This window comes from Nerophis lumbriciformis, linkage group LG04 (genome assembly GCF_033978685.3).
Source record: "Nerophis lumbriciformis linkage group LG04, RoL_Nlum_v2.1, whole genome shotgun sequence".
NCBI classification, from domain to species: domain Eukaryota; kingdom Metazoa; phylum Chordata; class Actinopteri; order Syngnathiformes; family Syngnathidae; genus Nerophis; species Nerophis lumbriciformis.
In genome coordinates this window covers 62,518,492-62,662,670 of record NC_084551.2, presented here as the reverse complement: position 1 = coordinate 62,662,670, position 144,179 = coordinate 62,518,492, and the positions used below count along the sequence as shown (strand labels likewise).

Sequence of the window (144,179 nt, the reverse complement as noted above, 5' to 3'; positions counted from 1 at the left end):
GAATGAAGAATAACTTCAGAAAGTGAGCGTTATGTTTATTTTGTGTGTTGTGACATTAACGTTCGAGCAACATTAAGTTATTGATGTTATTGCTCTGCACTATTTAGAATTTTACTATGTTTGTGATTGCACATTTGCACATTACCGTACATTTTGGGAGTGATCAGAGTGTCAAGACTTGGACTATGGCTTGGTTTGTTCTCCCGTGGTGCAAATGAACTGGACTGGTCAAGGCTTGAAGGTGGGTACATGATTTATTTTAAACTATCAAAAAAGGAATAAACAAAAGGCGCGCACAGTGGCGGAGAATAAAACTAGACTTTAAACACAAAACTTGCACATTGGCAGAAACTATGAACAATTAAACAAAACACTAACTGTGGCTTAACAAACAAAAACTTACTTGGCATGGAACCGGCATGAAAAAAAGAGTAGCAAGGGTCATCAGGGTGTGGAGAGTGTGCAGGAGCATAAATGTGGTGATGTCGTCAGAACGAACAACAGAAAATGAATGAACTTAAATACTATGGACATGATTAGTGAAAGCAGGTGCGTGACTCAAAACGTGAAACAGGTGCGTGACGTGACAGGTGAAAACTAATGGTTGCTATGGTGACAAGAGTGCACAATGAGTCCAAACGTGGAACAGGTGCGTGACGTGACAGGTGAAACTAATGGTTGCTATGGTGACAAAACAAAACAAAAGTGCACAAAAAGTCCAAAATTTAAACCGAACATTACTAAAACAAAACATGATCACACAGACATGACACAGAGTTGTTAGAACGCTGGTTTTTAATATATTATTAAAGTTTGACTGACCTATCTGACTGTTTTTTTGACATTCCCTTTAGCGCAGTTAGATGCGGCTTATAACACGGGGCGGCTTATAGGTGGACAAAGTTTTGAAATATGCCGTTCATTGAAGGCGCGGCTTATAACCCAGGGCGGCTTATGGTGCGGAAAATACGGTACACAGAGAGCGCGCAGAAAGGCGTCGCGCGCGCGCAAAAAGGCACCACGCGCGCGCAAAAGGGTGTCGCGCGCGCGCACAAAAGGGTGTCGCGCGCGCGCACAAAAGGGTGTCGCGCGCGCGCACGAAGTGGTGAATCAGCGCGTGATAACCGTTTTTATGCGCTCGGATTTTTGGCACTAATGTGACGCCATAGCAGGCCCGCACAGTAACACACACACACACACACACACACACACACACACACACACACACACAATACAGCTGTTGTGATTGTAATCCACAGAGGCTGGAGCTGTGGGAACAGAGCGAGCGCTCATTGGTGAAGCACAATGGCGTCAGTCACGGCAGGCAGAACATGGACACGCACACTGGCAGAGAAACACCGACGGCTAGCAAGGATCGCTTCTGTTGTCCTTCTCAGCCTCTCAGGGCTGTTTGCTTATGGCGCCCGTGGGAGTCATCGCCGCTCTTCTTGGTTAGTCACAACATCATGACAAACACACCAGCAAGGGGAGCGAGGTCGATGAGTAACAGCGGACAAGTGTAACTGATGCCAGCGATAGTGTGTAAACGTTACTCCAAAAGAGCTTTGCCGGAGTGCGTATTGGCAGCTCGGGGCTTTTGGCTCACGGGCTAGCGCTGCTTAACTTTACTCTCGATCAGTGGGGATGTGCGCTCGCAGGATCGGGCAACGTTACAAATTGGGACTCTTGGGAGAAGGAGTGCCGAGGACGTGAAGATATCTACCTATTCGGAATTCTGACAACAGGACATCTGCTGTTTGGAGTAAGCGCTGCTCTGGTTTGTCGACAAATTGGAAGTTGCTGGCAGTCTTCAAAGTACCCCAAAGCTGCCACAAATGATTGGGGGATGCGGGAAGAACTGTGTACACTCTTGTGATTTTGGATCACATCGGACTGTCTGCCCAGCAGGATTTTGAGGACCAGTCATAGACCATTTAGAGTGAAAAGCAAATTTTATTTTCAATAGTATAGAAAACATTCTAACTTGGATTGTTTCCCTGGCTTGGAGACTCTACCGAAGGACAGTGCGGCGCAGACCCGACAAACTCCCTTCTTGTCTCTCATGGACACACACCTGTTGTTGTTTACTTTGGACTTATCGGCTGCACGACATCAAGGCCACGGAAGAGAGACACGCGGCAGGCTTACACACACACACACATGCATCCACAAAAATATACGCCACAAACACACACCCCACCCCCGATCCAACGCCCTCGACGCGAATCCCATAGGGGTGATGGAAGGATGGTCAGCGCCTGAGAGCTGCAGCCTGCCACCATGCCCCCTCACTCCCTCCCCTCTGTTGCTAGATATCGCGAGATGTACGTTGTAATATGTATATGTGCTTTGCTATGGAGGTTTTTTCCCACTCCAGACTGGACCCCTTTTGGAGCCCAGTCTAGATTGTATTTTTTTTTTTACTCATCTTTCCCCAGCGTTTACCTTTTTCCCATCTTTTACGGGGCGCCTTGTGGCGACCCATCAGCGTTCCTGTTCTGTAACCCTGTACACTGTTTGTCTAATCTTGAACAGGTTTGTGCTGAAAACAAAGTTTCGTTGTACTTGTGCAATGACAATAAAGACCTATCCTATCCTAAATGAAGGGGATTCTGTCGACCAAAATGGTCCTTGGCGCTCATTCGGTTTCATGTTTCCCCTCAACAAACCATGGTTTCCCTAATAAAACCCATCCATCCATCCATCCATTCATCTTCTTCCGCTTATCCGAGGTCGGGTCGCGGGGGCAGCAGCTTAAGCAGGGAAGCCCAGACTTCCCTCTCCCCAGCCACTTCGTCCAGCTCCTCCCGGGGGATCCCGAGGCGTTCCCAGGCCAGCCGGGAGAGATAGTCTTCCCAGCGTGTCCTGGGTCTTCACCGTGGCCTCCTACCGGTCGGACGTGCCCGAAACACCTTCCTAGGGAGGCGTTCGGGTGGCATCCTGACCAGATGCCGAACCACCTCATCTGGCTCCTCTCGATGTGGAGGAGCAGCGGCTTTACTTTGAGCTCCCCCCGAATGACAGAGCTTCTCACCCTATCTCTAAGGGAGAGCCCCGCCACTCGGCGGAGGAAACTCATTTCGGCCGCTTGTACCCGTGATCTTGTCCTTTCGGTCATGACCCAAAGCTCATGACCATAGGTGAGGATGGGAACGTAGATCGACCGGTAAATTGAGAGCTTTGCCTTCCGGCTCAGCTCCTTCTTCACCACAACGGATCGATACAGCGTCCGCATTACTGAAGACGCCGCACCGATCCGCCTGTCGATCTCACGATCCACTCTTCCCCCACTCGTGAACAAGACTCCGAGGTACTTGAACTCCTCCACTTGGGGCAAGATCTCCTCCCCAACCCGGAGATGGCACTCCACCCTTTTCCGGGAGAGAACCATGGACTCGGACTTGGAGGTGCTGATTCCCATCCCAGTCGCTTCACACTCGGCTGCGAACCGATACAGTGAGAGCTGAAGATCTTGGCCGGAGGAAGCCATCAGGACCACATCATCTGCAAATAGCAGTGACCTAATCCTGCAGCCACCAAACCAGATCCCCTCAACGCCCTGACTGCGCCTAGAAATTCTGTCCATAAAGGTTATGAACAGAATCGGTGACAAAGGGCAGCCTTGGCGGAGTCCAACCCTCACTGGAAACGTGTCCGACTTACTGCCGGCAATGCGTACCAAGCTCTGACACTGATTATACAGGGAGCGAACTGCCACAATAAGACAGTCCGTTACCCCCATACTCTCTGAGCACTCCCCACAGGACTTCCCGGGGTACACGGTCGAATGCCTTCTCCAAGTCCACAAAGCACATGTAGACTGGTTGGGCAAACTCCCATGCACCCTCAAGGACCCTGCCGAGAGTATAGAGCTGGTCCACAGTTCCACGACCAGGACGAAAACCACACTGTTCCTCCTGAATCCGAGGTTCGACTATCCGGCGTAGCCTCCTCTCCAGTACACCTGAATAGACCTTACCGGGAAGGCTGAGGAATGTGATCCTAATAAAACCATTTAAGTGATTCAATTGAATAATTACTTTCAATAAATAAATAAACTGTAATGAGTTATTTCTTTCAAATCAGAAAATACCGAGTAATCTGAGCGCCGCAAGACATTATTTAATAGAGTGGAGAAGAAAAAGACAAACCCCATTCAGCACAGTATGGCAAAGAGGTAGTTAGCATTATGGGTGGCCGGGGGTCGCAGACGGGGTGGGGGTGGTTGTCTATAGTCAGCGGACCGCTGGAATGAAGTGAGCGTTTATGGAGAGGGACTGCAAATGAGCCCGCCCTCAAAAGTGGAACTGTGTGCCAGTCTACGAGCAGTTTCCCACTGAGGCAAAGGGAGAGAAATAGAGGCTGGACTAAAAGAAGACAAGAAGGGGGAGGTGGCAGTTACAGACAAAACAAAAAAAGAGCGGGAAGACAGGGTTGACAGAACGGAATGCTAAGAAGTTAGATGGTGGGGGGGAAAAGCACCTTTTGGACATCTTTATTTAAATACAAAACATGCAAAGCCTGTTTTGACTTAGCCTCAGAAAGAAGCTAAGTCATACCATTCCAACTCAAATCCCATCTGGGGGTCAAGTGTAGAGAGCAACAGGTGCCTTGTTTGTTAGCCTTGGCTGTTATCATCAGGACTAAAAATAACAATCTGTGCAGCTTTTAACAACAAACCGCCTCCTGTAAATTGCTCAGAGGAAATCAGATATTTGAGCGTCCAAAGCGAGAGTCAGTTTGTCATTCAATCTTCCAGTAAATCAACCAAATAGGCCAACTCTCAAACAAGTTTGGATCAGATACAGACGGCCGTTTGATGGCAATCTTTGCAATTCTGCAGAAAATAAAAACAACCTCACCCAGAATGTCTTTACTGACATTTTTGTCACTTGAACACAGATGTGTAATACAGTCATGGGAAAAAAGTAGGACACCCCCTTGGTGTGACTCTACTCCTGAATCACTGCACACAAAAGGCTGAACATTTTTCTAAATATGCACCTTGATTGTGTTGGCTGTGCTTATTATTTGTCTTTGGCGCTGTTATTGATCCCAAAGTTTGAAGTTAGTCAGTCCTTATGTTAGACTGCCATCAGGGTGTTTTAACTCAATCAGCACAACATTTTGTACATGCCTCAAGGCAGTGTTTTTCAACGTGCCGTGGGAAATTATGCAACTTCACCTAATTGGTCCAAAAAATACATCCATCTATCCATTTCCTACTGCTTGTCCCTTTTAGGGGGGTGCTGGAGCCTATCTCAGCTGCATTCAGGCGGAAGGCGGTGTACACCCTGGACAAGTCGCCACCTCATCACAGGGCCAAATATTTTTTGCAAATCAATAATTATAATAATGTGCCATCTAGTGCAGTGTTTTTCAACCTTTATATGTAAAAGGTATCCATTCATCCATTTTCTACCACTTGTCCCTTTTGGGGTATGTAACGCTTAAACCAAAAATTAACAAAAGGCAAGTCCTGCTAGGAAAAGGCACTGAAGCATGGCTATGCAAAACAAAAGTAAAACTGAACTGGCTACAAAGTAAACAAAAACAGAATGCTGGACGACAGCAAAAACTTACAGCGTGTGGAGCGTAGACGGCGTCCACAAAGTACATCCCGTACATGACATGACAATCAACAGTGTCCCCACAAAGAAGGATAGCGTACACACAACTTATATAGTCTTGATTGCGAAAACAAAGCAGGTGCGGGCAATAGCACTCAAAGGAAGGCGCGACGCCGCTACAGGAGAAAACAACAAAACAGGAAGGGTCACCAAATTAACAGCGCAAGATTGAAACTAGAGCACTACACACAGGAAACAACAACAAACTCAAAATAAGGCATGACAACCTGGTGGAGTTTCATTTTTTAACCTTTTCTGCTGGTGTTGTGCCTCCGTATTTTTTTTTTATGAAAAAAATGTGCCTTGGCTCAAAAAAGGTTGAAAAACACTGCCTTAAGGCAGGGGTGGCCACACTTTTTTTCTGCAGGCGAGCTACTTTTCAAATGTACCAAGTGGAGGGGATCTACCTCATTCATACATATCATTTATATTGATTTATTTATTAAAGAAACGTTTTTGATAACAAGTTAAAGGTGTTTAATGATAATACAAGCATGTTTTACACATGTAGATGCCTTCCTTTTACGAAGACAAGAATATAAGTTGGTATGATTGTGATGACTTGCGTTGATTGGATTCCGACAGTAGTGATGATAACGTCCACATTTTCAAATGGAGGAGAAAAAAAGTCTTCCTTTCTGTCCAATACCACATGAAAGTGCTTGCTTTTTGCCATCTTATTTGTCCAGCTTCCATACTCCTTTTTATACACTTTACAAGAAATACATTGGCGGCAAACTCCGTAGTTTGTTGAGACTCTCATTTTGTTAGCACAGGCAGGATGGAGCAGCGCTTTTATTGTGAAGGCAGGAACTGTGCGGTTGGGTCTTAAATGTTTCTGGCCTTCCTGTCGGTCATTTTTTCTTAATAATGATCTGGCAGCAGCCGGCGTCATCTCACAAGACCCTCGGGTGCTGTGAATGTCAATCAAGTGACCAAAGTCACGTCTTGGTGAAGATTGATGAGCGCTAATTTTTAGGTCCATTTTTTTAATGCCTGGCTGGCGATAGACTGACACACCCTCCACCATCCACCGCTAGCTCACCATCCATGTAATGGACACTAGGGATGTCCCGATCCGATATTTGGATCGGATCGGCTGCCGACATTTGCCAAAAATTGCGTATCGGCAAGGCATGGGAAAATGCCGGTCCAGATCCAGTTTAAAAAAAAACTCCGGTCCGTGTTTTCCAACGCACCTATTTAAATAATACATTCCACTTTTCTGCTGCTCCGTAATTTCCGTTCCGCATTTTCCAGCACACCTTCAACACATCCACAATTCTCACGCAGTTGCTTTTAGCTGCTGGCATTACACGACAGGCTCTTCTCACTCTTTCCTGTGTCTCCCTCTCACAGACAGCGAGCGCACCTTCATACACACGTCACATACTGTCACGTCATACGTCATTATTATCTTGTGTGATGACTGTATTATGATGATAATATATATCTGATAGTATATATCTGTATCATGAATCAATTTAAGTGGCTTCGACTTAAACAAGTTGAAAAACTTATTGGGGTGTTACCATTTAGTGGTCAATTGTACGGAATATGTACTTCACTGTGCAACCTACTAATAAAAGTCTCAATCAATCAATCAAAACACATAGAATCATCATACTGCTGTGATTATATGCATCAAGTGTTCATTCAAGGCTAAGGCAAAATATGGAGATATATATTGTGTATCGCAATATGGCCTTAAAATAACGCAATATTAAAAAAAGGCCATATCGCCCAGCCCTTGTTTCAATGATGCCATTTCTGTTTGTCATGTATAATTTTGTCTATTTTGTGTTTATCCTTGAATAAACAGGTCAGTTTCTTGTTACCAACCATTGTGTATTATTCAAACTCCCCTAATTCAGCCGGCGAGTTGTTATCAAGAGTACTAAAACCCTTTTCAACATGATTCTGACAACTAAGTAGGCTAAATAACTTTAAACTTTAATACATGCTCGGATAGGCCAGTATCGGTATCGGTCAGTATCGGTATCGGATCGGAAGTGCAAAAACAATATCGGTATCGGATCGGAAGTGCAAAAACCTGGATCGGGACATCCCTAATGGACACCCCTGCCTTAAGGGTACAAGCATGTGTGTGTAAAATCGGTCAAAAAGTAGTTGTCTGTAAGTCATTGAGTACGGACGGAGGATATCTGTATTACATGTGCATGTCTTATTCCAAACACTTCTGAACACAACCCAAAGGGGGCGCCACAAATGCAACGTTGCAGGCTCCGACATGTCAAGTGACAAGCGGTGCAAGGAGCATGCATGCCACTGTACTGGTGAATCAAAATGGATTTGATTTATTCCATGCCTGCCCTCATTACATGGCAGCAAGTGTTAACGTGGCCAAAAGCGTGGCCTCTGTGCGGCTGCTGGGACAAATGCAGTGCAGAGGAGTGTCGGCTTTCAAAGCTGGCTAGTTCCACGGTCATTTGTATGTTCTCACGCTACTCTGCAGGTCAGTGACTTCCATTATCATTCGCCGCCACACAGAGATCAGAAAGTGACTTGCTAGTAAACACAACATAGGCAACAATGAATGCATAGATATACTATCATGACAGTTTGTAACGGCACTGAGTGTGAATGCAACAAGGCATGTAAGATGACATTTCAAAAGAGGTGGGCGACAGGGGTGTTGTAACTTATGGGTTATATAGTTCATGTGTGATGATCATTCATAAATTGCATACTTGATTTAATTGCTGATAAATTTATCTATTATTATTTACTAGGGGTGTAACGGTACGTGTATTTGTATTGAACTGTTTCGGTACGGGGGTTTCGGTTCGGTTCGGAGGTGTACCAAACGAGTTTCCACACGGACATATTAAGTAGCGTAACGCATGTTGTGTAAACAATGCACACCGAGGCACAGCACACGGCATGCTAGCAGCTAACCGGCTAGGATAGACTGACCATACGTCCTCTTTTCACCGGACATGTCCTCTTTTGCGGAGCGGTCAGGGTGGAGTTTCTTAAATGCCTCAAATGTCCGGCATTTTGAGTTAGGGTTGCGTGTATTTTCAATGTACGTTCAGGGTTAAGAAGGGGTTAAAAACAAAACAAACAGCAGCATTGGTGAGGGAGGGGCAGAGACAGAGAGAGAGAGAGAGTTATGATAAACGCGCATATGTCGCCAGGCTCTGCTTTTTATCCATAGATTTATCACATTTAATTTTTTATTATCTATAGCAGGGGTGTCAAAAGTGTGCCTCGGAGGCCATTTGCGGCCCACAGCTAATGTTTTAAAGGCCCACGGCACATTCTAAAAATACTAATAAAATAAACAAAAACATAACAAAAGTGAAATAAAAAAGCTTAAAGGTTAAATGTAATTTAGAAAAAGTTGCAATGTTGACTAATAAAACAAAGCTGTTTTTTTTTCTTTCAAACTGTCATTGCTCAAAACATAATATTGAATCAAAATCAATGTTATTATGAATTATTGACTTATCCAAGGTTCCCATTACTTCACATCAAATATTCCATCCATCCATCTTCTTCCGCTTATCCGAGGTCGGGTCGCGGGGGCAGCAGCTTAAGCAGGGAAGCCCAGACTTCCCTCTCCCCAGCCACTTCGTCCAGCTCCTCCCGGGGGATCCCGAGGCGTTCCCAGGCCAGCCGGGAGACATAGTCTTCCCAGCGTGTCCTGGGTCTTCCCCGTGGCCTCCTACCGGTCGGACGTGCCCGAAACACCTTCCTAGGGAGGCGTTCGGGTGGCATCCTGACCAGATGCCCGAACCACCTCATCTGGCTCCTCTCGATGTGGAGGAGCAGCGGCTTTACTTTGAGCTCCCCCCGAATGACAGAGCTTCTCACCCTATCTCTAAGGGAGAGCCCCGCCACTCGGCGGAGGAAACTCATTTCGGCCGCTTGTACCCGTGATCTTGTCCTTTCGGTCATGACCCAAAGCTCATGACCATAGGTGAGGATGGGAACGTAGATCGACCGGTAAATCGAGAGCTTTGCCTTCCGGCTCAGCTCCTTCTTCACCACAACGGATCGATACAGCGTCCGCATTACTGAAGACGCCGCACCGATCCGCCTGTCGATCTCACGATCCACTCTTCCCCCACTCGTGAACAAGACTCCGAGGTACTTGAACTCCTCCACTTGGGGCAAGATCTCCTCCCCAACCCGGAGATGGCACTCCACCCTTTTCCGGGAGAGAACCATGGACTCGGACTTGGAGGTGCTGATTCCCATCCCAGTCGCTTCACACTCGGCTGCGAACCGATCCAGTGAGAGCTGAAGATCTTGGCCGGAGGAAGCCATCAGGACCACATCATCTGCAAATAGCAGTGACCTAATCCTGCAGCCACCAAACCAGATCCCCTCAACGCCCTGACTGCGCCTAGAAATTCTGTCCATAAAGGTTATGAACAGAATCGGTGACAAAGGGCAGCCTTGGCGGAGTCCAACCCTCACTGGAAACGTGAAATATTCCACTAAGAAAAATATTTTTGGTGGAAGGTTATAAATAACCCAAAAATGTATATTTTGTTGTTTTCTTACTGCACCGAAAATGAACCGAACGGTGACCTCCAAACCGAGGTACGTACCGAACCGAAATTTTTGTGTACCGTTACACCCCTATTATTTACAGTTAAAAAGAGTTAAAAGGGAATTGATTTGATTATACACGTATTTGATATTGATTATTTGAGAAACACTGACACTGGATTGGGCTGTTTTCTACTTCATAGCCTAACAGAGGGTTAACTAAGATACTGCATGTTCCACAATTCATTGCGGCAAAGACCGGGAGCAGGTGCATTGTGGTTGTTGAGATTGAGCATTACGAGCCTACGGGTGAATGAATGAACGACAGATAAGATAAAAGGATCGTTTTGTATGCCCATTTTTTTCTTATATAAAGTACAACTTTATTTACACATTTCCACGTCCTGTCCAATACTTTGATCGTAGTTAATCTACAAGGGGTGTAAAAAAGCAATTTCAAGGTTAGCGTACACAGACTTACAGCTACCACGTCTAACGAAATGACTGATAGTTGGACGCGCTCCAGGTTAAAATTCAAGAGGTGTAGCGAAGCCTGTTTTCCTTTTTTACAAAGCTATCCCTCACCTTAAATGGCGGGTGTACGGTCGTGGATCAGTGGAAACGCAACGCGTGCTATGATTACATAGCGGACATTGCAATCGTCATGCTGCATACACACCCCATGATGGAAAAACCAGCTCATGATCAGATTACCACAATGAGCTGATCTACAGTGGACCTGCTAAGTAGTCGAATTTATCACATCAAAAACTCTAGAAATCTGAGACTAGTAGATCTACATCAGGGGTGTCTATTACGTGGATGGCGAGCTAGCGGTGGATGGTGGAGAGTGTGTCAGTCCATCGCCAGCCAGGCATTAAAAAAATGGACCTAAAAATTAGTGCTCGTCAATCTTCACCAAGACGTGACTTTTGCCACTTGATTGACATTCACGGCACCCGAAGGTCTTGTGAGATGACGCTGGCTGCTGCCAGATCATTATTAAGAAAAAATCACCGACAGGAAGGCCAGAAACACTTTTTATTTCAACAGACTCTTGTGTCAAAACTCTAAAGACCGACTGCACAGTTCCTGTCTTCACAATAAAAGCCCTGCCTCATCCTGCCTGCGCTAATAAAATAAGAGTCTCAGAAAGCTGGCGTGCACAAGCTAGCACGCTACGGAGTTTGCCGCCAATGCATTTCTTTTAATGTGTATAAAAAGGAGTATGGAAGCTGGACACTTTCATGTGGTATTGGACAGAAAGGAGGACTTTTTTTCTCCTGCATTTGAAAATGTGGAGGTTATCATCACTACTGTCTGATTCCAATCAATGCACATTTTTTGTGTTTTACTTTACTTTATTTTGTGTTTTTCTCCTCCATTTGAAAATGTGGATGTTATCATCACTACTGTCTCATTCCAATCAATGCAAGTTTTTTCTGTTTTATTTAATTTTGTGTTTTATTTAATTTATTTTTGATTTATTTATTTTATTTTATTTTGTGTTTTTCTCCTCCATTTGAAAATGTGGATGTTATCACTACTGTCTGATTCCAATCAATGCAAGTTTTTTGTGTTTTATTTTATTTTCTGTTTTATTAAATGTATTTATTTATTTAAAATTTATTTGTTTTATTTTGTGTTTTTCTCCTCCATTTGAAAATGTGGACGTTATCATCACTACTATCTGATTCCAATCAATGCAAGTTTTTTGAGTTTTATTTTATTTTGTTTTTTATTTTATTTATTTATTAATCTATTTATTTAATTCAATTTTATTTTGTGTTTTTCTCCATTTGAAAATGTGGAGGTTATCATCACTACTGTCTGATTCCAATCAATGCACATTTTTTGTGTTTTACTTTACTTTATTTTGTGTTTTTCTCCTCCATTTGAAAATGTGGATGTTATCATCACTACTGTCTCATTCCAATCATCCATCCATCCATCCATTTTCTATATTGTATTCCCTTTGGGGTCGCTGGAGCCTATCTCAGCTACAATCGGGCGGAAGGCGGTGTACACCCTGGACAAGTCGCCACCTCATCGCAGGGCCAACACAGATAGACAGACAACATTCACACTCACATCCACACACTAGGGCCAATTTAGTGTTGCCAATCAACTTATCCCCAGGTGCATGTCTTTGGAAGTGGGAGGAAGCCGGAGTACCCGGAGGGAACCCACGCAGTCACGGGGAGGACATGCAAACTCCACACAGAAAGATCCCGAGCCCGGGATTGAACCCAAGACTACTCAGGACCTTCTGCAAGTTTTTTCTGTTTTATTTTATTTTGTGTTTTATTTAATTTATTTATTTTTGATTTATTTATTTTATTTTATTTTGTGTTTTTCTCCTCCATTTGAAAATGTGGACGTTATCATCACTACTGTCTGATTCCAATCAATGCAAGTTTTTTGTGTTTTATTTTATTTTGTGTTTTATTAAATGTATTTATTTATTTAAATTTTATTTGTTTTATTTTATTTTGTGTTTTTCTCCTCCATTTGAAAATGTGGACGTTATCATCACTACTATCTGATTCCAATCAATGCAAGTTTTTTTAGTTTTATTTTATTTTGTGTTTTATTTTATTTATTTATTAATCTATTTATTTAATTCAATTTTATTTTGTGTTTTTCTCCTCCATTTGAAAATGTGGAGGTTATCATCACTACTGTCTGAATTCGAATCAATGCAAGTCATCACAATCATACCAACTTGTATTCTTGTCTTCATGAAAGAAAGGAATATATATGTGTTAAACATGCTTGTATTATCATTAAACACCTTTAACATGGTAACAAAAACCTCTCTTTAATAAATAAATAAATAAATAAATAAATATAGATATATATGAATGAGGTAGATCCCCTCCACTTGGTCAATTGAAAAGTAGTTCGCCTGGAGAAAAAGTGTGGGCACCCCTGATCTACATTCTACATTTTCGAAACAAAAAATAGAGAGCTCCCAAACAGGCACATGCATGTTGAAAGTGTGTTGGGTGCTAAAAGTGCTTGGTTACTGGGGAAACACCTCCTGGTCCCTCATGTTACAGACTGTGGGAAGTATCCAGACACTAATGAGAGTGGGAGAGGAACGGGAGGGTTGTTGGGTCAGGATCACATTTTATGGTCACATTAGTGGAAAGCTTCCGTTACAGCTGAGACAAAGTCAGACGGTTTGGAGCGTTTAACTGCCACTCATCACAGGGTGCTGCAAACGGCACCAATACAGGTGCCTTATGACGACGCAGCAGGTGGGAGGCAATGTAACCGGTACCGGTTCGTGACACATTTGCTACAGACACATTACGTTTATAAAAGACAGCATTTTCTACGACTTAATTTTCACCTGTTCCACCAGACCAGCACTTCTCAAATACCGGGGCGGGGCGCTACATATTGTGGTCCTGATTTAATGTATGTCAATAACGTGCGTGTTAATGATCAATTTGAACGCATTATTAATACATTTTATTTTTCAGTATCAAATATTTCAAGTTGGTCCAAAAAGTTTAAATAAGGATTTAACTTTTTTCGTTTTCTTGAATGTTAATAAGGATACAGCGTTATGCAGAGGTGTACTTATTACAATTTAATAGACTAATGAGATTATTCATAGTAGTATTTGGGGATGCAACATTGTTTCTTCCTCCAAAGTCCAACATCAGAAATGATGCAACTACTGAGCATTATTCTTAGAGGATCTCATTTGATTGAGCACATGTACCTAATGTCTTGGCCCGTGACCTGATAACTGGATTATTAAGCCTAAAATTCAAGCATGTTGAACATATTTACAATAATTCACAGAACAGTGATATTTTTTGTTTGGTTTTTTTAGACTGAGCGTGTTTTCCCTCGCCAACAAGCACATTATAATGGGACTGTCTGAGTCGCTTGTCTTTCCAACTTTGTTCAGTAGATGGCGTTGTAACTCCGCTTCAAGCCACAGCCGACTTGATCGAGCATGACAATAAATCTGATCAGCAATATCATGTTGATAGGCCTATCTTAGTTTGAAGTGGATATATTGCCACTACGTACGGCTATGCAATCTGAAGAAAGGCGCACAGACGCTGAGAGTGACGCACAGAGGGAACCCTCTTGCATTCTGTTTGGAAGCGACAGACAGAGAAAACAAACACAAGGACGTGGCAATTCATCCATGCCGGCAAGTTCATTTTCATTCATTCATTAATTGACAATTGACCCATGCCTGTACTCCATGGCAATAACATGTATATCATTTTTTAAAGGGGAACTGCACTTTATTTGAAATTTTGCCTATCATTGACAATCCAAGCACACATATGGTTTTCTTTCTTTTAAAGCACTCCAGTAAATAGACGCTAGAAAAAGTCAGGTAATGAGGTGCTCTATTCCGTTTATGAAGCGCTTTAAAACTAAGGCTGAAACGACGCGTCGACGTAGTCGACGTCATCGGTTACGTAAATACGTCGACGCCGTTTTTGTGCGTCGGCGCGTCGCATATTTACGTCACACTACTGTCATGGCGGAGCGCAAAGCAGACGATGCGAGGGAGGGGAAAAAAGCACGCCAAAAGTCGTCAAAAGTGTGGGAGTATTTCAATAAACGGCCTAATAATGTTGTTGTATGCACACTGTGTCGAGCGGAAATGGCCTATCATAGCAGCACAACGGCTATGAACGAACATTTGAAAAGAAAACCCCCGACAGCGTTCTTGCCATCACCATCAACAAGTCAATCGTCCGCGTGCGTATACGTTGTCATCATTACACAAAAACATGAATGTGTCATTTGTATCTGCGTTGTAAATTCATAAACTAAAGCACCGTTTGCTCTGAGAGGCGCGTTTGGCGTGCCTGTTCAGTGTTTACAAAGACGCGCTCCTCTTTAACGCTGTGGAGAGGCGGCGGCGGCGGCGAGCGAGCGGCGAGGCGGGGCGCGCCGGGAGCGACGCCGCAAGAGACAGGGGACGACGAGCGAGCGAGGAAGAGGAGCTGAAAAGCGAGGAAAGAAAGAGAAAAGAGTTGGAAGAGAAAAGACTTTGTGTAAAATTATAAGATTGTAAACCTGGCAAAGCCGTCTGGCGTTCAGTCTGTCGGTCCTGAAAGAACCCCACGGCACAAGACGTGTCACAAACGCTAACGTTAATTAGTTGTGCAAATACCTTTTACAACATTAACAGTTACATATACTATGTACAAACCAACAATTAACTTTCACTTTAATCATACTATCATTGTTGTGTTATTAAGCAAAATAAGCAATACTTTTACTTTTGTTGAAATGTTTACACTGTACACTTTTTTGTATTGGATGTTTAGCTTTATTTTTGCACATTTTAGCAAATAAGCAATACTTTTACTTTTGTTGAAATGTTTACACTTGTTACAGAATATTTCCGTTTTGCACTTTTTTGTATTGGATGTTTATCTTTATTTTTGCACATTTTAAAGCAAAATAAGCAATACTTTTACTTTTTAAATGCTTATACTATTCCAGAATATTAAGATTTGCACTGGATGTTTACTTTTATATTTGCACATTAAAAAGCAAATAAGCTACTTTTAATTTTGTTAAATGTTAAAAGTTTTAAATGTTTACATTGTTACAGAATATTTTGTCATGTTGTTGTCAATGTTGACTGAGTGGCCATACTTTTTTTTTTGTAAATAAAAGCCATGCCTTTTGAAAAAACTGGCCTACATTTATTTTTTCCTCTTCATTTTAAATAAAAAAAATAATCGGTAAAAGGAAAAATAATCTATAGATTAATCGAAAAAATAATCTACAGATTAACCGATTAATCGAAAAAATAATCTATAGATTAATCGATAGAAAAATAATCGTTAGCTGCAGCCCTATTTAAAACACATCCAAACACGTTTATATACATGTAATTGTATATGTAATGTAACAACAGGCAAATTTACAATAACGTGATATTTACGTGTTTTGCTCATTACAACGTTTGCTTTTCTCTTCAACAACAACACTACGACTCATGGAAGTCTTCATGAGAGATAAATATGGCTTCTTTGGGACAAATGATGAACCAGAACTTTATATTTTTGAGCGTGAATAAACGGAAAATGATCCACAAGAGCTGGTTGTTAGCATAAGATTGGCAATAAACGTTAAAAATAGCACCAGACTTTTGAATTCTTCTGGAGGCTCCAATACATTATATTACTTTAATTGGTTTTCACGTTAAAAATGCTTATATATTTTTAACGTGTGACGCCTTTAATTTTGCCGTGGCAATGCGCCACCATCAGTTACTTAAGAGGAAACCCTGCTGTACTCCCATTGTTGGCCACTTTGTACTTGCTGTATTTAACGACTTAGAATGCATTAAAAAAAAGACAAAAAAAATATTGTCTTACATTTGGATTGTGAATGATAGACAAAAATACAAAACAGTGCAGTTCCACTTTCACAATATTATTATATGGGAAAAACTTTTTTCTCCGTGATATCCTAAGTAATAATGCATATACAGTGGTGGTCAAAAGTGTACATACACTTGTAAAGAACATCATGTCATGGCTGTCTTGAGTTTACAATCATTTCTACAACTCGTATTTTTTTTTGTGACAGCACATACTTGTTGGTCACAAAAAAACATTCATGAAGTTTGCTTCTTTTATGAATTTATTATGGGTCTACTGAAAATGTGAGGGTCAAAAGTATACATACAGCAATGTTAATATTTGCTTACATGTCCCTTGGCAAGTTTACCTGCAATAAGGCGCTTTTGGTAGCCATCCACAAGCTTCTGCTTGACCACTTGACCACTAAATTGGTGCAGTTCAGCTAAATATGTTGCTTTTCTGACATGGACTTGTTTCTTCAGCATTGTCCACACGTTTAAGTCAGGACTTTGGGAAGGCCATTCTAAAACATTCATTCTAGCCTGATTTAGCCATTCCTTTACCACTTTTGAGGTCATTGTCCTGTTGGAACACCCAACTGCGCCAAAGACCCAACCTCCGGGCTGATGATTTTAGCTTGTCCTGAAGAATTTGGAGCTAATCCTCCTTTTTCATTGTCCCATTTAAAGCAGCAGTTCCATTGGCAGCAAAACAGTGTGCTGGGTCAAAAGTATACATACAGCAATGTTAATATTTGCTTACATGTCCCTTGGCAGGTTTACCTGCAATAAGGCGTTTTTGGTAGCCATCCACAAGCTTCTGCTTGAATTTTGGACCACTCCATCCATCCATCCATCCATTTTTCTACCGCTTGTCCCTTTTGCAGTTCAGCTAAAATTGTTTGTCTCCTGACATGGACTTGTTTCTTCAGCATGGTACACACATTTAAGTCAGGACTTTGAAAAAAGGCCATTCTAAAACCTCAATTTTAGCCAGTCCTTTACCACTTTTGACGTGTGTTTGGGGTCATTGTCAACTGTGCCCAAGACCCAACCTCCGGGCTGATGATTTTAGGTAATCCTCCTTTTTCATTGTCCCATTTAAAGCAGCAGTTCCATTGGCAGCAAAACAGCATAATACTACCACCACCATGCTTGACGGTAGGTTTGGTGTTCCTGGGATTGGTGTTCCTGGGATTAAAGGCCTCACCTTTTCTCCTCCAAACATATTGCTGGGTATTGTGGCCAAACAGCTCCATTTTTGTTTCATCTGACATCACATGGACAAAGATAAGACCTTCTGGAGGAAAGTTCTGTGGTCAGTAGACCCATAATAAATATTAACTATGTATACTTTTGACCCAGCACATTTTCAGTAGACCCATAATAAATTCATAAAAGAAGCAAACTTCATGAATGTTTTGTATGACCAACAAGTATGTGCTCCAATCACTACATCACAAAAAAAATAAGAGTTGTAGAAATGATTGTAAACTCAAGACAGTCATGACATGATGTTCTTTACAAGTGTACGTAGACTTTTGACCACCACTGTATATGCATTATTACTTAGGATATCACGGAGAAAAAAGTTTTTCCCATATAATAATATTGTTATATTACTTTAAAGTTACAACCTGGCGTGACAAAAGGCTCTACTTTATGTGTGAGTCATGTTTGGTAGAGATAAGGAGTCTCCTTGACTACAGTACACAGCCTTATTCACCCTGAAGAGATAGAACTGTTATTTCAAGACAAAACATGGAGACTCACCTGTAGTTCCGATTTCAAGACAACGGCAACAAAAACATAGAGACTCACCCGTAGCTCTGATTTCAAGACAACGGCAACAAAAACATGGAGACTCACCCGTAGTTCCGATTTCAAGACAAAAGCAACAAAAACATGGAGACTCACCTGTAGCTCCGATTTCGAGACAAAAACATGGAGACTCACTTGTAGTTCCGATTTCAAGACTAAAATATGGAGACTCACTTGTAGTTCCGATTTCAAGACAAAAACATGGAGACTCACTTGTAGTTCCGATTTCAAGACAAAAGCATGGAGACTCACTTGTAGTTCCGATTTCAAGACAAAAACATGGAGACTCACCTGTAGCTCAGATTTCAAGACAAAAGCAACAAAAACATGGAGACCCACCTGTAGCTCCGATTTCGAGACAAAAACATGGAGACTCACTTGTAGTTCCGATTTCAAGACTAAAATATGGAGACTCACTTGTAGTTCCGGTTGAGACGAAAACATGGAGACTCACTTGTAGTTCCGATTTCAAAACAAAAGCATGGAGACTCACTTGTAGTTCCGATTTCAAGACAAAAACATGGAGACTCACCTGTAGCTCAGATTTCAAGACAAAAGCAACAAAAACATGGAGACCCACCTGTAGCTCAGATTTCAAGACAAAAGCAACAAAAACATGGAGACCCACCTGTAGCTCCGATTCCAAGACAAAAGCAACAAAAACATGGAGACTCACCTGTAGCTCAGATTTCAAGACAAAAGCAACAAAAACATGGAGACCCACCTGTAGCTCCGATTCCAAGACAACAGTAACAAAAACATGGAGACTCACCCGTAGCTCTGATTTCAAGACAACGGCAACAAAAACATGGAGACTCACCCGTAGTTCCGATTTCAAGACAAAAGCAACAAAAACATGGAGACTCACCTGTAGCTCCGATTTCGAGACAAAAACATGGAGACTCACCTGTAGCTCCGATTTCGAGACAAAAACATGGAGACTCACTTGTAGTTCCGATTTCAAGACTAAAACATGGAGACTCACTTGTACTTCCGATTTCAAGACAAAAGCATGGAGACTCACTTGTAGTTCCGATTTCAAGACAAAAACATGGAGACTCACCTGTAGCTCAGATTTCAAGACAAAAGCAACAAAAACATGGAGACTCACCTGTAGCTCCGATTTCTAGACAAAAACATGGAGACTCACCTGTAGCTCCGATTTCGAGACAAAAACATGGAGACTCACTTGTAGTTCCGATTTCGAGACTAAAACATGGAGACTCACTTGTAGCTCCGATTTCGAGACAAAAACATGGAGACTCACTTGTAGTTCCGATTTCGAGACAAAAACATGGAGACTCACTTGTAGTTCCGATTTCAAGACTAAAATATGGAGACTCGCTTGTAGTTCCGATTGAGACAAAAACATGGAGACTCACTTGTAGTTCCGATTTCAAGACAAAAGCATGGAGACTCACTTGTAGTTCCGATTTCAAGACAAAAACATGGAGACTCACCTGTAGCTCAGATTTCAAGACAAAAGCAACAAAAACATGGAGACCCACCTGTAGTTCCGATTTCAAGACAACAGTAACAAAAACAGAGACTCACCCGTAGCTCTGATGTCAAGACAACGGCAACAAAAACATGGAGACTCACCCGTAGTTCCGATTTCAAGACAAAAGCAACAAAAACATGGAGACTCACCTGTAGCTCCGATTTCGAGACAAAAACATGGAGACTCACTTGTAGTTCCGATTTCAAGACTAAAATATGGAGACTCACTTGTAGTTCCGATTGGGACAAAAACATGGAGACTCACTTGTAGTTCCGATTTCAAGACTAAAATATGGAGACTCACTTGTAGTTCCGATTGAGACAACAACATGGAGACTCACTTGTAGTTACGATTTCAAGTCAAAAGCATGGAGACTCACTTGTAGTTCCGATTTCAAGACAAAAACATGGAGACTCACCTGTAGCTCAGATTTCAAGACAAAAGCAACAGAAACATGGAGACCCACCTGTCGCTCCGATTCCAAGACAACAGTAACAAAAACATGTGGAGACTCACCTGCAGCTCCGATTTCAAGACAAAAGCAACAACAACATGGAGACTCACCTGTAGTTCCGATTTCAAGACTAAAACATGGAGACTCACTTGTAGTTCCGATTGACACAAAAACATGGAGACTCACTTGTAGTTCCGATTTCAAGACAAAAGCATGGAGACTCACTTGTAGTTCCGATTTCAAGACAAAAACATGGAGACTCACCTGCAGCTCAGATTTCAAGACAAAAGCAACAAAAACTTAGAGACCCACCTGTAGCTCCGATTCCAAGACAACAGTAACAAAAACATGGAGACTCACTTGTAGCTCCGATTTCAAGACATAAGCAACAAAAACATGGAGACTCACCTGTAGCTCCGATTTCAAGACAAAAGCAACAACAACATGGAGACTCACCTGTAGTTCCGATTTCTAGACAAAAACATGGAGACTCACCTGTAGCTCCGATTCCAAGACAACAGTAACAAAAACATGGAAACTCACCTGTTGCTCCGATTTCAAGACAAAAGCAACAACAACATGGAGACTCACCTGTAGTTCCGATTTCCATTCATGAGGTCGCAGCCCGGATTACTTCCCGGATCACAGTCGCCAAACGTCCGGTCCTCCTCCTCCCTTCAGCCCGGTGTCTCCCTCGGCTCTCCCCCCCGTCGAGTGGCCTCGCCCGGGAGCTGTCAGCCTGCAGGCCTCCCTGCCCTGCCCTCCCCTCCCCTCTCCAGGCGGGTGTTGTTGACACGCCGACGTGTCCCGAGCTGGCGTCACTTGACCCGGCGAGTTAGCAAGCGAAGGCGGCGCCTCTCGGTGAAGCTAAACTAGCCAGCGAGCTAGCGAGGCTTCCGAAGGGAAGCGGGGGTGAAAAAGTGTCCAGTCCGGACGAGAGCTGCTGTCAGGAGGCCATCAGAGTGCGTCCGAACCGAGCGGAAGTGAAGCTTTTAACGTGAATTTTTCATCCCTTTTAAAAAGACTATGTCGTGTTAGCTTCGGCTAACGTTAGCCGGCTAGCTCGCTACTTTCAAATACTCAAAGAAACATACAAAAGTTGTTTCCTCAATGGCGGCGTCTTGGGAGCTCGCAGCCCGGTTGTAAGTCCAGAAGAAAACAGAAATGTAGCGGTCAAGTGTGCAAAGTATCCGTGAAAAGGAGAGTTTGGAGGCGCCGGGCTGACAGATGAAGTGTGCGGGGCTTCCTTCGCCAGCAGCCTGCTAAATATGGTCAAGTTGGCCGTGACACGCACCGGAAGAGGCGGGGACTGACGTCACCCCCCAGGAAATGAACAAATAAAAGCCACCCCACCTTTTTTGTTCTGTTTTTGTACTTATTTTGATTATTATTTTTCAACTGTTTGTAAATGTTGCAATTTATAAATAAAGGGTTATAAAATTCAAAACAAAAAAAACACAGCCTGTTCCTAATATTTAATACTCTATCTGCATTTGATTTTGTTTTATTTCCTTCTTGTTGAAAGTGCCTTGACTGTTGTGTGAATTATAAATGTATGTTTGTTGTTAAAAAACAAACAAAAACAAAAAACATTAAAAAAAAAAAAATTTAAAAAATTAAATAAAAAAGCCACCCACCTGTTTTGTACTGTTTTTGTACTTATTTTGATTATTATTTCTCAACTGTTTGTAAATGTTGCAATTTATAAATAAAGGTTTATAAAATAAAATAAAATGTTTAAAAATTCAGTATTTTAAAATTCAGTGTATAAAAAATTTAGTATATAAAAACTCAGTGTACAAATTCAGTGTTTTAAAAAATCTGTGTGTAAAATTCAGTGTTTAAAAATGTAATGTTGTAAAATCCAATGTATAAAATTCAGTGTATAAAAATTCAGCATTTTAGAATTTAGTGTATAAAAAATGTATCATATAAAAATTCAGTGTGTAAAAAGTATTGTATAAAAACTCGGTGTTTAAAAATTCAGTGTGTAAAAATATTAATGTTGTAAAATTCAGTGTTTAAAAACTTGGTGTTTAAAAATTCAGTGTGTAAAAATTCAGTGTTTAAACATTCAGTGTGTAAAAATTCAGTGTATAAAAATTAAGTGTGTAAAAATGTAGTGTTAAAAAATTAATTGTTTTAAAGAAAACAATGAATTGAGTGTGTAAAAATTTAGTGTTCAAAAATTCTGTGTTTTAAAAATTAATTGTGTAGAAATGTAGTGTTGTAAAATATAGTGTTTAAAAATCCAGTGTATAAAAATTCAGTATTTTAAAATTCAGTGTATAAAAAAATTAGTATATAAAATTCAGTGTTTTAAAAATTCAGTGTGTAAAAAAATGTATGTTGTAAAATTCAGTGTATATAAAAATTCAGTATTTTAAAATTCAGTGTATAAAAAATGTATTTTATAAAAATTCAGTGTGTAAAAAGTAATTGTATAAAAATTCAGCGTGTGAAAATTTAATGTTGTAAAATTCAGTGTTTAAAAACTTGGTGTTTAAAAATTCAGTGTTTTAAACATTCAGTGTATAAAAATTCTGTATTTCATAATTCAGTGTATAAAAAATGTTGTAGTTGAAAATTCAGTGTAAAAGAAATTCTGTGTTTTAAAATTCAGTGAATAAAAGTTAATTTTAAATTTTTAAACACACATTTTGCTGGAAGAAATTGTTTCAAAATAACTTATCAGAATAATTTGATATAAAAAAAATGTATTCACAAAATTCAGTTCCATAAATTAAAGAGAAAAAAAAAGCTTCATAATAAAGACACAAACTAACCTCCGTACATTAGTTAGGGTTAGGGTTAGGGTTAGGGTTAAGATTAGGGTTAGGGTTAGGGTTAGGGTTAGGGTTAGGGTAAAAATGTTTTAAAAAAGTTAAAAAAAAAGTTAGAAAAAAGTTTAAAAAAGTTAAAAATATTAAAAAAAAAAAAAAAAAAATTTTTAAATATTTTAAAAAATGAAAAAAAATTGAAATTTAAAAAAAAAAATTTTAAAAATTTAAAAATTAAAAAAAAAAAAAAAATAACATTTACAAAAATTTTTTAAAAATTTAAAAATTTTACAAAAATTAAAGAAAATTTAAAAAAAATTTAAAAAAATTAAAAAAATAAAATTTTTTTTAAAAAATGTAAAAAAAATGTTTTAAGTTAAAACATGATTTTCAAGGTAAAAAATGATTTTCAATGTAAAAAAAATTTTTCAAGGTAACATTTTTTTTTCAAGGTTAAAAATGATTTTCAAGGTAAAAAATGATTTTCAAAGTAACATTTTTTTTTCAAGGTACATTTTTTTTTCAAGGTTAAAAATGATTTTCAAGGTAAAAAATGATTTTCAAGGTACTTTTTTTTTTCAAGGTTAAAAATGATTTTCAAGGTAAAAAATGATTGTCAAGGTAACATTTTTTTTTCAAGGTACATTTTTTTTCAAGGTTAAAAATGATTTTCAAGGTTAAAAATGATTTTCAAGGTAAAAAATGATTTTCAAGGTAAAAAAAAATTTTCAAGGTAAAATTTGTTTTTCAAGGTACTTTTTTTTTTTCAAGGTAAAAAATGATTTTCAAGGTAAAAATTTTTTTTCAAGGTAACATTTTTCTTTCAAGGTTAAAAATGATTTTCAAGGTAAAAAATGATTTTCAAGGTAACATTTTTTTTTCAAGGTAAAATTTTTTTTTCAAGGTTCAAAATGATTTTCAAGGTAAAAAATGATTTTCAAGGTGAAAAAAATTTTTCAAGGTAAATTTTTTTTTTCAAGGTTAAAAATGATTTACAAGGTAAACAAAAGATTTTCAAGGTAAAAAACATTTTCAAGGTAAAAATTTTTTTTCAAGGTTAAAAATGATTTTAAAGGTAAAAAAAATGATTTTCAAGGTTAAAAAAAATTTTCAACGTAAAATTTTTTTTCAAGGTAAAAAATTATTTTCAAGGTAAACAAATGATTTTCAAGGTAAATTATTTTTTTCAGTTTTAAATTTTTTTAATTTTCTTTAATTGTTTTTCATTTTTTTTCATTTTTTTTCATTTTTTTTCATTTTTTTAATTTTTTTTCATTTTTTTTCTTTTTTTTTCTTTTTTTTTCATTTTTTTTCATTTTTGTTCATTTTTGTTCATTTTTTTTCATTTTTTTTTCATTTTTTTTCATTTTTTTTCATTTTTTTTCATTTTTTAAATATTTTTTCATTTTTTTTCATTTTTTTTCATTTTTTTAAAAAACTTTAATTTTTTATTAAATTTTCTAAAAAAAAAAATCTTTTTTTTATTTTTTTTATTTTATTTTTATTTTTTATTTTTATTTTTTTTTTTGATATATATATATATTATTTAAAAAAAAATTTATTTTTTTTTTTAATTGTTTTTTTTGTTCTTTGTTTGTTGTTTTTTAAATTTTTTTATTTGTTTTTTTGTTTTTTTTTGTTTTGTTTTTTAAATTAAAAAAATTAAAACAATTTTAATTTTTTAAAATTTTTAAATTTTTTAAAACAATTTAAAAATTGTTTAATTTTTTTAAACAATTAACTTTTTTTTTTAGGGTTTGGGTTAGGGTTAGGGTTAGGATTAGGGTTAGGGTTAGGGTTAGGGTTAGGGTTAAGGTTAGGGTTAGGGTTAGGGTTAGGGTTAAGGTTAGGGTTAGGGTTAGGGTTAGGGTTAAGGTTAGGGTTAGGGCTAGGGTTAGGGTTAAGGTTAGGGTTAGGGTTAGGGTTAGCGTAAAAAATTTTTTTTAAAGTTAAAAAAGTTAAAAAAAAAAAGTTAAAAATTTTTTTTTAAAAGTTTTAAAAAGTTAAAAAAAAAAGTTAAAAAAAGTTTTAAAAAAAGTTTAAAAAAAAGTTAAAAAAAAGTTTAAAAAAAAGTTTTAAAAAAGTTTTAAAAAAGTTTAAAAAAAGTTAAAAAAAAAGTTTAACAAAAGTTTTAAAAAAGTTAAAAATATTTAAAAATATTTTAAAAAAATTTAAAAAATAAATAAAAAAATTACAAATTAAAAAAAACAATTTTTTTAATTTAAAAAATTTAAACATTAAAAAAAAAGTTTTTTAATTTTTTCAAAAAATTAAAAAAATTTAATTTTTTTTAAAAAAAGTTAAAAAAAATTAAAAAAATTAAAAATATTTTTTTTAAGTTAAAACATGATTTTCAAGGTTAAAAATGATTTTCAAGGTAAAAATTTTTTTTCAAGGTAAAATTTTTTTTTCAAGGTTAAAAATGATTTTCCAGGTAAACAAATGATTTTCAAGGTAAAAAAAATTCACCCCCACACACACACACACACATAAAAAGACAGAGAGGGTAATTATTAGAAAACAAATTTATTTTCTTTTTAAAAAATAACCCTCCCCAACACGATCATCATCATAAAAGAGCCAAACTAACAGGTGTGTCCTTGCAGGAAGTGCTGTGACAGGACCGCTGTGGCTGCCATATTGCTTGGTCAGGTGAGGAGGCGAGTGGTGACTCCGCCCCCTCCTCTACAAGGTGCTTTGTGGCGTCAGAGAGTGACAACTGCATCATCGGTATGAAAATGTCCCAAATTGATCTTGTCCACCATTTGGGAAGAGTAGGAGGGGGGGGGGGGGGGGGGGGGTATTAGGCCCCCAACTGTGAGAAGGTGTGTCAAAGTGGTGAGATAAAGTACATAAGAAGGTTAGAAAATCACCTTGCTCACAATGAATAAAACCTGCTACAAAAGACCAGACGAGAGCTCCTTTCACACAGCCCAGCACCTTTTTTTGTCCTGCGCGTCAATTTCCCTGCTTCAGAGCCGTAATAGAGGCGGGAAAGACTCACTTTTTCATGTGCTGTTGTGTTGAGAGCAATTGTCCGACACGCCTTTTACACGCCATCCAATGACAGGGTTCTGTGTAAAAGGCACCGGTGTCATATTTTCCACCAAACTAGCTTGCCAGATGGCTGTGAAATACTTTCTAAAACTACAAAAGCCCAAAAGCAGTGAAGTTGTCACGTTGTGTAAATGGTCAATAAAAAGAGAATACAACAAATCCTTTTCAACTTATATTCAATTGAATAGACTGCAAAGACAAGATATTTCATGTTCACACTGAGAAACTTTGTTGTTGTTTTTTTGCAAATATTAGCTCATTTGGAATTTGATGCCTGCAACATGATTCCAGAAAGCTGGCACAAGTGGCAAAAAAGAGTGAGAAAGTTGAGGAATGCTCATCAAACACTTATTTGGAACATCCCACAGGTGAACAGGCTAATTGGGAACAGGTGGGTGCCATGATTGGGTATAAAAGCAGCTTCCGTGAAATGCTCAGTCATTCACAAACAAGGACGGGGCGAGGGTCACCACTTTGTCAACAAATGCCTGAGCAAATTGTTTAAGAACAACATTTCTCAAGCAGCTGTTGCAAATAATTTAGGGATTTCACCATCTTCGCTCCGTAATATCATCAAAAGGTTCAGAGAATCTGGAGAAATCACTGCACGTAAGCCACGATTATACCGACCTTGGATCCCATCAAAAAGCCACATCAGTGTGTAAAGGATATCACCACATGGGCTCAGGAACACTTCAGAAAACCACTGTCAGTAACTACAGTTGGTCGCTACATCTGTAAGTGCAAGTTAAAACTCTACTATGCAAAGCCAAAGCCAATTTATCAACAACACCCAGAACCGCCGCCGGCTTCGCTGGGCCCGAGCTCATCTAAGATGGACTGATGCAAAGTGGAAAAGTGTTCTGTGGTCTGACGAGTCCACGTTTCAAATTGTTTTTGGAAACTGTGGACGTCGCGTCCTCCGGACCAAAGAGGAAAAGAACCATCCGGACTGTTCTAGATGCAAAATGTAGATGGTATGGGGGTGTATTAGTGGCCAAGACATGGGTAACTTACACATCCGTGAAGGCACCATTAATGCTGAAAGGTACATACAGGTTTTGGAGCAACATATGTTGTTATCATGGACGCCCCTGCTTATTTCAGCAAGACGATGCCAAGCCACGTGTTACAACAGCGTGGCTTCATAGTAAAAAAAAAAGTGTGGGTACTAGACTGGCCTGCCTGTAGTCCAGACGTTGAAAATATGAAGGCTGTTGAACAACTTAAGCTGTACATCAAGCAAGAATGGGAACGAATTCCACTTCAAAAATGTGTCTCCTCAGTTCCCAAACCTTTACTGAGTGTTGTTAAAAGGAAAGGCCATGTAACACACTGGTAAAAATGCCCTTTTTGCAATGTGTTGCTGCCATTACATTCTAACTTCATGATTATTTGCAAAAAAGAAGAAAGTTTGAATATAAGTTGAAAAGGATTTGTTGTATTCTCTTTTTAACAACTTCACTGCTTTTGCCTTTTGTATGTTTTAGAAGCTTTTGGGGAAATCTAAACTGGTAAGAAAATAAAAAAACAATCGACAAATTTGAACCGTAGTTTAGAATTCTTGCCTCCTGCCAGGGAAATACGTCACAAAGTCTGGACTTCATGCTCATGTTTGGTCCCAACACTGAACTTTAAGACCCCGGTTCTTAAAGTTCCACCTCAGAAAACTCTCCCAGTAGCACCATGGTGACCCACATTAAAATACAGTAGCGCAGTAGGCCTAAGTGTTCATTGTACAAGTATATTTAATGTTGTCGGCCACTGTCACAGCACACACAGTTTGAACAGTAACACTGTGTTTGAATATTCAACCAGGTGATTCTTTGGCGTACCACTAGATGGAGCCCACTTTGAGGATGCTGCGTCATATTTCTAGTGTCAGAAACACAAACAGCAGACATGTTGTCCATCCAGCGATTACATTTTGGAGCTGCTGGGTGACTTGAGGGGATGATTTGGATCCAGCAGACGCCGAACTGCTGGTGTTTTTATTCATGGTATTTTTCCCTCCCGGAAAAAAGATACATTATGTAAAAATGTCTTGCAGCATGCATCTTCTTGTGTCTGGATCATTCCAGTTATTGCCAGGGTTTTCAGCGTCTTTAAGGCTCTAATATAGTTAGTCTTATAGTCCAGAAATGATAGTTGGTACTGCGTGTTGCACAACAGGTTGGAGCTGGGATGTGCAGTCAATGAGTGTCTCCATGGTCGTACACAACATCCTCAGCACTTTGCTCTAAAACATGTCCACAAATAATATTTTCTTTCAACGCGCCATTTGCTAGATCAGGCCTCTTTTTTGGGGAAGCACAAGTGTGAAGGCAGACTTAAAGCTCCATTGTGTTCCAGCTCTGAGGCAGCATTTTGCCGGATTTTATGGAGATTAATTTGTGTTTTTATTACCAAAGCTTTTCTGTGACACCGAATTTATGTCACTGAATTTATTTTTTTTGCAGACAATATAATTGAATATAAATTTGTGAGCGAACTTTGTGTGTTTAAAAATTCAGTTTGTTAAAATACAGAGTTATATACGTAATTCAGTGAGTAACAAATTCAGTCCAGAAATATTTGTTGCTTCAAAAGTCAGAACTCACTTCTGCTAAATTAAGACTGAAGCAATCCATCGTGTCAAAGAACCAGCCAGCGCTGTCAAGTTGGATTCAAGATGAGATTTCTCCACTGAATTTTTTTTCACAGAATTTTTTTACACTGTGATTTTTTTCTGCACACATTTTTTTTACTGATTTATTTTTTATTTTTTTTACAATGATTTTTTTTACACAGAATTTTTATGCATTGCATTTTTTTGCACTGAATTTTCCTAAACTGAATTTTTTTACACTGTTTTTTTAACACTGAATTGTTATGCACTGATAGTTTTTACACTGCATTTTTCTGAATTAAATTTTAATACACTGATTTTTTTTCCACTGATTTTTCCTGCACTGAATTTTTTTACACATAATTTTTCTGCACTGAATTTTTTACACTGCATTTTTTTGCACTGATTTCTTTACACTGAATTTTTATGCACAGATATTTTTTACACAGATTTTTTTTGGACTGACTTTTTTGCTGCACTGATTTTTTTTTATACCAATTTTTTTACACTGCATTTTTTTGCACTGAATTTTTTCTGCACTGATTTTTTTCCCATTGATTTTTTTCTGCACTGAATTTTTTTACACAGATTTTTGTTGGACTAATTTTTTGTGCACTGAATTTTTTCACACTGCATTTTTCTGCACTGAATTTATTTTACACTGCATTTTCATGCACTTACTGTATATTTTTTTTAGACTGATTTTTTTCCACGGATTTTTCCTGCACTGAATTTTTTACACTGAATTTTTTTGCACTGATTTTTTCTGCACTGATCATTTTTACACTGCCTTTTTTGCACTGATTTTTTTTCACTGAATTTTTTTTTTGCACTCATTTTTTCTGCACTGATATTTTTTACACTGCAGATTTTATTTGGACTGATTTTTTGCTGCATTGATTTTTTTTATACCAATTTTTTTCCACTGCATTTTTTTGCACTGATTTCTTTACGCTGAATTTTTATGCACAGATATTTTTTACACAGATTTTTTTTGGACTGACTTTTTTGCTGCACTGATTTTTTTTTTATACCAATTTTTTTACACTGCATTTTTTTGCACTAAATTTTTTACACTGATTTTTTCTGCACTGAATTTTTTGTGCACTGATTTTTTTCTGCACTGAATTTTTTTACACAGATTTTTGTTGGACTGATTTTTTGTGCACTGAATTTTTTTACACTGCATTTTTCTGCACTGAATTTATTTTACACTGCATTTTCATGCACTTACTGTATATTTTTTTTGGACTGATTTTTTTTCCAACTTGTCCAGGGTGTACCCCGCCTTCCGCCCGATTGTAGCTGAGATAGGCTCCAGCGCCCCCCGCGACCCCAAAGGGAATAAGCGGTAGAAAATGGATGGATGGATGGATTTTTTTCCACTGATTTTTCCTGCACTGAATTTTTTTACACATAATTTTTCTGCACTGAATTTTTTACACTGAATTTTTTTGCACTGATTTTTTCTGCACTGATAATTTTTACACTGCCTTTTTTGCACTGATTTTTTTACGCTGAATTTTTTTTGCACTCATTTTTTCTGCACTGATATTTTTTACACTGCAGATTTTATTTGGACTGATTTTTTGCTGCATTGATTTTTTTTATACCAATTTTTTTCCACTGAATTGTTTTGCACTGATTTCTTTTCCACTGATTTTTTTCTGCACTGAATTTTTTGTGCACTGATTTTTTTTCCACTGATTTTTTTCTGCACTGAATTTTTTTACACATATTTTTTTTGGACTGATTTTTTGTGCACTGAATTTATTTTACACTGCATTTTCATGCACTTGTATAATTTTTGGACTGATTTTTTTTCACCGATTTTTTTCTGCACTGAATTTTTTTCAATGTTTTTTTTCTAACTGAATTTTAAAACACTGATTTTTTTTCACAGAATTTTAAAACTCTGTATTTGGACAAATATAATTTTTTTTAACACAAATTTTGCTCATAAATTTTCATTCAACGAAATTGTCAGCATAATTGAATGTAAAATATTCACTTGACAAAATTCAAATGCCAAAAAATTCAGTCACATAAATTCAGTGTCCTTTCATAATAAAGACACAAAGTAACCTCCATACATTTCTGTGTGAAAGGAGCGGAAGATTGGAGGCGCTTTTGAGGCGGCGGAAACGGAATAGTGTTTACACGGCGCCCTCTAAAGGACACTCGAAAGCTGACGAGAGGAGGAGAAATAAAAAGCACGATGGAGGCAGCAGGCCGGCAAAAATGTGGCCGCCGCTTTGGGAAAAGGAAAGTAAGGTGGCTGGAAATATCCAGTTTTGGAACATGCATTATTAACACGTCACTCTCACACAATAGCAGTAAAAAAAAGGTCAAAGTGGAGGTCAAAGTGTCGCCATCCCTGACCGTGTCGCCCACGCACACACGGAGCACCGAAGGAAATTGGCTGATGAAGGTGAGGATGAGGTGTGTTGGATGGATTTTGGTGTGTGTGTGTGTGTGTGTGTGTGTGTGTGTGTGTGTGTGTGTGTGCTGCTGTCCAGGCCTGCAGAGGTCAGTGTATAGAAATGGTGAAAAGGCTGAGAGGAGGTGTGGGAATGTGGCAAGGTCAACTGCTGAATGACCTTCAGCTTCACAGCACTTAAGTGATCACTAATAATCATAATTAGTATTGATAATAATCATGATAGTATTGATAATAATCATGATAGTATTGATAATAATCACCAGAGGTGGGTAGTAACGCGCTACATTTACTCCGTTACATCTACTGGAGTAACTTTTGGGATAAATTGTACTTCTAAGAGTAGTTTTAATGCAACTTACTTTTACTTTTACTTGAGTATATTTATAGAGAAGAAACGCTACTTTTACTCAACTGCACATAAAGTTTCAGCGGCAAACAACAAGCTTAAGCTTACATGAACTCAACGTCAAATTTGAGGAAGCACATGGCGGTAAGTAACCTTAGTAGATATTTTGGCTGTCACCGTAGGCTGATGTTAGCTTCCCTGCTATGAATCACTGTCAAATGTACATCGTGTGGGGACATTTATTAACGCACTGCAGCGTCATAGACACACACACACACACACACACACACACACACACACACACACACACACACACACACACACACACACACACACACACACACACACACGCATGCATAGAAACACCAATCAGTGTGTTCCCAGGTGCAGCCCACACCTATCAGTTTATGGTTTGCGTAAAGGCTAACTTGTTATTTTCCTTTGTAATCTCTGCCTACTGAGCCTATGGTGCTGTTAAGTTATTGTGGCTCAATTTGCCTTCATTTTTTTATTTGAATGTATTATTATTTAATATATATTATTGTTTTAGTTGCTTAAGAGATATTCCTGGCTCTGAACTTCCATCCATCCATCCATCTTCTTCCGCTTATCCGAGGTCGGGTCGCGGGGGCAGCAGCCTAAGCAGGGAAGCCCAGACTTCCCTCTCCCCAGCCACTTCGTCCAGCTCCTCCCGGGGGATCCCGAGGCGTTCCCAGGCCAGCCGGGACAGATAGTCTTCCCAGCGTGTCCTGGGTCTTCCCCGTGGTCTCCTACCGGTCGGACGTGCCCGAAACACCTTCCTAGGGAGGCGTTCGGGTGGCATCCTGACCAGATGCCCGAACCACCTCATCTGGCTCCTCTCGATGTGGAGGAGCAGCGGCTTTACTTTGAGCTCCCCCCGGATGGCAGAGCTTCTCACCCTATCTCTAAGGGAGAGCCCCTCCACCCGGCGGAGGAAACTCATTTGGGCCGCTTGTACCCGTGATCTTGTCCTTTCGGTCATAACCCAAAGCTCATGACCATAGGTGAGGATGGGAACGTAGATCGACCGGTAAATCGAGAGCTTTGCCTTCCGGCTCAGCTCCTTCTTCACCACAACGGATCGATACAGCGTCCGCATTACTGAAGACGCCGCACCGATCCGCCTGTCCATCTCACCATCCACTCTTCCCCCACTCGTGAACAAGACTCCGAGGTACTTGAACTCCTCCACTTGGGGCAAGATCTCCTCCCCAACCCGGAGATGGCACTCCACCCTTTTCCGGGAGAGAACCATGGACTCGGACTTGGAGGTGCTGATTCCCATCCCAGTCGCTTCACACTCGGCTGCGAACCGATCCAGTGAGAGCTGAAGATCTTGGCCGGAGGAAGCCATCAGGACCACATCATCTGCAAATAGCAGTGACCTAATCCTGCAGCCACCAAACCAGATCCCCTCAACGCCCTGACTGCGCCTAGAAATTCTGTCCATAAAGGTTATGAACAGAATGGGTGACAAAGGGCAGCCTTGGTGGAGTCCAACCCTCACTGGAAACGTGTCCGACTTACTGCCGGCAATGCGGACCAAGCTCTGACACTGATCATACAGGGAGCGAACTGCCACAATAAGACAGTCCGTTACCCCATACTCTCTGAGCACTCCCCACAGGACTTACCGGGGAACACGGTCGAATGCCTTCTCCAAGTCCACAAAGCACATGTAGACTGGTTGGGCAAACTCCCATGCACCCTCAAGGACCCTGCCGAGAGTATAGAGCTGGTCCACAGTTCCACGACCAGGACGAAAACCACACTGTTCCTCCTGAATCCGAGGTTCGACTATCCGGCGTAGCCTCCTCTCTAGGCCCAAACGCATTGTGAGGGTTTGCTGGGAACGCCTGGCAGAGTCTCCTGTCAGAGAGAGTTTCAATTCCCACCTCCGGAAGAACTTTGAACATGTCACGAGGGAGGTGCTGGACATTGAGTCCGAGTGGACAATGTTCCGTACCTCTATTGTCGAGGCGGCCGATTGGAGCTGTGGCCGCAAGGTAGTTGGTGCCTGTCGTGGCGGTAATCCTAGAACCCGTTGGTGGACGCCGGCGGTGAGGGATGCTGTCAGGCTGAAGAAGGAGTCCTATCGGGTTCTTTTGGCTCATGGGACTCCTGAGGCAGCAGACAGGTACCGACAGGCCAAGCGGTGTGCGGCTTCAGCGGTCGCGGAGGCAAAAACTCGGACATGGGAGGAGTTCGGGGAGGCCATGGAAAAAGACTTCCGGACGGCTTCGAAGCAATTCTGGACCACCATCCGCCGCCTCAGGAAGGGGAAGCAGTGCACTATCAACACCGTGTATGGTGAGGATGGTGTTCTGCTGACCTCGACTGCGGATGTTGTGGATCGGTGGAGGGAATACTTCGAAGACCTCCTCAATCCTACCAGCACGTCTTCCTATAAGGAAGCAGGGCCTGGGGAATCTGTGGTGGGCTCTCCTATTTCTGGGGCTGAGGTTGCCGAGGTAGTTAAAAAGCTCCTCGGTGGCAAGGCCCCGGGGGTGGATGAGATCCGCCCGGAGTTCCTTAAGGCTCTGGATGTTGTGGGGCTGTCTTGGTTGACAAGACTCTGCAACATCGCGTGGACATCGGGGGCGGTACCTCTGGATTGGCAGACCGGGGTGGTGGTTCCTCTCTTTAAGAAGGGGAACCGGAGGGTGTGTTCCAACTATCGTGGGATCACACTCCTCAGCCTTCCCGGTAAGGTCTATTCAGGTGTATTATTATTTAATATATATTATTGTTTTAGTTGCTTAAGAGATATTCCTGGCTCTGAATTTGCTCATTGCTATTTTTATGTTTTTGTGCATTATTTGTTGCCGTCATCATTAAACGAACAGGTTACTCATCAGTTACTCAGTACTTGAGTAGTTTTTTCACAACATACTTTTTACTTTTACTCAAGTAAATATTTGGGTGACTACTCCTTACTTTTACTTGAGTAATACATCTCTAAAGTAACAGTACTCTTACTTGAGTACAATTTCTGGCTACTCTACCCACCTCTGATAATCATGATAGTATTGATAATAATCATGATAGTATTGATAATCGTCATGATAGTATTGATAATAATCAGGGGCGTTGACCTTGCCTTAAGTTGCCTCTATGCTAAAATATATCATGAAGTCAATAAAAAAAAAAGTGCCTTGTAAAATCCCTCAAGAAGAAATAACAGAAGAACAAAATAAAAGGAGCTCCCTGTTGAAGAAATTCCCCTTTTTTGTTGGTTTGGCTGCTTAGTAATGCTGGTGCAGGTGCAACATGTGTCACACCTGGTGCCGCTATCCTCACACCACCACACGCTCACTTCTCCACATTTGCTACGCCTCCTTTTTTTCTGTCCTCTCTATTTCCAAAAATATTTAAAAAAAGTAATCAGACGAGAAGACGACGAAAGCCCACTAATGGACGCACATGCTAATTGCTAAGTGCTAACGTACCATACCTCAACTGCTGTACACGATACCAAGGAATAATATTCTTTTTGGAGATAAAAGAAGAATAAAAGCGTGTTGGTGTGCATGCATGATGGATGCCCCTCACTCGGGTCTTGGAACATCCAACGTGGGGATTGATTAACGTGGACCCCGACTTAAACAAGTGGAAAAACTTATTGGGGTGTTACTATTTAGTGGTCAATTGTACGGAATATGTACTGGACTGTGCAATCTACTAATAAAAGTCTCAATCAATCACGTGGGGATTGGAACATCCAATGTGGGGATTGGAACATCCAACGTTGGGATTGGAACACCCAACGTGAGGACTGGAACATCCAACGTTGGGATTGGAACACCCAACGTGAGGACTGGAACATCCAACGTTGGGATTGGAACATCCAACGTTGGGATTGGAACACCCAACGTGAGGACTGGAACATCCAACGTGGGGATTGGAACACCCAACGTGAGGACTGGAACATCCAACGTGGGGATTGTAACACCCAACGTTGGGATTGGAACACCCAACGTGAGGACTGGAACATCCAACGTGGGGATTGGAACACCCAACGTGAGGACTGGAACATCCAACGTGGGGATTGTAACACCCAACGTGGGGATTGGAACATCCAACGTTGGGATTGGAACACCCAACGTGGGGATTGGAACATCCAACGTGGGCATTGGAACACCCAACGTGGGGATTGGAACATCCAATGTGGGGATTGGAACACCCAACGTGGGGATTGGAACATCCAACGTTCGGATTGTAACACCCAACGTTGGGATTGGAACATCCAACGTGGGGATTGGAACATCCAACGTTGGGATTGTAACACCCAACGTGGGGATTGTAACATCCAACATTGGGATTGTAACACCCAACGTGGGGATTGGAACACCCAACGTGGGGATGGTAACATCCAACGTGGGGATTGGAACACCCAACGTGGGGATGGTAACATCCAACGTGGGGATTGTAACATCCAACGTTGGGATTGTAACACCCAACGTGGGGATTGGAACATCCAACGTGGGGATTGGAACACCCAACGTGGGGATTGTAACACCCAACGTGGGGATTGGAAATTCCAACGTGGGGATTGGAACATCCAATGTTCGGATTGTAACACCCAACGTTGGGATTGGAACATCCAACGTGGGGATTGGAACACCCAACGTGGGGATGGTAACATCCAACGTGGGGATTGGAACATCCAACGTGGGGATTGGAACATCCAACGTTCGGATTGTAACACCCAACGTGGGGATTGGAACACCCAACGTGGGGATGGTAACATCCAACGTGGGGATTGGAACATCCAATGTGGGGATTGGAACACCCAACGTGGGGATTGGAACATCCAACGTGGGGATTGGAACATCCAATATGGGGATTCTAACACCCAACGTGGGGATTGGAACACCCAACGTCGGGATTGGAACATCCAACGTGGGGATTGTAACACCCAACGTGGGGATTGGAACATCCAACGTTCGGATTGTAACACCCAACGTGGGGATTGGAACATCCAACGTGGGGATTGGAACATCCAACGTGGGGATTGGAACACCCAACGTGGGGATTGGAACATCCAACGTGGGGATTGGAACACCCAACGTCGGGATTGGAACACCCAACGTTCGGATTGTAACATCCAACGTGGGGATTGGAACATCCAACGTGGGGATTGGAACATCCAATGTTGGGATTGGAACACCCAACGTGAAGATTGGAACACCCAATGTTGGGATTGGAACACCCAACGTGAAGATTGGAACATCCAACGTTCGGATTGTAACACCCAACGTTGGGATTGGAACATCCAACGTGGGGATTGGAACATCCAACGTTCGGATTGTAACACCCAACGTGGGGATTGGAACATCCAACGTGGGGATTGGAACACCCAACGTGGGGATTGGAACATCCAACGTTCGGATTGTAACACCCAACGTGGGGATTGTAACACCCAACGTGGGGATTGGAACATCCAACGTGGGGATTGGAACATCCAACGTTCGGATTGTAACACCCAACGTTGGGATTGGAACATCCAACGTGGGGATTGGAACACCCAACGTGGGGATTGGAACATCCAACGTGAGGATTGGAACATCCAACGTGGGGATTGGAACATCCAACGTTGGGATTGGAACACCCAACGTGGGGATTGGAACATCCAACGTTGGGATTGTAACACCCAACGTGGGGATTGGAACATCCAACGTGGGGATTGGAACACCCAACATGGGGATTGGAACATCCAACGTGGGGATTGGAACACCCAACGTTGGGATTGGAACATCCAATGTGGGGATTGGAACATCCAACGTGGGGATTGTAACACCCAACGTGGGGATTGGAACATCCAACGTTCGGATTGTAACACCCAACGTTGGGATTGGAACATCCAACGTGGGGATTGTAACATCCAACGTTGGGATTGTAACACCCAACGTGTGGATTGTAACATCCAACGTTGGGATTGTAACATCCAACGTGGGGATTGGAACATCCAACGTTGGGATTGTAACACCCAACGTGTGGATTGTAACATCCAACGTTGGGATTGTAACACCCAACATGGGGATTGGAACATCCAACGTGGGGATGGTCAAGAGGCAGCTTTGTGGTTTTTTCCTTTTTCACCGCCTACTTTTCAGGTATTGCATACTTACTTGCATGTGTGAAGGCAGCATCAACACACTGACATGTGAAGGCAGCATCAACACACTGACATGTGAAGGCAGCATCAACACACTGACATGTGAAGGCAGCATCAACACACTGACATGTGAAGGCAGCATCGTCACACTGACATAAATCAGTCCTGGTGGCATCAAAATAATAATAACAATAATACAAATCATAACCTTGAGAGTGCGTGAGGTGTTGGATGGGTGTGGTGGGTGTGTGGTGGGTGTGTGGTGGGTGGGGGGGGGATGAGGTGGTCATGGTGGTGGTGGGGAGCTGCAGGCCCACTCAGGCGAAGTACATGGTCCTTAGGCGAAGTACATGGTCCTTAGGGTGTCGTGGTGGATCTGCACCGCTTTGGCCAAGGCCTGGGGGTCCCGACCGTTGCTCTGACCCGACACATGGCTGCCCTCACCACTGGGGGGGACACACAAGGTGACCTTGTTATTCATTCTGTGGTTCTCAAACTTCATCAGCCAAGTTCCACCTCAGGAACACCGTCATGACAACAGTAGTGTAGTAGGCCTAAGTATTCATTAAGTACCACCATAATGACAACATTAAATACAGTAATACAATACCAAAAAGTATTTTAAGCATTTTCAATACTTTTCTAAATAAAGGGGACCACATTGTCTTTATTGGAACAACAAATGTTAGTGTACATGAAACATATGTTTATTATTGTCATTTAGTCCTGAAATAAAATGTTGAACATACAAACATCAATTTACAAACTATAGACCTGTTTCCTTACTTCCACAATTTTCTAAAATCATTGAAAAACTGTTCAATAACAGATTAGAGAGTTTCATAAATAAAAATAGAATACTCGAAGAAAATCAATATGGATACAGAGCTAATGTTTCAACTTCGATGGCTTTAATTGAAATTACAGAAGAAATTACCAATGCGATAGATAATAAAAAATGTGCGGCAGCAGTTTTTATGGATCTAACTAAAGCATTTGACACAATTAATCACAATATTTTAATCAAAAAACTAGAGCGATATGGCATCAGAGGGTTAGTCTTAAACTGGATAAGAAGTTATCTAATGAACAGGAAACAATACGTGAAGGTAGGCGAACACACCTCGACAACGCTAAATATATCCTGTGGTGTACCTCAGGGATCAATACTAGGACCTAAATTATTCAATCTATATATAAATGACATTTGTAAAGTTACAAAAGATTTAAAGTTAGTATTATTTGCGGATGATACAACAGCGTTTTGTTCAGGAGAGAACACACAGAAGATACTACAAATAATAACAGAAGAAATTAACAAATTAAAAAGATGGTTTGACAAAAACAGACAATCGTTGAATCTCAGTAAAACTAAAATAATGCTATTTGGTAACAGTAGAAGAGAAAGTCAAACACAAATACAAATAGACGGAATAGAAATTGAAAGAGTAAATGAAACCAAATTTCTAGGTATAATGATTGATGATAAATTGAACTGGAAATCTCACGTAAAAAATATACAACATAAAGTAGCAAGAAACACGTCAATAATGAATAAAGCAAAACATGTTCTAGACAAAAAATCACTTCATATTCTCTACTGCTCACTAGTGTTACCATATCTGAGTTATTGTGCAGAAATATGGGGAAATAATTACAAAAGTACACTTCATTCATTAACGGTGTTACAAAAAAGATCAGTTAGAATAATACATAATGTTGGATATAGAGAACATACAAATCCTTTATTTATTGAATCAAAGATTCTGAAATTCTACGACATAGTGAATTTGCAAACAGCTAAAATGATACACAAAGCAAACTATAACCTGCTACCCAAAAATATACAACAATTCTTCTCAAAAAAAGAGGAGAAATATAATCTTAGGGAGAAATGTAATTTAAAACATTTGTATGCACGTACAACACTTAAGACCTTCAGTATATCAGTATGTGGAATTCAATGATGGAATGGATTAAGCAAAGCAATCAAACAATGTACTAATATGATCCACTTCAAGAAACTCTTCAAACTTAAAGTGTTTACAAAGTACAAAGAAGAAGAACCATGATAAACATTCTGAATTTATTTAACTCATCCATTCTTTCGTTCTTTCACTCACAAAATAATCTTACTTATATCAACATATGAAATGTAACTTACTTCACCAATTATCATTTATTTACTTATTTTATTGTGATTACTTATGGAGTATATTGTGAATAAATTGAGAACAGGAAGTGAACAAAAGTTTTAGCAACTGTCATGTAAAAGAAAAGGGGTAGGATTAAATGAGCTTTGCTTCTTTCTACTCCTTTTCGAACATGTTGAAAAGAGAAACTGGAGATTGTGATGTATCATGTTGTATACTTGCATGTTCCAAATAAACTCAAACTCAAACTCAATACTAGACAAACTTGTCTTTTAGTAGTAAGTAAACAAACAAAGACTCCTAATTAGTCTGCAGTAACATATTGTGTCATTTATACACCTATTATTTTGTACACTTTATGAGGGACAAACTGTAAAAATTGATTATTAATCTACTTGTTCAATTACTGTTAATATCTGCTTATTTTCTGTTTTAACATGTTCTATCTACACTTCTGTTAAAATGTAATAATCACTTATTCTTCTCTTCTTTGATACTTGACATTAGTTTTGGATGATACCACACATTTAGGTATGGATGTGATACCAAGTAGTTACAGGATCATACATTGGTCATATTCAAAGTCCTCATGTGTCCAGGGACGTATTTACTGACTTTATAAACATAATATACATTTAAAAGAAAAAAGATTTTATATGGATGTAATCATAGTAGTATCGACTAGATACGCTCTTGTACTTGGTATCATTACAGTGGATGTCAGGTGTAGATCCACCCATGGCGTTTGTTTACATTGTGACGGCGGTGAGCTATTGTATCCTCCTACGGTGTGTAGTGAAGCATGTTTAGCCATTCCTCGTCCTCCAGTGATAATGCTACATGTAAGAAACATACTTTATTTGTCGCCATGGAGACAAGGTAACTAACTATTTAGCCATGTGTTAAAGCAGCTCTTCCTGAGGGTGTTTCAGTGTTATAACTTCACCTTTATCTTTACTTTTTACACCAAAATGCGTCCATTCTCTCTTTTCTGTCTACACACTGTGTCTGCTTGTAAGTACTCTGTGTGTGTGCGCTGCCCAACATGCTCCTCTGCTTGTAAAACCAGCAATGTCACCACATGACGACGCGCACCACGTCACAACCACTTTGACTGAACTAGCATCTACTTAGAACAACTTTAATTGTAGTTAAACTACTTTAGAACCACTTTGACTGAACTAGCACCTAGTTAAAACCACTTTAATTTTGGTTAAACTACTTTAGAACCACTTTGACTGAACAGGCACCTAGTTAAAACAACTTTAATAGCTGTTAAACTACTTTAGAACCACTTTGACTGGACCAGAACCTAGTAAGAACCACTTTAATTGTTGTTTAACTACTTTAGAATCACTTTGACTGAACCAGAACCTAGTAAGAACCACTTTAATTGTTGTTTAACTACTTTAGAACCACTTTGACTGAACAAGCACCTAGTTAAAATCACTTTAATAGTTGTTAAACAACTTTAGAACCACTTTGACTGAACTAAAGCCTAGTTGGAACCACTTTGATAGTAGTTAAACAACTTTAGAACTACTTTAGCTGAACCAGAACTGAGTTAGAACCACATTGATGGGAGTTAAACAACTTAAGAACCACTTTCACTGAACTAGAATCTAGTTGGAAACCCCTTGATAGTTGTTAACCAACTTTAGAACCACTATGACTGAACTAGAACCTAGTTAGAACCACTTTGATACTAGTTAAACAACTTTAGAACCACTTTGACTGAACTAAAACCTAGTTGGAACAACTATAGAACCACTTTGACTGAACTAGAACCTAGTTAGAACCACTTTGATACTAGTTAAACAACTTTAGAACCACTTTGACTGAACTAGAACCTAGTTAGAACCACTTTGATACTAGTTAAACAATTTTAGAACCACTTTGACTGAACTAGAACCCAGTTGGAACAACTTTAGAACCACTATGACTGAACTAGAACCTAGTTAGAACCACTTTGATACTAGTTAAACAACTTTAGAACCACTTTGACTGAACTAGAACCTAGTTGGAACAACTTTAGAACCACTTTGACTGAACTAGAACCTAGTTAGAACCACTTTGATACCAGTTAAACAACTTTAGAACCACTTTGACTGAACTAGAACGTAGTTAGAATCACTTTGATACTAGTTAAACAACTTTAGAACCACTTTGACTGAACTAGAACCTAGTTTGAACAACTTTAGAACTACTTTGACTGAACTATAACCTAGTTAGAACCCCTTTGGTACTAGTTAAACAACTTTAGAACCACTTTGACTGAACTAGAACCTAGTTGGAACAACTTTAGAACCACTATGACTGAACTAGAACCTAGTTAGAACCGCTTAGATACTAGTTAAACAACTTTAGAACCACTTTGACTGAACTAGAACCTAGTTGGAACAACTTTAGAACTACTTTGACTGAACTATAACCTAGTTAGAACCACTTTGATACTAGTTAAACAACTTTAGAACCACTTTGACTGAACTAGAACCTAGTTGGAACAACTTTAGAACCACTATGACTGAACTAGAACCTAGTTAGAACCACTTTGATACTATTTAAAATACTTTAGAACCTCTTTGACTGAACTAGAACCTAGTTGGAACAACTTTAGAACCACTATGACTGAACTAGAACCTACTTAGAACCACTTTGATACTAGTTAAACAACTTTAGAACCACTTTGACTGAACTAGAACCTAGTTGGAACAACTTTAGAACCACTTTGACTGAACTAGAACCTAGTTAGAACCACTTTGATACTAGTTAAACAACTTTAGAATCACTTTGACTGAACTAGAACCTAGTTGGAACAACTTTAGAACTACTTTGACTGAACTAGAACCTAGTTAGAACCACTTTGATACTAGTTAAACAACTTTAGAACCACTTTGACTGAACTAGAACCTAGTTGGAACAACTTTAGAACCACTATGACTGAACTAGAACCTAGTTAGAACCACTTTGATACTAGTTAAACAACTTTAGAACCACTTTGACTGAACTAGAACCTAGTTGGAACAACTTTAGAACCACTATGACTGAACTAGAACCTAGTTAGAACCACTTTAATACTAGTTAAACAACTTTAGAACCACTTTGACTGAACTAGAACCTAGTTGGAACAACTTTAGAACCACTTTGACTGAACTAGAAGCTAGTTAGAACCACTTTGATACAGTTAAACAACTTTAGAACCACTTTAGCTGAACCAGGACTGAGTTAGAACCACTTTGATGGGAGTTAAACAACTTAAGAACCACTTTGACTGAACTAGAACCTAGTTGGAACCCCCTTGTAAGTTGTTAACCAACTTTAGAACCACTATGACTGAACTAGAACCTACTTAGAACCACTTTGGTACTAGTTAAACAACTTTAGAACCACTTTGACTGAACTAGAACCTAGTTGGAACCACTTTAGAACCACTTTGACTGAACTAGAACCTAGTTAGAACCACTTTGATACTAGTTAAACAACTTTGAAACCACTTTGACTGAACTAGAACCTAGTTAGAACCACTTTGATACTAGTTAAACAACTTTAGAATCACTTTGACTGAACTAGAACCTAGTTGGAACAACTTTAGAACTACTTTGACTGAACTATAACCAAGTTAGAACCACTTTGATACTAGTTAAACAACTTTAGAACCACTTTGACTGAACTAGAACCTAGTTGGAACAACTTTAGAACCACTATGACTGAACTAGAACCTAGTTAGAACCACTTTGATACCAGTTAAACAACTTTAGAACCACTTTGACTGAACTAGAACCTAGTTGGAACAACTTTAGAACCACTATTACTGAACTAGAACCTAGTTAGAACCACTTTGATACTAGTTAAACAACTTTAGAACCACTTTGACTGAACTAGAACCTGGTTGGAACAACTTTAGAACTACTTTGACTGAACTATAACCTAGTTAGAACCACTTTGATACTAGTTAAACAACTTTAGAACCACTTTGACTGAACTAGAACCTAGTTGAAACAACTTTAGAACCACTATGACTGAACTAGAACCTAGTTAGAACCACTTTGATACTAGTTAAACAACTTTAGAACCACTTTGACTGAACTACAACCTAGTTGGAACAACTTTAGAACCACTTTGACTGAACTAGAAGCTAGTTAGAACCACTGATACAGTTAAACAACTTTACAACTACTTTAGCTGAACCAGAACTGAGTTAGAACCACTTTGATGGGAGTTAAACAACTTAAGAACCACTTTGACTGAACTAGAACCTACTTAGAACCACTTTGGTACTAGTTAAACAACTTTAGAACCACTTTGACTGAACTAGAACCTAGTTGGAACAACTTTAGAACCACTTTGACTGAACTAGAACCTAGTTAGAACCACTTTAATACTAGTTAAACAACTTTAAAACCACTTTGACTGAACTAGAACCTAGTTGGAACAACTTTAGAACTACTTTGACTGAATTATAACCAAGTTAGAACCACTTTGATACTAGTTAAACAACTTTAGAACCACTTTGACTGAACTAGAACCTAGTTGGAACAACTTTAGAACCACTATGACTGAACTAGCACCTAGATAGAACCACTTTGATACTAGTTAAACAACTTTAGAACCACTTTGACTGAACTAGAACCTAGTTAGAACCACTTTGATACTAGTTAAACAACTTTAGAACCACTTTGACTGAACTAGAACCTAGTTAGAACCACTTTGATACTAGTTAAACAACTTTAGAACCACGTTGACTGAACTACAACCTAGTTGGAACAACTTTAGAACCACTTTGACTGAACTATAACCTAGTTAGAACCACTTTGATACTAGTTAAACAACTTTAGAACCACTTTGACTGAACTAGAACCTAGTTGGAACAACTTTAGAACCACTTTGACTGAACTAGAACCTAGTTGGAACAACTTTAGAACCACTTTGACTAAACTAGAACCTAGTTGGAACAACTTTAGAACCACTTTGACTGAACTAGAACCTAGTTAAAACCACTTTGATACTAGTTAAACAACTTTAGAACCACTTTGACTGAACTAGAACCTAGTTGGAACAACTTTAGAACCACTTTGACTGAACTAGAAGCTAGTTGGAAACCACTTTGATACTAGTTAAACAACTTTAGAACCACTTTGACTGAACTAGATCCTAGTTAGAACCATTTTGATACTAGTTAAACAACTTTAGAACCACTTTGACTGAACTAGAACCTAGTTGGAACAACTTTAGAACCACTATGACTGAACTAGAACCTAGTTAGAACCACTTTGATACTAGTTAAACAACTTTAGAACCACTTTGACTGAACTAGAACCTAGTTGGAACAACTTTAGAACCACTTTGATTGAACTAGAACCTAGTTGGGACAACTTTAGAACCACTATGACTGAACTAGAACCTAGTTAGAACCACTTTGATACTAGTTAAACAACTTTAGAACCACTTTGACTGAACTACAACCTAGTTGGTACAACTTTAGAACCACTATGACTGAACTAGAACCTAGTTAGAACCACTTTTATACTAGTTAAACAACTTTAGAACCACTTTGGCTGAACTATAACCTAGTTAGAACCACTTTGATACTAGTTAAACAACTTTAGAACCACTTTGACTGAACTAGAACCTAGTTGGAACAACTTTAGAACCACTATGACTGAACTAGAACCTAGTTAGAACCACTTTGATACTAGTTAAACAACTTTAGAACCACTTTGACTGAACTAGACTTAGTTGGAACCCCATTGATAGTTGTCAACCAACTTTAGAACCACTATGACTGAACTAGAACCTAGTTAGAACCACTTTGATACTAGTTAAACAACTTTAGAACCACTTTGACTGAACTTGACCTAGTTGGAACCCCATTGATAGTTGTCAACCAACTTTAGAACCACTATGACTGAACTAGAACCTAGTTAGAACCACTTTTATACTAGTTAAACAACTTTAGAACCACTTTGACTGAACTAGAACCTAGTTGGAACAACTTTAGAACCACTTTGACTGAACTAGAACCTAGTTGGAACAACTTTAGAACCACTTTCACTAAACTAGAACCTAGTTGGAACAACTTTAGAACCACTTTGACTGAACTAAAACCTAGTTAGAACCACTTTGATACTAGTTAAACAACTTTAAAACCACTTTGACTGAACTAGAACCTAGTTGGAACAACTTTAGAACCACTTTGACTGAACTAGTAGCTAGTTGGAAACCACTTTGATACTAGTTAAACAACTTTAGAACCACTTTGACTGAACTAGAACCTAGTTGGAACAACTTTAGAACCACTTTGACTGAACTAGAACCTAGTTAGAACCACTTTGATACTAGTTAAACAACTTTAGAACCACTTTGACTGAACTAGAACCTAGTTGGAACAACTTTAGAACCACTTTGATTGAACTAGAACGTAGTTGTAACAACTTTAGAACCACTTTGACTGAACTAGAACCTAGTTGGAACAACTTTAGAACCACTTTGACTGAACTAGAAGCTAGTTAGAACCACTTTGATACTAGTTAAACAACTTTAGAACCACTTTGACTGAACTAGAACCTAGTTGAAACAACTTTAGAACCACTATGACTGAACTAGAACCTAGTTAGAACCACTTTGATACTAGTTAAACAACTTTAGAACCACTTTGACTGAACTACAACCTAGTTGGAACAACTTTAGAACCACTTTGACTGAACTAGAAGCTAGTTAGAACCACTTTGATACAGTTAAACAACTTTAGAACCACTTTAGCTGAACCAGAACTGAGTTAGAACCACTTTGATGGGAGTTAAACAACTTAAGAACCACTTTGACTGAACTAGAACCTACTTAGAACCACTTTGGTACTAGTTAAACAACTTTAGAACCACTTTGACTGAACTAGAACCTAGTTGGAACAACTTTAGAACCACTTTGACTGAACTAGAACCTAGTTAGAACCACTTTGATACTAGTTAAACTACTTTAAAACCACTTTGACTGAACTAGAACCTAGTTAGAAACACTTTGATACTAGTTAAACAACTTTAGAATCACTTTGACTGAACTAGAACCTAGTTGGAACAACTTTAGAACTACTTTGACTGAACTATAACCAAGTTAGAACCACTTTGATACTAGTTAAACAACTTTAGAACCACTTTGACTGAACTAGAACCTAGTTGGAACAACTTTAGAACCACTTTGACTGAACTAGAACGTAGTTAGAACCACTTTGATACTAGTTAAACAACTTTAGAACCACTTTGACTGAACTAGAACCTAGTTGGAACAACTTTAGAACCACTTTGACTGAACTAGAAGCTAGTTAGAACCACTTTGATACAGTTAAACAACTTTAGAACCACTTTAGCTGAACCAGAACTGAGTTAGAACCACTTTGATGGGAGTTAAACAACTTAAGAACCACTTTGACTGAACTAGAACCTAGTTGGAACCCCCTTGATAGTTGTTAACCAACTTTAGAACCACTATGACTGAACTAGAACCTACTTAGAACCACTTTGGTACTAGTTAAACAACTTTAGAACCACTTTGACTGAACTAGAACCTAGTTGGAACAACTTTAGAACCACTTTGACTGAACTAGAACCTAGTTAGAACCACTTTGATACTAGTTAAACAACTTTAAAACCACTTTGACTGAACTAGAAGCTAGTTAGAACCACTTTGATACTAGTTAAACAACTTTAGAACCACTTTGACTGAACTAGAACATAGTTAAAACCACTTTGATACTAGTTAAACAACTTTAAAACCACTTTGACTGAACTAGAACCTAGTTAGAACCACTTTGATACTAGTTAAACAACTTTAGAACCACTTTGACTGAATTAGAACCTAGTTAAAACCACTTTGATACTAGTTAAACAACTTTAAAACCACTTTGACTGAACTAGAACCTAGTTAAAACCACTTTGATACTAGTTAAACAACTTTAAAACCACTTTGACTGAACTAGAACCTAGTTAGAACCACTTTGATACTAGTTAAACAACTTTAGAATCACTTTGACTGAACTAGAACCTAGTTGGAACAACTTTAGAACTACTTTGACTGAACTATAACCAAGTTAGAACCACTTTGATACTAGTTAAACAACTTTAGAACCACTTTGACTGAACTAGAGTGCACAATGAGTCCAAACGTGAAACAGGTGAAACTAATGGGTAACTATGGAAACAAGACCAGGGAGTGAAAAGCCAGAAACTAAAGAGTCCAATAACTAAACAAAACATGACTAAAACAAAACATGATTACACCGACATGACATTTGCCTCATCCCATGAGAGTGAAGAACACAGTAAAGAGCTGAGGAGTCAGAAAGAGAAAGAGATGATGCAGTATTATCTGCTCACTGATGCTACCTGCTGGCTGCAGGTAGTCCTGGATAGTCCCACTCCTTAACGCTGCAGGATTCTATTTTGTCGACGACGCATATTTTTTCAATGTCACGACATGACATTGAAAAAAATCTGGGGAAGCGGTACTTTTCAAACAGGGTATAGTACCGTTTTTGATTCACTTTAGAACCATTTTGACTGAACTATCACCTAGTTAAAACCACTTTAATAGCTGTTAAACAACGTTAGAACCACTTTGACTGAACTAGAGCCTAGTTTGATAGTAGTTAAACAACTTTAGAACCACTTTAGCTGAACCAGAACTGAGTTAGAACCACTTTGATGGGAGTTAAACAACTTAAGAACCACTTTGACTGAACTAGAACCTAGTTGGAACCCCCTTGATAGTTGTTAACCAACTTTAGAACCACTATGACTGAACTAGAACCTAGTTAGAACCACTTTGATACTAGATACTAGAAGTGCGCAGAGGTAGACAGAGTGTGACAGGGGTTTGAATGCGGGGATGTCACCAGAAAGACAAACTGAAAACAATGAACTTAAATACTACAGACATGATTAGTGAAAACAGGTGCGTGACTCAAAACGTGAAACAGGTGCGTGACGTGACAGGTGAAAACTAATGGGTTGCTATGGTGACAAACAAGAGTACACAATGAGTCCAAACGTGAAACAGGTGAAACTAATGGGTAACTATGGAAACAAGGCCAGGGAGTGAAAAGCCAGAAACTAAAGAGTCCAATAACTAAACAAAACATGACTAAAACAAAACATGATTACACCGACATGACATTTGGTTCATCCCATGAGAGTGAAGAACGCAGTAAAGAGCTGAAAGAGAAAGAGATGATGCAGTATTATCTGCTCACTGATGCTACCTGCTGGCTGCAGCTAGTCCTGGATAGTCCCACTCCTTAACGCTGCAGGATTCTATTTTGTCGACGACGCATATTTTTTCAATGTCACATGACATTGAAAAAATCTGGGGAAGCGGTACTTTTCAAACAGGGTATAGTACCGTTTTGGATTCACTGTACTAGTACCGGTATACCCTAGCACCCTAGTTGGCACTAACCTGTCGTGTTCTTTGTCCACCAGGTGGTAGCGGGCGCGGAAGGCCACCAGGCGGGCGTAGTAGGCGGGCGCGGGGATGGAGACGGAGCGTGTGCAGCGCACGTAGGTGTGGCACAGCTGGTAGGTGAGAATCTGCAGCTCGTCGGCCGTGAAGCGATTGTCATCCCACAAGACGTAGTAATGCGACGGCCGGCTCGTACCCTGGAGACCGGAGTGGGCATTGAGAAGGTCCTCAGAAGGTGGAAGGTGAAGTATTTCAGTACCTGTATGCCGGCGTGGCTGCAGAGGTAAAAGTCAAACTCGAAGGGATGAGTGATGCTGGTGTCCACTGTGGTGCCCGCAGGAATGTTCCCGCTCTTTCCGATCTGGTGACACAACAGAGCACTTTCAGGGAACAGTCGGGAGGATTGTGGTGACAACGCACCCTCTCCGACTTGTCGGCGCAGAAGAGGCGGGTGTGGTGGCGTTTCTGCACCACGATGTAGGTGATGCCCGGCTGGTAGTCCTTCTCCAGCTTGATGCAGGCGTCCCTGATGGCCAGCAGCTCGTAATGTAAAATCTGCACAAAACATCCATCGTTAAACTCTATTCATCAACAAGCTCTTATTGTTGGCGGCTGAGACTCCTCCCACCCAATACTTGCCAACCTTGAGACCTCCGATTTCCAGAAGTGGGGGGAGGGGGGCAGGGGGGTGGGCGTGGTTGGGGCAGGGGCGTGATTAAGAGGGGAGGAGTATATTTACAGCTAAAATTCACCAAGTCAAGTATTTCATATATATATATATTAGAGATTCGCGGATAGGCAATTATTTCATCCGCAACCGCATCAGAAAGTCGTCAACCATCCGCCATCCACCCGATGTAACATTTGATCAGAACCGCACCCGCCCGCACCCGCCCGTTGTTATATATGTAATATAGACGATGCAAGGCATTAGTGAGGTTATAAAGCTTTTGCCTGTTAAAGAAAGGAGACCGATCCAATGCAGCACAGACATTCGCGTGCCACGCTGTCACGACCCAGACGCACACCAGTGCGCAATCATATGGGAGCCGCGCTGAGCGCACCTCCAAGCGCGTCTCGCTGCCGGCGACGGCCGGGTATGGGCCCGACGCTCCAGCGCCATCCATTTTCAGGGCTAGTTGATTCGGCAGGTGGGTTCTTACACACTCCTTAGCGGGTTCCGACTTCCATGGCCACCGTCCTAGCTGCTGTCTATATCAACCAGGGTGAGCCCCACCCCTTTCGTGAGCGCACTGCGCGCGGAGTGACCCCTGTTACGAGCCCCCGGCCACGGGGGTGGCGGGCAGGTAAGCTGCTTACCTGCTGCGCGTGACGCCGGCCGCGGCGAAGGCGGACGAGGCGGGGTGTCGGTGCGGTGGGCGCGGTGGTGACCCTGGACGTGCGTCGGGCCTTTCTCGCGGATCGCCTCAGCTACGGCTCTCGGTGGGGCCCTCTCGGGGGAAGGGGCCTCGGTCCCGGACCCCGGCGAGGCGTCCCTTCTCCGCTCCGTAAAAGTGTCCATCTCTTTTTTTTTCTTTCTTCTGTTGTGGCATATGCAGCAGGTGCCTGCTCGTTTTTCGTATGTGGGTAACAACATTTAACTATGTATATATATTTCCGAATTGGTTTAACTGCCACCCGCCTGAATCTATTTAAAATCTAATTTTTTTTTATTTCAACCGCCCGACCCGACCCGACCCGCGGATAAAATCTAATTTTTTTTTTTATTTCATCCGCCCGATCCGCGGATAATCCGCGGACTCCGCGGTTGTGCCCGCAAACCGCGCATCTCTAATATGTATATATAAATAAAAGAAATACTTGAATTTCAGTGTTCATTTATTTGCACATATACACACACATAACACTCATCTACTCATTGTTGAGTTAAGGGTTGAATTGTCCATCCTTGTTCTATTCTCTGTCACTATTTTTCTAACCATGCTGAACACCCTCTCTGATGATGCATTGATGTGTGGCACGCACAAAAGTGCTTTCATCAAATGCATTAGAGTCTGGAATCTTCCATCTCTCCCTAGCATGGCCCAAAACCGGTCAATCTTTGCTTCCTGAGGAAGATCTTCAGTGCCAAGCACTTGGTAGTCCACTACTTCTTCCCGGAGGCTATACAGGTCCAGTCGCAGCTGCGGCTTGGAACTTACAAGCTGTTATGAGAGTAGCGTATGTGTGTGTGTGTGGCCCTTTAATAGGTGAGCATGTGAGGTGAATGACGTCAGTGAGTGTGTGGGCGAGAGCAGAGAGGGAGCGGTAGCGTGAGTGCGGACGGGGACTAGTTTGTTTTGTGTTGGATTGGCTGTGTGCAAGCAATCAATAAGGCAAGATTTGCAACTAATCGCCGGACTCAGGCAGGAAAGGTGCAACAAAGCGTATTTCTTCATCTTACTCGTCGTCGGCGTCGCCATGGCTGTATCTTCCTCGTTCTTCTGCTTCGTCTCCTTGTTGTGTGCACAGCAATCTCTAAAAGCCGTATATGTTATTGATGTTATAGATGGCAATATTGTCCTGTTTAAGAGTGTCACAACATTGCTGTTTACGGCAGACAAACTGCTTTACGGTATACAAAAACATGACTGCTGTTAATTGTTGGAATAATTGTTTGTAAGTTATCACAAAAGAAACGTTGTATTATGAATGCTGTCTTTCGAGGCCTAACAAGAGGAAGAAGGCTCGTGAAACTCCACTGTGATTTCAACACAGACAGATGGCAGGATCTGCTCAACTTCCAGAGGAACTCTCTTTGAAGTGTTAAACGAACTCTCTCTGAAGTATTTCACAAACTCTCTTCCAACTGTTTGGTGACCGAGGTCAACGCTATTTACGACCCGCTGCCCTCTTGAAGTCCCTGTGGTCAGGAGACGGGAGGGGTTATCCATTGTCCTCCAACACCTGCCCCAGCTGGATCCAGGAAGAGCCCAAGCCCGAGAAATCTTCTTCTTGGACTTCAATGAGACCGAAAACAATGACTGTTTTAAATACTTCCCATTCCTGCTGTGACATATGTTGGTGCGTGAACATGGAACATCTGAATTAAAAGAGGAGACGAAAACCTTCTTCGTCAGAGCGTGGTGTGTACAGAGAGTGCAGTGGCCATGTCTCTCCTCAATATTGAGTCCAAATTGAGTTCTGTCTCTGTTTGATTCCTTGCCTTTTGTCTTGTTTAATAGATATCACAGTGTTTGAACGTGACAGTTGTGTGTTGTTACCGTGCTGGGAGGACGTTAATGAAACTGCCTAACAATAAACCCACATAAGAAACCAAGAACTCGTCCTCAATCATTCTACAGTTATAATGTGTTTGGGCAGGCACACTGTTTATATCGTGGGAAAGCGGACTCAGGTCCGCATGGAGCTGGAGGGGGCGTGGCCTCCAGCTCCGCCTGAATTTCGGGAGATTTTCGGGAGAAAATTTGTCCCGGGAGGTTTTCGGGAGAGGCGCTGAATTTCGGGAGTCTCCCGGAAAATCCGGGAGGGTTGGCAAGTATGTCCCACCCCCACCAAGGACTGTTCTCACTGCTGGACTCTCGAAAGAGGTTCCGCAGCCCCCGAAGCAGAACCTCCAGGTTCTGTAACAGCTTCTTCCCTCAGGCCGTAAGACTCTTGAACGCATCATGATTAAATTATCCCCTCAATTCCCCCCAAAAATGGATTAACTTGCTGCAATATAAAGACAATAAAACATACATTCATAAACCTGGATGCATATGGAAAAGTACAATATATTTATCTGTACAGTAATATATTTATTTATATCTGCACCTTATTGCTTTTTTTTTTATCCTGCACTACCATGAGCTAATGCAGACCTGGGCATTACACCTTTGTGCGTCCCTGTCAATCATAAATTACAAAATACATTTTAAAAAGTATCTATGTCGAGTGTGCAATACAACAGTGTTGCTTTTGTTTTGAAAAGCGTTATTTGTATTACTTCCGTGTGGACTATGCTCGTGCGCGATTGTGAGTGCATGTGAACAGCGGCAATCACAAATTACAAAATAAATTTAAAAAAACATCTATGTCGTGCGTGCAATACAATTGTGCTGCTTTTATTTTGAAAAGTGTTATTTATGAGCGTATGTCCGTGTGTAACCTGTGAGTGAAGGTGCACAGCGACAAGTGATGCACGGTTACCCCCGAGACGCTAAAAAGAGAAAAGTTGATGAGGAATGGCGTGTTTCCAACAAGACATGGACTGACAAGTATTTCTTTACAGAAATGAAAGGTAAAGCCGTGTGCTTAATTTGTGGTACACAGGTTGCTGTGTTTAAAGAATATCATTTGAATCGCCACTACACCACGAAGCACGAGGACAAATACCAGGAATCTGCCTGATGAAGCGCGCTCAAGGGAGGCTGATGCGTTCATGGTAAAACTGCAAACCCAACAACTTTTTGCATACTTGCCAACCCTCCCGGATTTTCCGGGAGACTCCCGAAATTCAGCGCCTCGCCCGAAAACCTCCCGGGACAAATTTTCTCCCGAAAATCTCCCGAAATTCAGGCGGAGCTGGAGGCCACGCCCCCTCCAGCTCCATGCGGACCTGAGTGACGTGTTGACAGCCTGTTCTCACGTCCGCTTTCCCACAATATAAACAGCGTGCCTGCCCAATCATGTTATAACTGTAGAATGATGGAGGGCGAGTTCTTGGTTTCTTATGTGGGTTTATTGTTAGGCAGTTTCATTAACGTCCTCCCAGCGCGGTAACAACACACAACAACAGCAGTCAAGTTTTCGTCTACCGTAAAGCAGTTGGTCTGCCGTAAACAGCAATGTTGTGACACTTTTAAACAGGACAATACTGCCATCTACTGTACATGCATATGTGACCCACCCATAATGTGTCACATTTTTGTGTTGATTTATTTATTTTATTTTGTGGTTTGAATTCGTTTTTGGAGCTGTCATTACACATTTATCAGTATTCACATTGGTCAGTAGGGGGCAGTAGGGCGTTTATTCCCAATTGAATGCTATCACCTGCAGACCGGAAGTGTCTTGTCATTCTGATGAGCGCGACCAGTCTGTGAACAATTGAAACGTCCTGTGTGCTTATTATCCATGTGATCTTTATAAGTTTAAGTACACATTCTGATGGTGGAGCCTAACTCTAAAGTGTTTGTGAGTTGTAGTTTGTATTTGTGAATGAATCCAGTGCACAGCTGCAGTAATCAATACAAAAAGGCGACGTGAGTGCGCAATGTTTATATAGGAACTTCTGATCCTAATTCAGACTCCCAAATTAGAGCTCCCGTTTTCTTATTGATTTTATAATGTATATTTGTATAATGTGTGTGTTCTGAAATAGTGACAGACAATAGAACAAGGATGGACAATTCAACCCTTAACTCAACAATGAGTAGATGAGTGTTATGTGTGTAAATGTGTAAATAAATGAACACTGAAATTCAAGTATTTCTTTTATTTATATATATATATATATATATATATATATATATATATATATATATATATATATATATATATATATAGCTAGAATTCATTGAGAGTCAAGTATTTCTTATATATATATATCTTAACCACGCCCCCGACCACGCCCCCCGCCCCCCACCCCCCACCTCCCGAAATCGGAGGTCTCAAGGTTGGCAAGTATGACTTTTTGCCAAATTTCACACCCCCAGAGATGCAGCATTCAGGACAAGTTTCGTCATTTCTCACAAAATCGAGAAAAAGTAAGGCGTTTTCTGACGGAGAGCTTATTAAGGAGTGCTTATTGGACTCTGTTGCGCTGATATGCCCGTAGAAGAGGGGCACATTTGAGAACGTGTCACTCTCCCCACGCACTGCGGGTTGAGACCATCGCTGGAAACTTGGAGCTTCAGCTGAAGAACAGAACGGCCGACTTTGACTGTTTTTCGCTGGCTTTGGATGAGAGCTGCGATGTACGTGACACCGCCCAGCTGCTCATCTTCTTACGTGGGATAACTGCTGACTTTCAAATCACGGAGGATGTTATGTTTGTTGTCTTCTCCCTGCCTTCTCTATTGGTTTTTCAGTTTCTTCCACAGTCTTTTGTCCCCAACGAGGCACACCTGCTGCTAATCACCTCCTGGTAGCATTTAAGCGCGTCTCCACCAGCTGGTCCCCGCCGGTTATTGTTCCTGAACTCCGCTCTGACATGTGCTACCTTGATTCTGCTTCCCTGGTATGTTGCCTTCGCATATTTCTGTAATATTGACCTCGTTGTGTTTTTGTTTTCCTAGCCACCTTGTTTTGAGAGGACTAGTTTTTGCCACGCTGTGTGCATCCTGACCTTTTGCTCCGCCAACCTCTGAAAGAGACTACTTTTGTTATACTTCCCATGGTGTGCACTTTTGCCCCATCACCCTTAGTTACCATTTTGGACTTATTAAATATTTTCATTTTTTATCGCTTCCCTTGCCTCCATTCTCTGCATCCCGGGGTCCACCCTTGAACTCTATCATAACAGAGGAGCTGGCAGCCATGCAGTCAATTAAAGAGACAACCACAGGTAATGACTTGTTCACATAGGTAAATGCGTGTTTGGACATGTTAGGACTGAAATGGGACAAGCTGGCAGGTGTGACAGCAGATGGTTGTCCAAATCTGACGGGGAAAAAATGTTGGACTTTTAAAGAGGATGCAGGATAAAGTGACAGAAATTGACATTTTTGCATTGTATTATACATCAGGAAGTGTTGTGGAAGACAGTGTTAAAAATAAAACCATCAAAAGCAATCTGCTTTTGTATAAAGTTAAGTTAGGTTAAATGAAATTATTATTAGGGCCCGCATGGCCCATTGTAAAAAGAATCCCAACGGGAGTCCTTTTGCAATGGGACATAAGGACCTATTGAATTTGTAACGTTTTATTCTTTCTTATTATTATTATTATTATTCCGCATCTTTGCACTGTAATTTGACCCCCCTTAACATGCTGCAAATCACCAAATTTGACGCACACATAAATAAACGCGAACAAAACTTTTTGGTAAAAAAATCAAACCCCAAAACTCAAAACTGCACTCTAGCGCCCCCTAGAAGGAAAACTGCCTCTAACTCCCAGTACAAATGTCGTAGAGACATGAAAGAAATACCTCTATGTAAGTCTCAATTAGACCTACTTTTCATTAATTATATTCCTCGGGCAAAAATCAACAGGAAGTAGGCAATTCCCCCTTCAAGACAAAAATTTACTAAAACAGTCATTTTTGTCTCTTTGAGCTGTAATTTGACCCCCTTAACATGCTTCAAAACTCACCAAACTGAACACACACACACACCAGGACTGGCAAAAATTGCGATCTAATAAAAAAACTTAACCCCAAATCTCAAAATTGCGCTCTACCGCAATTTTTTAATAAAACGCAGAAAAAACTGCTCCTCGGAAGAAAAAAATGACAAAACTGCCTGTAACTCCCACTGGGAAGGTCGGAGGACTACAACTGGACAAAAGTATTGGGACACTTAGGACTACCACTTGACAAAAGTATTGGGACACTTACACTGGACAAAAGTATTGGGACACTTACACTGCACAAAAGTATTGGGACAATTAGGACTACAACTTGACAAAAGTTTTGGGACACTTAGGACTAAAACTGGACAAAGGTATTGGGACACTTACGAACAAAACTGGACAAAAGTATTGGGACACTTATGACGAAAACTGGACAAAAGTATTGGGACACTTGGAAATAAAACTTGACAAAAGTATTGGGACAATTAGGACTACAACTTGACAAAAGTTTTGGGACACTTAGGACTAAAACTGGACAAATGTATTGGGACACTTACGAACAAAACTGGACAAAAGTATTGGGACACTTATGACAAAAACTGGACAAAAGTATTGGGACACTTGGAAATAAAACTTGACAAAAGTATTGGGACATTTGGACGAAAACTGGACAACACTATTGGGACACTTGGGACTAAAACTTGACACACGTTTTGGGACACTAAGGACTACAACTTGACAAAAGTATTGGGACACTTCGGACTACCACTAGACAAATGTATTGGGACACTTAGGACTACCTCTGGACTAAAGTATTGGGACACCTACACTGGACACAAGTATTGGGACACTTAGGACTAAAACTGGACAAAAGTATTGGGACACTTGGGACGAAAACTGGACAAAAGCATTGGGACACTTAGGACTAGCACCTGCCAAATACGCGGGCCCGACCAACGCTGCTTGCAGCTTTAATTATTATTATTATTTATCTTACGGTATATCAAAAATAATTTGAGCAAAATTTAATTGAAATATTGTCGGTGTGGCCCTCCAGCAGTTGCTCATGCGGCCCCCGGTAAAAATGAATTGCCCACCCCTGAGCTAATGTCACAAAATTTCGTTCTTATCTGTACTGTAAAGTTCAAATTTGAATGACAATAAAAGGGAAGTCTAAGTCTAAGTCTGAATAACCCACAGTCTCCAATTAACGCCGAGTCAAAAGACAAAATCTATATGGCCATTTATATATTGCAGCCGATAATATATTGTCAATTCCAGACTATACTTTTTCCTACGCTTTGAACCCTTTGGCTCATAAAACGGTGCGGCTGATTTACACTTGTTTTTTTCCGCTAACTGCCATAATGCAAATGGTGTTCTTTAAACACAAGCAGATACACTGAAAAGGTGTGTTATTGTCTGTGGTATTGTGCAATCTTTTGGACGAGTTAGCTCACGTCAAGTCCTGCGGGGTCAACGTCTACAGTATTAACTTCTGTTTAGTGCTTTAAACCAGGAGTGCCATTCGGTCATCCATTTAATAAATATATGGTGGAGTGTATAGTGGAGTGTATGGTGGTCTATATTCCAGAAGGAGTGTATGGTGGTCTACATTTCAGTGGAGTGTATGGTGGTCTACATTCCAGTGGAGTGTATGGTGGTCTACATTTAAGTGGAGTGTATGGTGGTCTACATTTAAATGGAGTGTATGGTGGTCTACATTCCAGTGGAGTGTATGGTGGTCTACATTTCAGTGGAGTGTATGGTGGTCTACATTCCACTAGAGTGTATGGTGGTCTACATTTCAGTGGAGTGTATGGTGGTCTACATTCCAGTGGAGTGTATGGTGGTCTACATTCCAGTGGAGTGTATGGTGGTCTACATTCCAGTGGAGTGTATGGTGGTCTACATTCCAGTGGAGTGTATGGTGGTCTACATTCCAGTGGAGTGTATGGTGGTCTACATTCCAGTGGAGTGTATGGTGATCTACATTCCAGTGGAGTGTATGGTGGTCTACATTTAAATGGAGTGTATGGTGGTCTACATTTCAGTGGAGTGTATGGTGGTCTACATTCCAGTGGAGTGTATGGTGGTCTACATTCCAGTGGAGTGTATGGTGGTCTACATTTCAGTGGAGTGTATGGTGGTCTACATTCCAGTGGAGTGTATGGTGGTCTACATTCCAGTGGAGTGTATGGTGGTCTACATTTCAGTGGAGTGTATGGTGGTCTACATTCCAGTGGAGTGTATGGTGGTCTACATTCCAGTGGAGTGTATGGTGGTCTACATTTCAGTGGAGTGTATGGTGGTCTATATTTCAGTGGAGTGTATGGTGGTCTACATTCCACTAGAGTGTATGGTGGTCTACATTTCAGTGGAGTGTATGGTGGTCTACATTCCAGTGGAGTGTATGGTGGTCTACATTCCAGTGGAGTGTATGGTGGTCTACATTCCAGTGGAGTGTATGGTGGTCTACATTCCAGTGGAGTGTATGGTGGTCTACATTTCAGTGGAGTGTATGGTGGTTTACATTCCAGTGGAGTGTATGGTGGTCTACATATCAGTGGAGTATATGATGGTCTACATATCAGTGGAGTGTATGGTGGTCTACATTCCAGTGGAGTGTATGGTGGTCTACATTTCAGTGGAGTGTATGGTGGTCTACATTTCAGTGGAGTGTATGGTGGTCTATATTTCAGTGGAGTGTATGGTGGTCTACATTCCAGTGGAGTGTATGGTGGTCTACATTTAAATGGAGTGTATGGTGGTCTACATTCCAGTGGAGTGTATGGTGGTCTACATTGCAGTGGAGTGTATGGTGGTCTATATTCCAGTGGAGTGTATGGTGGTCTACATTCCAGTGGAGTGTATGGTGGTCTACATTCCAGTGGAGTGTATGGTGGTCTATATTTCAGTGGAGTTTATGGTGGTCTACATTCCACTAGAGTGTATGGTGGTCTACATTTCAGTGGAGTGTATGGTGGTCTACATTCCAGTGGAGTGTATGGTGGTCTACATATCAGTGGAGTGTATGGTGGTCTACATTCCAGTGGAGTGTATGGTGGTCTACATTCCAGTGGAGTGTATGGTGGTCTATATTTCAGTGGAGTGTATGGTGGTCTACATTCCAGTAGAGTGTATGGTGGTCTACATTTCAGTGGAGTGTATGGTGGTCTGCATTCCAGTGGAGTGTATGGTGGTCTATATTTCAGTGGAGTGTATGGTGGTCTACATTCCAGTAGAGTGTATGGTGGTCTACATTCCAGTGGAGTGTATGGTGGTCTACATTCCAGTGGAGTGTATGGTGGTCTACATTTCAGTAGAGTGTATGGTGGTCTACATTTCAGTGGAGTGTATGGTGGTCTACCTGTGGCAACTGCCCCTCTGGAACGCCGTCCCTGTAGAAAATGATCCTGGTAGGCTTGAAGCGGGTGGACTTGTAGAACTGAATGAGCAGCTCCCGCACCATGTAGGAGAGGTCTTCGATGATCTCCTGCCTGGGTCTCTGGACTCGCACCGTGGCACAGTACCTGCTGGGGTGGGCGTCCATGCTGCCCACCACCTGGGCACACAGCAGAGAGCACACGTCAGCACCCCCCAGTGGCCGAGAAGGGAAGTGGCGGCTGGCACAAGAACAATGACGGATCTTCTTCTTATCAAACTGACGACGCCGGAGTCACCATTTTTATTTTTTTTTGGTTCTTTTTTGACAGGAATTGTGTCAGTGGAGACGTTAACGACAGTTCGCTCTCCCCGCCCGCCTCTGGTCTGATTCAACCATCTGTCATCATCGCTAGGCAACACCGCAGCCAACCGCAGTTGAGCTGAGGTCACGGGCAGCCGAGGGTTGACGTCATCTCACTTTGCAGCGTGACTCAGTGACAAACCTTTTCTTTTTCTTTCACCAGCACCTTCCTGCTTCCAATTCTCTTTCTATTTCCTCACATTCGCTTCAGCCTGGTCTATTGTGAAGGGAAGTCTTAACCACACGTGAGTTTTTCCTTGCCCTTATGTGGGCTCTGTACCAAAGATGTCGTTGTGGCTTGTGCAGCCCTTTGAGACACTTGTGATTTAGGGCTATATAAATAAACATTGATTGATTGGGGGTGGGGTGGGGGGTGGGGGGGTGGAGCAAGATGGGGTTCCTGTGTTCTCTCATGTATGGTAATCAACAGAAGGATGTTGTTCTGGCCCAAGGACTTCAAAGCGGAGAGAACCAAGGATCTGCCCAATTTCCAGACGAACTCTTTTTGAAGTATTTTACGAACTCTTTTTGAACTATTTTATGGAACTCTTTTTGAACTATTTTACTACCTCTTATTTTGAACTGTTCGGTAACCAAAGGCACCGCTGTTTACGACCCACTTCCCTCTGGAAGCAGCTGTGGTCAGGTGGGGGGGGTAGTCAAATAAAGAAGGAGGAGTGCAATCCTTCGGCAGAGCGTGCTGAGACACTGTAAGAGGTTACAGGTCGACGGCAACTCTCCTCAATATATTGAGTCCAAATTGAATTATCCATCCATCCATCCATCCATCTTCTTCCGCTTATCCGAGGTCGGGTCGCGGGGGCAGCAGCCTAAGCAGGAAAGCCCAGACTTCCCTCTCCCCAGCCACTTCGTCCAGCTCTTCCTGTGGGACCCCGAGGCGTTCCCAGGCCAGCCGGGAGACATAGTCTTCCCAACGTGTCCTGGGTCTTCCCCGCGGCCTCCTACCGGTCGGACGTGCCCTAAACACCTCCCTAGGGAGGCGTTCGGGTGGCATCCTGACCAGATGCCCGAACCACCTCATCTGGCTCCTCTCGATGTGGAGGAGCAGCGGCTTTACTTTGAGCTCCTCCCGGATGGCAGAGCTTCTCACCCTATCTCTAAGGGAGAGCCCCGCCACCCGGCGGAGGAAACTCATTTCGGCCGCTTGTACCCGTGATCTTGTCCTTTCGGTCATAACCCAAAGCTCATGACCATAGGTGAGAATGGGAACGTAGATCGACCGGTAAATTGAGAGCTTTGCCTTCCGGCTCAGCTCCTTCTTCACCACAACGGATCGATACAGCGTCCGCATTACTGAAGACACCGCACCGATCCGCCTGTCGATCTCACCATCCACTCTTCCCTCACTCGTGAACAAGACTCCGAGGTACTTGAACTCCTCCACTTGGGGCAAGATCTCCTCCCCAACCCGGAGATGGCACTCCACCCTTGATTGAATTATGTCTCTGTTTAATTCTTTGCCTCTTGTCTTGTTTAATAGATGTCATCAGTGTTCGAACCTGACATCTTCATTCAAGTACCTCGTAGTCTTGTTCACGAGTGAGGGGAAGAGTGGATGGTGAGATCGACAGGCGGATCGGTGCGGCGTCTTCAGTAATGCGGACGCTGTATCGATCCGTTGTGGTGAAGAAGGAGCTGAGCCGGAAGGCAAAAGCTCTCAATTTACCGGTCGATCTACGTTCCCATCCTCACCTATGGTCATGAGCTTTGGGTTATGACCAAAAGGACAAGATCACGGGTACAAGCGGCCCAAATGAGTTTCCTCAGCCGGGTGGCGGGGCTCTCCCTTAGTGTCAAAATAATTGTATCTAAGTTATCACAAAACTTTGTGTTTCCATGAGTTCCCGGCGAGCAGACAAAAGCTGTCTTTGATCTTACCAATCAAAAGGCTTGTAAAACTCCACTGTGTAGGATGGGAAGTGACATGAAGGTGTCGGTTTCTTTGATGTACTGTAATCCAAACAACCCCACACCATAATTCCTCCTCCACCAAATTTCACACTCGGCAATTGCAGTCCGAAATGTAGCGTTCTCCTGGCAACCTCCAAACCCAGACTGGTCCATCAGATTGCCAGATGGAAAAGTGTGATTCATCAGTCCAGAGAAGGCGTCTCCACTGCTCTAGAGTCCACTGCATCCCACGCTTTGTATTGACTTGGTGATGTATGACTTAGATACAGCTGCTCGGCCATGGAAACCCATTCCATGAAGCTCTCTGCATACTGTATGTGGGCTAATTGGAAGGTCACATGAAGTTTGGAGCTCTGTAGCAAGTGACTGTGCAGAAAGTCTTTGCACTATGCTGACCTCTCTGTCAGTTTACGTGGCCTACCACTTGGTGGCTGAGTTGCTGTTGTTCCCAAACGCTTCACTTTTTGTATAATAAAGTTGACTTTGGGAGCGAGGAAATTTCACGACTGGATTTGTTGCACAGGTGGCATCCTATGACAGTTCCACGCTGGAAATAACTGAGAGCGGCCCATTCTTTCACAAATGTTTGTAGAAACAATCTCCATGCCTAAGTGCTTGATTTGATACACCGGGCCAAGTGATTAAGGCACCCGATTCTCATCATTTGGATGGGTGGCCAAACACTTTTGGCAATATAGTGTATATACAGTACATGTATATTCATATGCAAACATAACTGCGATGTGGCCCTCAGTGAAAACCAGTTTGACAGCCCTGGTCTACAGCAACAATATGAGTTGTCTGAGTGGCTGGACAGGACAAAAAAAACAAAGAAACTAATGGACCTTAGCTATTGGGGTGTTAGAATAATTATGTGTAAGTTATCACACAACTCTTATGCTTAAAGGCCGTTGCTATAGTTATTATCAATTGTGCTGAAGTTGTACTTTTCTATCTGTGCAAAGGGACAACTTGCAATCTTGGATTGCGAGTCGTCTTGTATCAGTGTTTGTGTCCAGACGCAAGGGCGAACATCGAGTACTTCGACGCAGACAAAGCAGAGACCGGGCGATATCACGAGTGTCAGCACATTTCCATTTCTGAATAATCATATATTGTGTCTAACTGGGGCTGCTGAAATTACCCCCCCTTCCTTCAGAAGCAGCCTCAGTGATGTAACCAGGCACCTCCCGAATAAATAGAGGAGCACGTGGGACTGTGCCTTAGAGCGTAGGCTGGAACTGTAACTGAGTGTGCAGCCCAATACGTCTCTCCTCATGAGTAAAATGTAACTCTGTCTCTGCATGATTCCTTGCTTCTTGTCTGTTTAATATATGTCATCAGTGTTTGAACCTGACCATAATTAAAGGGGAACATTATCACAATTTCAGAATGGTTAAAACCATTAAAAATCAGTCCCCAGTGGCTTATTATATTTTTCAAAGTTTTTTTCAAAATTTTACCCATCACGCAATATCCCTAAAAAAAGCTTCAAAGTGCCTGATTTTAACCACCCGTCCATTTTCCTGTGACGTCACATAGTGAAGCCAACACAAACAAACATGGCGGAAAGAACAGCAAGCTATAGCGACATTAGCTCGGATTCAGACTCGGATTTCAGCGGCTTAAGCGATTCAACAGATTACGCATGTATTGAAACGGATGGTTGTAGTGTGGAGGCAGGTAGCGAAAACCAAATTGAAGAAGAAACTGAAGCTATTGAGCCATATCGGTTTGAACCGTATGCAAGCGTAACCGACGAAAACGACACGACAGCCAGCGACACGGGAGAAAGCGAGGACGAATTCGGCGATCGCCTTCTAACCAACGATTGGTATGTGTTTGTTTGGCATTAAAGGAAACTAACAACTATGAACTAGGTTTACAGCATATGAAATACATTTGGCAACAACATGCACTTTGAGAGTGCAGACAGCCCAATTTTTATCAATTAATATATTCTGTAGACATACCCTCATCCGCGCTCTTTTCCTGAAAGCTGATCTGTCCAGTTTTGGAGTTGATGTCAGCAGGCCAGGGAAGCTAGGGTCGATAGGGGGTTTAGCTCGCTCGTCTGCGGGAACAAACTGCCGCCATTGCTTGCCGTGCTAGCGAGGTCCTTTGTCCCTGAATTGCTCACACACTCCGGCAGATTCAATGGGGGTCTGGCGGCAGATTTCTTTGACTTTATGGTTGGAAATGCATCTGCTTTGAGTGTCGCAGGATATCCACACATTCTTGCCATCTCTGTCGTAGCATAGCTTTCGTCGGTAAAGTGTGCGGAACAAAAACGTCCAATTTCTTGCCACTTTCGCATCTTTGGGCCACTGGTGCAACTTGAATCCGTCCCTGTTGGTGTTGTTACACCCTCCGACAACACACCGACGAGGCATGATGTCTCCAAGGTACGGAAAACAGTCGAAAAAACGGAAAATAACAGACTCGGTGTTTGAGAAAATGGCGGATTGCTTCCCGATGTGATGTCACGCTCCGAGAGCGAATAATAGAAAGGCGTTTAATTCGCCAAAATTCACCCATTTAGAGTTCGGAAATCGGTTAAAAAAATATATGGTCTTTTTTTCTGCAACATCAAGGTATATATTGACGCTTACATAGGTCTGGTGATAATGTTCCCCTTTAATATAGAAGTCATTTCTGTGTTGTCTCTGAGACTCACCGCAGTGATGGAAGGCTTCTTGCCATCTCCAGCAGGCGGGTGCGTGACATCCGCTCCCAGGAAGATAACCGGCTGCTGGAACACTGCTGACCTGAGAGAGTGAAGTGCAGGTGAGACATCATCGTACTTGACACCGCCCGAGGGCGAGGGGAGCGTACCGTTGGTGAGGCACCAGGATGTTGTTGATGCCTCCCAGCTTCACGTTGATCTTGAGGCAGAGGTTGGAGAGGGTCTGAGGGGACGTCTTCACCACGTTCTTCACCTGGACGCACTGCGTGGCCATGCCCAGCAGAGTGTCGCCCACGCGCTTCACCTCCGCTACAAATGTACAAACATGACCATCAGGCAAGCGTGCGTCACCTCGGCTACTTGGCGGGGCGTCACCAACCGTAGACGGGGGTTTTCCCCGGCAGGATGACGATGATGAGCTGCAGGCCCGAGTAGGTGTTCTTCAGGTGTCTGAACATGGGCTCCACGCTGTCAGCCCCCTGGGCGTACTTGCAGAAGCACGGCTGGCCCTGGATGGGCATGCCGGCGTCCTTGGAGATCTTACGGAGCTGGTCTGTGAAGTTCCTGAGGGGAAAAGATGTAGTGGATTAACAATGTTGCCAAGCACAAAAAGCCAGAAACTACAATAGCCAAAAGCAGGGAAGTTGTCACGTTGTGTAAATGAGTGGTCCCCAACCACCGGTTCGGGGACCGGTACCGGTCCGGGACGCATTTTCTACCAAGCCGCAGAGAAACATGAAATAATTCATAAAGGACTGCATTTTCTCCCACTTAACCTTGGCCTGTCGACTAGACCGGAGGTCAGCAACCCGCAGCTCTAGAGCCACATGCGGCTCTTTAGCGGCGCCCTAGTGGCTCCATGGAGCTTTTCCAAACTGTATGGAAATGGGAAAAAAATGGGGTGAAAAATATGTTTTTTTCCTAATAGTTAGAAAGCCCACTGTTCAATATGTTTGTGTTTATGCTTCACTGATGAGCAGTGTTGGGTTAGTTACTGAAAACCAGTAACTAGTTACAGTTACTAGTTACTTTATTTCAAAAGTAACTCAGTTACTAACTCAGTTACTTACACCAAAAAGTAATGCGTTACTGTGAAAAGTAACTATTTAGTTACTTCTTTTTTTCTTCTTTTTTTTTTAAAGCTCCCATTAATGCCCTTTTTGCCTTCATTTCAGTACTGTTTTTGCACTGGAGAATAATACAATCTGTTGATCAACTTGGCATGCATTTTTATTTTCCTTTTAACATAATTAATGAAAAACAGTGCAACATAAAAAGGCATTCATCCTTTCTTTAAACTTGGACCAATGACCATTAATAAAAAACAAGTTTAAGTGCAACATAAGAGGAAACATCATCTTCCTTGAAACATAAAGCCTGACATCTGGAGTGATGCTGCTGTCTTCCACACTTGGAGCCATGGATTGTAGAATCCTTGTTTTCAGTGGCAGGATCATTGACACAGATGGTGAAGTTTCAGTGCTCAGTAGAGATGTAACACTTTTGAGGGGTTTAAGCACCTGGAGGACCTCATCTGCCACTCTCACATCATCATCAGACAGGGTGACATTTGTCTTCAGGGTGTTGTGGGTCAATGCAGAGTACCGTATTTTCCGCACTATAAGGCGCACCGGATTATTAGCCGCACCTTCAATGAATTACATATTTCATAACTTTGTCCACCAATAAGCCGCCCCGGATTATAAGCCGCGCCTACGCTGCGCTAAAGGGAATGTCAAAAAAACAGTCAGATAGTTCAGTCAAACTTTAATAATATATTGAAAACCAGCGTTCTAACAACTCTGTCCCAAAATGTACGCAAATGTGCAATCACAAACATAGTAAAATTCAAAATGGTGTAGAGCAATAGTAACATAATGTTGCTCGAACGTTAATGTCACAACACACAAAATAAACATAGCGCTCACCTTCTGAAGTTATTCTTCATTCGTAAATCCTTCGAATTCTTCGTCTTCGGTGTCCGAATTGAAAAGTTGCGCAAGCGTGGTATCCAAAATGGCCGGTTCCGTCTCGTCGAAGTCATCGGGAGTCAGTGTCGCTGTTGTTCTGTGAATCCTGCCTTCCGGAAAGCTCGGACCACAGTTGTGACCGAAATATCTGCCCAGGCATTTACGATCCACTGGCAAATGTTGGCGTATGTCGTCCGGCGCTGTCTGCCCGTCTTAGTGAAGGTGTGTTCGCCTTCGGAGCTGTGTGAAAAAAGCCACCCGGCCTCTTCGCGTAAACTTCCCTTAACCACTCGCTCATCTTTTCTTCATCCATCCATCCCTTCGAGTTAGCTTTTATGATGACGCCGGCTGGAAAGGTCTCTTTTGGCAAGGTCTTCCTTTTGAATATCACCATGGGTGGAAGTTAGCATGGCAAGCTAGAACCACAGTGAAGGATGACTTCTCATTCCCTGTGGTGCGAATATTCACCGTACGTGCTCCCGTTCCACAGTGCGGTTCACAGGAATATCAGTTGCTGTGAAATACGGTAGTAATCCGTGTGCGGATGGAGAGATTGCGTCTTTTTATGAACCGGATCCTTTTCGCTTAGTAGGAGCCATTTTGTGGTCTTTACAGATGTAAACAGGAAATGAAACGTACGGTGATATCCGCGCGTTTTTTCTTCTTCTTCCGGGGGCGGGCGGTAGCTTACAGTAGAAGAAGAAGCGCTTCCTGTTCTATGGGGGCGGGTGCTTACCTTGGCGGTTGCTTGCGTAGAAGAAGAAGCGCTTCCTGTTCTACCGGGAAAAAAGATGGCGGCTGTTTACCGAAGTTGCGAGATCGAAACTTTATGAAAATGAATCGTAATAAAGCGCACCGGGTTATAAGGCGCACTGTTAGCTTTTGAGAAAATTTGTGGTTTTTAGGTGCGCCTTATAGTGCGGAAAATACGGTATATAGCTGCCTGCTGCTCCAACATATCATAAGTGGAGTTCCACCTCGTTGGGACATCATGTATGAGCAGGCAGCTTTAGCATTTCTTGCTTTGTCTTAAGCACATGAGCAGCTGTTGTGCTTGGGTGGAAGTAGGAAACCTTCCTGATCCTCCCAAAGAGGCGCTCCATCCTATTGACTGAGATTCCCTTCTGTGATGCCAAATTCACTACATGTGCAAAGCACCTATCTGTGGTCCCAGTCCTGCCTCATTCTCTGTAATTATTTGATTTTTGGCATTATCACGTGTGACTGGGATATCTTTATCTTCCAGTCCTCCACTGCTTGTGTCAGTACCTGCGCAAGGTGACTCTCGTAGAGGGGGCGTGTCTTCTCATCTCCCAGTCTGCTGTGATGAAGTGAGCGCTTATAGTTCCGCTGGACGTCCAGCCGTCTGTCATGAGCGCAACAGATGATGCTCGGGATAGTTCATCCACAACTTTTTTCTTCTCCTGCTCATAAAGATCTGGCACAATCTTATTGCTGAAGTGGGTGCGCGACGGGATGTCGTAACGTGGTTCAAGCACGTTCAGCATGTGTTTAAAACCCTCGTTTTGCACAACCGAATCTGCACTTATAAACACACCGATTCAATGGCGGGGGCGTTCAAGCTCCTCCGTTACTCCGCTCGCCATGACCACGCTGTGTGTGGACTGAACGTGCCAACAACTTTTTTTTTTTGTTTCATATATCAAACCGCGGATCAAACCTCCCCTCCCCGCCCCCCACCCCCCCACACACACATAGACTGCGCCTCTTTTCTTCTCTCCGGCTTGTGACAGAGGAAGATTCAGAAGAACGACACCGCAGCGCTTCTGTTTCTAGCCGATACTACATCAAAAGTAACGTAAAATAACGCAGTAACGCATCATGTAGTAACGGTAACTAAATTACGGAATTTAAAAAAAATAACGCGTTAGATTACTAGTTACCGCCGAAACTAACGGCGTTACAGAGTAACGCGTTAGTCCCAACACTGCTGATGAGAGTATTTGGCGAGCGCCGTTTTGTCCTACTCATTTCAGCAGCCCTTGAACTCACCTGTTGGAATAATTGTTTGTAAGTTATCACAAAAGAAACGTTGTATTATGAACGCTGTCTTTCGAGGCCTAACAAGAGGAAGAAGGCTCGTGAAACGCCACTGTGATTTCAACACAGACAGATGGCAGGATCTGCTCAACTTCCAGAGGAACTCTCTTTGAAGTGTTAAACGAACTCTATTTGAAGTATTTCACAAACTCTCTTCCAACTATTTGGTAACCGAGGTCAACGCTATTTACGACCCGCTGCCCTCTTGAAGTCACTGTGGTCAGGAGACGGGAGGGGTTATCCATTTGTCCTCCAACACCTGCCCCAGCTGGATCCAAGAAGAGCCCAAGCCCGAGAAATCCTCTTCTTGGACTTCAAAGCGACCGAAAACAATGACTGTTTTACATACGTCCCATTCCTGCTGTGACATGTGTTGGTGCGTGAACATTGAATATTGTAATAAAGAGGAGACGAAAACCTTCTTCGTCAGAGCGTGGTGCAGGACTGTACAGAGAGTGCAGTGGCCATGTCTCTCCTCAATTGAGTCCAAATTGAATTCTGTCTCTGTTTGATTCCTTGCCTTTTGTCTTGTTTAACAGATGTCCTCAGTGTTTGAACGTGACATCACCGTTGTGTGGACAGTGACTCAACAGTTTGTTTACATGTATAGCGTTCTCCGACGCTGCCACAGAAAGTCGAGTTTTATGCCATTCCTTTGTCTCATTTTGTCCACCAAACGTTTTATACTGTGCGTGAATGCACAAAGGTGAGCTTTGTTGATGTTATTGACTTGTGTGGAGCGCTAATCAGGCATATTTGGTCACTGCATGCTAATTGATGCTAAAATGCTATTTAGGCTAGCTGTATGTACATATTGCATCATTATGCCTCGTTTGTAGCTATATTTAATTGCCTTTACTTACTGTATATCCTCTGTGTATTTAGTTTATTTTTCCATGTCTCATGACACATTGGCTGCATTTAGTGCGCCATGTTGTTCCAGACCACAGCAAACGTTACCATGTTGTTCCAGACCACAGCAAACGTTTCACAGTTTGCAAAGATTGTAATAAATCCATCAGAAGAAGACATTTTCTTTAACTTGGACACACACATCTATACCTTTGGCCGTTCTAAGAAAGTCATTTCCAGGAGTTCTCTCACCCTCTGAGAAGTTTTATTAATGTTTTCCAATGTTGTAAAAATGTGTAGAATAAATATTACATTTCAACATTTCTGTCAACAAAGATTTGCGTCAGCCTGCGACACATAGTCATTTTGATAGTAGGCTAATATAGACACTTACATCATGTGTTGTCTTGATTATAACACTTATGTAAGACTTTTAATTTTTTGCGGCTCCAGACCGATTACTTTTTGTATTTTTGGTCGAATGCGGCTCTTTAGCGGCGACCTGGTGGCTCCATGGAGCTTTTTCCAAAATAGTATGGAAATGGGAAAAAAAATGGGGTGAAAATGTTTTTTTTTGTTTTATTATGGTTTCTGTAGGAGGACAAACACGACACAAACCTTCCTAATTGTTAGAAAGCCCACTGTTTAATATGTTTGCGCTTCACTGGTGAGAGTATTTGGTGAGCGCCGTTTTGTCCTACTACTTTCAGCGGCCCTTGAACTCGCCGTTGTGCGGACTGTGACTCAACAGATTGTTTGCATGTACAACTTTCTCCGACGCTGCCACAGAAAGACGTGTTCTATGCCGCTCCTTCTTTGTCGCATTTGTCCACCAAATGTTTTATACTGTGCGTGAATGCACAAGGGTGAGCTTTGTTGATGTTATTGACTTGTTATGGAGTGCTAACCAGGCGTATTTGGTCACTGCATGACTGCAAGCTAATACAAGATAACATGCTATTTAGGCTAGCTGTATGTACATATTGCATCATTATGCCTCGTTTGGAGCTATATTTGATTTCCTTTACTTATGTCTGTATATTTAGTTGTTAGAATAATTATGTATATATTATCACACTAACTTTAGTATGCTTAAAGTCAGTTGCTTTAGTTATTAGCTATTGTTCTCAAGTTAGACTTTTCTAATCTATGCAAGGACAAAACATCTTGTCTGAGGGGTGGCCTCAGCCACAGATGTTATCTTTGTTTTAGCCCGCTAACACCCAAGGACTTCAATGACCTCAACGAAGATAAGATGACAGCACGCAGACGAAGCAGAGACTTCAAGGACCTCAACAAAGATAAGATGACAACACGCAGACGAAGCGGGGACAAGGCGAAATCACAAGGCCCCCAGCACATTCCGTCACGTATTGTGCGTACTGGACCTGCTTTGCATAATATATGTAACCACTCCTTTTAGAGGCGGCCTTAGTATTGTTGACTGTGGAACTCCTGAATAAATAGAGGAACCCAGGAGCGGAACCTTAGAGCGTAGGGCGAGAGTGTGACTAAGTGTGCAGCTCCATGCGTTCTACTCATGAGCTAAATTGAACTCTGTCTCTGCATGATTCCTTGCTTCTTGTCTGATTAATAGATGTCATCAGTGTTTGAACGTTGATTTCCTTTACTTATGTCTGTGTATTTAGTTTATTTTTGTTTCATGACACATTATCTGTATGTAATATTGGCTGCATTTCTGATAGTTGTTTGGGCGCCATGTTGTTCCAGACCACAGCAAACGTTACCCATCTTGCAAAGATTGTAATAAATCCATTAGAAGAAGACAGGGGTGTTTTTGTTTTTTTTGTCATTAAAAAGTACAATCATGTGTGCTTACGGACTGTATCCCTTGCAGACTGTATTGATATATATTGATATATAATATAGGAACCAGAAATATTAATAACAGAAAGAAATAGGGATGTCCAATAATGGCTTTTTGCCGATATCCGATATTCCGATATTGTCCAACTCTTTAATTACCGATACCGATATCAACCGATATATACAGTCGTGGAATTAACACATTATTATGCCTAATCTGGACAACCAGGTATGGTGAAGATGAGGTCCTTTTAGAAAAATAAAATAAAATAAAATAAGATAAATAAATTAAAAACATTTTCTTGAATAAAAAGAAAGTAAAACAATATAAAAACAGTTACATTGAAACTAGTAATTAATGAAAATGAGTAAAATTAAGTGTTAAAGGTTAGTACTATTAGTTAGTATACTATTAGTTAGTATTATTACCAGCAGCACGCACAATCATGTGTGCTTACGGACTGTATCCCTTGCAGACTGTATTGATATATATTGATATATAACGACCCTGAAGGGAATAAGCGGTAGAAAATGGATGGATGGATGGATGTAGGAACCAGAATATTAATAACAGAAAGAAACAACCCTTTTGTGTAAATGGGGGAGGGAGGTTTTTTGGGTTGGTGCACTAATTGTAAATGTATCTTGTGTTTTTTATGTTGATTTAATAAAAAAAACACACAAAAAAACAGATACCGATAATAAAAAAAACGATACCGATAATTTCCGATATTACATTTTAACGCATTTATCGGCCGCTAATATCGGCAGGCCGATATTAGCGGACATCTCTAGAAAGAAACAACCCTTTTGTGTGGGAGGGAGGTTTTTTGGGTTGGTGCACTAATTAATTGTAAGTGTATTAGAGATGCGCGGATAGGCAATTATTTCATCCGCAACCGCATCAGAAAGTCGTCAACCATCCGCCATCCACCCGATGTAACATTTGATCAGAACCGCACCCGCCCATTGTTATATATCTAATATAGACGATGCAAGGCATTAGTGAGGTTATAAAGCTTTTGCCTGTTAAAGAAAGGAGACTGATCCAATGCAGCACAGACATTCGCGTGCCACGCTGTCACGACCCAGACGCACACCAGTGCGCAATCATATGGGAGCCGCGCTGAGCGCACCTCCAAGCGCGTCTCGCTGCCGGCGACGGCCGGGTATGGGCCTGACGCTCCAGCGCCATCCATTTTCAGGGCTAGTTGATTCGGCAGGTGGGTTGTTACACACTCCTTAGCGGGTTCCGACTTCCATGGCCACCGTCTAGCTGCTGTCTATATCAACCAGGGTGAGCCCCACCCCTTTCGTGAGCGCACTGCGCGCGGAGTGACCCCTGTTACGCGCCCCCCGGCAACAGGGGTGGCGGGCAGGTAAGCTGCGCGGGCGGAGCGCGCGGAGTGACCCCTGTTACGAGCCCCCGGCCACGGGGGTGGCGGGCAGGTAAGCTGCTTACCTGCTGCGCGTGACGCCGGCCGCGGCGAAGGCGGACGAGGCGCAGTGTCGGTGCGGTGGGCGCGGTGGTGACCCTGGACGTGCGTCGGGCCCTTCTCGCGGATCGCCTCAGCTACGGCTCCCGGTGGGGCCCTCTCGGGGGAAGGGGCCTCGGTCCCGGACCCCGGCGAGGCGTCCCTTCTCCGCTCCGTAAAAGTGTCCATCTCTTTTTTTCTTTTTTTTTCTGTTGTGGCATATGCAGCAGGTGCCTGCTCGTTTTTCGTATGTGGGTAACAACATTTAACTATGTATATATATTTCCGAATTGGTTTAACTGCCACCTGCCTGAATCTATTTAAAATCTAATTTTTTTTAAATTTCAACCGCCCGACCCGACTTGCGGATAAAATCTAATTTTTTTAAATTTCATCCGCCCGATCCGCGGATAATCCGCGGACTCCGCGGTTGTGCCCGCAAACCGCGCATCTCTAAAGTGTATCTTGTGTTTTTTATGTTGATTTAATAATAAAAATAAAAATAAAATAAAAAATACATGTATTTATTTATTGGTTGGGGACCACTGACTTACATCATGTGTTGCCTTCATTATAACACTTAAATAAGTCTTTTCATTTTTTGCGGCTCCAGGCCAATTACTTTTTTTGTATTTGTGGTCCAATATGGCTCTTTCAACATTTTGGGTTGCCCACCCCTGCACTAGAGACAAAGAATATTTGGAAGTAGGAGCTCAGTGAATATTAATAACTTACTTGAGCACCTCCTCCCTGCATTGCTTCTGCGGGGCGAAGCAGGCGATGGCCCACACCTTGATCTCAATCCCGTTGTAGAACTGCTTCCCCCTCATGTCCCACACGCCCTGGTTGGGTGTGGCTATGGCCCGGTTCTGCTTGGCCGGGACAAGAACCCAAAAACATATTTACATTTACTGCCTACCATGAATTGATTAACGTGGACCCCGACTTAAACAAGTGGAAAAACTTATTGGGGTGTTAGCATTTAGTGGTCAATTGTACGGAATATGTACTAATAAAAGTCTCAATCAATCAATCAATCAATCAATCAATCAATGCTGCAGGCGGAGGACGGGACTAACAAAGCAGTTGGTATTTACCCGTCCGCCATACTGCAGGATGGGGGCTGGGAGCACTCTGCCCGTCACCTCGGCCATGTCGTCCTTCACCTTGATGCCGAACTCCTGGATGTACGGGTCCAGGTTGAAGTTGGCGTTCTTCATCTAGAGAGACATGACACACTTACTGGAAATCCCTTACTGGAAATCAGGGATGGGCCAACTTTGACCTCTCAGGGCCACATAAAAGTCAAAGTATGCGGGAGGCATTTGAATATACAAAAAATGTTAAAAATAGATATTATATATATTTATAGACATAACTTTCTGTCAGCTCTGTGTTATTGGTGACTAAGTATATCATTATCATTTATTAGTCTGAAAATGTCAGCTTTTTCCATCCCATTTTTTGCTCTTTTTTCTTAACATTTTCACTGTTGTTGTTTTTTCCGTGTAAGAATATAATAATAATTAAAGCTGCAAGCAGCGTTGGTCGGGCCCGCGTATTTGGCAGGTGCGAGTACTAAGTGTCCCAATACTTTTGTCAAGTTTTAGTCCCAAGTGTCCCAATACTTTTGTCCAGTGTAAGTGTCCCAATACTTTTGTTCAGTTGCCCAATGCTTTTGTTCAGTGGTAGTAGTAAGTGTCCCAATACTTTTGTCCAGTGGTAGTCCTAAGTGTCCCAATACTTTTGTCTACTTTTAGTCCGAATTGTCCCAATACTTTTGTCTAGTGTACCTACCTTGTCTGCATTGTGTGGGCACGTTGGTGCTTCCTGCTTTTAAGCAGCCATCTTGAGAAAACAGCAGCGCAGCAGCATCAGCGCAGCGGTTCTTTGAAGGCTCATAAAATCAAAACCGGAGCAGTTAGAAAAATTATTTCGATAACTTTTATTTGGAAGGGTTCAATCTCTCTCCTGTGTTAGTTTGAAGCTGAAACGACAAACGCGCTCAGAGGAGATAATGTTTGAAGAGAAGTGACCGGTTTATAAAAAAAAAATTGTTTTGAAGGGGAAATGGCAAACTTCCTGTTGATTTTTGCTGAGGGTTGTCAATCTATGAAATGTAGGTCTAAGTAAGACCTACATAGAGGTTTTTGTTTCATGTCTCTCCGACCTTCCCAGTGGGAGTTACAGGCAGTTTTGTCATTTTTTTCTTCCAAGGAGCAGTTTTTTCTGCGTTTTATTAAAAAATTGCGGTAGATTTGGGGTTCGGTTTTTTCATTAGATCGCAATTGTAGCCAGTCCTAATGTGTGTGTTCAGTTTGGTGAGTTTTGAAGCATGTTAAGGGGGTCAAATTACAGCTCAAAGAGACAAAAGTGACTGTTTTTAGTACTTTTTTGTCTTGAAGGGGGAATTGCCAACTTCCTGTTGATTTTTGCCCAAGGATATACAATTATGAGAACTAGGTCTAAGTCAGACCTACATAGAGGTTTTTGTTTCATGTCTCTCCGACCTTCCTAGTGGGAGTTACAGGCAGTCTAGTTTTTTTTCCCTAGGGGGCGCTAGAGCGCAATTTTGAGTTTTGGGGTTTGGTTTTGCCGTATATTACTGATGTGTGTGTAAAATTTGGTGAGTTTTGAAGCATGCTAAGGGGGTCAAATTACAGCGCAAAGTTGCGGAAGAATAATAATAATAAAACCTTACAAATTCAATAGGTCTTTATGTCCCATTGCATACAATGGGCCATGCGGGCCCTAATAAAATCACAATTGTGAAACTGCATACAAAATGTCAGAATAATTGTATCTAAGTTATCACAAAACTTTGTGTTACATTGAGTTCAGCTCGCCCTGCGAGAGGACAAAAGCTGTCTTTGATCCTACCAAGCAAAAGGCTTGTAAAACTCCACTGTTTAGGATGGGAAGCGACAAGAGGGTGTCGGTTTCTTTTATATATTGTAACCCACAGGAAGATATTGTCTTGACCCGAGATCTACAAAGCGGACAGGAAGCAGGACCTGACCCCCCTCCGGGTACCTTTTATTTGAACTGTTTTACGACCTTTTCTTTGAACTGTTTTGTAACCAAAGGCGATGGCTGTTTATGACCCCCCCCCCTCCCTTAGAAACAGCTGTTGCCATGTAATCAGGGAAAGTCCAAATGAAAGAGGAGGCGTACAATATTTCGTCAGAGCGTGGGACGACACTGTCCAAGGGTACAGTGTCTACGCGTTTCTCCTCAATTGAGCTAAATTGAATTCTGTCTCTGTTTAATTCCTTGCTTCTTGTCTTGTTTAATAGATGACATCAGTGTTTGAACCTGACGCAAAATATTCCACCTGTATATAAATAATGTTCCTTTACACATTCAAAATTGTTTATTACGGTTGTGTATTTTTCGAATTAATTAATTCATAAGTTAGTAATATTTTTATGTCTAATTAACTAACTAATGTAATGTTTTTTTGAATCAGATATCATATCAGCTTTGTGTTATAGGTGACTAAGTATATTATAAGTAATTATTAGTTGCAATATGTCAGCTTTTTCTTACACATTCCGATTTTTTTGCGCTTTTTTTCTTACATTTTCACCGTGTTTTTTCCATGAAAGAAAAAAATAATAATAGAATCACAATTGTAAAACTGCATACAAACATTCTACCTGTATACAAATAATGTTCCTTTACACGTTCAAAAGTGTTCATTATGGTTGTGTATTTTTTAAATTAATTAATAGTAATATTTTTGTTTCTAATTAACTAAGTAATATACTGGTAACTTTGTTTATATATTTTTTTTAATCCGATATTATATCAGCTTTGTGTTATAGGTGACTAACTATATTATAAGTAATTATTAGTTGCAATATTTCAGCTTTTTCTTATACATTCTGATTTTTTTGCTCTTTTTTTCTTACATTTTCACTCTTGTTGTTTTTTCCATGTAAGAATATAATAATAATAAAATCACAATTGTGAAACCGCATACAAAACATTCCACCTGTATACAAATAATGTTCCTTTACACGTTCAAAAGTGTTTATTATGGTTGTGTATTTTTCGAATTAATTAATTCATAAGTTAGTAATATTTTTATTTCTAATTAACTAAGTAATGTAACTTTGTTTATATATTTTTTTTAATCCGATATTATATCAGCTTTGTGTTATAGCTGACTAACTATATTATAAGTAATTATTAGTTGCAATATTTCAGCTTTTTCTTACACATTCCGATTTTTTGGCTCTTTTTTCTGACATTTTCACTGCTGTTGTTTTTTCTATGTAAGAAAAGAAAAATAATAGAATCACAATTGTGAAACTGCATAAAAAAATTCTACCTGTACAAAAATGATGTTCCTTTACACGTTTAACAGTGTTTATTATGACTGTGTATTTCTCTAATTAATTAATTAATAAGTTAGTAAAATTTTTAACTAACTAACTAACGTAACTTTGTTTATATCTTGTTTGTTTTTTTCGAAAGCTTTTAATATTTTGAATCAGGGGCGTCTAAACGTGTTCCAATAAGGGCCACAGAGGTATGCTGGGGCCATATTTATATTTAAAAAATTATAAAAACAGATATTATATCAGCTTTGTGTTATCGGTGACTAAGTATATTATAAGTAATTATTAGTTGCAATATTTCAGCTTTTTCTTATACATTCCGATTTTTTTGCTCTTTTTTTCTTACATTTTCACTGTTGTTGTTTTTTCCATGTAAGAATATAATAATAATAAAATCACAATTGTGAAACCGCATACAAAACATTCCACCTGTATACAAATAATGTTCCTTTACACGTTCAAAAGTGCTTATTATGGTTGTGTATTTTTCGAATTAATTAATTCATAAGTTAGTAATATTTTTATTTCTAATTAACCAAGTAATGTAACTTTGTTTATATATTTTTTTTAATCCGATATTATATCAGCTTTGTGTTATAGCTGACTAACTATATTATAAGTAACTATTAGTTGCAATATTTCAGCTTTTTCTTACACATTCCGATTTTTTGGCTCTTTTTTCTGACATTTTCACTGTTGTTGTTTTTTCCATGTAAGAAAAGAAAAATAATAGAATCACAATTGTGAAACTGCATAAAAAAATTCTACCTGTACAAAAATGATGTTCCTTTACACGTTTAACAGTGTTTATTATGACTGTGTATTTTTCTAATTAATTAATTCATAAGTTAGTAATATTTTTAACTAACTAACTAACGTAACTTTGTTTATATCTTGTTTGTTTTTTTCAAAAGCTTTTAATATTTTGAATCAGGGGTGTCTAAACGTGTTCCAATAAGGGCCACAGAGGTATGCTGGGGCCATATTTATATTTAAAAAATTATAAAAACAGATATTATATCAGCTTTGTGTTATAGGTGACTAACTATATTATAAGTAATTATTAGTTGCAATATTTCAGCTTTTTCTTATACATTCCGATTTTTTTGCTCTTTTTTTCTTACATTTTCACTGTTGTTGTTTTTTCCATGTAAGAATATAATAATAATAAAATCACAATTGTGAAACCGCATACAAAACAATCCACCTGTATACAAATAATGTTCCTTTACACGTTCAAAAGTGCTTATTATGGTTGTGTATTTTTCGAATTAATTAATTCATAAGTTAGTAATATTTTTATTTCTAATTAACCAAGTAATGTAACTTTGTTTATATATTTTTTTTAATCCGATATTATATCAGCTTTGTGTTATAGCTGACTAACTATATTATAAGTAATTATTAGTTGCAATATTTCAGCTTTTTCTTACACATTCCGATTTTTTGGCTCTTTTTTCTGACATTTTCACTGCTGTTGTTTTTTCCATGTAAGAAAAGAAAAATAATAGAATCACAGTTGTGAAACTGCATAAAAAAATTCTACCTGTACAAAAATGATGTTCCTTTACACGTTTAACAGTGTTTATTATGACTGTGTATTTTTCTAATTAATTAATTAATAAGTTAGTAACATTTTTAACTAACTAACTAACTAACGTAACTTTGTTTATATCTTGTTTGTTTTTTTCGAAAGCTTTTAATATTTTGAATCAGGGGCGTCTAAACGTGTTCCAATAAGGGCCACAGAGGTATGCTAGGGCCATATTTATATTAAAAAAATTATAAAAACAGATATTATATCAGCTTTGTGTTATCGGTGACTAACTATATTATAAGTAATTATTAGTTGCAATATTTCAGCTTTTTCTTACACATTCCGATTTTTTGGCTCTTTTTTCTGACATTTTCACTGCTGTTGTTTTTTTCCATGTAAGAAAAGAAAAATAATAGAATCACAATTGTGAAACTGCATAAAAAAATTCTACCTGTACAAAAATGATGTTCCTTTACACGTTTAACAGTGTTTATTATGACTGTGTATTTTTCTAATTAATTAATTAATAAGTTAGTAAAATTTTTAACTAACTAACTAACGTAACTTTGTTTATATCTTGTTTGTTTTTTTCGAAAGCTTTTAATATTTTGAATCAGGGGCGTCTAAACGTGTTCCAATAAGGGCCACAGAGGTATGCTGGGGCCATATTTATATTTAAAAAATTATAAAAACAGATATTATATCAGCTTTGTGTTATAGCTGACTAACTATATTATAAGTAATTATTAGTTGCAATATTTCAGCTTTTTCTTACACATTCCGATTTTTTGGCTCTTTTTTCTGACATTTTCACTGCTGTTGTTTTTTCCATGTAAGAATATAATAATAATAAAATCACAATTGTGAAACCGCATACAAAACATTCCACCTGTATACAAATAATGTTCCTTTACACGTTCAAAAGTTGTGTATTTTTCGAATTAATTAATTCATAAGTTAGTAATATTTTTATTTCTAATTAACTAAGTAATGTAACTTTGTTTATATATTTTTTTTAATCCGATATTATATCAGCTTTGTGTTATAGCTGACTAACTATATTATAAGTAATTATTAGTTGCAATATTTCAGCTTTTTCTTACACATTCCGATTTTTTGGCTCTTTTTTCTGACATTTTCACTGCTGTTGTTTTTTTCCGTGTAAGAAAAGAAAAATAATAGAATCACAATTGTGAAACTGCATAAAAAATTCTACCTGTACAAAAATGATGTTCCTTTACACGTTTAACAGTGTTTATTATGACTGTGTATTTCTCTAATTAATTAATTAATAAGTTAGTAAAATTTTTAACTAACTAACTAACGTAACTTTGTTTATATCTTGTTTGTTTTTTTCGAAAGCTTTTAATATTTTGAATCAGGGGCGTCTAAACGTGTTCCAATAAGGGCCACAGAGGTATGCTGGGGCCATATTTATATTTAAAAAAATTATAAAAACAGATATTATATCAGCTTTGTGTTATAGCTGACTAACTATATTATAAGTAATTATTAGTTGCAATATTTCAGCTTTTTCTTATACATTCCGATTTTTTTGCTCTTTTTTTCTTACATTTTCACTGTTGTTGTTTTTTCCATGTAAGAATATAATAATAATAAAATCACAATTGTGAAACCGCATACAAAACATTCCACCTGTATACAAATAATGTTCCTTTACACGTTCAAAAGTGTTTATTATGGTTGTGTATTTTTCGAATTAATTAATTCATAAGTTAGTAATATTTTTATTTCTAATTAACCAAGTAATGTAACTTTGTTTATATATTTTTTTTAATCCGATATTATATCAGCTTTGTGTTATAGCTGACTAACTATATTATAAGTAATTATTAGTTGCAATATTTCAGCTTTTTCTTACACATTCCGATTTTTGGGCTCTTTTTTCTGACATTTTCACTGCTGTTGTTTTTTTCCATGTAAGAAAAGAAAAATAATAGAATCACAATTGTGAAACTGCATAAAAAAATTCTACCTGTACAAAAATGATGTTCCTTTACACGTTTAACAGTGTTTATTATGACTGTGTATTTTTCTAATTAATTAATTAATAAGTTAGTAAAATTTTTAACTAACTAACTAACGTAACTTTGTTTATATCTTGTTTGTTTTTTTCGAAAGCTTTTAATATTTTGAATCAGGGGCGTCTAAACGTGTTCCAATAAGGGCCACAGAGGTATGCTGGGGTCATATTTATATTAAAAAAATTATAAAAACAGATATTATATCAGCTTTGTGTTATCGGTGACTAAGTATATTATTATCAATTATTAAGTATATTATAAGTAATTATTAGTCTGAAAATTTCAGCTTTTCCTCATTACAATTCCATTTTTTTGCTCTTTTTTCTTACATTTTCACTATTGTTTTTTTCCCAACAACATTGTAATTCTGCAGGCCTTCATTCACTCACCAGCCTGCTGATCTCCTCTTGCCTGTCGGGCGCCGAGCGAGCCGTGGCTTTGATCATGGTGGACGTCTGATTATCTGTCAGCTTCTTGATGCATCTTTGGCCCGCTACGATGTTACACACCTGCCAGGTTTGAAAAGACAAGTTCTCAGTGCACGCTTGCACGGTGACAGTTAACAGTAGTACCTGTCCTCACCTCTAGGGGCAGATAGGTGTGCTTCTGCTCCTGCCCCACCTGGAGACAGGGCAGGTGGCGGTATTTGAGCTGCAGGTTGTACTTCTGCTGAAAGTACTGAGCCACTGTGCATTCTACTGTCTGCCCACTTTCAAGCTGGAGGGGAAACCTGGTGGGGAAAGGGAAGAAACATCATTTGGACAAATTCAATACAAGGGATGGATTCAAAATGCAGCTTTTCACGCTCACACTGCAAAAAGTCAGTGGTCAAAAACAAGAAAAAAATTTTTTTTTTTATTTGAACTAAGCAAAATTATTTGCCAATAGAACAAGAAAATGTGGCTTGTCAAGACTTTCCAGAACAAGTCAAATTAGCTAACCTCAATGAACCAAAAATAGCTTAAAATAAGTATATTCTCACTAATAACAAGTGCACTTTTCTTGGTAGAAAAAAAAAGAGACCTTTTTGCTCAATATGTTGAAAAATATTCTTAAATGAAGTAAATGCTAGTGCCATTATCTTGACATAATGATATGCGCTCGGCATTACATTTCTTGAAAGCAGCAAACTTATACTAAAAACTAATTTATTGTTCTTAATGGAAAGGCAACAAGGCAAGCGCTTGTTACTCTCGGGGTCTCCTAGCCGCTCAGGCAAATCATATGGTCTAAAAATGCATTTTTCCATGGATAACATGACATCATCGCGCCAAGTGCGTGCTCTTTCAGTCAATTAGTGCACATTAGAGATGCGCGGATAGGCAATTATTTCATCCGCAACCGCATCAGAAAGTCGTCAACCATCCGCCATCCACCCGATCTCACATTTGATCAGAACCGCAGCCGCCCGTTGTTATATATCTAATATAGACGATGCAAGGCATTAGTGAGGTTATAAAGCTTTTGCCTGTTAAAGAAAGGAGACTGATCCAATGCAGCACAGACATTCGCGTGCCACGCTGTCACGACCCAGACGCACACCAGTGCGCAATCATATGGGAGCCGCGCTGAGCGCACCTCCAAGCGCATCTCGCTGCCGGCGACGGCCGGGTATGGGCCCGACGCTCCAGCGCCATCCATTTTCAGGGCTAGTTGATTCGGCAGGTGGGTTGTTACACACTCCTTAGCGGGTTTCAACTTCCATGGCCACCGTCCTGCTGTCTATATCAACCAGGGTGAGCCCCACCCCTTTCGTGAGCGCACTGCGCGCGGAGTGACCCCTGTTACGCGCCCCCGGCAACAGGGGTGGCGGGCAGGTAAGCTGCGCGGGCGGAGCGCGCGGAGTGACCCCTGTTACGAGCCCCCGGCCACGGGGGTGGCGGGCAGGTAAGCTGCTTACCTGCTGCGCGTGACGGCCGCGGCGAAGGCGGACGAGGCGGGGTGTCGGTGCGGTGGGCGCTGTGGTGACCCTGGACGTGCGTCGGGCCCTTCTCGCGGATCGCCTCAGCTACGGCTCCCGGTGGGGCCCTCTCGGGGGGAGGGGCCTCGGTCCCGGACCCCGGCGAGGCGTCCCTTCTCCGCTCCGTAAAAGTGTCCATCTCTTTTCTTTTTTTTTCTTCTGTTGTGGCATATGCAGCAGGTGCCTGCTCGTTTTTCGTATGTGGGTAACAACATTTAACTATGTATATATATTTCCGAATTGGTTTAACTGCCACCCGCCTGAATCTATTTAAAATCTAATTTTTTTTTATTTCAACCGCCCGACCCGACCCGACCCGCGGATAAAATCTAATTTTTTTTTAATTTCATCCGCCCGATCCGCGGATAATCCGCGGACTCCGCGGTTGTGCCCGCAAACCGCGCATCTCTAGTGCACATATATACAGCCCGGCCCCCGGACAACATTTTTTTTTATTGTAATTGTGAATAATTTATCTGAATGTGCATGAACTATTTCTGTTCAAAATTGTTAGAAATGTTAAATGTTTAAATATTAACTGTCAGTTTACTGTACTGTGCCAACTGTACTACTATATGAGTACCTATTTTCTATTGTTTCATTGAAAATAAAACAGCAAAGTCCATTTGGCTGTCATCTGTTTTAATTATGAGACACAATTGTCTCAAAGTCATGATTTGTTTTGTTCATGCTTGAAATAAGAAATGATGACTTTAAAAAAGTAGTTTTATACTTGTGAGTGTTGATGACACAGCTTTGCAACACTTGATATTCTAGTTTCAAGCATGTTTTACTCAATATAGGTCATCACATCTCAGCAACAAGCTGTAATATCTTACTGAGATCATTTAGGAGCAAAACACTTAAAACAAGTAAAACACTCTAACATAAAATCTGCTTAGTGAGAAGAATTATCTTATCAGACAGAAAATAAGCAAATATCACCCTTATTTGACATATTTCATCTTACTTAGATTTCACTTTTTGCAGTGCAGTTCTTGGGTTGACAATATTCATTGTGCATCATACTGACGTGTGTGTGGAATATTCCGTTACTTTAAGAAAAATGTCAAACTTTAGAAATGAGATCTATCGCTACCTTTGATTCATCTCCCTGATAGTATCAATTATAAGTGAGTCTTTTAAAACAGGCAGAATGTGATTGAGATCTGGCATTGGATCTATTTAGATCAGAGGTGTCCAAAGTGTGTCCTCCAGCTAGTTTTTTAATGTTTTTCAAAACTTTAATTGCTCAAAAAAAAAAAAAAAATCAAAATCAATGTTATGAATTATTGACTTCCATTTACTTCACAATTTTTTTTTGGGGGGGGGGGGGTGAATATTGCATACTCTGTGTGTTTGCCATAGAAAATGTTTTTTCTTTAACACAAATGTCACAAAACATACAAAATTAAAACTTTATATCGACAAATAGATCTAAAGTTGAGTTAGAGATTTAAGTGTTGGGAAAAAAATTATAAATATGACTTATTTTTAACACTTTTGGGATTTTTTTTTTTTTAAACTTCCATTGCTAAAAAAATAATAATAAATAAAAATCAATGTTATGAATTATTGACCTCCAATTACTTCACAATTTTTATTTTATTTTTTTGGGTGGAGGGATGAATATTGCAAACTTTGTGTGTTTGCCATAAAAAAAAAAAAGGTTTTCTTTTACAAAACGGCATAAATGATACAACAATTACAACTTTATATCGACAAATAGATCTATAGTTGAGTTAGAGATTTAAGTGTTGGGAAAATAATTATAAATATGACTTATTTTTAACACTTTTGGGATTTTTTTTTTTAAACTTCCATTGCTAAAAAAAAAAATAATAAATCAAAATCAATGTTATGAATTATTGACCTCCAATTACTTCACAATTTTTATTTTATTTTTTTGAGTGGAGGGGATGAATATTGCAAATTTTGTGTGTTTGCCATAAAAAAAAAAAAAAAAGGTTTTCTTTTACAAAAACGGCATAAAACATACAACAATTACAACTTTATATCGACAAATAGATCTAAAGTTGAGTTAGAGATTTAAGTGTTGGGAAAAAATTTATAAATATGACTTATTTTAACACATTTGGGATTTTTTTTTTTTAACTTCCATTGCTAAAAAAAATAATAATAAATCAAAATCACTGTTATGAATTATTGACCTCCAATTACTTCACAATTTTTATTTTATTTTTTCGGGTGGGGGGATGAACATTGCAAATTTTGTGTGTTTGCCATAAAATAAAATAAACAGTTTTCTTTTACAAAAACGGCATAAAACATACAACAATTACAACTTTATATCGACAAATAGATCTAAAGTTGAGTTAGAGATTTAAGTGTTGGGAAAAAATTTATAAATATGACTTATTTTAACACATTTGGGATTTTTTTTTTTTAACTTCCATTGCTAAAAAAAAAAAATAATAAATCAAAATCACTGTTATGAATTATTGACCTCCAATTACTTCACAATTTTTATTTTATTTTTTCGGGTGGGGGGATGAACATTGCAAATTTTGTGTGTTTGCCATAAAATAAAATAAACAGTTTTCTTTTACAAAAACGGCATAAAACATACAACAATTACAACTTTATATCGACAAATAGATCTAAAGTTGAGTTAGAGATTTAAGTGTTGGGAAAAAAATTATAAATATGACTTATTTTTAACACTTTTGGGATTTTTTTTTTTTTTAACTTCCATTGCTAAAAAATAAATAAATAAATCAAAATCACTGTAATTAATTATTGACCTCCAATTACTTCACAATTTTTATTTTATTTTTTCGGGTGGGGGGATGAACATTGCAAATTTTGTGTGTTTGCCATAAAATACAAAAAACAGTTTTCTTTTACAAAAACGGCATAAAACATACAACAATTACAACTTTATATCGACAAATAGATCTAAAGTTGAGTTAGAGATTTAAGTGTTGGGAAAAAATTTATAAATATGACTTATTTTAACACATTTGGGATTTTTTTTTTTTAACTTCCATTGCTAAAAAAAAAAATAATAAATCAAAATCACTGTTATGAATTATTGACCTCCAATTACTTCACAATTTTTATTTTATTTTTTCGGGTGGGGGGATGAACATTGCAAATTTTGTGTGTTTGCCATAAAATAAAATAAACAGTTTTCTTTTACAAAAACGGCATAAAACATACAACAATTACAACTTTATATCGACAAATAGATCTAAAGTTGAGTTAGAGATTTAAGTGTTGGGAAAAAAATTATAAATATGACTTATTTTTAACACTTTTGGGATTTTTTTTTTTTTAACTTCCATTGCTAAAAAATAAATAAATAAATCAAAATCACTGTAATTAATTATTGACCTCCAATTACTTCACAATTTTTATTTTATTTTTTCGGGTGGGGGGATGAACATTGCAAATTTTGTGTGTTTGCCATAAAATACAAAAAACAGTTTTCTTTTACAAAAACGGCATAAAACATACAACAATTACAACTTTATATCGACAAATAGATCTAAAGTTGAGTTAGAGATTTAAGTGTTGGGAAAATTTTTTATAAATACGACTTATTTTTAACACTTTTGGGATTTTTTTTTTTTTTACTTCCATTGCTAAAAAAAATAATAATAAATCAAAATCACTGTTATGAATTATTGACCTCCAATTACTTCACAATTTTTATTTTATTTTTTCGAGTGGGGGGATGAACATTGCAAATTTTGTGTGTTTGCCATAAAATAAAATAAACAGTTTTCTTTTACAAAAACGGCATAAAACATACAACAATTACAACTTTATATCGACAAATAGATCTAAAGTTGAGTTAGAGATTTAAGTGTTGGGAAAAAAATTATAAATATGACTTATTTTTAACACTTTTGGGATTTTTTTTTTTTTAAACTTCCATTGCTAAAAAAATAATAATAAATGAAAATCAATGTTATGAATAATTGACCTCCAATTACTTCACAATTTTTATTTAATTTTTTTGGGTGGAGGGATGAATATTGCAAACTTTGTGTGTTTGCCATAAAAAAAAAAGGTTTTCTTTTACAAAACGGCATAAATGATACAACAATTACAACTTTATATCGACAAATAGATCTGAAGTTGATTTAGAGATTTAGGAGTTGGGGGAAAAAAAAGGTAATATATGACTTATTTTTAACACTTTTATGACAGAGACCCTTGCGGGTCCCCGGTGACCAAACATAAGGGGAGCTATATATATATATTGTTGCGTTTTGGACCAGTTGTTCCTCCCAGGGAATTCAAGTCACAATTCGCTCCCAAGTTCTTTCCGACACTTAAAGCTGAGTTGAAAAACCACCAGAGACAGAATAGGTATTTTGTTGTATATTCTCAAAGCTTTGCCAATATACATTGATTGAGACCAGTCTAACCCTAGAACATTCTATTGCGCCTCCCAAAAATGGTCTGTCTTCCCGATCCCACCACCCTCTCTCTCGTCCCATCTCTGTAGACAAAACAAATGCTAGTCAAAACACATTCCAAAGAACTCAAGGTTAACACACACAGTATGCTTGCTGACAGAGCATCAAGAGAAGAAATGGAAAACACGAGCTGTTTTCAAATATGACAAAGAAATGGAAGAAGTACAACTTAAATTCGGATATATGTAAATATCTGCCTCCGACAATTCCCCCTTCAGATCTTCTAAAAAGATCTTTATCACTAGTACCGTATTTTCCGCACCATAAGGCGCCCTGGGTTATAAGCCGCGCCTTCAATGAACGGCATATTTCAAAACTTTGTCCACCTATAAGCCGCCCCGTGTTGTAAGCCGCATCTAACTGCGCTAAAGGAATGTCAAAAAATCAGTCAAATAGGTCAGTCAAACTTTAATAATATATTAAAACCAGCGTGATGTGGGCGCGCATGGAATCGTATATCAACATGGACGGAGCTGCTGAAAAAAGCCACCCGGCCTCTTCGCGTAAACTTAAACTTACCTTAACCACTCGCTCATCTTTTCTTCATCCATCCCTTCGAGTTAGCTTTTATGATGACGCCGGCTGGAAAGGTCTCTTTTGGCAAGGTCTTCCTTTTGAATATCACCATGGGTGGAAGTTTCTGGCCATTAGCATGGCAAGCTAGAACCACAGTGAAGGATGACTTCTCATTCCCTGTGGTGCGAATATTCACCGTACGTGCTCCCGTTGTATCCACAGTGCGGTTCACAGGAATATCAGTTGCTGTGAAATAGTAATCCGTGTGCGGATGGAGAGATTGCGTCTTTTCATGAACCGGATCCTTGTCGCTTAGTAGGAGCCATTTTGTGGTCTTTACAGATGTAAACACACAAAGGAAATGAAACGTACGGTAATATCCGCGCGCTTTTTCTTCTTCTACGCGGGCGGGTGGTTGCTTACAGTAGAAGAAGAAGCGCTTCCTGTTCTATGGGGGCGGGTGCTTACCTTGGCGGTTGCTTGCGTAGAAGAAGAAGCGCTTCCTGTTCTACCGGGAAAAAAGATGGCGGCTGTTTACCGTAGTTGCGAGATCGAAACTTTATGAAAATGAATCGTAATATTAATCCATATATAAAGCGCACCGGGTTATAAGGCGCACTGTCAGCTTTTGAGAAAATTTGTGGTTTTTAGGTGCGCCTTATATTGCGGAAAATACGGTACGACACTTCTAAAATACGCCCCTCTTTGAGCAAGCTAGTAAAAAATTAAAAGCACAGTTACTGTTATGTATTGGTTTTTAAAATGGAAAATATCAAAATGTCCCCCGCATGCTTCAGGGGAAAAAGTTTGGACACCCCTGCATTAGACTGTACCAAATTGTTTGCTTCTTTTCCCGGACGACAAACAAAAAGATGAGCTCAACCACTAGATGACCTCAGGTGTGTCTCATCATGACGTCATCCTACTCACGTCTGGTGGCTGGCAGGACGTCGGGTGACATTGCATACGCGGTACTTCCTCTTCATCTGGCCGCAGTGGGTCACCTCCACCTTGAGGCCTGCTCACAGACACCTTTGTGTTAACTCTTAATATTTGCATTATTGGCGGGAAAACATCCCCACCTTTGATCTCCTTGGTGAAGCGGACTCTTTGCGAGTCGGTGAGGGTTTTAGGCTGCTCGTCGATGTTGCGGATGTCCAGAACCTCACACATGAACTCGATGACAGGCTGGGCTTTGTAGAAGGCGGTGGCGGACACTAGAGGGAGACATAGAGCGACAATAACCCATGGAAGGATGATTACTATTATCATAAATGCATAATTCAAGGTATGCAACAACTTTGCGTCCCACTCAATGCCAGGAAGACTCTGACCTAACAATGCGTGTGACTCACCGTCAATATTGAGCATCATCTTCCACATGGCGGGCCGCACCGACTGGTGGAAGCCGAACCACACCTCCCTGCCCCCGCCCAGAGGGTGGTAGTAACCCTCGGGCGGGGAGAAGAAGGAGCGGCCTACTGGAGTGTACCTTCATTGGCAAAATGATGGAGAAGTGAGTGAGGGTGTGATCACCAAGGGAGGTCTTGGCACTTTTTCAAAAAAACACAGTAAAACTTGTTCAAACTGGTCAGAGTGAACAGCAGGTGAGTTTGATGCTTGAGACCAAAATATTAGTAATTGTTACTAAAATGTCATTTTTATCCTTGTTTATCTGTACATGCTAGTTATTTTGGTGCAGCTTCTTTTTGTCCAAGGCTAAAAAAATTTGGTCGAGGGCCAAATTTTGTGTGTATATATGTATTAGAGCTGCGCGGTTTGCGGACACAACCGCGGAGTCCGCGGATTAACCGCGGGTCGGGCGGTTGAAATAAAAAAAATTAGATTTTATCCACGGGTCGGGTCGGGCGGTTGAAATTAAAAAAAATTAGATTTTAAATAGATTCAGGCGGGTGGCAGTTAAACCAATTCGGAAATATATATACATAGTTAAATGTTGTTACCCACATACGAAAAACGAGCAGGCACCTGCAGCATGCCACAACAGAAGAAGAAAAAAAAAAGAAATGGCAACGCCGGCAGCAAACGTGGTACGCGACAAACTAAAAAAGGGAATACTAAAGACCAGGGGGAAAAAAGGCCAGAAAAGTTCAGCGTGGACTCGTTTTTATGAGGTTGTAAATCAGGATGATAGTAATGCTGGCTACGTGATTTGCAAGAGCTGCGACGCTGTTTATGTCTACGACAGTCACAAAACCGGGACATCTAACATGGTGCATCACATTTGTGCAAAACCTCAAACCTCCACAAACACCCTGAGCATGAGCAGTTTCGTCCGCCGTGATCCCAGAAGAGTGCCACAGGATGTTAAAACAAGATAGAACGCAGCTGCCTGCAGCGGTTTGAGTGGCGCGAGCGCGCTTGGAGGCCGGTGCGCTCAGCGCGGCTCCCAGATGATTGCGCACTAGTGTGCGTCTGGGCCGTGACAGCGTGGCACGCATTGAATGTCTCTGCTACATTGGATCAGTCTCCTTTCTTTAACAGGCAAAAGCTTTATAACCTCACTAATGCCTTGCATCGTCTATATTAGATATATAACAACGGGCGGGTGCGGGCGGGTGCGAGCGGGTGCGGTTTTGATTAAATGTTAGTTCGGGTGGATGTGGATGGTTGACGACTTTTGTAATGCGGTTGCGGATGAAATAATTGCCTATCCGCGCATCTCTAATATGTATACATACATACATACACACATATATATATATATATATATATATATTTATATATATATATATATATATATATATATATATGTATACATATACATATATATATATATATATATATATATATATACGATTGTAGCTGAGATAGGCTCCAGCGCCCCCCGCGACCCCAAAGGGAATAAGCGGTAGAAAATGGATGGATGGATGGATATATATATATATATATATATATATATATATATATATACAGTATAGTAGGGGTGGAACGGTACGTGTATTTGTATTGAACCGTTTCGGTACGGGGGTTCCGGTTCGGTTCACAAGTTTCCACACGGACATATTAAGTAGCGTAACGCACGTTGTGTAAACAATGCACACCGAGGCACAACACACGGCATGCTAACAGCTAACGGGCTAGGATAGACTGACCATACGTCCTCTTTTCACCGGACATGTCCTCTTTTGCGGAGCTGTCCGGGCTGAGTTTCTTAAATGCCTCAAATGTCCGGCATTTTGAGTTAGGGTTGTGTGTATTTTCAATGTACGTTCAGGGTTAAGAAGGGGTTGAAAACAAAACAAACAGCAGCATTGGTGAGGGAGGGGCAGAGACAGAGAGAGAGAGAGAGTTATGATAAACGCGCATGCGTCGCCAGGCTCTGCTTTTTATCCATAGATTTATCACATTTAATTTTTTATTATCTATAGCAGGGGTGTCAAAAGTGTGCCCCGGAGGCCATTTGCGGCCCACAGCTAATGTTTTAAAGGCCCACGGCACATTCTAAAAATACTATTAAAATAAACAAAAACATAACAAAAGTGAAATAAAAAAGCTTAAAAGGTTAAATGTAATTTAGAAAAAATTGCAATGTTGACTAATAAAACAAAGCTGTTTATTTTTCTTTCAAACTGTCATTGCTCAAAACATAATATTGAATCAAAATCAATGTTATTATGAATTATTGGCCTATCCAAGGTTCCCATTACTTCACATCAAATATTACACTAAGAAAAATATTTTTGGTGGAAGATTTTGCAAATTTGGTAAATAAATAACCCAAAAATTTATATTTTGTTGTTTTCTTACTGTACCGAAAATTAACCGAACCGTGACCTCTAAACCGAGGTACGTACCGAACCGAAATTTTTGTGTACCGTTACACCCCTAATATATATATATATTAATATATGTGTATGTATTGTCGGAGGCAGATATTTACATATATCCGAATTTAAGTTGTACTTCTTTTATTTCTTAGTCATATTTGAAAACAGCTCGTGTTTTCCATTTCTTCTCTTGCTGCTCTGTCTCCAAGTAAACTGTGTGTGTTAACCTTGAGGCTGAGGAATGTTAGAGAAAGCGATAATAAGCATTTGTTTTGACTACAGAGAGGGCACAAGAGAGAGGTTTTTGGGGTTGGGAAGACAGACCATTTTTGGCGGCGCAATAGAAGGTTCTATGCTTGACTGGTCTCAAAAAGTATATTTGCAAAGCTTTGAAAATATACAACAAAATACCTATTCTGTCTCTGGTGGTTTTTTTCAACTCAGCTTTAAGTGTCGTAAAGAATTTGGGAGCGACTTGTGACTTGAATTCCCTGGGAGGAACAACTGGTCCAAAACGCAACAGTATACATATATATATACACATATATACATATAAAAATATATATATACATACAGTGGTGGTCAAAAGTCTACGTACACTTGTAAATAACATCATGTCATGGCTGTCTTGAGTTTCCAATCATTTCAACAACTCTTGTTTTTTTTTGTGATGTAGTGATTGGAGCACATACTTGTTGGCCACAAAAAACATTCATGAAGTTTGCTTCTTTTATGAATTTATTATGGGTCTACTGAAAATGTGAGGGTCAAAAGTATACATACAGCAATGTTAATATTTGCTTACATGTCCCTTGGCAAGTTTACCTGCAATAAGGCGCTTTCAGAACTTTCCTCCAGAAGGTCTTATCTTCGTCAATGTGATGTCAGATGAAACAAAAATGGAGCCGTTTGGCCACAATACCCAGCAATATGTTTGGAAGAGAAAAGGTGAGGCCTTTAATCCCAGAAACACCATACCTACCGTCAAGCATGGTGGTGGTATATTTATGCTCTGGGCCTGTTTTGCTGCCAATAGAACTGCTGCTTTAAATGGGACAATGAAAAAGGAGGATTACCTCCAAATTCTTCAGGACAAGCTAAAATCATCAGCCCGGAGGTTGGGTCTTGGGCACAGTTGGGTGTTCCAACAGGACAATGACCCCAAACACACCTCAAAAGTGGTAAAGGACTGGCTAAATCAGGCTAGAATGAAGGTTTTAGAATAAAAAAAAGAAAAAAAGAATGGCCTTCCCAAAGTCCTGAATTAAACATGTGGACAATGCTGAAGAAACAAGTCCATGTCAGAAAAGCAACACATTTAGCTGAACTGCAGCAATTTTGTGTTCAAAAATTCAAGCAGAAGCTTGTGGATGGCTACCAAAAGCGCCTTATTGCAGGTAAACTTGCCAAGGGACATGTAAGCAAATATTAACATTGCTGTATGTATACTTTTGACCATCCCATAATAAATTCATAAAAGAAGCAAACTTCATGAATGTTTTTTGTGACCAACAAGTATGTGCTCCAATCACTACATCCAGGGGCACCGAAAAGGGGGGGGGGGTAAAGGAGACGGATTCTAGGGGCCCATGATGGAGGGGGGCCCAGAGAGGCCCCTAATGATGATGAAATTATAATACAGAAAAAATAATGACACTGTGTTGGGGGCCCTGTAAAGATTCTTTTCATGGGGCCCAAAATCCCTAGCGGCGCCCCTGACTACATCACAAAAAAATAAGAGTTGTAGAAATGATTGGAAACTCAAGACAGCCATGACATGATGTTCTTTACATATTACATATTGTTATGAAGGTGTCTGTTACTACATTATATAAATACAACAGTAACTCCCATTAGCTGCATCTTACAAGTGTTTTTTTTTTTTTTTAAATCATCTTTAAAATCCTTAAAAATTGTCATGACTTGGTCTTGGGTGTTTGCTTTTCCGGGATGCAACGGAAAGTTGGCTCGGGCGAGACGGGACTGAAGGTACATGATTTATTAATATATCCAAAAAAAGTACAAACGAAAAGCGCGCACAGTGGCGGAGAATAAACTATGAAACCAAAAAGACTATAAACATGGAACAAAAACTTACTTGGCTTGGACAAAAATAGTTGCTTGAGGAATGGACATGGAAGGAATGGACAGAGCATAAATGTGGTGAGGTCGTCAGAAAGACAAACTGAAAAACTATGAACTTAAATACTACAGACATGATTAACGAAAACAGGTGCGTGACTCAAGACGTGAAACAGGTGCGTGACGTGACAGGTGAAAACTAATGGGTTGCTATGGTGACAATCAAGAGTGCACAATGAGTCCAAACGTGGAACAGGTGAAACTAATGGGGTAATCATGGAAACAAGACAAGGGAGTGAAAAGACAGAAACTAAAGAGTCCTATAACTAAACAAAACATGATTACACAGACATGACAGAAATACATACATTTTGTCAATTTCATGAATGAGTTCATCAAATCAATGTAAATCAATTACACCATTTTTGGTTTGGTGTGTTTCCTAAAATAATGTTAAAAATAACCCCAGTAAATAAGGTTGTTATGCAGAGCCATATCCAGATGTGATCTACGGCCTTCTGCTGACCCCTGTTGGCTCATACTGCACAGCTCATCTTCCTTTTTAAACGCTGATTAGAAGGAAAATGTGACTGTAAAAGATACAACGAATGCAATATCATTTAAAATGGCTACCTACTTGTGGAGTAACAACGTCTAAAAAAAGGAGCTGCTTTGATGGGTATTTTGTTCAGGGAAAATAGTAAATAATGTTTGCGTTTGTGCGGATTCCGACGGGTTGCGGCAATCGACAGAACACTGGCCCTAAAATTAATTTTGATACTTTTCAAAATAAAGAGGACCACAAAAAAATGTTTTAACTGAAAATAATATGATACATTTCTTATTGCAATCAATGAACAATTTGACATCTATAGTTATATTTTGATAAACAATCATAAATGAATCTTTCAGCACATACACAATGTTGACATCTATAGTTATATTTTGATAAACAATTATAAAATAATATTTCAGCACATACACAATGTTGACATCTATAGTTATATTTTGATAAACAATCATAAATGAATCTTTCAGCACATACACAATGTTGACATCTATAGTTATATTTTGATAAACAATCATAAATGAATCTTTCAGCACGTACACAATGTTGACATCTATAGTTATATTTTGATAAACAATTATAAAATAATATTTCAGCACATACACAATGTTGACATCTATAGTTATATTTTGATAAACAATCATAAATGAATCTTTCAGCACGTACACAATGTTGACATCTATAGTTATATTTTGATAAACAATTATAAAATAATATTTCAGCACATACACAATGTTGACATCTATAGTTATATTTTGATAAACAATAATAAATGAATCTTTCAGCATGTACACAATGTTGACATCTATAGTTATATTTTGATAAACAATTATAAAATAATATTTCAGCACATACACAATGTTGACATCTATAGTTATATTTTGATAAACAATTATAAAATAATATTTCAGCACATACACAATGTTGACATCTATAGTTATATTTTGATAAACAATCATAAATGAATCTTTCAGCACATACACAATGTTGACATCTATAGTTATATTTTGATAAACAATTATAAAATAATATTTCAGCACATACACAATGTTGACATCTATAGTTATATTTTGATAAACAATTATAAAATAATATTTCAGCACATACACAATGTTGACATCTATAGTTATATTTTGATAAACAATTATAAAATAATATTTCAGCACATACGCAATGTTGACATCTATAGTTATATTTTGATAAACAATCATAAATTAATATTTCAGCACATACACAATGTTGACATCTATAGTTATATTTTGATAAACAATCATAAATGAATCTTTCAGCACGTACACAATGTTGACATCTATAGTTATATTTTGATAAACAATCATAAATTAATATTTCAGCACATACACAATGTTGACATCTATAGTTATATTTTGATAAACAATCATAAATTAATATTTCAGCACGTACACAATGTTGACATCTATAGTTATATTTTGATAAACAATCATAAATTAATATTTCAGCACGTACACAATGTTGACATCTATAGTTATATTTTGATAAACAATCATAAATTAATATTTCAGCACATACACAATGTTGACATCTATAGTTATATTTTGATAAACAATCATAAATTAATATTTCAGCACATACACAATGTTGACATCTATAGTTATATTTTGATAAACAATCATAAATGCATCTTTCAGCATGTACACAATGTTGACATCTATAGTTATATTTTGATAAACAATTATAAAATAATATTTCAGCACATACACAATGTTGACATCTATAGTTATATTTTGATAAACAATCATAAATTAATATTTCAGCACATACACAATGTTGACATCTATAGTTATATTTTGATAAACAATCATAAATGAATCTTTCAGCACATACACAATGTTGACATCTATAGTTATATTTTGATAAACAATTATAAAATAATATTTCAGCACATACACAATGTTGACATCTATAGTTATATTTTGATAAACAATCATAAATTAATATTTCAGCACGTACACAATGTTGACATCTATAGTTATATTTTGATAAACAATCATAAATTAATATTTCAGCACATACACAATGTTGACATCTATAGTTATATTTTGATAAACAATCATAAATTAATATTTCAGCACATACACAATGTTGACATCTATAGTTATATTTTGATAAACAATCATAAATGAATCTTTCAGCATGTACACAATGTTGACATCTATAGTTATATTTTGATAAACAATTATAAAATAATATTTCAGCACATACACAATGTTGACATCTATAGTTATATTTTGATAAACAATCATAAATTAATATTTCAGCACATACACAATGTTGACATCTATAGTTTTATATTTTATATTTTTATATTTATATTATATTTTTTTACCCCAAATAGGTGAAATTAGATAATCTCCCACGGGTGTGCCGAGGCACAGTGGTTGAAAAACACTGCTCTAGACTACAAGGATGTGTCTTAAATGTAAATAAATATTGTCATTAGTCCCTTTGAAAGAAAAAATGTGTGCCAAAGACGATGGAATCGGAAGCTAATCAATCTGTAATTACTTTTTGTTGACAATGAAGGAAGTGAACATTGTCATGTCTGTGTAATCATGTTTTGTTTTGTTTAGTTATTGGACTCTTTAGTTTCTGGCTTTTCACTCCCTTGTCTTGTTTCCATGGTTACCCATTAGTTTCACCTGTTCCACGTTTGGACTCATTGTGCACTCTTGTTTGTCACCATAGCAACCCATTAGTTTTCACCTGCCCTCACGACTCACGCACCTGTCTTTAATCATGTCACTATTATTTAAAGCCATTGTTGCCGGGAAGTGTCCCTGGCGACATCATACCCCTGTCACACTCTGTTTACCTCTGCGTACTTCATGCCCTGTCCAAGTAAGTTTTTTTCGATTTATGCCACAGTTAGCGACTTTTGTTCATGTCCTTAGTTTTTTGCCCACGTGCAAGTATTGGTTTCATTTGTCAAGTTTGTACTTCCGCCTTGTGCGCGCCTTTAGTAGTGATGGGTTGATGAGGCGTCCTGAAGCGTTTCGACACATTGCAAAACTGTATTGATACTGTGTCGATACTGTGTCACTAAATACTGACACCTGCTGGACATTAAAAATCCCTACAGGACCGACTCAACTGACACTGATTTTATGACCTAGTACAGGGGTCACCAACCTTTTTGAAACCAAAAACTATTTCTTGGGTACTGATTAATGCGAAGGGCTACCAGTTTGATACACACTTAAATAAATAAATATATTGTCATTTGTAAGTTACACGTAAGTGTGATTTAAACAGGAATAGCTAAATAAATACATTTTTATATATATATATATATATATATATGTATGTATATATATATATATATATATATATATATATATATATATATATATATATATATATATATATATATATATAAAAATGGGTATTTCTGTCTGTCATTCCGTCGTAAATTTTTTTTCCCTTTTACGGAAGGTTTTTTGTAGAGAATAAATGATGAAAAAAACACTTAATTGAACGGTTTAAAAGAGGAGAAAACAAGAAAAAATTTAAAATAAAATTTTGAAACATAGTTTATCTTCAATTTCGACTTTTTATAATTCAAAATTCAACCGACAAAAAGAAGAGACAAACTAGCTTATTTGAATCTTTTTGAAAAAATTAAAAAAAGAATTTATGGAACATCATTAGTAATTTTTCCTGATTAAGATACATTTTAGAATTTTGATGACATGTTTTAAATTGGTTAAAATCCAATCTGCACTTTGTTAGAATATTTAACAAATTGGACCAAGCTATATTTCTAACAAAGACAAATCAGTATTTCTTCTAGATTTTCCAGAACAAAAATTTTAAAAGAAATTCAAAATACTTTGAAATAAGATTTAAATTTGATTCTACAGATTTTCTAGATTTGCCTGAATAATTTTTTTTGAATTTTAATCATAGTAAGTTTGAAGAAATATTTCACAAATATTCTTCGTCGAAAAAACAGAAGCTAAAATATGTATTATTCTTTACAATAAAAAATAAATAAATTTACTTGAACATTGATTTAAATTGTCAGGAAAGAAGAGGAAGAAATTTAAAAGGTAAAAAGGTATATTTGTTTAAAAATCCTAAAATCATTTTTAAGGTTGTATTTTTTCTCTAAAATTGTATTTCTAAAAGTAATAAGAAGCAAAGTAAAAAAAAAAAAAAGAATTTATTTACCTGCCCTAGTATATACAATAATATAAACCAAGTCATTGTATTTCATTTAGGATTATTTCATATCTTCATTTAAATAAAAATATATTTTTATCTTTTTTAGATACAGTCAATAAATAATGTGAACATGTATCATAACATGGAAATCTAAGAGAACGTGTTGTGGATGATTGTGGACTGGGAATTTTTTTAATTTTATTTTTTTACACATTTTTATTAAAAAAAGAAAAAAAAAAAAAGTTGTTCCGACGTATTACATTTTAGACGATTTCTCTTCTTAGTTATTATTTCACCGGCTGTAGAAAAGACATGCTCACAGGGCACAGAGGAGGCGTCAGTGCGACACAGTTCGCGTATCGGTCACGTGACCAAAACAGCTCATGATCGGTCACGTGACTTTCTAAAAGCGGTACGTGCACCGACACAGGGTGTTGCTCTATGAGCTCGACGCATGCGCCGATGCATCGGTGTTGCCGGACCCATCACTAGTTTCATTTGTCAAGTTTGTACTTCCGCCTTGTGCGCGCCTTTAGTTTGTTCTTTTTGTTATAGTAAAATTAAATATGTCTTCACCTTCACGCCATATCTGGTCCAAATGTTCATTTGCACCACGGGAGAACAAACCACGCCATAGTCCAAGTCTTGACAAACATGTTGCCTAAACATTGTCTAATAGTTAATAGTGGCGTGCATTCGAGGTCGCACGGTAAACGGCGTGCATGACGGCACGTACCTCATAGAGGCTAAGTGTCGCATGGCCACATCCAGGGCTTGGACCGAGTCCAGGGGGACCTGCAGTCGCCCGCTGACCAGAGTCTCCTGCAGCAGGCGCCACGACACCTTGGCCAGCCAACGGATGGACACCTTGAAGATTCGGTCCTTGCCCTCGCCGGGGATGGTTACCTCAAAATCCACCTGGGTTGGCGTTGGGGGAGACGAGAAAGATGTAAACAAAAGGGGCTGGGAAACATTTTTTTTCTTGTTTTTGAACTCTGACTTTTTGCAGTGTGGCCAATACTTTGGTCATTATTGTTTATGATTTTGAGTCTTGTAGTGTGCTTTTGGTTTCATTTTGTCTCCTTTTTCTTCATTATGGTGATTATTTACTGGTCACATGACTCAAGAAAACTTATTGCACGTCCCTTCCTCTCCTTCACTCATTAAACGTTATTATTTATACTCAAGATGGTCTTAATATAGTCTTTTTTAGAGGAAAACTGTTCATTTTATTTCATTTTTACTATAAACTTGTACCTTCTCGCTCCCAATGGGGAGCGCCAGCACGGTGTAGATGTTCTTCTTGCCGTCATACACGGGCTTCCTGTCGCCGAAGAGCTGCGGCTTGAAGTGTTGCACCATGTACTCCACCACCTCCCTGCAGGGGGCCATAAACAAAACATTGCATTAATATGCGCCCGCCTGTGACGCCGCGTTAAACCCATCTTCTGCTCGGTCACAGTATCGATTCTTGCACCGTGCAGCTGCTGGACTCAATATCTCATGGTCGCGGGGGGACAAAAAGAGCAGAGTGGGGGAGGGCAGGAGGACGGACGGACGGAGGGGGGGGGGTGGAGCTTGTGTGAAAAGAGGGAGGTCAAAGGGCGTGACCTTTGGATATTGTTTTGGGGCCTTTGTCTGAAAACCCCTCAAGTCGAGAGAGAGTGAAACTCCTAGACTCTCTGAACTTTAGTGGACGGACGCTAACTTATTATAGTGGTCTTAAGTAACGATATTAAAACTATGAAGAAACTTGAGTGGTCCACCTTAATGAAGGTGGACCACTGAAGGAGCAATCGATCAGAGGAAAACAGAAGGAGAAAGACCGTCAAGGTTAAGTTCACTTAAGTGTTTGAACTCCCTTTTACACAGCAAAATTAGAGTAGGGTAGATGTCACGTTCAAACACTGAGGACATCTGTTAAACAAGACAAAAGGCAAGGAATCAAACAGAGACAGAATTCAATTTGGACTCAATATTGAGGAGAGACATGGCCACTGCACTCTCTGCACAGTCCTGCACCACGCTCTGACGAAGAAGGTTTTCGTCTCCTCATTTATTCAGATGTTCAATGTTCACGCACCAACACATGTCACAGCAGGAATGGGAAGTATGTAAAACAGTCATTGTTTTCGGTCGCTTTGAAGACCAAAAAGAGGATTTTGGTCTTGGGCTCTTCCTGGATCCAGCTGGGGCAGGTGTTGGAGGACAAATGGATAACCCCTCCCGTCTCCTGACCACAGCGACTTCAAGAGGGCAGCGGGTCGTAAATAGCGTTGACCTCGGTTACCAAATAGTTGGAAGAGAGTTTGTGAAATATTTCAAAGAGAGTTCGTTTAACACTTCAAAGAGAGTTCCTCTGGAAGTTGAGCAGATCCTGCCATCTGTCCGTGTTGAAATCACAGTGGCGTTTCACGAGCATTCTTCCTCTTGTTAGGCCTCGAAAGACAGCATTCATAATACAACGTTTCTTTTGTGATAACTTACAAACAATTATTCCAACAGTAGGCTTGTACGGTATACCGGTACTAGTATAGCTAACCTCCTCCAACCTCCGAGGACAAAGCTACGAGCAATTTCTGCACCGCCGCTCCCAGTCTGTGGAACGCTCTCCCTGACCACCTGAGGGTACCACAGACTGTGGATGCTTTTAAAAAAAGGCTTAAAAACCCCTTCTTTTTAAAAAAGCCTTTTTTTTAGATATATGCGTGCTAGCTCTAGCTATTAGGCTGTTCTAGTTTTAATTTTTTTTTAATTATCTTTTTATTTTTATTTTTTTTTTTGACCTCTAAAGGCTTAGTGGCCACATGTGTGGACAGCACCTTTTAGCTCTTATTTCCAAAATTGTGTACACTACTGAATTGGGGTCTTATGGCCACTTATGTGGACACTTATACTGCCATCTGGTGGTGTCAGAAGAGTATAACATACAATGTAATTTGGAGAAAAAAAAGTGTAAAAATAAAAATTAGCATGTCACTACACATGAAGTACACGTTTGTGTACTTATGGACTAAGTACATCATATCAAAAGATGATTCTTAGTTTTTATTCTAAATAGGGTCCAAAAAGCCCAAATAGCAAAGAGAAATAAAAGAAACCATGTAAACAAACAGCTTGGGCTTTAATACACTGTAGCACTTTGAGGTTGTTTGATCAATGTAAAGTGCTTTTTACAAATAAAATCTATTATTATTATTATTACTAATGAATCAAAAACGGTACTACACTCTGTTTGAAAAGTACCGGTTCTGTCTATCTGTGTTGGCCCTGCGATGAGGTGGCGACTTGTCCCGAATGCAGCTGAGATAGGCTCCAGCACCCCTTGCGACACCGAAAAGGACAAGCGGTAGAAAATGGATGGATGGATGGATGGATGGAAGGGTTCCCAATTTTTATTTTTTTTTAATGGGCATGACAGCGCCTCGTCGTCATGTTGTGACATTGCTGGTTTTACGAGCAGAGGAGCATGTTGGGCAGCGCACACACACAGAGTACTTACAAGCAGACACAGTGTGTAGACAGAAAAGGGAGAATGGACACATTTTGGTGCAAAAAATGAAGATAAAGGTGAAGTTACAACACTGAAACACCCTCTGGAAGAGGTGCTACAGATTATAGATGTGTGGTACTGCTGATTGACCACAAGGGGGAGCATGACTGAGTGTATTGCAGATTGCACACGCTGTTTAGCACTCGGTATTTGCATCTTAGTAGATGAGAAGCAAAGTGTTTTCTTACTGTAAAATGTACAGGGTTTTTTTGAAAGGCGTTTCTGAATCAAATTGACTATTATTATAATGATTAATCCCGTGACTTCATCCAAAACAGCATAGGTCAGTGGTGTTTAATGTGCCATCAGCGGCACACAACTACTTTTTTACTGGCCCGCTGCATATTTTACACATAATATTCATAAAGAGCAGATGAAATCACAGCTTCACTACTAAAGAAACTTCTCCATGAGTTTAGACCTAGACTTCTTCTGTTTGTTTGATATTGTCATTACTGCCGCAAGTGGTGGAAAAGTGTATTACAACAATGGGAAACACTGTCTTACAGTATAGGCCAGGCCCGGGCAATTATTTTGACTCAAGGGGCCAAATTTAGAGAAAAATATATATATCTGGGGCCCGGTGTCATGTCTGTGTGATCATGTTTTGTTTAAGTCATGTTCGGATTTGTTTTTGGACTTTTTGTGCACTTTTGTTTTGTTTTGTCACCATAGCAACCGTTAGTTTTCACCTGTCACGTCACGCACCTGTTTTCGTTAATCATGTCTGTAGTATTTAAGTTCATTGTTTTCAGTTTGTCTTTCTGGTGACATCCCACAATTATGCTCTACACACTCTTCATCCTCTTAGATCCTGCTTCATGTCCCATGCCAAAGTAAGTTTTTGTTCCATGTTTATAGTCTTTTTGGTTTCATAGTTTGTTCTCCGCCATTGTGCGCGCCTTTTGTTTACTTCCTTTTTTTGATAAAAATTAAATAAATATGTTCTCACATTCCCGTCTCGCCCGAGCCAACTTTCCGTTGCCTTCTAGAAAAACTAAACCCCAGGACCTAGTCATGACACCCGGTATATCAATTTTTAGGAACGCTAATACAAAACCTCACAATAATGTCTGATTGAATGCTAAAACGTTATGACAGACCGCCTTAAAAAACGGAATGGAACTTTTAATTTTTTTACTGAATGAGACACCCAGAATGTACATGAAAATAAATAATGTGGGATTTACAATATTAACTATGAAGGATAAAACACTGAATATTGACAACATATGAACGTCACACCCCCTCTACATACACATATTTTACAATCAAGCGAAACGCAACAAATATGCAACAAACACAGCGAAATATGAACGCGAAGGGTAAAAATTAGGGGTGTAACGGTACACAAAAATTTTGGTTCGGTACGTACGGTTCGGTTCATTTTCGGTACAGTAAGAAAACAACAAAATATACATTTTTTGGTTATTTATTTACCAAACTTGTAAACAATGGCTTTATCCTTTTAACATTGGGAACACTATAATAATTCTGCCCACGTTAATCAACATTAAACAGCCTCAAGTTGTTGCTCAGATTAAATAAAATGACAAAACTTTTCTTCTACATATAAAAAGTGCAACATTAAACAGTTTCAAGTCAACTCATCATGCTTAATTTATTACAGCATTTGGGAAGCCTGTAGTTGATTTTTATTATGTAAATGTTATATTTTTATCAACATGTGATAGCAGGGACTCTGCCATTCAAAACTAGGCTGCTGCATTACTAATGATTAATGTAACTATAGCTGAAAAAATAGTACAATAGCAATAGGAGAGACTATTCATCCCTGAACACCATGGAGTTCATGTAGGCTTAATGATGCACTTACATTATTATATCAACTATCAGACACAGAAAGTCTTCATTTAGCATAATGTCCTTTTTTTCTGCTTCAACACAGCTTAATCAACACAGAAAAAGGTCAAGTGAAATAACAGACAGACAGGGCTTTGCTGTCCGTAACACACACACACACACCGCAAAATGAGCTAACATTACGCTAAAAGCGAATTAGCCTTCACCTCAAGCCAGGACTGCGAGCGAGCTGAGCTGCCTTTTATATTTCTAGAAGGTCAACGGGCTCATAGTGATGTTACTAGTAGTTGACTGGGAGGTGTTTATCATCATTTAGGGAGAGTCCGCTGCCTGATGATTACCTGCTAAACGCTAAGCACTGACTACATGCGCTCTGAATACGCACTGCTGATTGGCTGTTACCGCTCTGTGTGTAACCAATCAGATGGTTGTGTGGGCGGGACAATGCTGGGTGTGTGTAGAGGACTGACAGAGACAGGCAGAAGGAAGCGGAGGCGGCTACTTAATATGTTCGTGTGGAAACTCGTTCGGTACACCTCTGAACCGAACTGGAACCCCCGTACCGAAACGGTTCAATACAAATACACGTACCGTTACACCCCTAGTAAGAATACATCTTAAATATCGAAAAAAAATTCTGGGGAATGTCCTGCGGGCCAGATTGAAAAGCTTAACGGGCCGCATGTGGCCCCCGGGCCTTAATTTGCCCGGGTCTGGTTTAGGCTCTTTGACGCTTTAGTTGCATGAAAATAATGAAATGTCTACACGCACCCTCAGAGTTAAAAGATCCCCCCTGGTTTAAGTCATGATAAATCATTCCAGACTTAAAGCAGACTCTTGGTTAATTAAAGCTGCAAGCAGCATTGGTCGGGCCCGCATATTTGGCAGGTGCTAGTCCTAAGTGTCCCAATACTTTTGTTCAGTTTTCGTCATAAGTGTCCCAATACTTTTGTCTACTTTTAGTCCGAATTCTCCCAATACTTTTGTCTAGTGTACCTACCTTGTCTGCATTGTGTGGGCACGCTGGTGCTGCCTGCTTTTAACCAGCCTTCTTGAAAAAACAGCAGCATCAGCGCAGCGGCTCTTTGAAGGGTCATAAAATCAAAACCGGAACCGGTATTAAAACTCTTTCGATAACTTTTAATCAAAAGGGTTCAATCTCTCTCCTGTGTTAGTTTGAAGCCGAAACAACAAACACGCTCAGAGGAGATAATGTTTGAAGAAAGGTGACCGGTTTTTACAAAAATGTTGTGTTGAAGGGGGAATAGCAAGCTTCTTGTAGATTTTTGCTGGGGGTTGTCAATTTATGAAATGTAGGTCTAAGTGAGACCTACGGAGAGGATTTTGTTTCATGTCTCTCCGACCTTCCCAGTGGGAGTTACAGGCAGTTTTGTCATTTTTTTCTTCCGAGGAGCAGTTTTTTCTCTGTTTTATTCAAAAATTGCTCTAGAGTGCAATTTTTAAATTTGGGGTAAGGTTTTTTTTTTTATTAGATCACAATTTTTGTCAGTCCTGATGTGTGCGTTCAGTTTGGTGAGTTTTGAAGCATGTTAAGGGGGTCAAATTACAGCTCAAAAAGGCAAAAGTGACTGTTTTTAGTACTTTTTTGTCTTGAAGGGGGAATTGCCAACTTCCTGTTGATTTTTGCCCGAGGATATACAATTATGAAAACTAGGTCTAAGTCAAACCTACATAGAGGTTTTTGTTTCATGTCTCTCCGACCTTCTTAGTGGGAGTTACAGGCAGTCTAGTTTTTTTTTTTCCCTAGGGGGCACTAGAGCGCAATGTTGAGTTTTGTGGTTCGTTTTTTTTTTAAATAGGCAATTTTCGCAGGTCCTGATGTGTGGGTCAAATATGGTGAGTTTTGAAGCATATTAAGTGGGTCAAATTACAGTTTAATGTGGCGGCGGAAGAATAAAGAATAAAGAATAAAACCTTACAAATACAATAGGTCCTTATGTCCCATTGCATAAGGACTCGGGAGTCCTTATACAATGGGCCATGCGGGCCCTAATAATAATAATAAAACCTTACAAATTCAATAGGTCCTTATGTCCCATTGCATAAGGACTCCCTGTGGGAGTCCTTATACAATGGGCCATGCGGGCCCTAATAATAAAACCTTAGAAATTCAATAGGTCCTTATGTCCCATTGCATAAGGACTCCCTGTGGGAGTCCTTATGCAATGGGCTATGCGGGCCCTAATAAAACCTTACAAATTCAATAGGTCCTTATGTCCCATTGCATAAGGACTCCCTGTGGGAGTCCTTATGCAATGGGCCATGCGGGCCCTAATTATCAATTAACCAATTTGTCGTTTGTCGCCACCACTCGCCTGTTGACTCGCCGGGGGCACTTGTCGGGCTTGATGTCCACCTCGTAGTGGTAGACATCCATCTTGGGGATCTCCACCTCGAAGTAGTTGGCCAGCAGCTTGATGGGCTTGCCCACGGTGCCCATTCCTGGCCGACGCGGGGCTTGGAACACCTGCTGCAGGGGTGGGGGGAAGACCCCCATGGGCACTGGACAGAGGGAAGACAATGAGGTGATGGAGAAGTGGGAGGACGTGATTGGTGGAGGGTGGCAGGAAGAGATGGGAGAGTGGAGGTGTGGAAGCATTGGGGAGGAAAAGGAGCGGGATGGAGAATGTTGACGAGGTGACATGAGGACAATCGAGGAGGGAGACAGAAGAGAGAGAAAGCTATTATTAGTGATTTTATTCATGTGTGTATGTACTTTATCTTTCCTACTTCCTTATTTGAACGTTCTAAGACTAGAGCAGGATTCATTCACCAGCTCAAGGTCGCCAAGCTCATTTACTTTTGTATTTTAGATCTATTCTTCCATTAGAATAGATCTACATGCGGCCCTTTGTGCGTCCCTGTCCGGCCCGCGTGAGGCCAATCATAAATTACAAAATAAATTAAAGCTGCAAGCAGCGTTGGTCGGGCCCGCGTATTTGGCAGGTGCTAGTCCTAAGTGTCCCAATACTTTTGTCCAGTTTTAGTCCCAAGTGTCCCAATACTTTTGGCAAGTTGTAGTCCTAAGTGTCCCAATACTTTTGTCAAGTTGTAGTCCCAAGTGTCCCAATACTTTTGTCCAGTTTTCGGCCTAAGTGTCCCAATACTTTTGTCCAGTTTTCGGCCTAAGTGTCCCAATACTTTTGTCCAGTTTTCGGCCTAAGTGTCCCAATACTTTTGTCTAGTGTACCTACCTTGTCTGCATTGTGTGGGCACGTTGGTGCTTCCTGCTTTTAAGCAGCCATCTTAAAAAAACAGCAGCGCAGCAGCATCAGCGCAGCGGGTCTTTGAAGGGTCATAAAATCAAAACCGGAGCAGGTATTTATACACAAGGGTTTAATCTCTTTGAAGCCGAAACGACAAACGCGCTCAGAGGAGATAGTTTTTGAAGGAAGGTGACCGGTTTTTACAAAAAATTTGTTTTGAAGGGGGAATAGCAAACTTCCTGTTTATTTTTGCTGGGGGTTGTCAATTTATGAAATGTAGGTCTAAGTGAGACCTACATAGAGGTTTTTGTTTCATGTCTCTCCGACCTTCCCAGGGAGAGTTACAGGCAGTTTTGTCAGTTTTTTCATCCGAGGAGCAGTTTTTTGTGCGTTTCATTAAAAAATTGCGGTAGAGCACAATTTTTAGATTTGGGGTTAGGTTTTTTCATTAGATCGCAATTTTAGCCAGTCCTGATGTGTGTGTTCAGTATGGTGAGTTTTGAAGCATGTTAAGGGGGTCAAATTACAACTCAAAGTGGCAAAAGTGACTGTTTTTAGTACTTTTTTGTCTTGAAGGGGGAATTGCCAACTTCCTGTTGATTTTTGCCCGAGGATATACAATTATGAAAGGTAGGTGTAAGTCAGACCTACATAGAGGTTTTTGTTTCATGTCTCTCTGACCTTCCTAGTGGGAGTTACAGGCAGTCTAGTTTCTTTTTTCCTAGGGGGCGCTAGAGCGCAATTTTGAGTTTTGTGGTTCGTTTTTTTTTTTAAAAGGCAATTTTCGCAGGTCCTGATGTGTGGGTCAAATATGGTGAGTTTTGAAGCATGTTAAGTGGGTCAAATTACAGTTTAATGTGGCGGCGGAAGAATAAAGAATAAAGAATAAAACCTTACAAATTCAATAGGTCCTTATGTCCCATTGCATAAGGACTCCCTTCGGGAGTCCTTTTGCAATGGGCCATGCGGGCCCTAATTAAAAAAATTATCTATGTCGAGTGTGCAATACAACAGTGCTGCTTTTGTTTTGAAAAGCGTTATTTGTATTATTTCCTTGTGGACGTATGCGCGTGTGTGATTGTGAGTGAATGTGAACAGCTGCAATCACAAATTACAAAATAAAGTTTAAAGAACATCTATGTCGTGCGTGCAATACAACTGTGCTGCTTTTATTTTGAAAAGAGCTATTTATGGACGTATGTCCGTGTGTAATCTGTGAGTGGAGGTGCACAGCGACAAGTGATGAGGAATGGCGTGTTTCCAACAAGACATGGACTGCCAAGCAACGTTCCCTCTAAGGTGCGCGCCTGCGCAATTGCACACTGCTCAAGCGTCCTCTGCGCACAGCACCAAATCAAACCCATCTGAATTCTAAACAAAATAAAGACATTTATTCTGTATAATTTTGCAATGCAACTCTGAGTGACAGTGACAACAAGCGGCCCTAACGGTGTTCGTCAACACCCTTCAATTATTGCAACGTCTATCGAGATGCTTCGAGGACAGGAATTATATCCATCACTTTATTGAGCAAAACTGTTTATATTCGGCCATAACCACACCAAAAACATGAGTAAAAAAACTTCTATCTGGAAAAACGAGTCATTTTCTGCCGTACAAAGCAACTTGTCATCTGTCACCAACACGCATAGCACTAAGCCACTGGTGCGTTTATGGCCACACAAAAAGTCGGACAAGACAAACACCACACAAAGTTACACTATGACTCCTCAGTCATACGTGTGCTTATTCTACTGTCATTTATTATTAATGTTAATTTATTGATATGAATCATGGAATGCTGTTACTAGAGAAAGTTACACACTTAATCCTATGCTTACATTTCATTGTGCAACATGAGGATGTTTAAGAACTAAATGTGATCTCTGAAAGGGGTACAAATGATTTCCAAAGCAGGACCCCCACCCAGACATATTGCATACCTGCCAACTTTTGAAATCAGAAAAACCTAGTAGCCAGGGTCCAGGGGCCGCAGGCCCCGGTAGGTCCAGGACAAAGTCCTGGTGGGCGGTTCAGGCTTCGCCCCCCGACGCAAAATGATTATTAGCATTCAGACAGGTTAAAATGTTGCTAAAACCATCACTTTTCTATCAGTCACAGTGACTTTTCAAAACAAAAATATTACAGCAAAAATCATATGGGTTGATTGGCATGTTTATTCTGTAAGCTAACTTCAATAGTTTGAAATTATTTTGACAGTTAATGCCAGTTATCCTGTCAACCTTTCACAAGACTTCAATTTGTTAATTGAAAGTATAAACACTTTTTACAGTAAACAAATGGTAAAACAGTACTAAACAATTCCATTTAAAAAAAAATTGGTGTCATTATTAACTTTCTGTCCAAGCTTGTATAATCTACTGCCTTGTTCAATTGTAAAAAATATTCTGTGCCTAAAATTCACATTTCTATCACAATTATCATACTGTAAACATGGTAAGCTAACTTCATTAAAATTAATAGTCCTGTCAATAGCATGGAATTACAATTCAAATGTAGTTTTTTTGTAAGCCTTTCAAAAGAATTCAAAATATGAAAAATTAATGAAAATTAATTTAAGCCATCAGACACTTGAAAAGTGGCACATCACATCTCTAATGTAATCATTTTAACTTTTCAACAGAAATAGCACTGCAAAAATATTAAGGACATACTTCTGTATTTTGGTAGTTATGCTGTCAACATTTAACAAGATTTCTTCAACTTGGACTTGAAAGCATAAATAGTATAAACACTTTTAACAGTATAACAGTACTAAACAATTCCAATAGATAACATTGGTGTCATTACCTTTTTGTGGCTAAAATCCAAATTTAGCAACGGCATTAGACTTGTGTTCTTTTGTCCCAACGTGGTCTTTTACATCGCTAATTCCTCCGTGTCCGATCGAAAAATCTTGTCTGCACAAGGTGCAATATCGCGTAGTTTTCACCCTTTTTGGAACGGATAATTATTCCCGGATAGGCTTTTGAATATTCTTCACGGAATGACTGCAGTTTTCTTTTCGGTTTAAGACTCGTTTGCGATTTTTCTCCGGCTGATTCCATGATCGTTCGCTCGTTTGGAAACAATGGCCTTGTGCTTGGCAGCGGTGCTATAAATAGCCTCCCGCATGGCATTCGGAATGGCTCGATAGGAAGTTACGGGAAGCAGTGTCGATTGTCATTGTTGTTACGCGATTTCGTGAATAAAACTTTTAAAAAATAAATAAAATTTAATTAATGAAAAACCGTATTTTTTATCACTGCAACCGTAACCCAGAATAGGTTGATGAAAACCGTACTAATTACGGGAAAACCGGAGTAGTTGGCAGGTATGATATTGTACAATACTAAACCATAGCTTATGAAAAACAAGATTTATTTTATTTTCATTACAAGTGGGCCAAATCACTAATATTACTAAATAATCTCATGAAAATGACTCCTCTCATTTGAGTGTTATAATAAAAGATTGGTTTGAGACAGGTGTGCTGCTGGTATTGCCAAGTGTGATGTTGCTCACATGTGCTCCACTGAATGCTCAGGGAGTTTTTGTGTTTGCTCACACTCATGAACAATTAGAGGGAACATTGCTGCCAAGTATTTCTTTACAGAAATTAAAGGTAAAGCCGTGTGCTTAATGTGTGGTACGTTTAAAGAATATCATTTGAATCGCCACTACATGACGAAGCACGAGGAAAAATACTGGAATCTGTCCGATGAAGTGCGCTTAAGGGAGGCTGATGCGTTAATGGTAAAACTGCAAACCCAACAAGGACTTTTTGCCATATTTCACACCCCCAGAATGCAGCCGTCAGGACAAGTTTTGTCATTTCTCCCAAAATCGCCAGAAAAAGTAAGGCGTTTTCTGATGGAGTTTATTAAGGTGTGCTTATTGGACTCTGTTGCGCTGTTATGCCCGGAAACTCGGAGCTTCAGCTGAAGACCAGAACGGCCGACTTTGACTGTTTTTCGCTGGCTTTGGATGAGAGCTGTGATGTACGTAACACCGCTCGGCTGCTCATCTTCTTACGTGGGATAACTGCAGACTTTCAAATCACGGAGTAGCTGGCAGCCATGCAGTCAATTAAAGAGACAACCACAGGTAATGACTTGTTCACATAGGTGAATGCGTGTTTGGACATGTTAGGACTGAAATGGGACAAGCTGGCAGGTGTGACAACAGATGGTTGTCCAAATCTGACGGGGAAAAATGTTGGACTTTTAAAGAGGATGCAGGATAAAGTGACAGAAATGGACATTTTTGCATTGTATTATACATCAGGAAGTGTTGTGTAAGTGTCATGTCTGTGTAATCATGTTTTGTTTTAAGTCATGTTTTGTTTAGTTTCTGGCTTTTCACTCCCTTGTCTTGTTTGCATGATTACCCATTAGTTTCACCTGTTCCACGTTTGGACTCATTGTGCACTCTTGTTTGTCACCATAGCAACCATTAGTTTTCACCTGTCACGTCACGCACCTGTTTCACGTTTTGAGTCACGCACCTGCTTTCACTAATCATGTCCATAGTATTTAAGTTCATTCATTTTCTGTTGTTCGTCCTGACGACATCCCCGCATTTATGCTCCTGCACACACTCCACACCCTGATGACCCTTGCTACTCTTTTTTTCATGCCGGTTCCATGCCAAGTAAGTTTTTGTTTATTAAGCCACAGTAAGTGTTTTGTTTAATTGTTCATAGTTTCTGCCAATGTGCAAGTTTTGTGTTTATAGTCTAGTTTTGTACCTCCGCCCCTGTGCGCGCTTTTCGTTTACTCCTTTTTTGATAGTTTAAATAAATCATGTACCCACCTTCAAGCCTTGACCAGTCCAGTTCATTTGCACCACGGGAGAACAAACCACGTCATAGTCCAAGTCATGACAGTAAGACAGTGTTAAAAATAAAACCATCAAAAGCAATCTGCTTTTGTATAATGTTAAGTTAGGTTAAATGAAAGTATTATTATTATTATTAGTTATTATTATTATTATTATTTATCTTACGGTATATCAAAAATAATATTGAGCAAAATTGAATTGAAATATTGTCGATGTGGCCCTCCAGCAGTGCTCAGGTTGCTCATGCGGCCCCCGGTAAAAATTAATTGCCCACCCCTGCTTTAGAGCTTCAGCTGTACTAATGCACGCTGCATTTATTTATCTAAACCAGTGTTTTCAACCTTTTTTGAGGCAAGGCACATTTTTGTCATGAAAAAATCCGAAGGTACACCACCACACTGCAAAAAGTGAAATCTAAGTAAGAGTAAATATGTCAAATAAGGGTGATATTTGCTTATTTTCTGTCTGATAAGATCATTCTTCTCACTAAGCAGATTTTATGTTAGAGTGTTTTACTTGTTTTAAGGGTTTTGCTCCTAAATGATCTCAGTAAGATATTACAGCTTGTTGCTGAGATTTGATGACCTATATTGAGTAAAACATGCTTGAAACTAGAATATCAAGTGTTGCAAAGCTGTGTCATCAACACTCACAAGTATAAAACTACTTTTTTAAAGTCATCATTTCTTATTTCAAGCATGAAAAAAAAATCATGATTTTGACACAATTGTGTCTCATAATTGAAACAGATGACAGCCAAATGGACTTTGCCGTTTTATTTTCAATGAAACAATAGAAAACATGTACTCATATAGTAGTACAGTTGGCACAGTACAGTAAACTGACAGTTAATATTTAAACATTTAACATTTCTAACTATTTTGAACAGAAATAGTTCATGCACATTCAGATAAATTCTTCAAAATTACAATGTTGTCCGGGGGCCGGGCTGTATATATGTGCACTAATTGACTGAAAGAGCACGCACTTGGCGCGATGATGTCATGTTATCCATGGAAAAATGCATTTTTAGACCATATGATTTGCCTGAGCGGCTAGGAGACCCCGAGAGTAACAAGCGCTTGCCTTGTTGCCTTTCCATTAAGAACAATAAATTAGTTTTTAGTATAAGTTTGCTGCTTTCAAGAAATGTAATGCCGAGCGCATATCATTATGTCAAGATAATGGCACTAGCATTTACTTCATTTAAGAATATTTTTCAGCATATTGAGCAAAAAGGTCTCTTTTTTTTCTACCAACAAAAGTGCACTTATTATTAGTGAGAATATACTTATTTTAAGCTATTTTTGGGTTCATTGAGGTTAGCTAATTTGACTTGTTTTGGAAAGTCTTAACAAGCCAAATTTTCTTGTTCTATTGGCAGATAATTTTGCTTAGTTCAAATAAAATACCCCTCATTTTTTTTTTTTTTTTTCTTGTTTTTGAACACTGACTTTTTGCAGTGCAGCAGAAAATGTTCAAAAATTAAACTCGACCAGGTCATTTGCGGGCGTTTTCCTGTGTGTAGTGCTTAGTTCTTGTCTTGTGCTGTTATTTTGGTGGCCCTTCCTGTTTTGTTGGTGTTTTCCTGTAGCAGTTTCATATGTTCCTTTGAGCGATATTCTGCGCACCTGCTTTGTGTTAGCGAACAAGGCTATTTACGTTGTTGCTACACTTCTTTGTGTGGACATTGTTGATTGTCATGTCACGTACGGATGTACTTTGTGGGCGCCGTAAGTTTTTGCTGTCGTCCAGCATTCTGTTTCTGTTTATTTTGTAGCCAGTTCAGTTTTACTTTCGTTTTGCATAGCCATTGCCTTTTCCTTTCCCTTTCGTTAATTTTTGGTTTAAGCATTACATACCTTTTTACCTGCCCGCTGCCTCCCGCTGTGGTCTGCATATTGGGATCATAACAAACCATATGACCATATCACACCAATTCTCAAATCCCTTCACTGGCTTCCTGTTCCACTCAGGATTGAATACAAAGTCTCCCTACTTACTCACCAGTGCCTCCATGGAAATGCCCCCCCTCTACCTCAAAGAACTACTCACCCCCAAATCCTCCACACGACACCTCCGCTCCGGACAGGCTAACCTCCTCCAACCTCCGAGGACAAAGCTACGAACTATGAGCACACAGCTTCAGTCCAGAGTATACTATAAACTGGGCTCAATCTGCCCTGTTCTTAACGTATTCGTATGAGTAACAAAAATGTGCAAATAAAAACAAGAAAGGCACAAAAATAAAAAAACTGCTTCAGTCTAGACTAGTAGATAACACAGCCATCCTTTAAAGTGCATGGACATTAATAAAACTGCTTCAGTCTAGACTAGTAGAAAACACAGCCATTCTTTAAAGTGCATGAACATTAATACAACTGCTTCAGTCTAGACTAGTAGAAAACACAGCCATCCTTTAAAGTGCATGAACATTAATAAAACTGCTTCAGTCTAGACTAGTAGAAAACACAGCCATTCTTTAAAGTGCATGAACATTAATAAAACTGCTTCAGTCTAGACTAGTAGAAAACACAGCCATTCTTTAAAGTGCATGAACATTAATACAACTGCTTCAGTCTAGACTAGTAGAAAACACAGCCATTCTTTAAAGTGCACGAAAATTAATACAACGGCTTCAGTCTAGACTAGTAGAAAACACAGCCATCCTTTAAAGTGCATGAACATTAATACAACTGCTTCAGTCTAGACTAGTAGAAAACACAGCCATTCTTTAAAGTGCATGAACATTAATAAAACTGCTTCAGTCTAGACTAGTAGAAAACACAGCCATTCTTTAAAGTGCATGAACATTAATAAAACTGCTTCAGTCTAGACTAGTAGAAAACACAGCCATTCTTTAAAGTGCATGAACATTAATAAAACTGCTTCAGTCTAGACTAGTAGAAAACACAGCCATTCTTTAAAGTGCATGAACATTAATAAAACTGCTTCAGTCTAGACTAGTAGAAAACACAGCCATTCTTTAAAGTGCATGAACATTAATACAACTGCTTCAGTCTAGACTAGTAGAAAACACAGCCATTCTTTAAAGTGCACGAAAATTAATACAACGGCTTCAGTCTAGACTAGTAGAAAACACAGCCATCCTTTAAAGTGCACGAACATTAATACAACTGCTTCAGTCTAGACTAGTAGAAAACACAGCCATTCTTTAAAGTGCATGAACATTAATAAAACTGCTTCAGTCTAGACTAGTAGAAAACACAGCCATTCTTTAAAGTGCATGAACATTAATAAAACTGCTTCAGTCTAGACTAGTAGAAAACACAGCCACTCTTTAAAGTGCATGAACATTAATAAAACTGCTTCAGTCTAGACTAGTAGAAAACACAGCCATTCTTTAAAGTGCACGAACATTAATAAAACTGCTTCAGTCTAGACTAGTAGAAAACACAGCCATTCTTTAAAGTGCATGAACATTAATAAAACTGCTTCAGTCTAGACTAGTAGAAAACACAGCCATTCTTTAAAGTGCATGAACATTAATAAAACTGCTTCAGTCTAGACTAGTAGAAAACACGGCCATCCTTTAAAGTGCATGAACATTAATAAAACTGCTTCAGTCTAGACTAGTAGAAAACACGGCCATTCTTTAAAGTGCATGAACATTAATAAAACGGCTTCAGTCTAGACTAGTAGAAAACACAGCCATTCTTTAAAGTGCATGAACATTAATAAAACTGCTTCAGTCTAGACTAGTAGAAAACACAGCCATTCTTTAAAGTGCATGAACATTAATAAAACTGCTTCAGTCTAGACTAGTAGAAAACACAGCCATTCTTTAAAGTGCATGAACATTAATAAAACTGCTTCGGTCTAGACTAGTAGAAAACACAGCCATTCTTTAAAGTGCATGAACATTAATAAAACTGCTTCAGTCTAGACTAGTAGAAAACACAGCCACTCTTTAAAGTGCATGAACATTAATAAAACTGCTTCAGTCTAGACTAGTAGAAAACACAGCCATTCTTTAAAGTGCATGAACATTAATAAAACTGCTTCAGTCTAGACTAGTAGAAAACACATCCATTCTTTAAAGTGCATGAACATTAATAAAACTGCTTCAGTCTAGACTAGTAGAAAACTCAGACATTCTTTAAAGTGCATGAACATTAATAAAACTGCTTCAGTCTAGACTAGTAGAAAACACAGCCATCCTTTAAAGTGCATGAACATTAATAAAACTGCTTCAGTCTAGACTAGTAGAAAACACAGCCATTCTTTAAAGTGCACGAACATTAATAAAACTGCTTCAGTCTAGACTAGTAGAAAACACAGCCATTCTTTAAAGTGCATGAACATTAATAAAACTGCTTCAGTCTAGACTAGTAGAAAACACAGCCATCCTTTAAAGTGCATGAACATTAATACAACTGCTTCAGTCTAGACTAGTAGATAACACAGCCATTCTTTAAAGTGCATGAACATTAATAAAACTGCTTCAGTCTAGAATAGTAGAAAACACAGCCATCCTTTAAAGTGCATGAACATTAATAAAACTGCTTCAGTCTAGACTAGTAGAAAACACAGCCACTCTTTAAAGTGCATGAACATTAATAAAACTGCTTCAGTCTAGACTAGTAGAAAACACAGCCATCCTTTAAAGTGCATGAACATTAATACAACTGCTTGAGTCTAGACTAGTAGAAAACACAGCCATTCTTTAAAGTGCATGAACATTAATAAAACTGCTTCAGTCTAGACTAGTAGAAAACACAGCCATCCTTTAAAGTGCATGAACATTAATACAACTGCTTCAGTCTAGACTAGTAGAAAACACAGCCATTCTTTAAAGTGCATGAACATTAATAAAACTGCTTCAGTCTAGACTAGTAGAAAACACAGCCATCCTTTAAAGTGCATGAACATTAATAAAACTGCTTCAGTCTAGACTAGTAGAAAACACAGCCATTCTTTAAAGTGCATGAACATTAATACAACTGCTTCAGTCTAGACTAGTAGAAAACACAGCCATCCTTTAAAGTGCATGAACATTAATAAAACTGCTTCAGTCTAGACTAGTAGAAAACACAGCCACTCTTTAAAGTGCATGAACATTAATAAAACTGCTTCAGTCTAGACTAGTAGAAAACACAGCCATTCTTTAAAGTGCATGAACATTAATAAAACTGCTTCAGTCTAGACTAGTAGAAAACACAGCCATCCTTTAAAGTGCATGAACATTAATAAAACTGCTTCAGTCTAGACTAGTAGAAAACACAGCCATTCTTTAAAGTGCATGAACATTAATAAAACTGCTTCAGTCTAGACTAGTAGAAAACACAGCCACTCTTTAAAGTGCATGAACATTAATAAAACTGCTTCAGTCTAGACTAGTAGAAAACACAGCCACTCTTTAAAGTGCATGAACATTAATAAAACTGCTTCAGTCTAGACTAGTAGAAAACACAGCCATTTTTAAAGTGCATGAACATTAATAAAACTGCTTCAGTCTAGACTAGTAGAAAACACAGCCATTCTTTAAAGTGCATGAACATTAATAAAACTGCTTCAGTCTAGACTAGTAGAAAACACAGCCATTCTTTAAAGTGCATGAACATTAATAAAACTGCTTCAGTCTAGACTAGTAGATAACACAGCCATCCTTTAGAGTGCATGAACATTAATAAAACTGCTTCAGTCTAGACTAGTAGAAAACACAGCCATTCTTTAAAGTGCATGAACATTAATAAAACTTCTTCAGTCTGGACTAGTAGATAACACAGCCATCCTTTAAAGTGCATGAACATTAATACAACTGCTTCAGTCTAGACTAGTAGAAAACACAGCCATTCTTTAAAGTGCATGGACATTAATAAAACTGCTTCAGTCTAGACTAGTAGAAAACACAGCCACTCTTTAAAGTGCATGAACATTAATAAAACTGCTTCAGTCTAGACTAGTAGAAAACACAGCCATTCTTTGAAGTGCACGAACATTAATAAAACTGCTTCAGTCTAGACTAGTAGAAAACACAGCCATTCTTTAAAGTGCACGAACATTAATAAAACTGCTTCAGTCTAGACTAGTAGAAAACACAGCCACTCTTTAAAGTGCATGAACATTAATAAAACTGCTTCAGTCTAGACTAGTAGAAAACACAGCCATCCTTTAAAGTGCATGAACATTAATACAACTGCTTTAGTCTAGACTAGTAGAAAACACAGCCATTCTTTAAAGTGCATGAACATTAATAAAACTGCTTCAGTCTAGACTAGAAGAAAACACAGCCATCCTTTAAAGTGCATGAACATTAATAAAACTGCTTCAGTCTAGACTAGTAGAAAACACAGCCATCCTTTAAAGTGCATGAACATTAATAAAACTGCTTCAGTCTAGACTAGTAGAAAACACAGCCATCCTTTAAAGTGCATGAACATTAATAAAACTGCTTCAGTCTAGACTAGTAGAAAACACAGCCATTCTTTAAAGTGCATGAACATTAACAAAACTGCTTCAGTCTAGACTAGTAGAAAACACAGCCATTCTTTAAAGTGCATGAACATTAATAAAACTGCTTCAGTCTAGACTAGTAGAAAACACAGCCACTCTTTAAAGTGCATGAACATTAATAAAACTGCTTCAGTCTAGACTAGTAGAAAACACAGCCATCCTTTAAAGTGCATGAACATTAACAAAACTGCTTCAGTCTAGACTAGTAGAAAACACAGCCATTCTTTAAAGTGCATGAACATTAATAAAACTGCTTCAGTCTAGACTAGTAGAAAACACAGCCACTCTTTAAAGTGCATGAACATTAATAAAACTGCTTCAGTCTAGACTAGTAGAAAACACAGCCATCCTTTAAAGTGCATGAACATTAATAAAACTGCTTCAGTCTAGACTAGTAGAAAACACAGCCATTCTTTAAAGTGCATGAACATTAATAAAACTGCTTCAGTCTAGACTAGTAGAAAACACAGCCATTCTTTAAAGTGCATGAACATTAATAAAACTGCTTCAGTCTAGACTAGTAGAAAACACAGCCATTCTTTAAAGTGCACGAACATTAATAAAACTGCTTCAGTCTAGACTAGTAGAAAACACAGCCATTCTTTAAAGTGCATGAACATTAATAAAACTGCTTCAGTCTAGACTAGTAGAAAACACAGCCACTCTTTAAAGTGCATGAACATTAATAAAACTGCTTCAGTCTAGACTAGTAGAAAACACAGCCATCCTTTAAAGTGCATGAACATTAATACAACTGCTTTAGTCTAGACTAGTAGAAACCACAGCCATTCTTTAAAGTGCATGAACATTAATAAAACTGCTTCAGTCTAGACTAGAAGAAAACACAGCCATCCTTTAAAGTGCATGAACATTAATAAAACTGCTTCAGTCTAGACTAGTAGAAAACACAGCCATCCTTTAAAGTGCATGAACATTAATAAAACTGCTTCAGTCTAGACTAGTAGAAAACACAGCCATCCTTTAAAGTGCATGAACATTAATAAAACTGCTTCAGTCTAGACTAGTAGAAAACACAGCCATTCTTTAAAGTGCATGAACATTAACAAAACTGCTTCAGTCTAGACTAGTAGAAAACACAGCCATTCTTTAAAGTGCATGAACATTAATAAAACTGCTTCAGTCTAGACTAGTAGAAAACACAGCCACTCTTTAAAGTGCATGAACATTAATAAAACTGCTTCAGTCTAGACTAGTAGAAAACACAGCCATCCTTTAAAGTGCATGAACATTAATAAAACTGCTTCAGTCTAGACTAGTAGAAAACACAGCCATTCTTTAAAGTGCATGAACATTAATAAAACTGCTTCAGTCTAGACTAGTAGAAAACACAGCCATTCTTTAAAGTGCATGAACATTAATAAAACTGCTTCAGTCTAGACTAGTAGAAAACACAGCCATTCTTTAAAGTGCATGAACATTAATAAAACTGCTTCAGTCTAGACTAGTAGAAAACACAGCCATCCTTTAAAGTGCATGAACATTAATACAACTGCTTCAGTCTAGACTAGTAGAAAACACAGCCATTCTTTAAAGTGCATGAACATTAATACAACTGCTTCAGTCTAGACTAGTAGAAAACACAGCCATCCTTTAAAGTGCATGAACATTAATAAAACTGCTTCAGTCTAGACTAGTAGAAAACACAGCCATTCTTTAAAGTGCACGAACATTAATAAAACTGCTTCAGTCTAGACTAGTAGAAAACACAGCCATTCTTTAAAGTGCATGAACATTAATAAAACTGCTTCAGTCTAGACTAGTAGAAAACACAGCCATTCTTTAAAGTGCACGAACATTAATAAAACTGCTTCAGTCTAGACTAGTAGAAAACACAGCCATCCTTTAAAGTGCATGAACATTAATACAACTGCTTCAGTCTAGACTAGTAGAAAACACAGCCATCCTTTAAAGTGCATGAACATTAATAAAACTGCTTCAGTCTAGACTAGTAGAAAACACAGCCATCCTTTAAAGTGCATGAACATTAATAAAACTGCTTCAGTCTAGACTAGTAGAAAACACAGCCATTCTTTAAAGTGCATGAACATTAATAAAACTGCTTCAGTCTAGACTAGTAGAAAACACAGCCATTCTTTAAAGTGCATGAACATTAATAAAACTGCTTCAGTCTAGACTAGTAGATAACACAGCCATCCTTTAAGGTGCATGAACATTAATAAAACTGCTTCAGTCTAGACTAGTAGATAACACAGCTATCCTTTAAAGTGCATGAACATTAATAAAACTGCTTCAGTCTAGACTAGTAGAAAACACAGCCACTCTTTAAAGTGCATGAACATTAATAAAACTGCTTCAGTCTAGACTAGTAGAAAACACAGCCATCCTTTAAAGTGCATGAACATTAATAAAACTGCTTCAGTCTAGACTAGTAGAAAACACAGCCATCCTTTAAAGTGCATGAACATTAATAAAACTGCTTCAGTCTAGACTAGTAGAAAACACAGCCATTCTTTAAAGTGCATGAACATTAATAAAACTGCTTCAGTCTAGACTAGTAGAAAACACAGCCATCCTTTAAAGTGCATGAACATTAATAAAACTGCTTCAGTCTAGACTAGTAGAAAACACAGCCATTCTTTAAAGTGCACGAACATTAATAAAACTGCTTCAGTCTAGACTAGTAGAAAACACAGCCATTCTTTAAAGTGCATGAACATTAATACAACTGCTTCAGTCTAGATTAGTAGAAAACACAGCCATTCTTTAAAGTGCATGAACATTAATACAACTGCTTCAGTCTAGACTAGTAGAAAACACAGCCATTCTTTAAAGTGCATGGGGGGGAAAAGGCACAAAACATAAATAAAACAGCTTCACTCAGTCCAGACTATTAGTGTATCTGTGCAACAGATGAAGCTCAAAGAGTGGGCTAATTCTTTTTCTCCTCGTCATCACGTGTGAGAGGTAGATGTTTCTGAATGAAAACAAGCATCTGCAAGGGGTTCTGGGTATTTGTTCTGTTTGTCATTCTTGTTTGGTGTGGGTTCACAGTGTGGTGCATATTTGTAACAGTGTTCAAGTTGTTTATACGGCCACCCTCAGTGTGACCTGTATGGCTGTTGACCAAGTACGTTTATGACAACCTTTTTCCAAAACACAATATAGAATGTGAGATACAACAGGATAATGCATACATGGGGCGGCATAGCTCGGTTGGTAGAGTGGCCGTGCCAGCAACTTGAGGGTTCCAGGTTCGATCCCCGCTTCCGCCATCCTAGTCACTGCCGTTGTGTCCTTGGGCAAGACACTTTACCCACCTGCTCCCAGTGCCACCCACACTGCTTTAAATGTAACTTAGATATTGGCTTTCACTATGTAAAAGTGCTTTGAGTCACTAGAGAAAAGCGCTATATAAATATAATTCACTTCATTTATCATTTGTTTTAAAACACTTACAAAAAAGTGGGACTCCAAAAATTTACTGTGGGACCCCATTTTTATGACTTGATGGGGTCAAATATCATCCCGGGGGCCATGGATCATTAATTCGTGGGCCGGATCGCTGCTGCTCACTGCTCCCCTCACCTCCCAGGGGGTGATCAAGGGTGATGGGTCAAATGCAGATAATAATTTCGCCACACCTAGTGTGTGTGTGACAATCATTGGTACTTTAATTTAACTTAATTATGTGTACAAAATAATAGGTAGATAAATGACACAACGGTATAGCGGTACTAGTATAGTACCGCGGTACTAATGAATCAAAACGGTACTATACTCTGTTTGAAAAGTACCGGTTCCTGGGCATAACGGCGCGCCATCACGTCGTGACATTGCTGGGTTTACGAGCAGAGGAGCATGTTGGGCAGCGCACACACGCAGAGTACTTACAAGCAGACACAGTGTGGAGACAGAAAAGGGAGAACGGACGCATTTTGGTGTAAAAAGTAAAGATAAAGGTGAAGTTATAACACTGAAACACCCTCAGGAAGAGCTGCTTTAAGACATGGCTAACTAGCCAGCAGCTAACATCCATCCACAGTGTTTTAGCTACTTCTAAATCATTAATCCTTGTCTCCATGGCGACAAATAAAGTACGTTTCGTACAAGTATCATTATCACTGGAGGACGAGGAATAGCTAAACATGCTTCACTACACACCGTAGGAGGATACAATAGCTCACCGCTGTCACAATGTAAACAAATGCCATGGGTGGATCTACACCTGACATCCACTGTAATGATACCAAATACTCGTCGATACTACTATGATTACATCAATATTTGTTATCCTCACAAAATATTTATTACTTTTTTATTTATTTATTTATATTATGTTTATAAAGTCAGTAAATACGTCCCTGGACAAATGAGGACTTTGAATATGACCAATGTATGATCCTGTAACTACTTGGTATCAGATCCATACCTAAATGTGTGGTATCATCCAAAACTAATGTAAAGTATCAAAGAAGAGAAAAATAAGTGATTATTACATTTTAACAGAAGTGTAGATAGAACATGTTAAAAAAGAAAATAAGCAGATATTAACAGTAAATGAACAAGTAGATTAATAATCCATTTTTACAGTTTGTCCCTCATAATGTGTACAAAATAATAGGTAAATGACACAATATGTTACTGCATACTTCAGCAGACTAATTAGGAGTCTTTGTTAGTTTACGTACTACTAAAAGACAAGTTGTCTAGTATGTTCACTATTTTATTTAAGGACTAAATTACAATAATAAACATATGTTTCATGTACACTAACATTTTTTTGTTCAAAATAAAGCCAATAATGACATTTTTTCTGGTCCCCTTTATTTAGAAAAGTATCGAAAAGTATCAAAATACATTTTGGTACCAGTACTAAAATATTGGTATGGGGACAACCCTCGTTAGTGTCATGACTTGGTCCGGGGTGTGTGCTTTTCCAGGATGCAACGGAAAGTTGGCTCGTGCGAGACGGGAATGAAGGTACATGATTTATTATTATCAAAAAAAAGGAATAAATGAAAGCGCGCACAGTGGCGGAGAATAAACTATGAAACCAAAAGACTATAGCAAAAAAGTACAAAACAAAAAACACGCACAATGGCGGAGAACAAACTATGAAACCAAAAAGACTATAAATATGGAACAAAAACTTACTTGGCTTGGACAAAAGTCGTTGCTTGAGGAATTGACATGAAAAGAAGTATCAGGCATGAACAGAGCATACATGTGTTGAGAGGTCGTCAGGACGAACAACAGAAAATGAATGAACTTAAATACTATGGACATGATTAGTGAAAGCAGGTGCGTGACTTAAAACGTGAAACAGGTGAAAACTAATGGTTGCTATGGTGACAAACAAGAGTGCACAATGAGTCCAAACGTGGAACAGGTGAAACTAATGGGGTAATCATGGAAACAAGACAAGGGAGTGAAAAGACAGAAACTAAAGAGTCCTATAACTAAACAAAAACATGACTTAACACAAAACATGATTACACAGACATGACAGTTAGAATATCATGATCTACTTGAGTATGTTTGCAAAGATGGAGAAAAAAGTGAAGGAAAAGGCACGTCCTTATACAACTTGCAGAAACATTGTCTGGTTTGAAGACAAATTCATTATACAAATTGCGCCACACATAACAAAACATCAGATTTTCCAAGTTTTCACACCCTTCCCCCAGTTGGGAAGCTCTGACCTCTGGCAACAGCGAACAGCTTCATTTTTTCCCCCCACATTTTTCATAATCACAAAAGTGATTCATACTGCAAACAAACTCCAACATTTAACCAACAGTAAAAAAAAAAGTTTTTTTTTATGGAGTCTATGCAAGCGATTGTGTCAGCATCACGTTTGTGGGATGTCAGGGGTCCCGGGTGGTGGGTGCAAGTTAGCAGTGACTCCTGCTTTCGAGGGGGGCCCCCTTGCCCTCACCGCCGCCTCGGTCCCCTGAGAGCCGCCTCCGCCCTCCTCCATCACCAACAACAAAGACCCCAGCTGCCCCGCTCCTCCGTCTGAGGCGCACATAAACAACGCCGCGCCGGGCCGTTTGGCGGAGGGGAGTGCCCTCGCACCCGTGCGCGTACCCTCACCCCGCCCCTGGGCATTCCCAGCCTCACCATGGAGACGCCACGGCAACGCGGCATTGTCATGGATATCAGGAGACCTGTGTGTGTGTGGGGGGGGGGGTAGGAAGAGGTGAGCAGGGCAGTCTTACAGGGGCCAAAAGAGGGGGACCTTGGCCTCTTTAGATCCTGCGGGGAGCATGTTCCAACATTGGAGCCAAGCTGGAAAAGCCCCTCTTTAAATAGCTGCAAAGGGATTTCCTGGAGGTGAAACGTACGAGCGACGTGATGCTGCTGGCGTGTGGACGCTGGATGGAGAAAGGTGTTGCTGAAAGGCTGAAATATTCACAGCGCTTTACTTTTTACACATTTTGTGTTGTCGCAGCCTTCTTTCCAAATATTAAAAAGATAATAATTTTTGTCCTCAAAATTCTACACACAATACCCTATAACATGGGTGCCCATTACGTGGATGGCGAGCTAGCGGTGGAGGGTGGAGGGTGGAGGGTGTGTCAGTCCATCGCCAGCCAGGCATTAAAAAAATGGACCTAAAAATGAGCGATCATCTATCTTCACCAAGACGTGACTTTGGTCACTTGATTGACATTCACGGCATCCGAGAGTCTTGTGAGATGACGCTGGCTGCTGCCAGGTCATTATTAAGAAAAAACGACCGACAGGAAGGCCAGAAACAGTTTTTATTTCAACAGACTCTCGCCGTCAAAACTCTAAAGACTGACTGCACAGTTCCTGTCTTCACACTAAAGGTGCTGCTTCATCATGCCTGCGCTAACAAAATAAGTATCTCAACAAACTACGGAGTTTGCCGCCAATGCATTTCTTGTAAAGTGTATAAAAAGGAGTATGGAAGCTGGACACTTTCATGTGGTATTGGACAGAAAGGAGGACTTTTTTTCTCCTCCATTTGAAAATGTGGACGTAATCATCACTACTGTCTGATTCCAATCAATGCAAGTTTTTTGTATTTTATTTTATTTTATTTTGTGTTTTATTTATTTATTTTTATTTTTATATTTATATTTATTTTATTTTATTTTGTTTCATTTTATATTATTTTGTATTTTTCTCCTCCATTTGAAAATGTGGATGTTATCATCACTACTGTCTGATTCCAATCAATGCAAGTTTTTTGTATTTTATTTTATTTTATTTTATTTATTTATGTATTTATTTATTTTTATTTATTTATTTATTTTTTAATTTCTTTTATTTTGTTTCATTTTATTTTATTTTGTATTTTTCTCCTCCATTTGAAAATGTGGACGTTATCATCAATACTGTCTGATTCCAATCAATGCAAGTTTTTTGTGTTTTATTTTATTTTATTTTGTGTTTTATTTTATTTATTCATTTATTTTTTTTTTTTTTTTGTTGTATTTTATTTTATTTCATTTCATTTTATTTTATTTCATTATTTTATTTTGTGTTTTTCTCCTCCATTTGAAAATGTGGACGTTGTCATCACTACTGTCTGATTCCAATCAATGCAAGTTTTTTGTGTTTTATTTTATTTTATTTTATTTTTGTGTTTCCTTTTATTTATTCATTTATTTATTTTTTTATTTTATTTTATTTTATTATTTTATTTTGTGTTTTTGTCCTCCATTTGAAAATGTGGACGTTATCATCACTACTGTCTGATTCCAATCAATGCAAGTTTTTTGTATTTTATTTTATTTTATTTTATTTATTTATGTATTTATTTATTTTTATTTATTTATTTATTTTTTAATTTATTTTATTTTGTTTCATTTTATTTTATTTTGTATTTTTCTCCTCCATTTGAAAATGTGGACGTTATTATCAATACTGTCTGATTCCAATCAATGCAAGTTTTTTGTGTTTTATTTTATTTTATTTTGTGTTTTATTTTATCTATTCATTTATTTTTTTATTTTTTTTTTGTTGTATTTTATTTTATTTCATTTCATTTTATTTTATTTCATTATTTTATTTTGTGTTTTTCTCCTCCATTTGAAAATGTGGACGTTATCATCACTACTGTCTGATTCCAATCAATGCAAGTTTTTTGTGTTTTATTTTATTTTATTTTATTTTTGTGTTTCCTTTTATTTATTCATTTATTTATTTTTTTATTTTATTTTATTTTATTATTTTATTTTGTGTTTTTCTCCTCCATTTGAAAATGTGGACGTTATCATCACTACTGTCTGATTCCAATCAATGCAAGTTTCTTGTGTTTTATTTTATTTATTTATTTATTTATTCATTATTTTATTTTATGTTTTTCTCCTCCATTTCTCATGAAAGAAAGGAATCTATATGTGTTAAACATGCTCGTATTTTTATTAAAACACCTTTAACATGGTAACAAAAACATTAAAATAAATAATCCAAGTAAAAAGTAGCTCGTCTGCTGAAAAGGTGTGGGCACCACTGTCCTATAATGATAAAGAGAAAACTTGTTTTTTTTAATTGTTTGCAAATGTGTTCAAAATTTAAAAAAAACTAAGACATCGCATGTACGTAAGTATTCATTAAACACTCAAAAGTGAGCTGAGGGGCATTCTGGTTCAACTGATCATCCTTGAGATGTTCCTACAGCTTAATAACCAATTCAGTTGGTTTCAAAGTGTCTATATAAAAGGTCCCACATTTGACAGTGCATGCAGAGCACAAACCAAGAATGAAGTCCAAGGAAATGTCTGTAGACCTCCGAGACAGGATTGTCTTGAGGCAAAAATCTGGGGAAGGTACAGAAAAATATCTGCTGCCTTGAAGGTCCCAATGAGCATGAGATGCCTCCATCATCCATGAATGGAAGATGTTGGGAACCACCAGGACTCCACCAGGGGAGAGAACCTTTTTTAACGGCCTGCAGCACATTCTACAAATACTATTTAAAAAATATATACAGGTAAAAGCCAGTAAATTAGAATATTTTGAAAAACTTGATTTATTTCAGTAATTGCATTCAAAAGGTGTAACTTGTACATTATATTTATTCATTGCACACAGACTGATGCATTCAAATGTTTATTTCATTTAATTTTGATGATTTGAAGTGGCAACAAATGAAAATCCAAAATTCCGTGTGTCACAAAATTAGAATATTACTTAAGGCTAATACAAAAAAGGGATTTTTAGAAATGTTGGCCAACTGAAAAGTATGAAAATGAAAAATATGAGCATGTACAATACTCAATACTTGGTTGGAGCTCCTTTTGCCTCAATTACTGCGTTAATGCGGCGTGGCATGGAGTCGATGAGTTTCTGGCACTGCTCAGGTGTTATGAGAGCCCAGGTTGCTCTGATAGTGGCCTTCAACTCTTCTGCGTTTTTGGGTCTGGCATTCTGCATCTTCCTTTTCACAATACCCCACAGATTTTCTATGGGGCTAAGGTCAGGGGAGTTGGCGGGCCAATTTAGAACAGAAATACCATGGTCCGTAAACCAGGCACGGGTAGATTTTGCGCTCTGTGCAGGCGCCAAGTCCTGTTGGAACTTGAAATCTCCATCTCCATAGAGCAGGTCAGCAGCAGGAAGCATGAAGTGCTCTAAAACTTGCTGGTAGACGGCTGCGTTGACCCTGGATCTCAGGAAACAGAGTGGACCGACACCAGCAGATGACATGGCACCCCAAACCATCACCCAACCATGCAAATTTTGCATTTCCTTTGGAAATCGAGGTCCCAGAGTCTGGAGGAAGACAGGAGAGGCACAGGATCCAACGTTGCCTGAAGTCTAGTGTAAAGTTTCCACCATCAGTGATGGTTTGGGGTGCCATGTCATCTGCTGGTGTCGGTCCACTCTGTTTCCTGAGATCCAGGGTCAACGCAGCCATCTACCAGCAAGTTTTAGAGCACTTCATGCTTCCTGCTGCTGACCTGCTCTATGGAGATGGAGATTTCAAGTTCCAACAGGACTTGGCGCCTGCACACAGCGCAAAATCTACCCGTGCCTGGTTTACGGACCATGGTATTTCTGTTCTAAATTGGCCCGCCAACTCCCCTGACCTTAGCCCCATAGAAAATCTGTGGGGTATTGTGAAAAGGAAGATGCAGAATGCCAGACCCAAAAACGCAGAAGAGTTGAAGGCCACTATCAGAGCAACCTGGGCTCTCATAACACCTGAGCAGTGCCAGAAACTCATCGACTCCATGCCACGCCGCATTAACGCAGTAATTGAGGCAAAAGGAGCTCCAACCAAGTATTGAGTATTATACATGCTCATATTTTTCATTTTCATACTTTTCAGTTGGCCAACATTTCTAAAAATCCCTTTTTTGTATTAGCCTTAAGTAATATTCTAATTTTGTGACACACGGAATTTTGGATTTTCATTTGTTGCCACTTCAAATCATCAAAATTAAATGAAATAAACATTTGAATGCATCAGTCTGTGTGCAATGAATAAATATAATGTACAAGTTACACCTTTTGAATGCAATTACTGAAATAAATCAAGTTTTTCAAAATATTCTAATTTACTGGCTTTTACCTGTATATATAAAAGTAAAATAAAAGAGCAAACAGGTGAAATGTAAGGAGAAAAAGTTGCAATTTTGACTCTAATATCACAAAGCTGCTATGCAGGCTGTTTTTCTCTTTAAAGCTGTCATTGCTCAAAAAATTTATCAAACATTTTTTTTTATTATTGACCTATCCAAGTCTTCAATGACTTCACATCAAAAATTCCACTTATAAAAATATTTCCGGGGTAAACTATTGCATAGTTTGTGTGTTTGCCACATTAAAAAGTTTTCTTTGACAAAAAGGGCATAAAACAAACAAATAGTGAAAAATGAAGATATATGGAAAACTCGACAGATTTGAAGATGAATGAATGAATGAATGAAATACCAGTAAGTTTATTTCGGTCATATAATCAACCATCAACCATTAACCATTTTGTGTGACTAGTTTAACAGTACAAATTATACATATTTAACAATCATACACATTTACACACAAAAATAAAATAAAATAAAAAGAATGACCAAAAAAGGAATAGGCTGAAGCCAAAGCTTGTATTTGCCTAGAGCCGCAAGCGCCGCCCTAGTGGCTCTCTGGAGCTTTTTCAAAAATGTATGAAAAATTTTAAAAAAAAATTAGGGGAAAAAAATATGTTTTTTGTGTTAATATGGTTTCTGTAGGAGGACAAACATGACACAAACCTCCCTAATGTCATGACTTGGACTGTGGAGTTTTTGTTTTCCCAAGATGCGAGAGAATTTGGATCGGACATGGCTTGAAGGTGGGTACATGATTTATTTAACACTATAACTACAAAGAAAAGGATCAAACAAAAAGCGCGCACAGTGGCGGAGATACAAAACTAGACTATAAAACACAAAACTTGCACATTGGCAGAAACTATGAACAATTAAACAAAACACTAACTGTGGCTTAATAAACAAACTTACTGTGGCATGGGATCGTGAACAGGGCTTGAAACGCGAGGATAGCAGGGTGAGAAAGGCTATGACTCCAGGACGAACAACAGAAAATGAAAAGCTTAAATAACACAGACATGATTAACGAAAACAGGTGCGTGACTCAAAACGCAGAGGTGGGTAGAGTAGCCAGAAATTGTACTCAAGTAAGAGTACTGTTACTTTAGAGATTTATTACTCAAGTAAAAGTAAGGAGTAGTCACCCAAATATTTACTTGAGTAAAAGTAAAAAGTATGTTGTAAAAAAACTACTCAAGTACTGAGTAACTGATGAGTAACATACACACACATATCATATATATATATATATATATATATATATATATATATATACACACACACACATATATACATATATATATATATATATATATATATATATATATATATATATATATATATATATATACATACATTGATATATACAGTATATAATTTATATTTATTTTTTTTGCCGTTTTTGTTTACATGTTAATAGTGTTTTAATGAATATACATGCATGTTTAACACATATAGATTCCTTTCTTTCATGAAGACAAGAATATAAGTTGGTGTATTACCTGATTCTGATGACTTGCATTGATTGGAATCAGACAGTAGTGATGATAACGTCCACGTTTTCAAATGGAGGAGAAAAAAAGTTCCTCCTTTCTGTCTAATACCACATGAAAGTGGTTGGTTTTTGGCATCTTATATGTCCAGCTTCCATATTCGTTTTTATACACTTTACAAGAAATACATTGGCGGCAAACTCCGTAGCTTGCTAGCTTGTTTGCGCAGGCTTTCGGAGACTCTTATTTTGAAAGAGCAGGCGCGATGGAGCGGCACTTTTATTGTGAAGACAGGAACTGTGCAGTCAGTCTTTAGGCTTTTGACGGGATGTACGGTTGAAATAAGAAAGGGTCTTTTTTCCTTCACACTTTTGTTTGATTGATTGAAACTTTTATTAGTAGATTGCACAGTAAAGTACATATTCCGTACAATTGACCACTAAATGGTAACACCCCAATACATTTTTCAACTTGTTTAAGTCAGGTCATGTGACCACCTGGCTCTGTTTGATTGGTCCAACGTCACCAGTGACTGCATCTGATTGGTGGAACGGAGTGAACGTCACCAGTGACTGTATTTGTTGAAACGCAGGCACTATGAAGGTCTGACTGACAGACCAAAACAAACAAAGCGTGCATTAACAGATCGATAAAAATTAGTAGCAGGTAGCGAGCTGAATGTAGATAAAAGTAGCGGAGTAAAAGTAGCGTTTCTTCTCTATAAATATACTCAAGTAAAAGTAAAAGTATGTTGCATTAAAACTACTCTTAGAAGTACAATTCATCCCAAAAGTTACTCAAGTAGATGTAACGGAGTAAATGTAGCGCGTTACTACCCACCTCTGTCAAAACGTGAAACAGGTGCGTGACGTGACAGGTGAAAACTAATGGTTGCTATGGTGACAAACAAGAGTGCACAATGAGTCCAAACGTGGAACAGGTGAAACTAATGGGTAATCATGCAAACAAGACAAGGGAGTGAAAAGCCAGAAACCAAAGATTCCTATAACTAAACAAAAACATGACTTAAAACAAAACATGATTACACAGACATGACACCTAATTGTTATAAAGCACACTGTTTATATTAAACATGCTTCACTGATTCGAGTATTTGGCGAGCGCCGTTTTGTCCTACTAATTTTGGCGGTCCTTGAACTCACCGTAGTTTGTTTACATGTATAACTTTCTCCGACTTTCTAGAACATGTTTTATGCCACTTCTTTTTCTGTCTCATTTTGTGCACCAAACTTTTAATGTTGTGCGTGAATGCACAAAAGGTGAGTTTTGTTGATGTTATTGACTTGTGTGGAGTGCTAATCAGACATATTTGGTCACTGCATGACTGCAAGCTAATCGATGCTAACATGCTATTTAGGCTATGTACATATTGCATCATTATGCCTCATTTGTAGCTATATTTAGTTTCCTTTAAGTCCTCTTAATTCAATTTATATCTCATGACACACTATCTGTATGTAATAAGGCTTTTATTTTTTTGCGGCTCCAGACAGATTTGTTTTTGTATTTTTGGTCCAATATGGCTCTTTCAACATTTTGGGTTGCCGACCACTGGCCTAGCCTATACCTCCACTGAAGATTTAGAAACTCAAAAGGGAACTGCACTTTTTTGTTGTTTCCCCCATCGTTCACAAACATTATGAAAGACCAGACGACAGATGGATTTAAAAAAAAAAATGCAATCTAACTTTTAAATAAAAGTCTGCTTACAGCAGAGCCAATGGGAGCTCCTCTATTCTGTACATAAAATCTAAAAAATAACCATTCAAAAAGTGCCAACAATACTCCATTTACATTTGGGGACTTGCATATTAACCAAATATTAATGATATTGTTATTAAAAGTGCTAACACAGACAAACTATTTATAGCGGCGACGTGACCGACAGGAAGGCCAGAAACACTTTTTATTCCAACGGACCCTCGCGCCGTACCTGTCGTCAAAACTCTAAAGACCGACTGCACAGTTCCTGTCTTCACAATAAAAGCGCTGCTTCATCCTGCCTGCGCTAACAAAACAAGAGTCTCAGAAAGCTGGCGCGCAAAAGCTCGCAAACTACGGTGTTTGGCGCCAATGTATTTCTTGTAAAGTGTATAAAAAGGAGTATGGAAGCTGGACACTTTCATGTGGTATTGGACAGAAAGGAGGACTTTTTTTCTCCTCCATTTGAAAATGTGGACATTATCATCACTACTGTCTGATTCCAATCAATGCACGTTTTTTGTGTTTTATTTTATTTTATTTTGTGTTTTATTTTATTTATTTATTTATTTTAAATTTATTTATTTTATTTTATTTTATTTTATCCTTCATTTGAAAATGTGGAGGTTATCATCACTACTGTCTGATTCCAATCAATGCACGTTTTTTGTGTTTTATTTTATTTTATTTTGTGTTTTATTTTATTTATTTATTTATTTTAAATTTATTTATTTTATTTTATTTTATTTTATCCTTCATTTAAAAATGTGGAGGTTATCATCACTACTGTCTGATTCCAATCAATGCACGTTTTTTGTGTTTTATTTCATTTTATTTTGTGTTTTATTTTATTTATTTTAAATGTATTTATTTTATTTAAAAATAATGGCTTCATCTAGCCAGGATCTTCAGCTCTCACTGGATTGGTTCGCAGCCAAGTGTGAAGCGACTGGGATGAGAATCAGCACCTCCAAGTCCGAGTCCATGGTTCACGCCCGGAAAAGGGTGGAGTGCCATCTCCGGGTTGCGGAGGAGACCCTGCCCCAAGTGGAGGAGTTCAAGTACCTCGGAGTCTTGTTCACGAGTGAGGGAGGAGTGGATGGTGAGATCGACAGGCGGATCGGTGCGGCGTCTTCAGTAATGCGGACGATATATCGATCCGTTGTGGTGAAGAAGGAGCTGAGCCGGAAGGCAAAGCTCTCAATTTACCGGTCGATCTACGTTCCCATCCTCACCTATGGTCATGAGCTTTGGCTTATGACCGAAAGAACAAGATCACGGGTACAAGCGGCCCAAATGAGTTTCCTCCGCCGGTTGGCGGGTCTCTCCCTTAGAGATAGGGTGAGAAGCTCTGCCATCCGGAGGAACTCAAAGTAAAGTCGCTGCTCCTCCACATGGAGAGGAGCCAGATGAGGTGGTTCGGGCATCTGGTCAGGATGCCACCCAATCGCCTCACTAGGGAGGTGTTTAGGGCACGTCCGACCGGTAGGAGGCTACAGGGAAGACCCAGGACACGTTGGGAAGACTATGTCTCCCGGCTGGCGTGGGAACGACTCGGGATCCCCCGGGAGGAGCTGGACGAAGTGGCTGGGGAGAGGGAAGTCTGGGCTTCCCTGCTTAGGCTGCTTCCCCCGCGACCCGACCTCGGATAAGCGGAAGAAGATGGATCCATCTGGATGGATGGATATTTTATTTTATTTTATTTTGTGTTTTTCTCCTCCATTTGAAAATGTGGACGTTATCATCACTACTGTCTGATTCCAATCAACGCAAGTTTTTTGTGTTTTATTTGATTATATTTTGTTTTATTTTATTTATTTTTAATGTATTTATTTTTTTATTTTATTTTGTTTTATTTTGTGTTTTTCCCCTCCACTTGAAAATGTGGACGTTATCATCACTACTGTCTGATTCCATCCATCCATCCATTTTCTACCGCTTATTCCCTTCGGGGTCGCGGGGGGCGCTGGAGCCTATCTCAGCTACAATCGGGCGGAAGGCGGGGTACACCCTGGACAAGTCTCCACCTCATCACAGGGCCAACACAGATAGACAGACAACATTCACACTCACATTCACACACTAGGGCCAATTTAGTGTTGCCAATCAACCTATCCCCAGGTGCATGTCTTTGGAGGTGGGAGGAAGCCGGAGTACCCGGAGGGAACCCACGCAGTCATGGGGAGGACATGCAAACTCCACACAGAAAGATCCCGAGCCCGGGATTGAACCCAAGACTACTCAGGACCTTCGTATTGTGAGGCAGATGCACTAACCCCTCTTCCACCGTGCTGCCCTGATTCCAATCAATACAAGTTTTTTGTGTTTTATTTTATTTTATTTTGTGTTTTATTTTATTTATTTATTTATTCATTATTTGTTTTATTTTATTTTATTTTTTGTTTTTCTCCTCCATTTGAAAATATGGACGTTATCATCACTACTGTCTGCTTCCAATCAATGCAAGTTTTTTGTGTTTTATTTTATTTTATTTTGTGTTTTATTTTGTTTATTTTTAATTTATTTTATTTTATTTTGTGTTTTTCTCGTCCATTTGAAAATGTGGACTTTATCATCACTACTGTCTGATTCCAATCGATGCAAGTTTTTTATGTTTTATTTTATTTTATTTTGTGTTTTATTTTATTTATTTATTTATTCATTATTTGTTTTATTTTATTTTGTTTTTTGTTTTTCTCCTCCATTTGAAAATATGGACGTTATCATCACTACTGTCTGATTCCAATCAATGCAAGTTTTTTGTGTTTTATTTTATTTTATTTTGTGTTTTATTTTGTTTATTTTTAATTTATTTTATTTTATTTTGTGTTTTTCTCGTCCATTTGAAAATGTGGACTTTATCATCACTACTGTCTGATTCCAATCGATGCAAGTTTTTTGTGTTTTATTTTATTTTATTTTGTGTTTTATTTTATTTATTTATTATTTGTCGTATTTTACTTTATTTTGTGTTTTTCTTCCCCATTTGAAAATGTGGACGTTATCATCACTACTGTCTGATTCCAATCAACGCAAGTTGTTTGTGTTTTATTTTATTTATTTTTAATTTATTTGATTTATTTATTTATTTAAAAATTTTTATTTTATTTTGCGTTTTTCTCCTCCATTTGAAAATGTTGACGTTATCATCACTACTGTCTTATTCCAATCAATGCAAGTTTTTTGTGTTTTATTTTATTTATTTATTTAATTTATTTATTTACTTATTATTACAATTTTTTATTTTTTTTTATTTTGTGTTTTTCTCCTCCATTTGAAAAAGTGGAGGTTATCATCACTACTGTCTGATTCCAATCAACGCAAGTTTTTTGTGTTTTATTTTATTATATTTTGTTTTATTTTATTTATTTTTAATGTATTTATTTTTTATTTTTTATTTTTTTTATTTTGTGTTTTTCCCCTCCACTTGAAAATGTGGACGTTATCATCACTACTGTCTGATTCCAATCAATACAAGTTTTTTGTGTTTTATTTTATTTTATTTTGTGTTTTATTTTATTTATTTATTTATTCATTATTTGTTTTATTTTATTTTATTTTTTGTTTTTCTCCTCCATTTGAAAATATGGACGTTATCATCACTACTGTCTGATTCCAATCAATGCAAGTTTTTTGTGTTTTATTTCATTTTATTTTGTGTTTTATTTTGTTTATTTTTAATTTATTAATTTATTTTATTTTATTTTGTGTTTTTCCCCTCCACTTGAAAATGTGGACGTTATCATCACTACTGTCTGATTCCAATCACTACAAGTTTTTTGTGTTTTATTTTATTTTATTTTGTGTTTTATTTTATTTATTTATTTATTCATTATTTGTTTTATTTTATTTTGGTTTTTGTTTTTCTCCTCCATTTAAAAATATGGACGTTATCATCACTACTGTCTGATTCCAATCAACGCAAGTTTTTGGTGTTTTATTTTATTTTATTTTGTGTTTTATTTTGTTTATTTTTAATTTATTAATTTATTTTATTTTATTTTGTGTTTTTCTCGTCCCTTTGAAAATGTGGACTTTATCATCACTACTGTCTGATTCCAATCGATGCAAGTTTTTTGTGTTTTATTTTATTTTATTTTGTGTTTTATTTTATTTATTTATTTATTTATTATTTGTCGTATTTTACTTTATTTTGTGTTTTTCTTCCCCATTTGAAAATGTGGACGTTATCATCACTACTGTCTGATTCCAATCAACGCAAGTTGTTTGTGTTTTATTTTATTTATTTTTAATTTATTTGATTTATTTATTTATTTAAAAATTTTTTTTTTTTTTTGCGTTTTTCTCCTCCATTTGAAAATGTTGACGTTATCATCACTACTGTCTTATTCCAATCAATGCAAGTTTTTTGTGTTTTATTTTATTTATTTATTTAATTTATTTATTTACTTATTATTACAATTTTTTATTTTTTTTTATTTTGTGTTTTTCTCCTCCATTTGAAAAAGTGGAGGTTATCATCACTACTGTCTGATTCCAATCAACGCAAGTTTTTTGTGTTTTATTTTATTATATTTTGTTTTATTTTATTTATTTTGAATGTATTTATTTTTTTATTTTATTTTGTTTTATTTTGTGTTTTTCCCCTCCACTTGAAAATGTGGACGTTATCATCACTACTGTCTGATTCCAATCAATACAAGTTTTTTGTGTTTTATTTTATTTTATTTATTTATTTATTCATTATTTGTTTTATTTTATTTTATTTTTTGTTTTTCTCCTCCATTTGAAAATATGGACGTTATCATCACTACTGTCTGATTCCAATCAATGCAAGTTTTTTGTGTTTTATTTCATTTTATTTTGTGTTTTATTTTGTTTATTTTTAATTTATTAATTTATTTTATTTTATTTTGTGTTTTTCCCCTCCACTTGAAAATGTGGACGTTATCATCACTACTGTCTGATTCCAATCACTACAAGTTTTTTGTGTTTTATTTTATTTTATTTTGTGTTTTATTTTATTTATTTATTTATTCATTATTTGTTTTATTTTATTTTATTTTTTGTTTTTCTCCTCCATTTAAACATATATAGACGTTATCATCACTACTGTCTGATTCCAATCAATGCAAGTTTTTTGTGTTTTATTTTATTTTATTTTGTTTATTTTTAATTTATTTTATTTTATTTTGTGTTTTTATCGTCCATTTGAAAATGTGGACTTTATCATCACTACTGTCTGATTCCAATCGATGCAAGTTTTTTATGTTTTATTTTATTTTATTTTGTGTTTTATTTTATTTATTTATTTATTTATTTATTATTTGTCGTATTTTACTTTATTTTGTGTTTTTCTTCCCCATTTGAAAATGTGGACGTTATCATCACTACTGTCTGATTCCAATCAACGCAAGTTGTTTGTGTTTTATTTGATTTATTTTTAATTTATTTGATTTATTTATTTATTTAAAATTTTTTATTTTATTTTATTTTATTTTGTGCTTTTCTCCTCCATTTGAAAATGTTGACGTTATCATCACTACTGTCTGATTCCAATCAATGCAAGTTTTTTGTGTTTTACTTTGTTTTAGTTTATCCATTTATTTATTTACTTATTATTACAATTTTTTTATTTTTTTTTATTTTGTGTTTTTCTCCTCCATTTGAAAAAGTGGAGGTTATCTGTCTGATTCCAATCAATGCAAGTCATCACAATCTTACCAACTTATATTCTTGTCTTCATGAAAGAAAGGAATGTTAAACATGCTTGTATTATCATTAAACACCTTTCACTTGTTAACCTCTCTTTCACAAATAAAGGAATATAAGTGATAAATATGAATGATCCCCTCCACTTGGTACATTGAAAAGTAGTTGGCCTGCAGTAAAAGTGTGGCCACCCCTAGTGTACACACCATTTTATTGTAGGGTTTTTTTCATGATAAACTTTTTAAATACATTTCTCAACTTGAGACCACTTTATATAATCACTCCTTCACACATGGCCAACAACCACAAAGTTGCGTGTCCACAAACGCGCCTCTGTCAGGTTGGGTGTGTGGACATTGTCAAAAAAAAAAAGAAAACTCTCACACACACACACACACACACACACACACACACACACACACACACACACACACACACACACACACACACACATGCGCCTTCCGCCATGGTGCCAGTGAAGGCAGATGGTGAGAAGCCCGGCCAGATCTCCCTCGTGTCCCGAGACAATAGTTCCCGGGCGGTGAGAGGGACAACAGCGACCATCTTTGCGATGACATCACAGTTTAGCCACAAGCTGGAAATGACAGTGATGTACTACTTCCATGGATTCCCATTTCACTACATGCCCATACCATTTAGGATGCACTGTTTTAGTCATTTACCGATTTGTTGTTTCATCAATCAATCAATCAAAGTTGATTTATATAGCCCCTGACCACAAACGCCTCAAAGGGCTGAAAAAATAAAACACACATTATAGCCTCAATGCGCATTTTAGGGAAATTAATAAATATTAAGCAAATATTTTTCTGATGACAATAACCTTGTTTTGCAATTTGAACATGTGTGCAATAATTGTGTGAATGATGGCGCAGAGTATCCAAATCCATGATTCATAAGTGTAAACATTCAGACTTAGCTAAAAAGCTGGCATTAAATGTTGGCATGCTAATGTTAGCATGATGATATTTGGCATTTTTTTTTTTAGACCAGTTGATCTGCCGTTTCTTTTCTTTCTCCTCTGCTCCCCCCTATCCCTTGTGGAAGGGGAGACACACAGATCCGGTGGCCATGGATGGGGTGCTGGCTGTCCGGGGTCGGGACCCGGGGTGGACCGCTCGCCTGTATATCGGTTGGGAACATCTCTGCGCTGCTGACCCGTCTCCGCTCGGGATGGTTTCCTGCTGACCCCACTGTGGACTGGACTCTTACTGTTATGCTGGATCCACTATGGACTGTACTCTCACAATATTATGTTAGACCCACTCGACATCCATTGCATTCGGTCCCTAGAGGGGGGGGGGGTTACCCACATATGCGGTCCTCTCCAAGGTTTCTCATAGTCATTCACATCGACGTCCCACTGGGGTGAGTTTTTCCTTGCCCTTATGTGGGCTCTGTACCGAGGATGTCTTTGTGGCTTGTGCAGCCCTTTGAGACACTTGTGATTTAGGGCTATATAAATAAACATTGATTGATTGATTGATTGATATTTCCAAATATCCAAATAATTGCTTAACAGTGACGAGTATCAAAAACCATCATCAAAGCTAGCGTAAAACTTTAGCATGCTAACAGTAGAATGGTAATATAAGAAAAGTTAGTTTGGTTTTTATCTCATAATTTTGAAATGTCATCTCATATTTTCGACATTTTATCTCATAATTTCGACTTTTTATCTCATAATTTCAACAATCTATCTCATATTTTCGAGTTTTTATCTCATAATTTTTACTTTTTATCTCGTAATTTCGACATTGTATCTCATCATTTCGACATTTTATCTCATATTTGTGACTTTTTATGTCATCATTTTGACTTTTCATTTCATAATTTTGACCCTTTATATCAGGGGTGCTCACACTTTTTCTGCAGGCGAGCTACTTTTCAATTGATCAAGTCGTGGGGATCTACCTCATTCATATATATAATTTATATTTACTTATTTATGAAATATATGTTTTTGTTAACAAGTTAAAGGTGTTTAATGATAATGCAAGCATGTTTAACACATATAGTTAATATTGTTAAAAAATTAAAGGTGTTTAATGATAATGAAAGCATGTTTAACACATATTGTTAAAAAATTAAAGGTGTTTAATGATAATACAAGCATGTTTAATACATATAGTTAATATTGTTAACAAGTTAAAGGTGTTTAATGATAATGCAAGCATGTTTAACACATATAGTTAATATTGTTAAAAAATTAAAGGTGTTTAATAATAATACAAGAATGTTTAATACATATAGTTAATATTGTTAACAAGTTAAAGGTGTTTAAAGATAATACAAGCATGTTTAACACATATAGTTAATATTGTTAATAAGTTAAAGGTGTTTAAAGATAATACAAGCATACACATATAGATTCCTTTCTTTCATGAAGACAAGAATATAAGTTGGTGTATTACCTGATTCTGATGACTTGCATTGATTGGAATCAGTACAGTGGTGCTGATAATGTCCGCATTTTCGAATGGAGGAGAAAAAAAGTCCTCCTTTCTGTCCAATACCACATGAAAGTGGTTGGTTTTTGGCATCTTATTTGTCCAGCTTCCGTACTTCTTTTTATACACTTTACAAGAAATACATTGTCGGCAAACTCCGTAGCTTGCTAGCTTGTGCACGCCAGCTTTCTGAGACTCTTATTTTGTTAGCGCAACTGTGCAACTGTGCAGTCGGTCTTTGGAGTTTTGACGACAGGTACGGCGCCAGAGTCTGTTGAAATAAAGTGTTTCTCGGCTTCCAGTCTGTAATTTTAATGAGCTGGCAGCAGCCAGCGTCATCTCAGAAGACCCTCGGGTGCTGTGAATGTCAATCAAGTGACGAAAGTGACGTCATAGTGAAGATTTATGATCGCTCATTTTTAGGACTATTTTTTTAATGCCTGGCTGGTGATCGACTGACACACCCTCCGAGATCGACCGGTAGCTCGCGATCGACGTAATGAGCACCCCTGCTTTATATTATATTTCCGAGATTTTAACTAATATTTTCGACTTTTTGTCATAATTTCAATTATTTCATTATTTTTTTTCATATTTTGTACATTTTATCTCATGATTTAGACCCTTTATCTCATCATTTCGACTAATTATTTTATCATTTTGATTTTTAATTCATAATTTCAACATTTTGTTTCATATTTTCGACTTTTATCTCGGGCAGCACAGTGGCACAGGGGTTAGTGCATGGGCCTCACAATACGAAGGTCCTGAGTTCAATCCCAGGCTCGGGATCTTTCTGTGTGGAGTTTGCATGTTCTCCCCGTGACGGCGTGGGTTCCCTCCGGGTACTCCGGCTTCCTCCCACCTCCAAAGACATGCACTTGGGGATAGGCCCCTCCCACCTTCAAAGACATGCACCTGGGGATAGGCCCCTCCCACTTCCAAAGACATGCACCTGGGGATAGGTTAATTGGCAACACTAAGTGGTCCCTAGTGTGTGAATGTGAGTGTGAATGTTGTCTGTCTATCTGTGTTGGCCCTGTGATGAGGTGGCGACTTGTCCAGGGTGTACCCCGCCTTCCGCTCGAATGCAGCTGAGATAGGCTCCAGCACCCCCCGCAACCCCGAAAGGGACAAGCGGTAGAAAATGGATGGATGGATGGATGCTCCAAAACATTCACACAATTGGTTTTCTACACCAAAATTCATAAATGTATTCTTTTTCTTCTTCTCCACATTTTGCCGCGCTCTACCTTCCACATCTTTCACCCGATTCAAACCTATTCGAGAATCGCGGGCTTTCCCTTGACAAATTGCCCGATTTCCCAGAATTCCAGGTTTTCCGGGACATTTTTCCCCATTCAAAATGAATTGGCCATTTTTCAAACTTCCACCATTTCCACATTTTTCACCCGATCCAAACCATTCCACATTCAACATATTCCACTCATCCTGGACATTCAAATGATCATTTCCCAAGTTCAAAAAAATTCCAGGAATTCTCGGGATTCCCAGTTTTCGAAATCCTATTTTCACCATTTTTTCTGTCAACTACTCCTTCCCACACAAAAAACGAAGTTTCCAGGAATTCCGTAATACCATTTCTCAATTAAAAATGTTACTTCTTCAACATTTTTCCACTGTTTTGAAAAAGTCCAACACAAACCATTTTACCTTTTAAATCATTTTCTAACAAATTCCCAATTATCCTGGAATTGCCAAATTTTCATGAAATTCCCATTGAAATGAATGGGACATTTTTCAAAGTTCCATAAATCCCACATTGTTTATCCCATTCAAACCGTTCCAACTTCAAAATATTCAGCCTGTTCAGGAATTGTGTTTTCCCTTTTAACAATTATTTTAAAAACTCACGAATTTCCTAGAAATCCCAGTTTTTTGTGACATTTTCCCCATTTAAAATGAATTATCCATTTTTCATACTTCCACCATTTCCACATTTTTCACCCGATTCAAACCATTCCACATTCAACATATTCCACTCATCATGGACATGGACATTTAAATGATCATTTCCCAAGTTCAAAAAAATTCCAGGAATTCTCGGGATTCCCAGTTTTCGAAATCCTATTTTCACCATTTTTTCTGTCAACTACTCCTTCCCACACAAAAAACGAAGTTTCCAGGAATTCCGTAATACCATTTCTCAATTCAAAATGTTAGTTCTTCAACATTTTTCCACTGTTTTGAAAAAGTCCAACACAAACCATTTTACCTTTTAAATCATTTTCTAACAAATTCCCAATTATCCTGGAATTGCCAAATTTTCATGAAATTCCCATTGAAATGAATGGGACATTTTTCAAAGTTCCATAAATCCCACATTGTTTATCCCATTCAAACCGTTCCAACTTCAAAATATTCAGCCTGTTCAGGAATTGTGTTTTCCCTTTTAACAATTATTTTAAAAACTCACGAATTTCCTAGAAATCCCAGTTTTTTGTGACATTTTCCCCATTTAAAATGAATTATCCATTTTTCATACTTCCACCATTTCCACATTTTTCACCCGATTCAAACCATTCCACATTCAACATATTCCACTCATCATGGACATGGACATTTAAATGATCATTTCCCAAGTTCAAAAAAATTCCAGGAATTCTCGGGATTCCCAGTTTTCGAAATCCTATTTTCACCATTTTTTCTGTCGACTACTCCTTCCCACACAAAAAAATGAAGTTTCCAGGAATTCCGTAATACTATTTCTCAATTAAAAATGTTACTTCTTCAACATTTTTCCACTGTTTTGAAAAAGTCCAACACAAACCATTTTACTTTTTAAATCATTTTCTAACAAATTCCCAATTATCCTGGAATTGCCAAATTTTCATGAAATTCCCATTGAAATGAATGGGACATTTTTCAAAGTTCCATAAATCCCACATTGTTTATCCCATTCAAACCATTCCAACTTCAAAATATTCAGCCTGTTCAGGAATTGTGTTTTCCCTTTTAACAATTATTTTAAAAACTCACGAATTTCCTAGAAATCCCAGTTTTTTGTGACATTTTCCCCATTTAAAATGAATTATCCATTTTTCAAACTTCCACCATTTCCACATTTTTCACCCGATTCAGACCATTCCACATTCAACATATTCCACTCATCATGGACATGGACATTTAAATGACCATTTCCCAAGTTCAAAAAAATTCCAGGAATTCTCAAGATTCCCAGTTTTCGAAATCCTATTTTCACCATTTTTTCTGTCAACTACTCCTTCCCACACAAAAAACGAAGTTTCCAGGAATTCCATAATATCATTTCTCAATTAAAAATGTTATTTCTTCAACATTTCTCCACCGTTTTGAAAAATTCCAACACCAACCATTTTAACCCATTCAGAACTTTCACATTTTTTTTAATCATTTTCTAAAAAACGAAGTTTCCAGGAATTCCGTAATACCATTTCTCAATTAAAAATGTTTCTTCGTCAACATTTCTCGACCGTTTTGAAAAAGTCCAACACCAACCCATTCAGAACTTCCACTTTTTTTTTTTAATAATTTTCTAAAAAAATCCCAATTATCCTGGAATTGCCAAATTTTCATAAAATTGCCATTGAAATGAATGGGACATTTTTCAAAGTTCCACAAATCCCACATTGTTTATCCCATTCAAACTGTTCCAACTTCAAAATATTCAGCCTGTTCAAGAATTGTGTTTTCCCTTTCAACAATTATTTTTAAAAATCCTTGATTTCCTAGAAATCCCAGTTTTTAGTGACATTTTCCCCATTCAAAATTAATTATCAATTTTTAAA

General features: G+C 38.8%; 2 protein-coding genes across 5 annotated transcripts in view; both read right to left on the bottom strand.

Moving 5' to 3' along the window:
• The window catches only part of LOC133605426 (protein argonaute-3), a 96,760-nt gene extending 75,183 nt beyond the window's left edge, over positions 1–21,577 (bottom strand). For all 4 annotated transcript variants that reach the window (XM_072913100.1, XM_072913101.1, XM_072913102.1 and 1 more), the window contains exon 1: positions 20,889–21,577. In XM_072913100.1, the coding sequence (XP_072769201.1) occupies positions 20,889–20,907 (19 nt within the window). In that variant the 5' untranslated portion in view covers positions 20,908–21,577. The remainder of the gene's footprint in view (positions 1–20,888) is intronic.
• A 16,036-nt stretch (positions 21,578–37,613) lies between these two features.
• ago1 (argonaute RISC component 1) lies at positions 37,614–99,940 on the bottom strand. The gene is made up of 17 exons (XM_061958751.2): positions 99,820–99,940; positions 99,299–99,480; positions 89,274–89,410; positions 89,001–89,135; positions 88,849–88,936; positions 81,574–81,721; positions 81,381–81,500; positions 74,161–74,283; positions 73,799–73,932; positions 65,258–65,442; positions 65,028–65,187; positions 64,870–64,960; positions 59,883–60,077; positions 49,694–49,828; positions 49,533–49,634; positions 49,271–49,470; positions 37,614–38,116 (listed from the first exon to the last, which is right to left on the bottom strand). The coding sequence occupies exons 1-17, from the start codon at positions 99,922–99,924 to the stop codon at positions 38,008–38,010; spliced, it is 2,349 nt and encodes a 782-aa protein (XP_061814735.2). The 5' UTR covers positions 99,925–99,940; the 3' UTR covers positions 37,614–38,007.
• Between the last annotated feature and the right edge of the window lie 44,239 nt (positions 99,941–144,179).

What these genes read in the sequence shown, in the direction of transcription:
- ago1 (XM_061958751.2), bottom strand. Translation starts at nt 99,924, where the DNA reads ATGGTGCAACACTTCAAGCCGCAGCTCTTCGGCGACAGGAAGCCCGTG. An exon ending in GATGATGCTCAATATTGACG is followed by an intron (nt 89,136 to 89,273) that starts GTGAGTCACACG and finishes GTCTCCCTCTAG; the next exon opens with TGTCCGCCACCGCCTTCTAC. An exon ending in AAGAGGAGATCAGCAGGCTG is followed by an intron (nt 74,284 to 81,380) that starts GTGAGTGAATGA and finishes ATGTCTCTCTAG; the next exon opens with ATGAAGAACGCCAACTTCAA.